Raw genomic sequence first — 138952 nt, 5'->3', positions numbered from 1 at the left:
TAGCTCCCGACGTAGTACCTCCCGTTGAGATTCGCTGCCAAGCAGGCATCAAACCACCAGCCTGAGCTGTAGTAGGTCCCACAGTTCCCCGACGGGTATCGGTCGTGGTCCCTGTCCGGGGTGGTGAAGGCCCTGCCGTGATGCTCGTACTTGTTGCTGAAGCGTAACGCGTCGCCCGCGGTGCCCGAATAATTGCCCACCGTCAGGCGGTAGCGCATCCGCTCGCTGGCCACCCTGAAGTGCGCGTACTCTGCGTATCCCTTCACGCCGTCGAAATCCTCCAGCTCCACCCGGAGAACAGTGTCCCTGGCGCGGGTCAGGAGGTGAATTTTGTCATTTCCCAGCCAGAACTCCCCTCCGTTCAGTTCCCCGAAACCCGCGCGGTACTCGGCCCAGGTTCGGTTGAAGCTTACGCTGCCATCCAGACGCTGCTGTATGAGGGTCCACCCCCCGCTGTGCCGTCCCATGTCACAGAACACTGGGAAGGGAGTCAGGCGCGGGTCAGGGGCCACCTGGTAGATGCCATTTGTCGTCTTGTCCCTGATCCTGTGGTCAGAACAGTCTCTTGGGCCCACGGTAACTGGATAGAGAGAAGAAAAAACGCTTACTAAAAATGACTTAGTTAGCATCATATTATTACCTGATTCCCAAACCCTTTTTTCTGCAGGGCTCTTATAATCTCTCTCTCTCCTTTAAAATACTTTTCCCCATTAATAAGATTCCTTTGGGAATCACTGGTAAGTTTCACATATTTAACACACCAACTATAGACACTGTCCACTATAAGCGTGGGGTGAATGTGTGAGCCGGTATAGAGCGAACGCAAATCTTTTTGACCTTTTGTCAAGTAAAACCTCCATTCGCAAAAGCTAATCGAGAGGCAGTCAGTTGTCGCTGCTCTGCTGGACATCCTGTGTTTGACCTCAGGTAACTTAATGTGTTCAGCTCAAGAGACCGTGGGACTGTTGTGACATGTGTAATTAGTCTGTTATTATTAGCTGTGCTCCATGATGGGTTAGCGCTGTTTAGTCTGGCACCAGCGTAATGGGAGGCAGCCCACAGCTGTGATTTCGGTCTTTACTTGCTACACACCCTCACACTCAAGCATGTGCACTTAGTTTGCGCATGAAGAATAACCACAACATGTTAGAAAGATGATGATCTCAGACCTTCTGATTATTTATTGCACTAGTCTCATTGGGGATCATCTTGGGGTCTGTTGAAATCTCTGTTACAATACTCATAACTCTCACATGTCATACCACTATGATATCAAGCAATAACTATACTGCCCTGCAGAAGCTAACCGCAGTGACTACAATCTTTCAGAGTTCAAAGTTTCAGAGTTCATTTTAGCTTTGTTTTCGAGAAAAGGGTAGTCAAAGAACTTTCTTTCTCAGTTTCACTTTACATAGTTACTGCAGTTAGCTTCCGCAGGGCAGTACAATCGCACAGTGAACGGATGCACCATAAAAACATTTTCTTATTTATATATTTTTTCTTTTATCTATGGATCAAATGCAGTGTGTTCATATAAGAATGTCCATATAAAGAAAAGGGTGGCTTAGAGAAACTTTCTTCAGCAAGTCACAACTAGGAACAACAAGGAAAGATGAAATTACATACCTGGGTTCCATCCTAGAGGCAAATCTTTCCTGTGACAAAATGGCATCCAATGTAATAAAAAAAAGTCAACCAACGAACTAGATTCTTGTACCGGATCTCCTCTCTGGTAAACAAGAATACTCTGAAGACTCTGGCAGGAGCACTCATTCAAGGGTACTATGACTATGCATGCACCTCATGGTACCAAAGCACCTCAAAGGCGCTAAAAACAAGATTACAAACATCACAAAACAAACTGGTCAGACTACTGCTTGACCTTACTCCTAAAACCCACCTCACCCCTGCCCACTTTGACTACCTAGGATGGCTTAGAGTAGACAACAGAGTACAGCAACTTGCAATGGGCCTGGTCTACAAGATACACTACACCACTCAGGTACCCATGTACATGTACAGGCGCCTAAGGAAGTTCCAAGTCAGCCAGAAGATCCTTAAGAACTTCTACTCATGTACAATAGAGAGCATCTTGACCGGCAACATCACCTCCTGGTTTGGGAATAGCACTGCACAAGACCAAAGCAGACTACAAAGAGTGACACGTTCAGCCGAACGCACAATTGGAGGGGGGCTCCCCACCCTCCAGAACATTTACTACAAGCGTTGCAAGGGCAAGGCTAAGAGAATCATTAAAGACTCCAGTCACCCGAACAACTGCCTCTTTGAACTGCTGCGGTCAGGCAAGCGATACAGGAGTCTCAAGGCGAGCACAGAAAGACTCAGAAGAAGCTTCTATCCCCAGGCCATCAGGCTGCTAAACGAACAATGAATGAACACTACACAACAACAACCACCAAACGCACATAGCACACACATCCACACGCACACACTCACTTTAAACAAACACACTGTAGCACCCACTCCACACACTTATAGCACACACCCACTTTAAACAAACACACTGTAGCACCCACTCCCCACACTTTATATTTATGGATGAAGGATTGCACTACAACTCGTACACCTTACTGTAAATTGTACCTAAAATTGTACCTCATCCCATTTCTGCTTTGCACTAGATAGTACTGTACATTAGTACACTGCATAGTATTGTGTATTGTATATTATATGGTAACTCAGAACATTGTACATATGTCTATACCGAACACTGTGACCTCATTTTCTTCTTCTAAATTCATGCTATATTATGTTATTATGTTATTTGATACTATCTTGTCTAGCACAGTCTCTGGAGCGTAACAGTAAGAAGCATTTTGTATGAAAGTATTCTGTACTTCTGTATGACAACTATTAAAGAACTTGAACTTGAACTTGAACATGTCGAAATACTTCCCAAAGGTCAGTGAATACCACGCCCACAACACCAGAGGGAGTTCCACAAATCATGTGCAACCCAGATTCGGCACAAACAAGGGACTAAACACGTTTCGCAATTATGCCACAACAATGTGGAATGCCCTACCCACAGCCGTAAAAAAATTTGAATCCCTACCCACATTCAAAACCGCTCTCAAAGAGCACCTACGGGAGGCTGCAATTCAAAACTGGCCACCGTAAATGTCCAAACCCCCACCCACCCACCCCTCCTAATGGACAGTCTCCTCCCCACCATATGTATATATTTTCTCCCACCCACCCCCTCCTAATGTACAGTCTCCTCCCCATCATATGTATATATTTTCTGTTAGGATCTCTGGGTAACAGTACTGTATATTTGCATATTGTATATGTCACAAATGTAACAGTACTATATACCTGTATGTCCCTATGTCATAAATGTCATGATGTGTCATGTATGTTGTGTATGTCATAAATGTCACTATGAATTGAAAATGGGGGACCCTGATGGAAACAAGACAAACATCTTTCTATGTCTGCATCCCCTTGTGTGTATTGAGCCGTACTGTATTGTACCCATTCTGCAATCTGTTAAATAAAGTTTTCATTCATTCATTCAAGTGTCTGTTCTGTCACTTACCTCAAATTGGTGCCTACTTTATACGTGTATCATATTATTTGCACATTATGTTGGTCTACTCTACTGTATGAATATGTAGGCCTAGTTTGATAAAACATTTTAAAGAAAAAAAGATTTAAACAAAATATCTATTGAACTACATTTCAACAGTAGCCACCAATAATAGAAGGGAATTATTTAGCCAACCTAGGTCAGTAACCTGATGTAAATAAATGTAATTATATTATTTTGTCATGACATCATCTGATTTATGGGGCGACAGTGACTCAGGAGGTAGAGCAGTCGTCTGGCAATCCGGAGGTTCCCGGTTAGATTCCCGCTCCTCCTGGGCAGCGTGTCGATGTGTCCTTGAGCAAGACACTTAACCCCTAATTGCTCCCGATGAGCAGGTTGGCACCTTGCATGGTTGCCTCCGCTGTCGGTGTGTGAATGTGTGAGTGAATGGGTAAAATGTGAGTAACAAATTGTAAAGCGCTTTGGATAAAAGCGCTATATAAAAAAGCAGCCATTTACCATTTGCCATATACACACAGCATAATATAATCACTATAATAACTGCAAGTTTGCAATTTCACTGAGATAAAATCAACATACATAACTGAGCTGAACACCCCCCCTTATTTATTTAATTTAATCAGAATTGTATTTTTCCTAGATTATTGTTTTTCTTTTTTCTTTTTTTTCTTCCCTTATGCATGTGTGTGTGAATGAGACTCCTGGGAAGAGGGGCTGATCTCAGATAGGCCAAGGGATCAAGATCTGATGTGTATGGGAGTGGAGTGGGATTTACGACAACGTGTCGGAGTGGATTGGGTGGGGTTTATGATAGATAACACTACTGTCAATTATGTATGTTATTAATTTCTGCGCAAAACCAACAGAGATTTGGAGGGGGAAAACGTAATCGCAGATATACCAGTTATTTGCCATTTAAGCCCCCAATTATCAAAACCGATATCTGAGCCAAAAAAACTCATATTGGTTCCTGGCTCCTCGCAGCAGTGTGTCGCAGTGTCCTTGAGCAAGACACTTAACCCCCTAACTGCTCCCGATGAGCAGGTTGGCACCTTGCATGGTTGCCTTGCCCATCGATGTGTGAATATGTGAGTGAATGTGAGACTTAAGTTGTAAAGCGCTATATAAATGCAGTCCATTTACCATTTACCATTTGGTAGACGTAGCCTATATAAAGAAAGAATGATTAGGACTTATTCATTCATTCATTTTATTTGGTTTCATACATGGGGTACAGTTCATCTTTGCACAATATCACCAACATCTATTTTTTTAACATGATACACCCATGGCCGAAAAGGAGCAGGATGAAGAAAACGTATGTTTCCTGCCCCCTTCCAAACTTCATATTTATTTTAACATAATGGTCAGCTCAAGTGCACCTTACAGCTTCATACCATATAATAATAATAATAATAATAATAATAATAATAATAATAATAATAATAATAATAATAATAATAATAATAATAATAATAATAATAATAATAATAATAATAATAATAATAATAATAATCATTACCATAATTATGATAACAACAATAATAATAATGATTATGACCATGAATAATAATAATAATAATAATAATAATAATAATAATAATAATAATAATAATAATAATAATAATAATAATAATAATAATAATAATAATAATAATAATAATAATAATAATAATAATAATAATAATAATAATGATAATAATGATAATAATAATAATAATAATAATAATAATAATAATAATAATAATAGTAATAATAATAACAATAATATTGCTAGATATATAATATTATATATATATAATATTGCTCTTCTGTAGGAGATACAGTGGTTTTATATTACTCGTATAGGTGTTACCCCATACTTCCACACAGTAATTAAGATAAGGCAATATGAGTGCACAGTACAATGTTCGCATTGCTTTGTTATCTAATACATATTTAACTTTATTCACAATAAAAATACTATGTCCTCCACTGTCTGTCACAGCTGAAGCAGTGGATCTATTGGACCGAAATCCATACTGACTCTCACTCAGATAAGTTACAAATAATAACTCTTACCCTTCGAGGAGATTCGTGTTGGGAACTGGCTTTCTTTCATGCCCTGGCTGTTGTTCAGAGTAGCGGGCACCTGGTTAGTTTTCACCCGCAACTCCTGTGCACTAGGAGCTGAGGAGCCATGTATGGGGTTGGGAGTCAGGGAGTCAGAGTTGGAAGTGGCAGGGGTGGTCAAGCTGGCGTCAGAGCTCGGTCTGGAGTTGAGAGTACGGGGGGTAGGTTTGACCTCAGAGCTTTGGCTAATTTTCTCTTGGTCAAAGTCACTTTGACTAGGTGTTGTGGCTCGTAGAATGAGGTTGATCTTGGTCTGCAAGCTTAGGTCACTATTAGTGACTGGACTAGATGGTAGGCTTGTTGTTGTGGATCGTGGCCTGGTGAGAGGAATACTATTTGGATGATGGGTATCACCATTGTTTTTGCTTGGGATTATTTTGTCTCTTAATACATAATCGTGAGTCATTATTTTGCCTGGTGTAGTGGTCTTTGAGCTTGCGGATGCTTGTGTAGTTGTTTTTGGACTTCTATGTGATGTGATCTTTCTGCTGGGGCTGGTTGTGGTTTTCAGACCAGGGATTCCACCAGCCTGCTGCAGGAAGGAGCTTGTTGAAGTCTTTGGACTCAGGGTGTGGGTCTCCATGGTACTGTTGCTGGTTGTGGTTTTCATATCAAGGATTCCACCAGCCTGCTGCAGGAAGGAGCTTGTTGAAGTCTTTGGATTCAGGGTGTGGGTCTCCATGGTACTGGTGCTGGTTGTGGTTTGCATATCAAGGATTCCACCAGCCTGCGGCAGGAAGGAGCTTGTTGAAGTCTTTGGATTCAGGGTGTGGGTCTCCATGGTACTGGTGCTGGTTGTGGTTTGCATATCAAGGATTCCACCAGCCTGCTGCAGGAAGGAGCTTGTTGAAGTCTTTGGATTCAGGGTGTGGGTCTCCATGGTACTGGTGCTGGGTTTCAGACCAAGGATTCCACCAGCCTGCTGTGGGAATGAGCTAGTGGGGGTCTTTGGCCCCAGAGTGTGGGGCCTTGTGGTACCGGTGCTGGTTTTCGGACCAGGGAAGGAGCTTGTTGAAGTGTTTGGGCTCAGGGTGTGGGTCTCCATGGTACTGGTGCTGACTGAAGAAAAGGCAGAAGGTGCTGTGGTCTTTGTGCTTGGCTTTAGAGTGTGTGTTGGTCTCTGGTTAGGTCTAGGTGTTGCTGGTCTTGGCTCTATAGTCTGTGTTGGTCTCTGGTTATGTCTAGGTGTTGGTAGCCTTGGCTCTAGAGTCTGTGATGGTCTCTGGTTAGGTCTAGGTGTTGCTGGTCTGGGTGGGGGGTTGGGGTTAGGAGTTTTGTTTGGCTCTGGATTGGTGTTATTAGGTATAGATTTTGGCTCATGCTCAGGCTTTTGTTCAGGTTTAGGGTGTATTGTAGGCCTTTGGTTAGATATAAGCTCTTGGTCAGTGTCAGGATCTTGGTCAAATTTAGACCTTGAGCCAGGTTTAGGCATTTGACTAGGTGTTGAATGGGTTATAGGTATTAGGTCAGAATAAGGCATTTGGCTTATATTTGGTATTGTTTGACTGGGTTCAGGATTTTGGTGAGGAGACAGATGAGTCTGGTCAGGTTTTGGCTTTGGTTCAGGTATAGGGTCTATTTGGTCTAATTCAGGTTTTTCATCAGTTATAGACAAAGGATTTGGTATGGGCTTTTTGTCAGGCTTAGGAATTTGGCCTGGTTTAGGCTTTTTGTCAGGTTTAGGAATTTGGCCTGGTTTAGGCTTTTTGTCAGGTTTAGGAATTTGGCCTGGTTTAGGCTTTTTGTCAGGTTTAGGAATTTGGCCTGATTTAGACTTTTTGTCAGGTTTTGGCTTTTGGTCAGGTATAGGGTCTAGGTCTGGTTTAGATTCTTGGTCAGGTATAGGGTCTAGACCAGGTTTAGATTCTTGGCCAGGTATAGGGTCTAGGTCAGATTTGGGCCTACGGTCAGAATTAGTTTTTTGGATGGTTTCAGGTTTTTGGTCAGTTGTAGGTTTTTGAAGAGGAGGCATGGGCTTTTTATCAAGTGTTGGCTTTTGGGCAGGTATATGTGTTTGATCAGTACTAGATTCATATTTAGTTATTTGGTCTAATTCAGGTTTGTCATCAGTTATAGACAATGGATGTGGTGTAGGCTTTTTGCCAGGCATAGGAATTTGGCCTGGTTTAGGCTTTTTGTCAGGTTTAGGAATTTGGCCTGGTTTAGGCTTTTTGTCAGGTTTAGGCTTTAGGTCAGGTTTGGGTTTTTTGCCAGGAGACAGATGAGTTTGGTCAGGTTTAGATTCTTGGTCAGGTATAGGGTCTAGGTCAGGTTTAGATGCTTGGTCAGGTATAGGGTCTAGGTCAGAATAGGGTAGAATAGGGTCTTGGGCTAATTCAGGTTTTTCATCAGTTATAGACAAAGGATTTGGTGTAGGCTTTTTGCCAGGCGTAGGAATTTGGCCTGGTTTAAGCTTTTTGTCAGGTTTAAGAATATGGCCTGGTTTAGCCTTTGTGCCAGGATTATGAATTTGGCCTGCTTTAGGCTTTGTGCCAGGATTAGGAATTTGGCCTGGATTAGGCTTTTTGTCAGGTTTATTAGGCTTTAGGTCAGGTTTGGGTTTTTGGTGAGGAGACATATAAGCTTGGTCAGGTTTTGGGTTAGGCATTGAGCCTTGGTCAGAGTTAGGCTCTTGGTCAGGTATATGGTCTAGATCAGATTTGGGCCTAAGGTCAGAATTAGGCTTTTGGATGGTTTCAGGTTTTTGATCAGTTGTAGTTTTTTGAAGAGGAGGCATGGGTCCTTTATCAAGTGTGGGCTTTTGGGCAGGTATATGTGTTTGATCAGTCATAGAGTCATATTTAGTTATTTGGTCTAATTCAGGTTTTTCATCAGTTATATACAATGGATTTGGTGTAGGCTTTTTGCCAGGCATAGGAATTTGGCCTGGTTTAGGCTTTTTGTCAGGCTTAAGAATTTGGCCAGGTTTAGGCTTTAGGTCAGGTTTGGGTTTTTGGTGAGGAGACAGATTAGTTTGGTCAGGTTTTAGCTTTGGGTCAGACATTGAGCCATGGTCAGATTTAGGCTCTTGTTCAGGCGTTGAGTCTTGGTCAGGTTTAGGCTCTTGTTCAGGCATTGAGTCTTGGTCAGGTATAGGGTCTAGACCAGGTTTAGATTCTTGGCCAGGTATAGGGTCTAGGTCAGATTTGGGCCTACGGTCAGAATTCGTTTTTTGGATGGTTTCAGGTTTTTGGTCAGTTGTAGGTTTTTGAAGAGGAAGCATGGGCTTTTTATCAAGTGTTGGCTTTTGGGCAGGTATATGTGTTTGATCAGTACTAGATTCATATTTAGTTATTTGGTCTAATTCAGGTTTGTCATCAGTTATAGACAATGGATTTGGTGTAGGCTTTTTGCCAGGCATAGGAATTTGGCCTGGTTTAGACTTTTTGTCAGGTTTAGGCTTTAGGTCAGGTTTGGGTTTTTTGCCAGGAGACAGATGAGTTTGGTCAGAGTTAGGCTCTTGGTCAGAGTTAGGCTCTTGGTCAGGTATATGGTCTAGGTCAGATTTGGGCCTAAGGTCAGAATTAGGCTTTTGGATGGTTTCAGGTTTTTGATCAGTTGTAGTTTTTTGAAGAGGAGGCATGGGTCCTTTATCAAGTGTGGGCTTTTGGGCAGGTATATGTGTTTGATCAGTCGTAGAGTCATATTTAGTTATTTGGTCTAATTCAGGTTTTTCATCAGTTATATACAATGGATTTGGTGTAGGCTTTTTTCCAGGCATAGGAATTTGGCCTGGTTTAGGCTTTTTGTCAGGCTTAAGAATTTGGCCAGATTTAGGCTTTAGGTCAGGTTTGGGTTTTTGGTGAGGAGACAGATTAGTTTGGTCAGGTTTTAGCTTTGGGTCAGACATTGAGCCATGGTCAGATTTAGGCTCTTGTTCAGGCGTTGAGTCTTGGTCAGGTTTAGGCTCTTGTTCAGGTATTGAGTCTTGGTCAGGTTTAGGCTCTTGTTCAGGTATAGGGTCTAGGTCAGGTTTAGATGCTTGGTCAGGTATAGGGTCTAGGTCAGAATTCGTTTTTTGGATGGTTTCAGGTATTTGGTCAACTGTAGGTTTCTGAAGAGAAGGCATAGGCTTTTTATCAAGTGTGGGCTTTTGGGCAGGTATATGCATTTTATCAGTCGTAGAGTCATATTTAGTTATTTGGTCTAATTCAGGCTTTTCATCAGCTATAGACAAATAATCTGGTGTAGGCTTTTTGCCAGGCATAGGAATCTGGCCTGGTTTAGGCTTTTTGTCAGGTGCAGGAATTTGGCCTGGTTTAGGCTTTTTGTCAGGTTTAGGCTTTAGGTCTGGTTTGGATTTTTGGTGAGGAGACAGATGAGTTTGGTCAGGTTTTAGCTTTGGGTCAGGCATTGAGCCTTGGTCAGTTTTAGGCTCTTGTTCAGGTATAGGGTCTAGGTCAGGTTTAGATTCTTGGTCAGGTATAGGGTCTTGGTCAGATTTGGGCCTATGGTCAGAATTCGTTTTTTGGATGGTTTCAGGTCTTTGGTCAGTGGTAGGTTTTTGATGAGGAGGCATAGGTCTTTTATCAAGTGTGGGCTTTTGAGCAGGTACATGTGTTTGATCAGGATTTGGTATAGATTTTTTGCCAGGCTTAGGAATTTGACCTGGTTTAGGCTTTTTGCCAGGATTAGGAAATTGGCCTGTCTTAGGCTTTTTGTCAGGTTTAGGCTTTAGGTCAGGTTTGGGTTTCTGACGAGGAGGTGTATTCTTTTGACCAGGTTTTGTATTTCCAATAAGTAGAGGGTTTGAGTCAGGTGTAGGGTCATAGTCAGATTTGGGGTTTTGATCAGGTGAAGGTGTTAGGCCAGGTTTAAACCTTTGGTCAGTTTTAGGCTTTTTATCAAACTTAGGCTTTTTGCTAGGTTTCGGTTCTCTGTCTGGAATGGGTTTCTGACCTGGTTTAGATTTGGGGTTGATTCTCTTTGTGGTGGTCCAAGGGCTGAGCGTTGTGGCCCATGGGCTTGCAGTGGCATCGACCCTCAAACTAGCATCAGTGGTGGATGTAATAGTTGAGCTAATGCTGCTGCTGGAGCTCAACTCCAGTCTTGGGCTGGTGGTCATGGAGGTGGTCCTAGTGCTTGGACTAGGTTTCTTTTGTCCATGGCTCGCTAATGGGCTTGTGGTGGACGGCGTACTTGTGGTTTTAAAGGCAGTCACTGGGTCAGGGCCTGTTGTTCGTTGGCTGGGCCTCTGCACCCTAACTTCAGGGCCTGATCCATTCAATGTGGGCCCTGGACTGGTACTGGCGGCGCCAGAACCGGCGTTCCTCTGGCTCGGACGAGATGAGCTCGTCCTTTCAGTGGGGTCGGAGCTGAACGCGTGGCCGGCCCTCGTGCTCGATATGAAAGACAAGCTCTTCCGAGAGACGGCGCTCGTTTGTGTGGGAAGGTTGAGACGGTATCCACCGCTGATGATGTCTGTGGGGAAATATGAGCCAGAGCCAGAGGCAGGTGTAACCGGTGATGCAAAGATTACAGCTCCAGCTGATCCCCTGGAGTCGTCCCCGGGGGCCGGGCTGAGGGTGGAGAAAAGGCTCTGGCCAAGTGAAACCGCGTCCGTCGTCTCGCTCAGCGCACTGTCCCTCTGCACACTCTGGACTGTTTTCTCTCCCTCCGTCTCCCGTCCCTCCTCCCCCTCCTCCTCCTCCTCTTCCTCCTCCATCCCCTTCTTTATAGGCTCTTTTTTCATCCTCCCAAAGCTCTCGGTCTGCTTGACTTTTTCACCGTCTCTCTCCGTCTTTATTTCCCGCTCCCTCTGCCCTCCCCTCTCCTCTCCACGTTGCTCTCTGTCTCCGTCTGTATGCCTGTGATCCTTGGCTGTCTCCCCTCTCTCGGTTGTCTTCTCCATGTCCCACTTTGTCTCGGATTTCTCCCTCTGTGGATGATGGTCCAGTCCCTCCATCTCCGTTTCCATCTGATTTTCTTTAGGACTTGTCACCTCATTCTCCTCCTCCTCTCTCAGATTTTTTCCATCTTTATATTCCTCTTTTTTAATATTTCTTTCTTTCTCCGTTTCTTTTTTTGTGATTTGTTCATCTTCTTCCTTTTCTCTTTCCCATTTATTACTCCCTCTCTCCTCCTCCACGTCGGTCCCCTCCTCTCCCTCCTGTGCGGTCCTCCTCCCCTCGCTGACCCTCTCCCCTTCCCTGCACCCTCCCCCGAAGTCCCTGTCGCTCTCCTCGGGTCCCTCGGCATCTCTCCCCTTCGTCGCATCCCTCTCGCACTCGCATTTGCCCTTCCCCTCTCTCCCGCTCTCGCTCTCCCTCTCCCCCCCGGGTCCTCCTCTCTCCCTCAATCCGCAGTCCGAGCAGTCCCTCCTCAGCTGATCCACGTTGTCCTTCAGTCTCTGCACCTCCTTCACAATCTTCTCCAGCTCCCGGAGTTGCCTCGGCAGATGGATGGTGAGCGACGGCAGGTCCACTCGGTAGGGACACGCGTCCTCGTCTAGCCCCTGTCCACACGGTCCCGCCGGTCTCAGCGTGGCGGAGCAGATGCCTGGTGCTTTTGGCCCGGCCGCGGTCCTCGGCAGCTTTGAGAAGGCCAGCAGGGTCCCGCACACGCACAGCGCCGCTAGCCTCATCGCTTGTCTCGAGGTCTAAGAATGCAGGGGGAGAGAGGAGGGAGAAGGCAGAAGAGGACCCACCTCGGTTTGCGAGGAGCCGTGACAGGATTTGGGAGGAGGGGAGGGTGGGGTGGGGGGGGTGGGGGGAGAGTTGTCAGGGGAGAGAAAAACAAGAGAGAAAAAAGAGAGAGAGAGAGAAGCACGAGAGAGACACTGTCTGAGGTCATGGGGGAGAGATGAGGAAAACATAAACAAACTTAAACTTAATTCTAAGACACATTCACTTCAGAAGGTCAACACAGAGTTAACCGTTGCAGGGGCTAAATTGGTAAGAAATCATGAACTGAGAAAGCTTAAAAAAAAGAAAAAGTAACAAGGGCATTTATTCCTTATTATTATTTTCCACATTGTCCTCAAACTACTGAAAACATCTAATGAGGACCATTCGTAACGCATTCTCACTCCGTGTTGTAATGATAAGCATACGTTTTCCCTCCTTCGATAGCACCGGCTTGCATGTGCATGTGTGTGACAGTTGCTTTGGCAGGCGTTTCAAATGCCTCCTACCAATATCTCCACAAACATGTGAGTGACAGATGTGGCACGTCAAAATACGCATTTGAAGCACAATTGTGGGTCCTGGGCTGGTGCCAGGTGTTTGTCACAAGAGACACATTGTGCAGTAGGCCTAATATTTCACATTCATCTGTCATGTGGTTTACTTATGAGAGTAATAAAAGCCAGTAATGTAGGATCACACGTTATATGTATGCCAGAGAGCTGCTGGATGCGAATACAAAGACAGACTTGAGTACTTGTAGGGATTCAGTTTTTTTTTTGCATTTGATTGGCTTCCTTTAAACAGTAGTTATCATGAGGAAGGTAAGGGGAATGGGGGAAAGTCTATGAATGGACAATACAACCGAATATAGAACACAAGGCCTTTGGGGGTTAAGGCTACGCTAACCACTACACCATCTCTTCAGAATCAGAAAGGTCTTTATTGCCAAGTAAGCTTGGAATTTTATTATATATTACAATATAATAATAGGACAGGGCTGTACAATTGCGCAGGATGTAGTAGAGTATACACTAAATTAAAATATAAATACATTGGAATAGAATATGTAGCAGGGCTGTGCAATTGTGCAAAAATCACAATACTAATTGGCACAGAAATGAACATATAATAATTTGGATGAACAGTTTATACATTTCTCACGGATAGTGGACAAAACAATATGAGGCTTCCACACGGGATGACGTACGCACCATGAGCCTTGGTTTCTTCACACCAGAGGTGTAGATTTCAGTCCTTCACAGGAAATGAGACATGAGCGAGGAGACCATATGATGTCTGTGACCCTCGGTTCACATTCTTGGGTTTTCTTTTGGCCATTTATGATGACTATTCCACTACCTAAAGGTGCCTTATGTAGTCGCCAGTGAAACATGACCCTAGTGCATATTTCTCTGTCTCCTTTCGCTGGCACGTTTATTTTAGTGTCTACTGTAGAGTCGAGTGATGTCTTGGGATGGGGGCCTTGGGGGGGGGGGGTTATGGTCTACTACTATAAAGGTGCTATCATTTTTCATAATTTTTTGCAGCATAGGAGAGGGGGGAGGGGAGGTACAGGTTTGGGCAGAGTAATGGAAGAAAGACATAAATATATAGGCAATAGAATTATAATAAACATTTTCTTTAAGATAAAAACATTTGAGCTCATTCACAGCTGTGGTGGAACCGGAATCATCGATTATGTCATAGACGGATCTTCATGATCAATATAGGGTTAATGGTGAAACACATAGTAACAAGGTACATGTAGGTTAAATGAGCTGGTTGAGAGCAGTGTTTGTCACTGGCCAACTGGGAGAACACGGAGGTGGAGAACAGTGTCACGACTGAACTAGTGAACCCAATGTGCAAACACAGAGACAGCAGACAGGACTTGGTATAACCCAAAAGACGGGTACTTTATTGTATAATTGTCCAAGCAGTGTTTGGTAAAGCCACAGGGATACTCGTACTGTCCAGGGGCTAAGAGAAGGGGCAGGGTAGTCAGACAAGCGGGAAGTCGTATACAGAATCGGATACTCAAGTAGTTCGGGGTTCGAGCAAGGAGTGGGGTAGCCAGCCAGGCGGGGGGTCATACACGGGATCTGTTCCTCAGACGGTCCGGAGTTTAGGCAAGGTGCAGGGTTGTCAGACAGGCAAGTCAAGTCAAGTCAAGTCAAGAGTTTTATTTGTCACGGCATACAAGTATACAATGAAAGGCGGTGGGTCATGCACGGTAGCGAGTTCCTCATATGGTCCAGGGTGTAGGCAAGGAGAATCGTCAGGCAGGCAGAGGTCAGGCAAGGGGTCCAGGAGTAGAGACAGCACGGGGAGCCAGATGAGGGACTGGGAAAAGGAGAGACAGAACGGGTAAGGAACACGAGACAATGAACACGGAAAATACGACTAACTAGAATGAGCAAAGAACTATGACTGACTGGGTAATACTAAACTTCTTAACCTGCAATGAGTCTCCTGGTCATTTTAGTTTTTGAGGACTGCATACTTTTTTACTGTTACTCAAGTTTTTCTGTAGTAGACAAGACAAGACAAGAGTTTTTATTTGTCACGGCATACAGGTATACAGTGAAATGCGGGGGGTCTTGCCCGCAACGATGTGCATAATACAATAGTAATAATATATAATAAGAATCCAACCAAGAGCGACATTGTGCAATAAACAAGTAAACAAAGTAGGGCATATCGGTATCTGTACATGAGTTATTTACAGAGCATGGTAGGACATGCTAGGTCCTGTGGTAGTGCAGTACACTGTTAGCTACGGATGAGGCACTGGGTCTTTATGTACACTGCTATACAATGCTATATTATACAATCTCAAGCTCTACTATACTATTCTTAAAGTGACCTTTCCTTCTGTAAAGTGTCCATAAGTGTGAGCGTGTGCAGCATGAGTGTGTGTGTGCTCATGTTAAAGTGGCTGCTAGTGTGTGAGCGTGTACAGTGTGTGTGTTGTGTGTGTGCTCATGTGTGCTTGTGCGTGGAGAGTTCAGAGTTCAAGGCTCTGATGGCCTGGGGGAAGAAGCTGAGCCGAAGTCTCTCTGTCCTCGTTACTGGTGTTCACAGGCGTTTGCCTGACTGCAGCAGCATGAACAGGCTGTTGTTGGGGTGATGAGGGTCTTTCATTATCCTGCAGGCTCTGGATTTGCACCTCTTGTTGTATAGGACCTGCAGGGTTGGTAGTGCAATACCCGTGGTACGCTCGGCTGAGTGCACCACTCTCTGTAGGGCCTTCTTGTCCTGTGCCGTGCTGTTGCCATACCAGGCAGTGATGTTTCCTGTCAAGATGCTCTCTACAGCTCCAGAGTAGAAGGACTGGAGTATCTTCCCAGATACTCTGAACTTCCTTAACTGTCTCAGGTGGTAGAGGCGCTGCTTCGCCTTTTTTACGACTGAGTCTATGTGTGTTGTCCATGTCAGGTCCTCTGAGATGTGGACCCCCAGGTACTTGAAGCTGCTCACCCTGTCCACGGTAGCCCCGTTTATCCTCAGTGGTGTGTGTGTCTCCTGCTGTCTCTTCCTAAAGTAGTCCAGGGGTAGTATTTCCACAGAAGGTGGTATGGCTTAGAAATCCATACGGACCCATAGCCTGAAGCCTTATGTAGTACATGTCCAAATTTTATAAAGATCCATTGAGAAATGAGTGATTAGGAGTGATTTAGGTAAACTGTGTACAAAAGAAAAACTGAGTTTTCTCATAAACTTCAATTCATTCGGCTGTTTTTCTCTTCCTGTTTTCGCTCGTTCGTTTTTTTTTGTTTTTTAGATTCATACATCCCCACGTGGGGTATCATTGGAAAGCCACACTCATTGGCTACAACCCTCCACAATCATTTTCGAGATTGGATCTAGATTGACGGAACTACTGCACCAAGAGTCGGGAGTGGTATATTGCGCAATACCGTGTACTTTGCACAAGCCTCAAATACCGGCATGTAACTCGAGAACCGCTGAACGGATTTTGTCGGATTTTGTCGCTATCGACAGGCAACAAATAAGCCTTCAATTCAATATATATATATATATTGTATTACAAAATATGCACACCCGAGCCACTAGGGGTCGCCAAAGTGCCGGTGGGCAAATAGTCCTAAAAACGTCCCATATGTGGGACGGCACATACAATCAGCACACAGATGTCCATCAGCTGCTCCCAGAGCTTCCCCACACCTGACTCCGCGTCTGTAATCAGAGCGATAATAGAGAGAGAGTAGACAGGCAGGCATAGGGTGTGACAAAGGGGATCCAGCTCTCTTGTGGATTGAGAAGGGTGGTGTGAGATTCAAGCTATTCTTAGGACAGACAGACAAAGGGAGTTTTTCCTCCCTAGAGCCTAAAAGCTACATCATTAAAGGGATATTTCAAGTGTCAATATGTCAAGTTTCAGCAGTCTTACCTCTATCCAAAGTAATCTACAAAGTAAGTTAGCGACCATTGCTCTCCCCTGTCATCCGCTGTCAACACCACCATTCCTCCCAGGTGTCAGGCTCCTTGTTCACTTCCATTAGTTTTGAGGGCAGAGTCTAAATATCATACTTCTGAATTATAAACAAGCAATATATTCTGTGTAATGTACTTTTTGTAGCTAATGTTGCCATTTTCAAATGATGCATATAGGAATTTCTCACTTGAGGTGTACTTTGACCAACTTGTCAACTTCTCACAGAATGTTTAGAATCTTTCTTCCAGCAAGGCAGCATGTAACCTCCCCTAGCATTCCATACAGGACAAAGATACACAGCAAAAGATACACACAAAAAGTGACCGAATCTTCTTTGGTTTTGCAAAGGTCATAAATCAGTAAACACACATCAAATGCCAAAGCAAACACATACTGTACCCTTGACTCAGAATTGTCTGTTTTGTTGAAATCATCACAGCAGTAGTTTCTTTATACCTCAGATGTATAATATTTAGACTAGCTCCCCAAATTGAATGGGAGTGAATGAGGAGCCTGACACCTGGGAGGACAGGTGGTGTTGATAGCAGACAACAGGGTCAGCAGTGGTCACTAGCTTATTTGTACATAGAGGTAAGACTGAAGTGAAATATCCCTTTAATCAGAATCATGATGTCGGGCTCAGCGATGGACTGCCCAATGCTAGTTTCTGGCATATCATCCATCGTCCCCACACACACATCATCCATCAGCTGAGAGATCTCTCGGCTGTCTTTTAATAATGACAAAGGAAACATTTTGTTTAACAAGTGGATTTAGAGTGATTCACTTTTGTGGAGATGAAAATGGGTTGAGGAGACAGAACAGGATCAGATGGAGACAACACACGCCTGCAGGCCAACGGTTAGGTCGTTCCTCTGTGTGATATGACGAGTGTGGAATTTTCTTGTCGAAATTGGCAAATCTTTGACAATTTTAGTGTTTTTAATCTCAAAACATTGCTATTCCTATTTTGATCTGGGAGCGATAGTGGCTCAGGAGGTAGAACGGTTGTCTGGTAATCGGAAGGTACCCGGTTAGATTCCCACTCGTGTGGAAGTGTCTTTGAGCAAGATACTTAACCCCCTAATTGCTCCCAATGAGCAGGTTGCCACCTTGCATGGTTGCCTCCACCATTACATCTATCATCTGTGTGGGAATATGTGAGGGAATGGGTGAATGTGAGGCATAAATTGTAAAGCACTTTGGATGAAAGCGCTATATAAATGCACCATTTACCATTTTCCTTTAGGTAAAGTAGGTCAGAGGTCACTGACCCTTTTTCTTTTGACAGGCAGCAGCATATTGACCCTGTGACCCCAACATTTCAAATGCATGAAGATTGTGTGTTTTCCTAATCCAAATGTTTAGGGACCTATAGAATGAAGGATGTCATGCCTCAGAGGACAGAGATCAAGCTGCTGTTGTAAGCTGGTCAATGGCAACTCATGGAGCGACAGTGGCTCAGGAGGTAGAGAGGTTGTCTGGTAATTGGAAGGTTCAAATCAAATGTATTTGTAAAGCCCGCAATCACACGTTAATGTCCCCATGGGCTGGACAAGTCTTCTTTAAACAAGTCAAGAAGAAACATCACAATAATTCAAGAACAGGGCGGCTGGGTAGCGCAGTCGACTAAGCACTCGCCTACCACTGCAGAGACTCTGGGATCGAATCCAGCTGTCAGCAGTACCTCCGGCTTGGTCAGTCGTCCCTACTAACACAATTGGCTGTGTTAGCAGGTGGGAGGCCGGTGGGGTATGTGTCCTGGTCGTTGTAAACTGTGACTCCTACTGGTCGGTCGGGGCGCCTGTTCAGCAGGGAGGGGATCTGGGGGAAATAGCGTGAACCTCCGCACGCGTTACGTTCCCCCAGTGAAACTCCTCGCTGTCAGGTCAGTACAACCCCCATTGGCAGCAGCTATTGTATTTTGTTTAATGTTCTTACATTTTAAAACAATGATTTTACCAAACCACTCTGTTTTGATATCAGGAGACCCCACAGAGGGCCCCAAACCCTAGGTTGAGAAAGATAGTGCTAGATTCCCAGGGTTCCCATAAGCTTTATGTTTAAGACAAACTATATAGTATGATCCTTGCATACCAGACAGTTGGTAGCTACATACTTAATAATCTATCACAGTTACTATATAACATTAGCCAGGGCTTGTTATCGGTCTCCGACTATTCTATTACAGCTATTGACATTTAACTGGACAAGGACAGAAACCAGGACTGTGGTGTCCTTCCACAAGCCATCTAATGCGGCAGGACTCGGGAATGGTGTGAGAGAGATGTTTACACTCTAGAGAGGCTTGAGTGCTCAGCCACGCTGATTTACTATGTCGGAAGCACATCACTTACAACACAGCTGGGCCACAAATGGTTGCTGTTCGGATGCGACACATTGCCCTTAAACAGGGATCTGTGGCCGGTGCTGTCTGGCGAATTACAACAGTGAATTGGTTACAGTAATGATACGATATGAGAGGGTTTGATTCTAGTTTATTCTCTATCTGTGCCATTCTATGAATAACGGTCCATCGTATTCACACGGTGCACTTTTGCTCTTATATCATGCTCAGGTTGGGTTCCTTTCCACCCTGTTCCCACGCCTCGGGTGAAAAGAGCCCCGACCTGAGCGTGACATAAGAGCAAATCGTGTGAATACGGTCAACAGTGCAGCTGGTTATTTTATTATGCCCGTTAATACCCCCCTGGCTGTTTGGCTGTACCCATTTATGGGCAAGACCTTTTTCCTCCTCAGGGTGCCCTCTTTGAAAACACTGTTATGAATTCCCTCAGCTGGCCTGGCCCACTTTCTGTCCAGCGTTGTGTAAACATGGTTGATTTTCCACACAGACTAGAACAAACATCTGACCCATCAGCCCGACGTCGCTGCCTGCCTGCCTGGGCTGGCCTTTTCACGTCGGGCAGTGGAGCTATTGTTGTCGTCCGCGATGTCTGCTATGTGCATAAGTGTCCCGTTTCCAGCTGGCGTGGATCTGTCTGTCTATGGAAGACGTCATGCCTGCTCTCTCTCTCTGTGTAATACCACACTCTGACTGTGTCATGGTTTTGCTTTATTTCACCTTTCTGTGAGAGGGACAGCTGTCTATTTTTGCTTTATTTCACCTTTCTGTGAGGGATAGCTGTCAATCCCGGTCCCTGTGGTTGATTGCCTCATGGGTCGGCAGGTGTGTGGGCTTGATTGCACCTGATCCAGTGCAGCTGTGCCTATGGCCATGCCTTGAGTCTATTTAAGTTTGGATCTCGCAGTGTCAACTGCTAATTCATTTCCTAGTGTTGGCTGTTCTTTTGGTCACGCTCATTATATTGAAGTTTAGTCTGATCTCTGATTTAGAGTTTAGCTCTTATGGTAGTCATTCTTAGTTTAGACTACTCGCTTTATTCTATACATAAACTCCCTTAGTGCAGGTTTATTGTTTTACTTTTTTCAATATAAACTCCGTTATTAGGAGGTGCCCTTGTGGCTTATTTACTTTTATACTATACCTCTTTATCGAGAGTAGTCCTGTTTTTGGGACTCTTTATTTTCTTAATTTCTCTCTGAGGAATGTTGGATGTTGGATGTTTTGTGTTGTTTAATTTTTTCCCTCTCCTAAAATATCTGCGTAAGCAGTCTAGTGGTTGTTCGTTTCACGGATAACTTTAAGAGTCCCTGTTATCTGCTTGTGACCCACACACACACACACACACACACCCACACCCACAGCCCTCACACCGAGGGCATTAAGCGACTTGTACAGTATTCCTACTATTGACTCGTTCAGTGGCTCCATATCTCTCTCTCTCTCGCTCTGTCTCATTCTCTCTCTGTCACACGCACACACACACACACACACACATGCACTGTCAGTTTCACACTTGCATGCATTGCCTCCAGACAGTTTCCTTAATATACAGTAACCGATACATTCCTTTGCCATATGTGAGAACGTTTATCATCTGCCAGCAAACTGATAGTGATTTTTCTATTATAAAAAAGCTGAAAAGGAGCGCGGCTCCCTCACATCTGGGCTGGATTTCCTACACGCCACCAACAACAGATAACATCAGGTCATGTTGTATCTGTTCCAAGAGCCTGGGTCTTATTAAGATGTTGTTTGAAACTTCTAGTCAGGAATCATTGTGCCGATGAAGGATACGGCAGAAAGAAAACGTGCCTAACGTGGGAACGGCTTGTTTGGGGTCGTGTCACCTAGGACCCGGGGCAGTCTTTGCTGCCATTGAGGTGGGCGTGGATGACCGCGAGACGCAGTCGTGCACACAGTTAATAATACCAAACAAAAGCTGCAGTTACCCCCCTGCAGGTGCACGGAGAAATGTGTTTTTATTTTCTTTCCTCTAAACAAATGTGCATAAAGGCATTTTAGTGTTTTTTTTCACAATATATCCAGAGGGACCTCCACACTGATTTAATTCATGCTCAAGTTGTGTGATGGGATCACCTGCCAATAATAGGACTGAATGTGCATCTTAAACACTACAGCATTATTGTACATGCTATCATACAGAGTTATATGGGTTATATGCAGGTGTATAAGTATGTATATAGAACGATTATATCCAGGTATATTCAGACCGATATGGATATATATAATATATATATGCTGTAAATATAAATGTATATATATATATATATATATATATATATATATATATATATATATATATATATATATATATATATATATATATATATATATATACAGCACTACATGCTATCATACAGAGATATGGGTTATATGCAGGTGTATTCAGACAGATATGCATATATGTACGTGGCAAATATATAAATGTATACATTTACATTTAGCTAACACTTACAAGTTCTGTACACAGCAGGAAGGGTACAACTCTTTCAGCTGAGTAACAATGTTCATCAAACAGTGTTGAAACTTGGGTGCTGCAGTGTTGTGTGCATAGTAGAGACATATTACTATAGTAGTAGGTAGTAATATAGGCAAGGAAGATTATTTAGTGGAAGAGTGCATGTAGTAGAAGACAGTAAGAAGGTTTTTTTTTTTTTTTTTTTATATCTTTCTTTCATTTCAGATTATTGTACATGCTATCATACATATGGGCATAGGCGGCGGGTCAGCCGAACATTAGGGGAGGCTATTTCCAGACAAAATTTCTATTTTTTTCCTTTTTTGTCAATACACACCCACTGGCTATGCGAGCCCCACTCATTTAATATATAGTGCAAATTAAGTGTTCAAATGAAGGCATCCAATAATAGATTAACCATTGTCTTACCTTAAAACCTGCGCCCCCAAAAGTGGCTATTTCAGTTTTAGTTTGTGACTGCATACTTTTTTTGCAAACCAAAACAACATACTTTATACTTATAGCACATGCATGAGCCTGGTCTCTTTTGAAAGATGACATTCACTTTTAGTGCTAATGAAATAGAGTAACATAGGTCTGAACTTGAGTTGTAGAAAAACTTGTTACTCAAGTTTTTCTGTAGTAGTTAGTAGTCCAGAGGTAGTATTTCCCCAGAATGTCTGGAGGCTTAATAATCCAGACGGAGCCATAGCCTTATGTAGTACATGTCCAAATTTCATAAAGATCCATTCAGAAATGAGTGATTATGAGTGATTCTGGTTAACTGTGTACAAAAGAAAAACTCAGTTTTCTCATAGACTTAAATTAATTCGGCTGTTTTTCTCTTCCTGTTTTCGCTCGTTAGTTTTTCACCTAGATCCTACATCCCCAGATGGGGTATCATTGGAAAGCCACACTCATTGCTTACAACCCTCCACAATAATTTTCGAGATCGCCAAATGATTGACGGAACTAGAGCCCCAAGAGTCGGGAGTGGTATTTTGCGCAATACCGTGTACTTTGCACAAGCCTCAAATACCGGCATGTAACTCGAGAACCGCTGAACGGATTTTGTCTGATTTTGTCGCTATCGACAGGCAACAAATAAGCCTTCAATTCGATATATATATTGTATTACAAAATATGCACACCCGAGCCACTAGGGGTCGCCAAAGTGCCGGTGGGCAAATCGTCCTAAAAATGGCCCACATGTTTCCGAGTAAGAGGATTAATGCAGCAAAATGCAACGTTTCGTCTTGGCACCAATAATCTTTTCTGCTTTAACTTTGTCTGTGAGTGTGAGATCACTTTATCAATGTGAAGCAGACTCTCAGAGTTGCCTGTCTCTTCTGGCGCATTGTTGGTCTTAGCCAGTTTCGGATGTGATGTGCGCCTCATTGCTGAGAAAGACCGTTCACAATTTGAATCACAAGAAAACATACAAAACAATCACTATTACAAAAACAAAATTATTAAAAGTCAGTATACACACAATGCATAATGAGCCTACTGTAACAATTAAGATAGCTAAAATTACATTTACAGTGTTAAAAACAATTTAAAAACAATGTAAGATTCTTTTTAAAAGTGAATCTACTGTAAATGCAGCAGAGGTTCCGAGGCAGGCCATTCCAAAGAGTTAATGCTCTAAAAATAAAAGTTGCGGTGCTGACAGCAATGAAGGGAACGTTTTTCGTCATTTGGATCTCATCATGCTTTGAAAACAATGTACATTCAAGTTTCAAGTTTCAAGTTTCTTTAATAGTTGTCATACAGAAGTACAGAATACTTTTGTACAAAATGCTTCTTACTGTTGCGCTCCAGAGACTGTGCAAGACAAGATAAGTATGAAATAAACATAGTAAAATTAGAAGTAAAAAAAAGAGGTCACAGTGTTCAGTTTAGACATATGTACAATGTTCGATGCAGAATAGACGTAGTTACCATACAATATACAATACTGTGCAGTGTACTAATATACAATACTATATAGTGCAAGGCAGAAATGGAGAAATGGGACGAGGTGCAATTTAGGTACAATTCACAGTAGGTGTACGAGTTGTAGTGCAAATCCTTTATCAATAAATATAAAGTGTACAGTAGTTCTAAAAAGTTTCCACGAAACAAAAAATAAAGTATGCCTTTCTGCGGGATCAGGATGATCATGTGATTGGCTACATTATTTAACCTGAGCCTACGCGTGATTGGTTACTGCCTGTACTTGGAATGTTAAAACGTTGCCACCTAGCCTATTGACACCTCACGGAGATAAAACTGGGAACGAGGTTACTTGGCCGTTGACACCTTGGCCAGCCAGCGGGCTGCAGCACAACACACAGCCTATATCAAGTTCAAGTTTCTTTATTAGTTGTCATACAGAAATACAGAATACTTTTGTATGAAATGCTTCTTTCTGTTTTGCTCCTGAGAGTGTGCTAGATAAAATATATGTATGAAATAAGTATAAAATAGAAATTCAAGTATGTCGTAAACAAAACAAAAATGTTCATTATATACAATGCAGAGTAGAGAAGGTAATTGAGTACAATTACAATACAATATACAGTATAGTACAATGCAGAACTGGATGCAGATGAGGTACAATTTAGCTTGTGGTGGTGCAATGAGGTGCAGTGAGGTATGAGTTTTAGTGCAATCTCTTTGCCAATAAATATAAAGTGTGTTAAAGTGTCAAAAGTTTGTAAAGTGGGTGCTACAGTGAGGTGTTTATTTAAAGTGAGTGTGTACGTGTGGATGTGTGTGCTGTGAGTGTATTTGATGGTTTGTTACATAGTGTTATTGTCATTGAGCATCCTGATGGCCTGGGCCCAGGAGTTCAAAACTTTTAATCCCTGATTGGATCAGATTTGGATTTTGGGTAGTTCAAAACCAAAAAACAGGATTAGGATCACTTTGATATGGGTAGTTCAAACCGACAACACAGGATTGGGATCAGTTTGATCCCAAAAAACTGGATTATCTTGATCCCACCAGAGGGGTGGATTTCCAGTGGATTACCAGAGCAAAATGTACTATACAATTTATTTAAAAATAAATGTCAATATAAATAAGATGGCAAAGTTTGTTAACTGAAATAATAAAAAATGTTAGCCTTCATGGCAAATCAATTAAATTTTTTATCTTTTATCACATTTGTGGTGGCCTATTTTGTTTTCAACCAAATGCTGTTGACATACATGTTTATGCTCATAAAAGTATCACAACAAAGATTGTCAATCATAAATGTAATTTAGATTAAAGAATAAATATCTTAATTTTTTATTTATTTTTAGTCCATCATCTGTCATCACTCATCACCTTCAGCAAACTGAAACCATATATAGAATTCAGCCCCTCAAAGCATGCCTGGATTATCAGCTGCCTTTGAATGAATGTTTTTTTGTTGTTACCCTAGTGGGAGTATTTTTTTTTATTACAATTCCATTGTGATTTTATGTCCTTTATGTATTTAACAATATAATTAGATATTATAGATGTCTCTGCAATGTGGTCCTTGTCATCCTTTTTGTTCATACCCACTAGATGGAGATCGGTAGGATTAAAGCACTGATATTCATGATCTAGTCATCTTGAAAAGTCTGAATCTGGATCAGGGTGATCCTATCCTGGATTGCTTTGAAATACCAGGACAAAATCTGGCCGATTTGTCTGATCCTGGATCACAAAAAATGGCATTTAAAAATCTGATCGGATCAGATAGGGATTAAAAGTTTTGAACTCCTGGGCCGGGATAGAAGCTCCTTCTGAGTCTCTCTGTGCTTGCCATGAGACTCCGGTATCGCTTGCCTGACCGCAGCAATTCATAGCATATATAATGCTGCGCTGTAGCCTGTGCTGCTGCAGCTGCGCACATATATTATATATACATTTCAAAATTCCCAGCATAACATTTTGGGTAGGCCTAGCCTACCCTAGCCTTCATTACCCGCCGCCTATGGGTTATATAACTATGTAGGTATATAGAAGGATTATATGCAGGTATATTCAGAGATATGGATATATATAAACAGGAGCTATTTGGTTTTGGCATCTTCTCTTTGTCTCCAGAATACTGTAGTTGTCTTCCGAGTACCGTCTGCTGACGCCTCTTCCTTGGAATACTGTTCCACGCCATGACGCCATGGGAAAACAAAAATAACTGGCCTTCTAATGCAAACTGTATTATGCAAACTGTATTATCGTCTCCATGGCAACGCTCAGTGTAACACACCTCGCATACAATTCAGGTCGTGCAAAACAAACAAGTGTCATTTTTAAGTAAGCCACTGAACACCCTGAGTACTCCATACCTCAGTCTACAACCCCTCTGTCAGATTAAGACTAAAAAAGGAGAACGATCCACAGAGTGAATGGTTTAGAGAGAAGAGAGAGACAAAGATAGAGAGACACAGACAGAGAGAGAAAGAGACAGAGGGAGAGAAAGAGACAGAGAAAAGAGAGGGAGAGACACTTTCCCCGCTTCTTCATGTGGATTTGTTTATTTTATGTCAAAACACAGAGACAAACTGATAAGGTTTAGCTGTTGTATTTGACTCTTGATTACACAATAGTGAAAATGGAACAAGCTCATGGCTTGGGAGGAGTGAAAATATTGAACAATAAATAAAAGCCTCTTGTCATGATCCAGGTGTCTGATGGGTATTCAATTGTGCAATAAAATGAGTAATTTCTCATCAAATAACATTTATGGCTGTTTTTTTCTTCTACAAGAGTCCTATGACAGCTGTGTGGAGATGCACATGAAAGATATCTAGAGAAATGATCACTCGACGAATGTATCGCTCTACTACCACCCAGTGGCACATTTTAGAAGTGCCTCGTTATATAGTGCATTGATTACATCACCAAACGGTGTATCAAATTATGAGAATTGAACTTGTGGCGTCCAGAGGTGGTGCAGTGGTCAAGAACACTACTTCTGGAACAATATGTGCCGCCGCTGCTGTCATGTGATTAAACCCCCTTAGAACATTCTCAATAGAAAAGCTGAATTGAATTTTGAGTTTTCCATATTGAAGTGAAAGGATTACATAACAATAGTAATAATAATAATAATAATAATAATAATAATAATAATAATAATAATAATAATAATAATAATACAAACACATTTTAAATGTAATTGTTGCCTGGGCCGTGTGTGGCTCATCAAAAGGCAACACAATTATGTTCGGTTGCTACTTTAGACAAATAAATCACAAATAAACCTGAAATTCTCTACAACAATTATATTTCCTCCACGTTTCCGTTGCAGTAATAATTAGATCCATTTTCGCGGATTTATCTAGCGGTATTAACGACCATCTCATTTGAGCGATGCACGGTCGCGGTGGCCAATGAGGGAGGCGTGCCTGCCATGTTACTAGTGCACGAGCCACAAAGCCTCATCAAGTGTAAAATCCCAATGACAGTATTTCCCGCTATTCTACACCGTTGTAAACAACCGTGTTTACTGGGCCTGCTCTCCCCCATCCCTCCCCCATCCTGCGTCTGACTGCTCCCCGCTCGACGTACAGCGCGAGGCCCCGCCCCTCCCTGTCTCTCACGCCCAACGTACAGCGCGAGGCCCCGCCCCTCCCTGTCTCTCACGCGCCAGTTACGTATGACCGTAAAAAATAGAAACTTCCAAGATGGCCGAGTCCGTGGACTCCATGCATTTCGCAGCAAATAGCAAAACAAATTCCCCTAAACCCCTGGTGCCCAAACGGCCACCGGAGAGTCGACCGCAGTCTTCCGGCGACATTTACTCGCCGCCCGCCAAGAAGGTCCGCGTCGAGGAGAAGAGCCTGAAACACAGGAAAGTGAACGGGGAGCTCTGCGCAGCGGAGAGACACAACGGGAAGCAGAGTTATGGAAGCCCAGCGAAATGGAGTTTCGGCCCGGCCAAGGCGAGCAACTCCGCCGCCGCGGCGGCTCCCGCTCGGAAAATCTTCAAGATCAGCAACTTTCTCGCCTCCCCGCACAAAGTCAAGAAGACTAAGGAGAAACGACACAGGGAGAAGGAGAAACACGTCCAGACGCAGAGTTCGCCCGTTGCCGTGGAGAAAGTGAGCCCTGGCCATAATACAAAGACGGAGAACGGTGACGTGAAAATGTTCCAGCGAGGTGAGAGGCAGCAACACAACAGATCCCTGCCATAGTGGAACGTGATTGAACATCCACTCAATTTAGCGTATTGGGAAAATGACATGTGCATGTAACGATATTAGAATACTGCAATTCAACTAATTATGACGTTATTTTGTTAATATTTTCTAGGGCCCGTTATTTATTAGGCCCAGATGGTGATGTACACGTGCCAATGTTTGCTTATCCGTTATCGTTGCTGTTGTGGATGTAGCTTGGTTTTCACTCTTCATTCTGCGTTGCTGACGCCTCCCCAGATCACCGCGTTAAGGACAAGGAGAGGGATAAGAAGAGGGAGAGGGATAAAGAGAAGCAGTGGGAGAATCACACAACACCACCTGTGAATGACATGGCTAGAGAAAACGGAGAGGTGACTTGTCCCCAGAAAGGTAAGGGTGGAGTCAGGCTGCTTTACAAACAATTAAACAAACTACTATAAAGAGAGATGTTGTTGTCCAGTGCATGTCTTCTGGCTTGTTCATGTAGCACAACACTTATCCATTAACCATCTTCTATACACTGATTTTAAAAATAAATAATCATATTTTTTATTTGAATTTAAGTTTGCATTTTGTGTCTAGCCAACCTTTACAGGACCTATATGAAATGATGCACAACTGGTAACAAACATGTTTCCAAGACACGTAACGCCTAACTGCTCCTGATGAGCAGGTTTGCACCTTGCATGGTTGCCTCTGCCGTCAGTGTGTGAATGGGCCAATGTGAGGTATAAAATGTAAAGCGCTTTGGATAAAAAAGCGCTATATAAATGCAGTCCACTTACCATTTATGTTTCTCTCTCTCTCTCTCTCTCTCTCTCTCTCTCTCTCTCTCTCTCTCTCTCTCTCTCTCTCTCTCTCTCTCTCTCTCTCCTGCAGAGTCGAATGAGAAGCCCAAAGCCCTCTCGGAGGAAGAGCTCCTCCTGAAGAAGCCCAAAGCCCTCTCGGAGGAAGAGCTCCTCCTGAAGAAGCCCAAAGCCCTCTCGGAGGAAGAGCTCCTCCTGAAGAAGCCCAAAGCCCTCTCGGAGGAAGAGCTCCTCCTGAAGAAGCCCAAAGCCCTCTCGGAGGAAGAGCTCCTCCTAAAGAAGCCCAAAGCCCTCTCGGAGGAAGAGCTCCTCCTGAAGAAGCCCAAAGCCCTCTCGGAGGAAGAGCTCCTCCTGAAGAAGCCCAAAGCCCTCTCGGAGGAAGAGCTCCTCCTGAAGAAGCCCAAAGCCCTCTCGGAGGAAGAGCTCCTCCTGAAGAAGCCCAAAGCCCTCTCGGAGGAAGAGCTCCTCCTGAAGAAGCTGAAGAAGAAGAAGAAAAAGAAGCACAAAGACGGCGAGCGGGAGAAGGAGAGACGCAGCCGGCCCAAGATGTACCACCGCTCCAGCCAGACGGTGTGCTCCGGCGTGTCTCTGGACCTGCCCGACTTCCTCAGCAAGATCAACGGGAACAGCAGCGGCGGCTTACTGCAGACCCCGGCTCCCCACCAGGATGTCCCGTACTCTCCCCTCACCACCGCTTCCGGCCCCTCCTCCATGGGCTTTGCCTCCCCTCTCCGCTGCACGGCCTCACCGGGCCTCCCCGGCTTGGAGTTCGGGCGCCTGATCCATGTGGAGCAGCAGGCCAACGGCGGGGCCTCCGTGGCGCACGCCTATACTGACCAGCTGTCCGGCCTCTCAGAAGCCGAGATGCAGCGCTTCGCCCAGGAGTTCGTCACGCTGGCGTTCAGCGAGGACGAGGCGATGGCGGCGCGCTACGTGATGGGGATCATCCACGGCGCCGCCTCCTACCTGCCCGACTTCCTGGACTACTTCTCCTACAAGTTCCCCAGCGCGCCAGTCAAGATGGAGGTGCTGGGGAAGAAGGACATCGAGACGACGACCATGGTCAACTTCTACTCTCAGGTGAGAAGGTTTGGGTGTTGGATTTCTTTCACATTTCAGAAGAAATCATCACATCGTAGAAAGTTGTAGGGGGAAAAAATTACTATTTAAAAACATTTCTTTTACTATTATGCACTTTGCTACTAAGTAATCTTCCTTGCCTATATTATATTATATTATATACAGGCATTAAAGCGTTCCGTCTTGAGACGGAATTCCGTCCATTTGATTCGGAGTTCCGTCCATTTGATTCGGAGTTCCGTCCATTTGATTCGGAGTCTGACGGATTTCCCGTCAATTGGCTACCTGGTATAATATGATTTGTAGATCCATACAGATTGAAACTAAATTGAGCCAATCGGGCGTCAAATATCATGAAAAAGGGCATTTTTTCCGACGCGGCCACGCCAAGCAGTCATGGCGAGCAATAATGGCAGGACGCACGCAGCGACTCGAGAGACAGGATTACGCTAATAGTAGAAAAAAGTTTCAGTCAAGCGACCTGCACAACCCGCCCCCACACACATGCTACTGCATCAAAGTTACTTATGATTAACAAAGGCATTCGTTTTGTGGCATTAACGTTATAGTTACACGTTCAATAACATCAGCGTATTTACCCGACCATAGCATTGTTGTTGGTCATTCATAGCTCAGTTCCTTCCTTTGCTCAAAGAGCCCATACTGAATTGTACCTATTCTGCAATCTGTTAATAAAGTTTTCAATCAGACAAATGTATAGAAAAGCTTTTATTATAACATTCGTTGCAGTAAAATCACCATGCCTCGTTTGGTACTCCTGTTATTAGCTCCGGTACGTTTGTTATTGATTCTCTTGTGTAAATCAATGGCGGACTTCCCGGAAGTAAAAAACGAATAAGCGCTTGCCGATTGGTGGTAAGAACAGCAGAGGTGGGTGCAAGCGGTGACGTAATTGGCAGAATCGACTTGTCAATCAAAATTGTTCTGTTGCTGTCTACCATGCATTGATTTGGTTGAGAGAGATACAGTGCTCTCTTATTAAAACCCATAAACAAGTCTTGAGCAAGACAAGTTAGTCTGTTAGGTTATGAAAGGCAGTGAGTATTGTACGACTCAGACTTCATCAATAATCATGACTCATGTCATGAGCATTATAAAATAAAAACACACATGGCATGGTGGAATACCATAAAGTACCATAAGTAAGTAAAGAGGCCTATGTTCATATCGGTGAGCACAATTTGTAACACAAAAAGAGAGACGTGTAGCCTATTTATTTATTTAATATTTTATTTATTCATTTTATTATTATTTTATTTGTTGCCATGCCTAAAATAATAGTCAAGCATAGGGCTAAAACATTTTCATAAACAATAATATAATTTTTTGTTATATGGTTATAATAAAAGCTTTTCTATACATTTGTTTGATTGAAAACTTTATTAACAGATTGCAGAATGGGTACAGTACAGTATGGCTCAATACACACAATTGTTAACACTTAGAGCGCCACGCCGTGTTTTCCTTTTTACCCCCTTGAATGCCACGGTCCACTCCCAATGTTAACGAACTTAATATCGCCTAATCTATGTTTTAAATTATGGCTATGTGTCTAATCTGCCCATTGCTTATCAAAGACTCATTTTCCAGTCAACATTGGCAAGGCAGATTAGATTGTATTTTTATCGCTTCATTTCTGTTTGATAGCATTTTGAAAATCACCCGTTTTCCGGGGAAAAACAACCCATGCCTATGATAATCGCCTTTTACTGGAATATTCCAGAACGTTGTCATTTGTCGGCCTATTTATGAATCGTTTTCAAATAAACGCTAGATGATCGATAGATTATGTGTGCGCACGCACGTTCGTGCCGCGCGCTGATAATAGCTGCTCTCATTTCCTGATAGCTTTTACAGTCAAAACTAGGGGTGCACTGATGTATCGGTCGGGTATCGGTATCGGCCGATAAGTGCCTTGTTGACTGCAATCGGCCTATCGGCCGATAAGCTTGAATGTGCCGATGGCAGTAGCCGATAAATATCCATCAATTTGTGTAGCGTCAAAAGACAAAAAAAGTTCACTCGCGACCTCCACAACGGTCCCCAGTCCCCCACACGCACACACACAAGCTACTGCATCAAAGTTACTACCGTAGTACCGTACTTATGATTAACAAGGCATTCGTTTTGTGGCATTAACGTTATATAGTTAGTGTTACACGTTCAATAACATCAGCATATTATTTACCCGAACATAGCAAGCCCGCGTTCATACTAGCTCAGTTCCTTCCATTGCTCATAGAGCCCTGAGTTTTACCCATTCTGCAATCTGTTAATAAAGTTTTCAATCAGACTCGTGTATAGAAAGGCTTTGTTTTATTATAACAATCGTTGCAGTAAAATCATTATGCCTCATTAACACTTTGAGTGCCACTCACGAGATATCTCAGGTTTTTAATAGTGACGTTGAATGCCACTCACGAGATTTCTCGGCTTTTTTTTTTTTTTTTTGCGATCTGAAAAATTATTGCATCACCCGAGCCTACCCGAGTATAGCCGAGCGGCGCCGGCGATCACTGTGGAAAAAAGCGCCCCCCTGTCGTCTCCCAGATGACATAAGTGATTTTGGAATGGACTCAATGAAAATGAATGGGGAAAAAAATCCGGTACTCCACATTTTCCAGTCCACTGATCCAGCCGGGGTTACCACAGTTCATTCTGGAACCTCAGATCCCCGCTGATCATGGAGTTCTACAGTATCGCGTTGGATCCATACACGTATCGATTTTTTCGAATGGTGATCAGGAATTGGAATATACCTTGGATACCATCTGATGTCAGGTAAGGACTCTATGTTATCAGTGTTAGGATAATCAGAGTAAGTTTGATGAAGATATAGGCTGTTTTGTGAAATGTCTTCTTTTGGTTTCACTGTAAAAGTCCGAGAGGAAATCAACGAGGCGATTATCCGCGCGCGGCCGTAATGTGCTTGCGTGCACGTATAATATTGATCATCTAGCGTTTATTTGAAAACGATTCATATAAAGGCAGACGAATATCAACGTTGTGGAATATTCCACTAAAAGACGATTTTCATAGAATGCTCCAGAATGAGCTGTTTTTTTATATCAAAACGGGGGCTTTTCTAACTGCTCTGAAACGGAAACGACGCGATAAAAAAACAATCTGCCTTGACAGCACTGACTGGAAAATAGTCTTTGATAATGCAATGGGCAGATTAGACACATAGCCATAATTTAAAACATAGATTAGGCGATATTAACGTTAACATTGGCGCCGATGGTGGCATTCAGCCGGTAAAAAGGAAAACCAGGTGTGGCGCTCAAAGTGTTAAAAGCTAAACGCCGGCAGCGCCGGGCCGTTGTTGTTGTTGTTCTAGAAAACCTCTTGTCAAAATCAATGGCGGACAAAAGCGGAAGTAAAAAATGTATACGCGCTTGCCGATTGGTGGTAACAGCAGAGGCGGGTGCAAGCGGTGTGTGACGTAATTGGCAGAACTGACTGTCAATCAAAATGTCATTGGTTGAGACTCTGGTTGAGACAATAGTATCCAGCTGCAGCCCAGCCGGTAGACCATACTGGGAGAACTAGTAGCTAGCTGCAGCCCTGCAGAACATACTGGGAGAGAGATAGTGCTATTTCTTGATGTTTCCTTTTTTTAAGTAAGTAAAGAGGCCTATGTTCATATCGGTGAGCACAATTTGTAACACAAATATACAGTAGTTTCATAAAAATATATATATATATTAAAAAAAAAAAAAATTTACCAAAAAAAAAAAAGAATTAAAAAAAGATTTGCCACAAATATCGGTATCGGCCGCTTGTGTTTGTTGAACAATCGGTATCGGCGGCAAATTTTCATATCGGTGCTGCATCCCTAGTCAAAACAGCTATATCACATAAACGCTTATATCTCTGTGAAAACTACCGGTAGTCTGATTATCCTAACACTGATAACATAGATTCCTTACCTGAGGTCAGATGGTATCCAAATGGTTTATTCCAATTTCCGATCGCCATTCGAAAAAATCGATAAATGTATTGATCTATCGTGTGTACAGTATAACCCATATTCGCCGTGGCTCAGAGGCTCCAGAATGAACTCTGGTAGACCCCGGCTGCATCAGTGAGAAGTAAAATGTGGAGTCAGAAATCCGCACGTGATGCAATATGATTTCAGATCGCTAATAAAAATATATAAATAACCCGAGAATAGCCGTGACGTGGCATTCAACGGTCTGGTCGTAAACCCGAATAAAGCCGTGAGTGGCGCTCAAAGTGTTAAGGGGATGCAGACCAGAGAAAGACTTTCATCTTGTTTACATCAGGGTCCCCCATTTTCAATTCATCATAACATATGACACACATGACATACAGATAGACAATACTGCTACATCTATACATTTATGACATACCAGATTTACAAATACAGTATTGTTTGTGATACAATAAGAGTCTAAAAAAAAGAGTATATACATTTGATGAAGAAACTACATTGGAGGAGGTTGGGTAGGTTGGGTGGAGGGGGGGGGGGGCTGTACATTGGAGGTGGGTGGGTGGGGTGGGGGCGGGGGGTGTAACTGTACATTGCATTATCGACGAAACCGAAACAAGTAGGCACCCTTAAAACGCTAACGCTATTAAAAAAAAATAAAACAGTGGAGGTTAAAATAAGAATATGACTTGGCCTGAAAAAAAGTTCAGTCAGGAGATTATTTTTTGCTTTAATCCCTGTATATAGCCTAGCAACAGTGTTAGGCTACAAGACACTGAGTCTCATGTTGAATTATAGAAAAAGCGACCCAAAACCGAAACCCGCCCAATTTTCCGCCGTCGACTTAAAACACACTTCGTCAATCAATATCTGAAGAAAAACGCTGACTAACCTAATCAAATCAAATGTATTTGTAAGGCCCGACAACACACGTTAATGTCCCCATGGGCCGGACACGTCAAGAAGAAACATCCCAATAAGTCAAGAACAAAACAAAAACACCATAAAGTCCAAAGAATTTAAAATAAATCCAAAATAAATGCAACACTTCCAGACATACCCCACGCGAAGGTAAGGAAAAACTCACTAAAACCTAGCAATAGGGAAAAATGCACCACAGGCAATGTGGAGGAGAGAAACCTTAGAAGGGCCATTCAAGGGGGGATCTCCCTTCTTAGATGTCGGTGATAGTAGTGTTGCAGTAAAACAGGCGAACAGTTGGTAAGCATGCACTCATGTGTGGTGAAACACAGATAAGTGCATGCGATAGCAACTGAATGTTTTGAAAGATTAAAGATAGAGCTGATAGCGGATCTATTTAAGGCAAAGGGGCGGCGCAGAGAGGGTCGCATCCTCCCGGTCATCATCACGGGACGTCCAACACTCCGATCATCACTCCGAGACAGCCACTCACAGGGAGACACTGAGGACAGGCGTTAGACAGTTTGTGTGATTGTGATGGGCGGACATAGCAATAGATACAAGTGGTAAGCATATTATGTGAATAGAATAGATATATGTAGTAAGCATATTATGTGAATAGAATAGAAGTACTTAACCCAGCAATGAACTCCATGTCTAAACCACGTTGACAGACCACGGACAGAAGACGGTAAGAAGCTGATCCATGGCCTCGGTGGTGCACGTAGAACAGTCACTGCAATCTTGGCCAAGACCCCGAGACATCCACCACCTTGGTCAGCACTACGAGACAACCACTCAGAGAGATGGCGGGGGGGGGGGGGGGGGAGGGGTTAGAGAGTTCCCATGTTTGTAGTGGGCGGAGATGGAGCAATAAATACATGTAGTGAGCATCAGTGATGCCACAGATTACTTGTAAAAAATTATCTGATTACTGATTACTCCTTTAAAAAGTAATCTAGTTACTTGACTGATTACTTGATTATTACGGTTACTAAGTCGTCGCCGTCCCCCCTGCTGCTGCCACAACATAAGAATGACAACATTTATTTTTTATTTTTTTTATAATGATTTATTGAAAATGCATAATGTCATAAACCATGATTGGCTGCTCAGACAGGTCATCATGAGACGTCATCAGCCATCAGGCCATATAAGGTCACATCTGTCCACTGCTCAGGCACTCTAGGACAGTGGTTCCCAAACTAAATAAAATAGAAAATTTATATAATATAATTTTAATTTTAAAAAAAATTGTAAAACCGTTGTGTAATATAAAACATGGTATTATAGTTTGTTATTCTCACGTGTGTGTGGCTGTGTGCGTGCGCGAGCGCACGTCCCATCTCCGGTCTAGCTGACTGTACCCCTGGCTCTCTTATCAGCATTATGAGATAGTAACTAAATAGTAACGCACAGCCATTTGGAAAAGTAACTGTAATCAGATTACTGGCTTGTAAAAAGTAGCAAATTAGATTACTATTTACTGAAAAAAGTAATCTGATTAGAGTAACTAGTTACTTAGTAACTGGTGAGCATATGCATGCATGGTGACAGTAGAATCATAGTATATAAGAAAATTGTGAAATTGAGTAATAGATAGAACTACTGCAGGCGTATAGATACATGATGAGATATAAGACAATAGCTCAGGGCCGTATGCCCCGGGGGGCAGGAGAAGCCACTCAGAAGGTTCAGCACTGCAGGCCAGACAGAAGGCGATATGAAGCTGTTCCATGGGACCGGTTGAGACGGAGACAGAGGTTAAAAAGGTTCTCCCATGTCTGCAGACATGGGAGCAAATAGACATCCTAACTAAACTAGATAGATTAATCTAAGGGTCAGTCCCCGACCAGGTGAGATCAGGGTAGGTTGAAGGAGAGAGAGAAAAGATGGGTCTTAAGCAGGGATTTAAAAGCTTCTACAGAGCAGGCGCCCCTGCCTGACGACGGCAGGTAATTTGTTCCACAGGTAGGGAGCGAGGTAGACAAAGGCTCTGTGGCCGGCGGATTTCTTTTGAACCCTAGGGAATTGTCTATACTACTATGCACCCAAGTTCGAGACTGTTTGACAAACACTCTTACTTACCCTTAGCTGCCAGAGTTGTACCCTTCCTGCTGACTTGTTGTACACAACTTTGGATAAAAACGTCAGCAAAATGACTAAATGTAGCCTTTTGACATGCACCCGTAAAATCACAGCTTAAAAAGATTACAATAACAACCGACCAATACAGTCAGACACGTGTGCAAAGATGCAAATTGTGGTGTCTTTTCTTTTTCTTATTTAGAATCATCATTGTTGTGGGCATGGCAGAATTTGTACAGCACAGCCGTTTAGTTTGTCTGCCTGTTTGTCAGTCTGTACCGTCTTTGTAAGGGATGGAACATTTCCTGTAAAACATCCAAACAGTTCGGGGCACGTGATGCAAACTGTCTGGGTCACTTTGTAATACATCACTCATGAAGTGTGCTTTTGTTTGTAGAACTGGCAGCATTGTTGTGTAGGGACAACACTGGCAATTTGCACTCAATGTCGTACGACACTGAAATTAGGGAATACTCATTTACTTACGGTAAGTTTGTCTGGTAATTGCCATTTCCCACACAAACTGACTGACCACTGCACTGGCCACCTTGCTTGGGACAAGCTGAAGTCATCACAGATTATTCTCCAGCAGCGTTTATGTCTGCTGATTGGGGTGCAATACAGATTTAGTTTTGTCTATGATGGTGATGAATAAAGCAGCGACTGTGTTCGATCCCTGTGCAGTGCTGAGGCTCTAGTGTCGCTACATATTTAACAGAATGAGTTGGTCGGTGTCACCCCAGTCCAGAATAATTTCGGGGGAGGCGAGAGTGACTTCTTCGCCCCAAGTATTTACACTAAACAACCTCTCCATGCAGATTTAAGACGGTTCCAAAAATCAATATCCAAAGCCTTGGGGTTGTTTATAGCAAACTATGTGCAGCGTAGTACAGTCACGGATGGTTTGTTATTTCAGTGCATGAACGCTCAAGTCACAATGTTAATATTCCCTCTCGTAGTCACTTCATCACCAAGGGAATTGAGGAAGAGTTGTCAAAGAATTATCCAACGGCCACTATTACTATATACTCTGTAATTCTGCAGAGGGATGGAACTCCAGAGCGACGTTACCCGACTGTGAACGCCCACTACATTAAAAGGGAGTGAGGTTTATACAAAAAAAAATAAAAGAAAGTGTTGCTAATGAAGGTCACTCCGAATTGACAAATATTGACTATGTGTTCCTTATCCTCTTGGCTAGCATATTGAACGCAAAACTTTCTTTCTGCCAAATACTTATGGACGTGGCAATGGTATTTTCTTCTCCCCCCGCCGAACCACTGAACTGGAAACCGTGACCCCAAAACTGTGATAGGAGCTGAACCGTGCATTTTATAAACCATTCCACAGTCTGTGTGTCTGGCCCCTCAAAGTACATCAGTCAGAGCTGATGATTTTACCAAAGTCATGTGCCTGCATATTGGGTGTACGCAATCTATGTGTTCATCACAGTGCATTCTGTTGAAACCTGGGGGTCTACTTTAACTTTACCTCCAGTCTACAGTTATGCAGAGGTCTACTTTACCCACCCCAGTCTACAGATATGCAGAGGTCTACTTTACCCCCAGTCTACAGATATGCAGAGGTCTACTTTACCTCCAGTCTACAGTTATGCAGAGGTCTACTTTACCTCCAGTCTACAGATATGCAGACTAGAGGTCTACTTTACCTCCAGTCTACAGTTATGCAGAGGTCTACTTTACCTCCAGTCTACAGTTATGCAGAGGTCTACTTTACCTCCAGTCTACAGTTATGCAGAGGTCTACTTTACCCCCAGTCTACAGATATGCAGAGGTCTACTTTACCCCCAGTTTACAGATATGCAGACTAGAGGTCTACTTTACCTTCAGTCTACAGTTATGCACAGGTCTACTTTATCTACAGATATGCAGAGGTCTACTTTACCTCCAGTCTACAGTTATGCAGGTCTACTTTACCTCCAGTCTACAGTTATGCAGAGGTCTACTTTACCTCCAGTCTTCAGTGATTGATGCAGTACTTTGTTAACTTCAGTGTATTGATGAAACAATGTTGCTTTCTGAATATTATCATTAGCTTGACCAAACATTAACACATAACACGTCGTTTTTGTTTTTGTTAGCCTAGTTGTGTCTTGTGTCACTTTTCATGCATTTTATGACTTACTTGAGTTGATACTATTTACAATCGCTCTGGATTCTAATTTGAACACATCCTGAAGGTGGACCGGTAGACCATGTCTACACTTACACAACCTGTCTGACATAATTAATGCAGCCAGTCATCACTACTCTGACCGAGATGGTCTCGTACTAACCCTGGCTGCAGACCCTCCCCTGTCTGTGGTGCTCGGATCCATCCTGGTACAGCAGGGAGACGTATACCGCTCTGAAAAAAATATGAAATGACCACCACATCAAAGTTCTGGTAAAGAATCCGGGTTGCTCCACAAGATATTGATTGGTCAACCCTTCCTAAGCAAAGACATTGTTATATTTATTATTTATTTATTTATGTGTATATAACCCTGTTTGCATTATTCCATGTATAATAGGCTTGTCACGGTAGTCGTGATACCGGTGTTACTGGGTGTTCAGGCATTCACATTACTTGCCCACCTATGCTTAAAAAAAAAAAAAAAAAAAAAAAAAAAAAAAATTATTTACGTAGTCATTTTTAGCATATCGGTGCCCACATAAAGAAAAACACGAATTTGTGAAATACTGTGACGGAGTGGCTTTGCCACTGACTGCGGGCAGCGCACACACACACACACATGCATACACACACATACACATATTCTTCTGAGCGGCTCCAACACTGAGTGTGGGCAGTGCACACACAAACATGCACACTCAAACACGCACACACAAACATGCCCACACATACACACATTCCCTGCTCCCTTCTGTTCTTTCTAAGTACTTCATAAACCTAGCTATTATCCCTCTTTCCTTTACTGTTTCAGTAGCGCGACCAAGGGTGCTAAGCGTGTTATCAAGCGTGTAAATCATTATAAAACATTATAAACTGAACATGCGGACAGCAGCTATTTTTAGGTTTCACTTTCACTTAGTTTGAACTTCACGTGAAGGAGAGGAAGAAGCTCTAGAGGCGACACGCCATGTTACACAACAATAGAGGAGGATTCGGAAATATTGGACTGGAAAAGCTGGACTGGAGAGGAGCTCGGAGGACCGGGCCTGACCTGTAAAAGGATGTTTGCGAGATGCGCTAAATAAGGCTACAGCTACATTGGTACGTCAATGAACGGATAGATAAGGGACCGAAGGTATTAGGAGTGGGAATCACAATCACCAGAGGCCTCACGATACGATATTATGATACATAAGTCACGATACGATAGTATTGCGACTCAAAATATATTGCGATATGCTGAGTATTGCGATATTAATATTGCAATGTATTACCTTTTTCAAACTGCAAAGTAAAACTGTCAACATGTTTTATCTAATAAAAATTTTTTTTTTGTCTGTGCATCTCACTGCAATCATTTTTATTGCAGCAAATGGGATTTTCTCAAGCAGACAGACGTCAACACAATCAAATCAATCAATCAAAACAAGGGAGCTGTTAAATCAGAAATGTTTGCATATATTGTATTTTTCACTTTGTTGTGAAAACAAACATGTCATATTGTGTTGAGGTCTGTGGGAATGTTTATAAAACAAATATACATCCTATTAAACTACAGAAAAGAGCTATTAGAATAATAAACAAAGCTAGTTACCTTGAATCGACAAATCCATTATTCATAAAGTCCTGCACATACAAATTTGTAGATATGGTGTACATAAAAACCTTGGAAAGAATTTTTCGTGCTAAGAGTAAAAGCCTACCAGTTTCAATGTCTCTTTCAACCAAGAGAAGGAAAGTATAATTTAAGGGTTATGTATTCTTAAATATGTATTCTTAAAACATGTAAAAAGGTAAGAACTAATGTAAAAGCTAGATAGATGTTTCAATTTTGGGAGTTAAATTATGGAACAGCCTTAGTGACTTGTTGAAGTTGTGTACTTCTCAGGGGAGATTTAAATTTGTTTTAATAAAAAGCCTTAAAGGTTAAAATAATTCAGGAGTACAGTTTTGAGTAAAACATCAAACATTTGAAATGATATCTTGACTTGCAGCATAAGTTTTTCTTTCTTATATTAAAATATATTTCGTTTTTAAGAATTTGTAAAGGATAGACAAAAATAAGCATGTGCTTCAGCCAATTCCTTTTTTTCGGTTGTGGATTTTGTGTGAGCTTGCCTTGAATATGTACATTTTAGGGCTGACCTTCGAAGCTTTTTTTGGCAATCGAAGCTTCGGGCCCGAGCTTCGATTTTAATTCGAAGCTTTGAGGGGGAAAAAAAAACAAAATAATAATAATATTAATTATAATAAATTATTTCTTTTATCTTATGTTGTACTTGTACAGCACTTTGGTAAACGTTGTTGTTTTTAAATGTGCTCTATAAATAAAGTGGATTGGATTAATTAATTAAGTAGCCCCTTTCGTTTCACTCGGCTGCGCTGCCTGGGTGCAGTGGGGCTGCTCTCACAGCCAACGACATGACATTACATAATTATGTTGCAACCTTCGTCTATCAAGCAAACTATTATATTATATTTAATTTATAATTATATCAGACAATGCACCTACAAAAGCAGATGATTACAATTAAATTAGCCAACTTGGTAACACATTAGTCATAGCAGCATAGGTCATAGCCTTATTAATGTTTTGTGTGGCGTCGCCGTCGTGTACAACGATACATGCGTTTTTTAGGTGATTTGACAAAGTTGTTGTAGAGCTGTGATATGCCATTTTCTTCTGGCATATCTGGCACTCGGCTTTTTGGGCATTGTCTTTGCATATTTTAAAGTGTAACCACACGTCTGATGACTTCTTCGTCGACATGTCTGCTGCACATGTCCTTGTTGTTTTCAACACAGATAATCTCCACATGCTTGTTGTAGAGAGGTGGAGTCGAGGCGCAGCTTACTTTCGTTTCATTGTAATGGAGGCGCAAGATTTTGGAGGCAAAAATAAATAAAAAATGTATGTTCGAAGCTTGTGCCATCGAACAAAGCTTCGAAGTATTTAAGACAGCCCTAAAAATTATATCAAAAGATATATTTGACAGAATCATACCTGAAACTGACAATTCTGATGTGGTCTCTTTATATTTTCCATAGTTGTACAGTATTTTACTAAGACTTGCCAGCTGTGCCGGTGGTAGACTTGTCTGTCATTCGTAGATGTTCTTTGTAGCTGCGTCCTTATGGGAATGGTTGAAAGGAGTTGTGGAGGGAGCGTGAGGTCCTGTGTGATGGAGTCAAGATTCTTAACACATTGAGTGCCACGGGCTGGGCAATATAACGATAAATATCGCGATATATTTTAATAATCCATATCGAATATCAAAAAAAATATATATCGATATATATATATATTTTACCATGGACAGTGGACAGACTTGTCTTTCTTGCCTGCAACTTAAAGTAATGGCTTTGACCAAATTGAGATTTATTTTTCTCTTGTCCATTTATTTTGTTTGCTTTCTAATTTAAAATACAGTTTGAAACCGTCTGTACACAGTATGCTATGTGTGCTAGCAGAGCTAGACTCCAGTCACGAGTCACGGTGCACATGTGCGGTGGTTTGTCCACCAAAAAAGCGCCAAAAAAGATCGAAAATAAACTAGCAGAGCCAGAACTGTTCAACTCCCCTGGAGCCACAGCCAGCAGAGAAGCCGGTTTACTTTTGCTTTTAAACCAGCTGCAGCCAGAGAACTGGAGTGTGAGGGGATGTAACACTAAAGATGGTGGCAACGACAAAGAATTGCTGCAAAATAAACATACATCTGTTTAAATTTTATTTTTATTTTTATATATACTTATAACAATTTCGATAATTATCGATATCGAGTGATATGATAACATTATCATATCGTTATCGCGATATGGTTTTTTGCCATATCCCCCAGCCCTATAATACCGTAGCTATGGATGTATGCTTTGATCGCAGCCAACGGCACACACACACACACAGGCTGCGATCACGGGGAACAAAATTATCGGATCAACGCAAGATTGATAATATAATATAGTCCTGACCTTGTCTATGATGTACTGCAAAAAGAATAATCCAATTATCTGATAGCCATTCCAAATACTGGTCGTGGTAGTGTGTCCCACGTTTACCACCAAAGAAAATGAACGGGCGGGCGGTAGGGTTGGGCAGCGAAAACCGGTTCTAATTAGGAACCGGTTCCTAACTTCCGGTTCCGTTTTTTTTTTTACTTTGTTAATTAACCCATTCTCTGCCGGAGCTTATATCCATCCTTGTATCCTCTCTGCCAGCGCTATTTGTCTATGGAGATGTTCACCTATTTTTGCAGGGCTATAACTTTTTAAATTGTATTGCTAAATTGACATTACTATGGCCCATTCAACATCAATTATCTATCGTTCAGGATGTAGGAACGTTTTACTTTTTCATTCACACATTCATACTAAAATACTGTCTAGAGTATAAATATGTTTTTATCGTTTTCTGCTGTATTTCATAGAACGTGAGATATAGCCATAAATGCATATATTAGATGATCAAATGCAGTTTGATACCGATCAACGTTATATTAAAAATTTCAACTGTACATGGTCCTAAACGTCATGACTGGTCATCTGCGGGTGACCGGAGGGGGGGGGGGGGGTGGTCGTTTATAATTCAATGTTAAATGATTCATGTAGTATGGGTGATATATTGATCAGAGCAGTTTGTATCGAAAATGGTAAAGAAAAACGTTGAAACTCACGTCAGTCTCCTCTTACCGTTGGGCGATCACACTGGAGCAAAAAGATCACTATTATGGGATGTTGATCGATGCGATCCATTTCCGGTTTGTATATTACTATACACGTCCAAAACATGTTGATTATTGAGTTATGGCAAAGATTCATATCGACGGTGTCTGTATTGAGTCCTGGGACGCTAAGCGAGTGGCCAGACGAAAATAGGGGACGGACCAAGCACTTCCGGCCACTTCCGGTTTGGCAACTCGTCGATCGGCCACGAGGTGGCGGTATTGAAGCGTTGCAGAGTTGTGATGGCCCAGACAGCATCACCCAAGACTCCGTGAGTGACATATGAATACCATGACGAAAATATGAAATATTGATCTCAAAGACACCTTACGGCGTCATTGGCAGATTACGCATGGCGGAGAATGACGTGTTAACACGTCATCGGCGGAGAAAGGGTTAATACCCTAGTTACAGTACAGCAACCAAATTAAACTATCAAGTCAACTGAAAATGTGAATAGTATGAAAAAAAGTTAAAGTTTTCAAAAAAAAGAAAAATTCTCCTGCGAAATAAGCTGTGACATGCACCTCAAAGAATCTGAATCGAGAATCGTTCAGAACAGGAATCGATATGGAGAATCTGAATCAAAACCGGAATCGTTCAAATCCAAACGATGCCCAACCGTAGCGGGCGGTGGAGCTTTGTCGATGCATTGTTATGAGCGCTTGCCTTGCTGGAGTGTTTAGACTCCGTCTGCACGCTGCAGCTCGGCCAGGAAAACAAACCACATCGTTTCAAATGGAGTGCAATAGCGTCCGCAAGGCGTTAGGCAGCGGTATCGCACCGTTGCGGTCTCAGACAGAGTGCAACACAGTCCTACACCATAGCAGGATGAATTATGAATGGAAATAGCGAATAAAAGAAATAACGATCATAATAACGAGTATACTCGTTGTTTGGTGGCAAACAATTGGTGGGCTATAACGAGTTAACTCGTTCTTGGCGGCCATTGTGTTAAAGGAATACTTCACCCAAAAATGTAAATAGTTCCATTCCTCATCTCGCATTGCCCGGAATTCCTGACTGAAAGGCTTTTACTTGCATGTCTTCACGGTGAACGTAGATTCCAAAAAATGTATCTGTAGTGGGTAGGGATGGGCATCGATTGTCGTTAAATTATAAAGTAGTTTATGCAAATATTGTTTCGTAACGATATTTCTTTATATATTTTACCTTGTTTTTACCGGGACCTACACTGTGTAGTGTATTTAGTTGGGACCCTATTAACTGTTACACCACTGAATGGCATGCTGGGTACAGGTTGTTAGTTTTTCTCAATTGCTTAAACACATTATTTGTAACATCAGACACAACGTGCACAACCTGTAACTCATTTACCAACTGCTAAATCAATTCTGCTAAACTCCAAAACACATTTTATGCTTTAGAGTCTGATTCCAATTCCAAACCACACATTTTTCACCACACTGGACACTCTTCTTGAATTCCCTCTCTTGGTGTTCACACAGAACACACTGCCAATCACATTTCTAAACTCCAAAGGCTATTGTGCAATTTGCAATCAGAAATTTGCAGGGTCACAGATAGGGCTGCAACTAATGACTATTTTGGTAGTCGACTAATCTGTCGATTATTTTTTCGATTTTTTCTTTTCTATAATATTTTTTTTTTGCACTACCTATCTTTGTGAAAGTGGCTTCTCAGCTCTGGTCCAGCTGAAGACAGAGCAGAGGAACAGATTGGACATTGAGCATGACCTCAGAGTTGCTTTGTCTACCATCACCCCAGACTTTGAGACTCTTGTCAGGACCAAACAACATCCCCAGTTATCCCATTAGTTCCCCCAAACTTACTGTCGGTCTGTTATGTTAAGCTAAGAAGTCTTCAGCTGGACCAGAGCTGAGAAGCCACTTTCACAAAGATAGGTAGTGCCAAAAAGAATTAAAAATTTAAAGACTAATCGACGCAACAATTCCTCATCTACGATTTTTTTATAATCGACGTTGTCGATTATGTCGACTAATTGTTGCAGCCCTAGTCACAGATGAGCTCCTGGTTTGTTTGGAAAAAAATGGATGGTGGCAACATTGAAGAGAGAGGTGAGCAGCAAGTGGAGTGGGAGTAAGAGGAGGGAGAGGAGGAGTAGGAAGAGGACAATGAGGTGGAGGCCGGGGAGGAGGAGAAAGAGGCCAAGGAGGAGCAGGGCCAGGAGGATGTAGAGGACAAGGAGGAAGAGGACAAGGAGAAGAAGGGGGTGGAGGTGGAAGAGGACAGGGAGGAGGAGGAGGAGGAAGAAGAGGCCAAGGTGGAGCAGGACAAGGAGGTGGAGGAAGAGGCCAAGGAGGTGGAAGAGGACAGGGAGCGAAGGCAGGATGCAGACTTGTTGTTTTGTTGTTGCCTATTTTCTGTTATCTCTTTAATTTCATCCCATTTTGGGTAAATCAATTCACTGTTATTATACAGTAAATATATTGTGTTTTCTATTTGAGTATTTCACTGTAATGTACACAATACAGCAGCCAGCTAGCTCACTTGTTTGATTATCTCACAAGTAAAAACATAACTTTCATTGGAATAAGCACAGGAGTTTGTGGTTGAATCTACATGGTCCTCATTGTTGGACTGTGTGTTGGATGAGAACCATGACACAACCACTAAAGGTGCTTATTCCAACAAAATTCCCATTTGAACATCTCTGATTAGAAGGGGGCGCCTTACTGTGAAACCTAAGCGTAATAGACCACAGAAATTATATTTCACTGGTCCTGCCCCCTGGTTAAAAATATCTTAAATTTCAAGTATTCTTTGTCATTTTAGATCACTTCTCCAGTCATATTGTGCACCTACTTACTTAGTAATATGTCAAAAATAAATAATACAAAAAATCTATATTCTTATATCAAAATCCTTACTGTAAAACCAAATATGATGTGTGCCTATGACGTGTACGTTTGCACAAACCAATTTCAACCAATAATATCATGACCTTTTCACTCTGGAGAGTGTTGTTGACCCCAATGTTTTCAATGACCAAATTCCTCCCAACATTATGTCAAGTTCAAGTTTGTTTTATTTGTCACGTATAAAGTACATGTACATTACAGTCAAATGCTTTGTTCTGCATGAGCCCCCTGAGAATGTGCTTCATACAGTAAAAAATAATAAAGTCCAAACAATGAGGTAAAATGCAAACCGTTTGAAATGCAAAATGCAAAAATAGTAGACGGAATGTCACTTCTGCTGTCTATCTCTGCACTGCTGCTACACTACTCAGTGTAAATTGCTCACAGTAGACTGGGTGTGTGTGTGGTTATGTCTACATGGTCCTCATTCCAAGTCATCGACAATCTTACATACTGTAGCTTTAAGTCGTCTGCAGCGTAGAGAGGTTAGGAGTTTGAAGGGAAAGCAGAGTGGAAGAGAGCCAGGGTCAACAAAAGCAATGCTCCGATGTTACCATGTCTGGTTTGGAGAGAGGATTAGCCCGTCAGCCACCACCACGTTGTCCACTAGCAATGAAGCCCATTACCAGTTATCTTTTATGTGTCTGTTTCTGTGTGTGATTTAGGCTACATTCACACTGCAAGCCTAAGTGCTCATTCTGCGTTATTGCTCAGATCAGATTTCTTTTTAAATGTGGCCAATATCAGATTCCAGTGTGAACCGGTCACTGCTCCTGAACTGATGCAAACAAACAATAAAGAAGATGGACGTAAAAGAAATTGTGACAAATGTCAATCTAGAGTGACGTAACGGTCACATGTAAGTCACATGACTGTTCAGACTGAGGTCACATTGCAAAAAAATCTGACCTGTATCTGATTTAGGACTACATGAATGGCCCAAATGGCCAAATCTGATTTTGAATTTTCACTGTTGTGAAAAAAAAACATATTTTATGAGCAAGACTTGGGCCACTTTTGCCATTGTTTTTTGCTACCGATACCGATCGTCTATGAGCCATATCGGCCGATACACTGCCGATACAGATCGTTTTTGGTTTTGTTATAGAAGCTGGCAGTATTCTACTGTAGGTCTAACACAGGCATTCTCAAAGTCCGGACTCCGGTCCAGATCCGGACCGAACCACAACTGTCTCTGGACTCTGAGCAAATTATACTTTTCATATAATATTATCTGCGAGTCGTCGTCGCAACGAGTCAAAATTCTCCGCTATCTCTAATGCAAGCAGCGTCTTTGCATGTCGACTGCTCCACTGTCTGTGTGTGTGTCTGTCTACTCTGCTTTGGTCCAATCACATTCCCCCACCCACAGTCTGCGAATCAGAGGCAGAGTAGGGCGGGTCTTCACGGAATGCTTGTTGTCTCTTCAGCGAGCTGGGAGAGTCACGAGTGTACCGGGGTTCGCTCAATGTGAGAGAGTAGTCCATCTCGTCCAACCCTAACAATTTCATGACTTTTCTTGTTATCGCCTTAGCCTTCTGACTATCATGGTTATACGCACGGGTGCTCTCTAAAGTGGTTTGTGTCAGCGGCCGTTTTTGTTTTTAATCTGCCTTTTTCTTTTTACTCCGCGGTAAGCTTAACGAACTCTCCATTCTCCTGGGTGATGGGACTTCAAGTGTCTTATTAAATTTGTTGTGTTGAAACTTTTTACATTGCTTCCCCCATGAGGTATTTTATCCTGGCATACATTGCAGATGGCATTTGTTGCATCTGTCTGACACTTTGTAATAGTTCCACACCGCCGACATGTTTTAGGATGCAACAATGACACCAACTCCGCTGAGAATTGGCTCATGTTTTTCGCGTCATCAATCGGTTTTCGCAATCGGCGACTAGAAAGCATTATCGGAATTCCCCAATCTCATATTTATACTGAATATCGGCCGATACTAGGGGTGGGAATCACCAGTTTCATCATGATACGATACGATATCGATTCTTTGGACAACGATACGATATTTGCCGATATCACAAAGTCTCTCACGATACAATACGATACGATTAGATTCAGGTGCCTGCGATCGATATGAGATGATATCATATGCCCATTTAACACAATCAGTAACATTTAGATCAACAAAAAAAAGGTAATGAAAATATCATTTGACATTTGTATTTTTGAGCTCTTCCAGACATTTAAAGGAAAATCAATCTATTGTTTTTAATACAAATAGACCTCCTGTTCACTGTAAAGTGCCACGTTTTTATATATTGAGCTTTAAACTTTAAGCTACATTTTTTGGAACTCAAAACTCACAACCTCCCTCTCCCAAACCGTTCCTACAACAATTTGTTGATGTTGCATGATCATGTATAGGCCTACATTTATTATGTATTATATTGTTTATGTTTAAATAACATTTAAACATCAAACTCCTCTGACCTCATCTGGTCTTTCCAAAGACGCGCGCACACACACACACACACACACAGAAAGGGAGAATGCTATGCTGTAACATCTACACACACGGAGCTACTGCTGTTGTTCTTGGGCGGATATGAGACTCGCCACAGGATTTTCAAAATAAGAGTATCGATATGAATCGATCTTATTACATCGCATCGATCCGATTCGATTGTTGATAATTACATCGATGTATCGATCTGGATCGATGTATCGTCCCACCCCTAGCCGATACCAAGAGTCACTTTATTGTCCCATCATCAGCTGGTAAATTTGTCTTGGGCTTACACCCACACTACAGCCACAGACGCATACATACAAACATGACGCAACACAACCGACTCCTGCACAGAGGAGATAAACAATGTAAAAGATACAGTAAAGTAACTACCTGCACAGCAGGATGTCTGGCAACACCGCATTAGAATAGTATACCTATCGGTTATCGAATATCTATAATATAACAACCAAATATCAGTTATTCGATAATTGCCATTTATCTGGCACTATTTAAAAGTTTACCTGAGATCGGAATAAAGGAGTTTTTAAACCTATTTAGTCTAGAGCGTGGAACTCTCCTCCTCCCAGAGGGCAGTAGCTCATACTCGGCATGTAAAACATGGGAGGGGTCCGAGACAATTCTATTGGCTTGCCTTAGAGTAGCCTGTTCAAAAATAGACTGCAGGTATGGGTGACCTTTCACCCCTATGATCTTCCATGCTGTCTGCATCAGACGGACCAGTTTGGACTTTAGTTGTACATAGAGCTGCCGAGATTACCGCATTACCGCGGTATCGCTGTTACATCACGCCCACCGCAAGAGTAGGCTGAATACCGCGTCACGGCTGTTTTTTTTTTTATAATAATAAAGTACCCTTCTCTCGTTGGGCTTGCGGCTCTGCAGATATACCCTACTCCTCTATCGAGGTTCCAAGCGACCCTATTGGGTACCAGAAAAGTCATGTGAAACATTGCAGACCACTGATTGGATTGCAGTGCTTTTACTTCCTGAATCTCAGCCATTGATCAGAGCTCACAGTCACAACACGGCTAATATACGTTAGCTCCCACCGGAGACCGGAGTGGATTACCGACGTACCGTCGCTCCTCAGGGAACGAGGCATAATGATTTTACTGCAACGAAATGTTATAATAAAAGCCCTTCGTTCTATACACTTGTCTGATTGAAAACTTTATTAACAGACCGCAGAATGGGTACAACTCTGCACGCTCTGAGCAAAGAAAGGAACTGAGATATGAATTGAGTAACGCTTGCCTTGCTATGGTCCGGTAAATACGAACGTGTAACTATATAACGTAATGCCACAAAACGAATGCCTTTGTAATCATAAGTAGTAACGTTATAATAATAAGAAGAAGAAGAAAGGGTGGGGGGTAACCGGCGGGCGCGCCGCTACCACCCCTGCCTGCGACACAGAGGGGATACTTCGAATCCGTGTTTCACTTTTAACGAATGCGTGCTTGCCGAATCCCAAACAATATTCATGCTGCAAAGTAATCCTCTAAAGATAGACATTTAGACTAGAGGCAGGCTATATGCTATAAAGAGTAGACTACCGGTACAAAAAAAATGCATTCAAACCGCAGCGGTAGGAAATATTTCGCAAATTTGTGCGGTAAGGAAAACATCAATACCGCGGCAGCTCTAGTTGTACAGACAGGTTACCAAACCAACCTGTAATACCGTATCTGATGAGACTCTCTAATACAGATTGGTAGAAAAGTAACATACCGGTAATTTTTTTTATCTACACCATGAATTGTAAGGCGACGTAGAAAGTGCAGTCGTCGTTGTAGTCTGCTACACAGGCTATCTACATGAGCGATCGATCGGGGCATCCCTACTAGGCGGTCTAAAGGCAGTTTTGGACCAAGCAGTTCTGGGGACTCCCTGAGAGGAACTACCCACTGGGGAGCTCCCTGAGGACAACATACCTTCAGGTAGGGCTGGGCGATATATCGAGTATACTCGATGTATCGCGGCTTGTTCTACATGAGATGTAGTAAATTACTATATCGTGAACATCGAGTATATGTTGTCACGTTGCGGCTGAGATGAGACTTGCTTTAGCGCAGAGCTGTCCTCATTTCATTATAGACACATGACCAGCGCGGACCTTAAATTACATGCAATTGTAATTTCATTAGACAGACCAGCGTGGATTTTTTTTTTTAACTTAATTTTTTAGCGTTTATCGCTTTTCTGGTCAAGCATGACCGACAGATACAGGGTGAAACGGGATATAGTTCAGGGGAAGACATTCTGGTAAATGACGGCGGGTCCGGGAATTGAACTCGAGTCCACCAGATCCGTGACTCAACACGGTTTTCCCCGACGCAGAAATAGCGCCGAGATATGCGGTGAGCTACTGGAGCCCCCCAGCGTGGACCTTTTAATGACATGCAATTTAATTGACACGAGCAATGGGCTAACGTTAGCTGCTAACCAAGTTATGCATGATGACTACGCTAAGCTAACTAGCGTTAGCTGCTAACCCTGGAAAACGCTCAAAGCGGACTCCACAACGATAGTTCCATTCGTGAGGAAAGGGGGTGGGTTATATTGACAACGCTTGACAACAGAAGTTTAAACATAACTTCATATTTATTGGTTATTAGTTTCTTTATCATCCAGTTTCCATCTCCGTGTGTTAAACTTTTACTGTTTACATTTGAGTGTGACATCATCACCTACGGCAGCTTAGACGATCAAAACGCAAACCTAGAACAAAACCCGAGGGGGGGGCTGGCTCTCACGCGTTCTCTCTCTCGCTCTCTCTCGCTTGCTCTCTACATTCAGTAGCCAAACGTTACAGTATAAATACTAACTGGATAGTTGATGATATAAACATTTAATTTCATTATCTGAAATATTCTAAAATCATTAAGTCTGCTATAAGCCATTATCCCTTTGTGTGTGATTATTATTGTCTCACAGTAGTGTGTGTATATATATATATATATATATATATATATATATATATACCGGTATGTGTGTGTGTGTTTGGCTAAAGTGGATAGAAAACACAGTACTGTGCAAAAGTCTTAGGCACACAATTTATTTTTATATAAATTGTCTTAGATGTAAATACATTTTTTTATGTGTGTCAGTAGACTACTCTTAGTACATTTTCATTTTATTATTTTTTTTAAAGCATCTTCATGGTTTAATAATGCAAACATATGTTGCAGGGACTTATTATAATCATATTGGTGTGACTGTATGCATCAAATGGTTAAATCAAGCATTTTTAAGTGCTTTAGAGGAAATGTCAAAATATCGCGATATATATCGTGTATCGTGATATGGCCAAAAATATCGCAATATCATTTAGAGGCCATATCGCCCAGCCCTACCTTCAGGGCTTTTTTCCCTGTTTGCATTCGTACCGCTGCATTCTCTGCCTTGCCCTGGAGAAGGACAGAGGCTGCAGTGAGAAAGCCTGGCTGCCTTCCAGTTTAGCCAAATAGCCAACTTAGGAAATAACGTCACTTCACATATAAACACAACAACACTGCTTAACTTATACAACCTTGTTGTAACTAAGAGTGAGATCAGCTGAAAAATCGTCTTCATGCATAGATCACACTAGATTGATTAAGCATTTCCTGGTTGATGGCAAGATGAGTGCTAAAATGGACAATAGCGAACTTTAGATACTTAACCTACAAACACGAGACTGTTCTGACAGCACAATATTGATGTAACTTGGGGGGGGGAACACTGGGGAACATGTTTTTAGTGCAGGTATTTCAACTAGAATACGAGGTTGACTCCACTGGTATGTCTGTCTCTCCAGCACTGTACCCAGCAGAGCACAGCTGAGCACACTTAGGTCTGAGACCATGAACTTCACTGCACACTCGCACGGTTCCTCTGTGCCGGGAGAGGCCCTGCCCCGAGACGAGAGCTAAAACACTACCCTTCAAAACGGGGTCCAGGAACTATGATCTTTCTCAGTTCACAACAAAAAGCAGGGTTCTTACACCAACAGTTCCTGAACTATATATGGAATTACTATCAACCCATGGTGTGAAATGTACTGCACTGTACCTTTTTAGATTTAGATAAGATATTGATTCCGTTGGGGAAGTTCCGGCGTCATGGGGGAGGTATAGCTATGGGCAGGGTAATAGTAGAAGGCTGTTCTTTTGAAGCTGTTCTTTTCAGGCTGTTCTTCTGAAGCTGTTCTTTTGAGGCTGTTCTTTTGAGGCTGCCTCAAATGAAGAGTGAAGAATGAAGCTGGAGTTGTGCGTTTGCATTGTCCTACCACTAGGGATGGGTACCTTTCACATTTGAACCGATACGGTACCGGTACCTGTGAATCGATACCGGTACCCAACGGTACCTTTTTTCGGTACTTTAGTCTCAAGAAATTTAATTTACCTACCTCAGTCGTGAAAAAAAAATCCAAACTTCAAATACCGTAATTCCTCTAATAGTAACCGGGTCTCAAATACAAGCCGGGTCTCTATTAATGGCCGGGTGCGCTCTTGAGCTAAGCAATTATAAGCCGGCCTCCTAATACAAGCCGGGTTACTAATATACTGAGCTGCATACTGAGCTAGTTACTTGATTTCACTTTGAAAACGTTGAAATGACCAGTGACCACCTGTAATTGCACTGTTTACTATTTCATACAGTACTTGGTTTCAATAAATGAACCCAGTACATTTTACTGGGTTCAAACTGACACAAAATGTTGATTTATTCATTATGAATATGATCCGTTTGAAAATTTGAAATATAGGCCTCCCTCTTATACAGGCCTCCTCCTAATACAAGCCTGGTACCCGCTACAGTTGAAACAAATACAAGCCGGGGTTACTATTAGAGGAATTACGGTAACTACAATTTCGACAGTTTTCGGCTTGCCATTGCTCCGACTGCTTTGTTGTTGAATCAAGTCAAATCCTAGGTAAGCATATATTGTGCGTGTGAACGTTGACATGAAAAGAAAAAAGGTAAAAAAAGGGGGGGGGGGAATGTTTTTTTTTTTTTTTTTTTATGTATCTCACTTAAATTGATACTCGGTAGTACAGACTTGTTTCGGTTCGGTACCTCAAAAGTACCGAATTTGGTACCCATCCCTACCTACCACACACTGTAATATAATCCCTAAAAAGTTCACTTGTCTTGGAGCTACACTGCTATACTTAAAAGCCTGTGGTTTTTGTTGATAGTGTTATATACATTTATTTCTTCAGTCGGCTGCTAACTGAACTAACCCGATGCTACTGTTGTCGGATACTTAACTTTTCAAGTATTTCAACATCTCACATTACCACACGTCTGTGGGTTGCATTCGTTTTGTCTCTTCGCTTCAAGCGGTTCTAGAAACTTGTCATCTAAACCCTGAAGCTAAAGAATGAGGCCTAAAGTTGATCTTTGATATGTTTGTGATAGTTTTAACTTATCTTGCTTCCAAAGCAGAGGGCCTTAACTAGACCTGTTAAGAGGCATCGTTTATGTGCTCTGGCTTGAGTTGATCCTAAATTCTGTCATACACAATTTATACACAAAATGTTTTTTAAATCTAGATAACCTTTTTAGTGATATCCATACATTTATCGGTCAATTTAAAAATACAGTTTGCCATTATGTGTTGCAAAAGAATCAATTGCTCATTTAAACAAACAAAACACCTGTGAACAAAAATGTTACTTCAACATGGGACTCAGTGACTTGTAGCCTAGCAACAGTGTTACTCGCCATGGACTTAAAACACACTTCTTCAATCAATATCTGAAGAAAAGAAAACAACTAACCTTCATACGGTCTTTTACTAGTATTCACTTTGCCACTAATAATTAATCCTCCTTGCCTCTATTAATACCTACTATGCTAATAATAATTTGTTTTATTATTCTCTAGTAAATTCTAGTAATATTAATTAGGGATGCCCCGATCGATCGGCCACCGATCGTTATCGGCCGATACTCAGTATAAATATGCAATCTGTGAATTCCGATAATGAGTCATATTCGCCGATCGCGGAAACCGATCAAGCGAAGCTCTCACTCGCTGTCTGTCTCAGACACACACAACCTGCAAACTGCCGCTGCTCCTCCTCCCTAGCTCCGCCCGCCCCCGTGTAGAGTTTGTAAACAAAGAGGACTGAGAGGCGGCTCCTCTGCTCGAGTCTGTAGTGCATTCGACCTGCGCTAACGTTAGCTACCTAGCTATCGTTACTGTTTAAACAAAATTACCCAGTCAACTATTCACGTTTAGTAGGCATTGTCTAACGGTATTTAGCCTGCTAGCTACCGATAGCTCCTGATATCAACAAATGATCCAGAAAGTCTAGTAGTCCATGTTCATACCTCCGTTAGCTTGCGTTAGCTGACGTTAGTTTACTGTTCAAAACGAAATGTCCCATTGAACTAAAGTTCTGTCTTAACGTCATCTAGCCGGCTAGCAGTAGCTACAGATAGCTCTTGATATCAATGTCTTATAACATTGATTTAATGCGTATTCGAGCTGAGGGCTTGCTGAATGTGAAATGACCAAAGCACAGTAACGTTACCAATAGGGTCCCGCTGCAGCGCCGGAGAATCCTTTTTGGAGCTGGAGGCTACTAGAGTACACACAGACAGTGGAGCTGTTTGCAGATAGCGAGCATTTTGACTTGTTGCGTGGTGGCGATGTCTCGCAGATAATACAAGTACAAGTCTAATTATATAATATATATATTTTATAAAAAAAAAATTATATAAAATAATTTTTAATTTCTTTTTAATCAAACAATCGTATCGGATCGGTATCGGCCGATATGGCTCACGACGATCGGTGATCGGTATCGGTGGCAAAAAACGTGATCGGGGCATCCCTAATATTAATGGAAGAACAAATACAAATGTAAGGGGGTAGGGATCAATAGCTAAGCTTCCCTCTACTCCTTTTTTTGGACATGTCTGCTAACCAAACACAATGCTCTTTTGTTTATAATTCCTGTTTTTTCTTCTTTTTTTAAATGTTTTTTTCCTTTAAGGATTTTTTTAATTTGTTGTTATGATTGTTTGGTCTTACGGATCAAGACACTGAGTTGTTTGAAGAAATAAGAAGAATAACATGTCCAAGAAATAAACTTTTCATTCATTCATTCATTCATTCTAATATGTCTTTACTACTATGCACTCAAGACTGTAACACTCAAGTTTAACACGGAGACTATCACTTACCCTTAGCTGCCAGAATTGTACCCTTCCCCTGTTGCACAAGGGCAGACACTTTTGAAGACTAAATGCAACAGATGATTTTAATTGCTTTTGGGCAATGGGTATATATTAAACCCTCATACAGTTTGGGTATTAAATCAGGCTTAGAAATACTGCTCCTATGTTTTTTTTGGCAACCTTGAGAATAACTGAAAAGTTGGATTATTTTTAGGCTATATATCTTATGCTGATGTATGGTATTTTTGGAGCGTAAATAAAAAAACATATCGAACCGAACACCAAAACCGTGATATGAACCGAACCGTAGATTTTGTGAACCGTTCCACCCCTATCACCCACCCTTTGAAACCTTATTTCACACTGTGTGTTACATTTTATATGGTCCGGGCGGAGAATTTGGACCCAGGCAAGTGAAACGCTTCATCCGAGCACCTTGGAACGCGTTCAGCACACTTGATGCATATTTTGTGCCATTTCATGTCGGGGACCCGATGGACATCAATACTGGAAATCGCGATCAGACAATTGGAATATTCTTTTTGCAATACCTCCTATCAAAGGTAAGGACTATATGACAATGACATCAATCCTACTTTGATCCAGCAATGATTTCACATCGATCGCAATGATCAGCGTATGTAGTATTCAAAACGTATGCCGTTGCTGACGATCAGAGCATCAAAAAACGCCTTCATGATAAAACATAACTTTTTGATTTGGAAATAATATCCTGTCCAGGCGAGAAACGCAAACGACTTTCGCAAAATGCACATAGCGCTCCATAACTCAGCTTCCAGGAATTAGCCCGGATCACTCTGAAACTATACAATAATACAAATAAAAAATTAACTCTTTTTTACATATTTCACTACAAATAGTGTCTTGTCAAATGAGCCGGACTATTTTCTCCATAGCTATAATATAATATAGAATATAGATATAGCTCTGCAAACATTGTGACGCATCGTGAAAATAGGCAATAGAAAGCTGGTGCTAGATAGTAGAGATGGGGCGTGGCTATGGCATTGAATGAGTTAAACTACATGCCTGGTTTAAAGGCATACCAGTGTAGGAGACATTGTGTATTCCTTTTTATGTATATCCATATTTTCATATTTACTATAGATGTGTAGCTCAAAGATGAGAAGGTGGTAGAACTAGTGCAGTGATAATACTCTTTATTTCTATAGCACCTTTCATACAAGAATCCCAGCCCAAAGTGCTTCACAGCAGTAATGTTGACGTAAATGGTGCATTTATATAGCGCTTTTATCAAAAAGCACTTTACAATTTTGTTCCTCACATTCACCCATTCACTCACACATTCACACACCGACGGCGGAGGCAACCATGCAAGGTGCCAACCTGCTCATCAGGAGCAATTTTAAAGGAAAACTCCAACATTTTGGGAAATTAGCTTATTTAACATCTTCCCTGGAGTTAGACAAGAAGATGCATACCTTTTTTGTCTATCTGCATGCATTAGGCTTAGGGAACACCTGCACCGTTAGCGTAGCTTAGCTTCATCACTGGAAGTGGGTCAGACTGTTACCCTGAAGTTCCCTACAGTCACGAAATACACTCCAAAACGTTCCTGTAAACATGTTGTGACCTGTGTATTTACCACGTGGAGAAATAAAAAAGTCAGCTAAATGACTAAATGTAAATAATTAGGCCACCTTTGTAACTTAATAATACATAACAAAACAGCATAATACTCGTCCATTTCACTTTGAACGTCACGTTTTCAGCCATATTTGCCAGCTAGATCTCCAGTGTGACTTCAAGTTCATTGACAGTGTGACTTCAGTGATACTCGGCCGTAGTAATATATTGTCACTTTTACACATTTCTGTATATTTCATTCAGCTTCTTTTGATGAGAAATTGATCTCTCAATGTCTTTTAGTTGAGAAACCTGAGAGTGTGTGTGTTGCTGTTGGTTTCTCTTTTGCTTTTGAGTAGGAAGCTTGAAAGAGCACTGAGGAAGAAGACTAAAACACACAATGCACTAAACACTGCAGCACCCAAGCTTCAGCACATTGTTACTCAGCTGAAAGAGTTGTACCCTTCCTGCTGACCTGTCGTACAGAACTTGTAAGTCGCTTTGGATAAAAGCGTCGGCTAAATAATTCAATGTAAACAAGAAAGATCTTAACAAGATTCCGTTTTGTCTAGTAATGAGATCATGTAGATCCACAGAGTGAGGGATTGTAAGCACTAAACCATCTTGGTGTATTTGCGTGAAGGATTTCTATGCGTTCATAAACGTCTACCGTTGTATCTACTCAGTTCAGCCACTCCCATAAATTTGAATCTGTAATCACTAGATACTGACACCTTTTCCCCCTCCTCTCAAGCCCCGCCCTCTTTTCTTGATCCTCCAATCGCAACCGCTGCTTCCCTCAGATTGTCAGAATCTTGGATGCCTCCAAGGTGTTTCTGCTTATCTGGTGTGCAGCTTGAGTGCTTATTCTTTTGAGCCCTTTTGAACTTTCAAGTCACTCAAACCTTGTGTTTACATTTACAAATGGATGGGTGCAGCACCATGCCGGCCGGCCGTGATAAAACTAACAATCAAACAAAGGTGTCTTACTCTTAGCCCTACGTAGACTTAAGTATGTTCTGCACAGTTCACCCTCTTACTGTTGATGGTTAAATGAACACTTACAGGTGGCGGATAGTTACACTTTATATCCGTGTTATCCTCGTTCTCTTTCATTATCTTAATCATTGTAATCGTTATCTTACATTCTTGACCAAGCACGCGACACACAAGGCGTTTGTCTCTGCACGGTTTGAGTCAGTTTGCGAGTAAGCTTCTCCAACAGGGACGCCTGTACGTTAATGCCAAGCAAGCAGTGCAAAAATGCTTCCGCATTCGTCACCGCACGCTAGTGCGGTAAAGCGCCCTTCTTTTCAGACAAATGCTACCGTGCGTGCACCGGCGGCGGCGTGCTCGCTCAGGTGCGTGCGTGCGCCGGCGTGCTCGCGCGAGGTGCCCGCGCATGCGCATGAGATCCCGCCTTGGTTGGAGCTCAATATATATAAGTCACCGCCTCTTATTCACTATCTGGCACTAGCTCAATTGGCAAGGACACATGGCTGTGGATCCTATGGCTTGTTTGCTGGCGAGTTCGAATCCCATCGAAAATATTTTTTAACGTGATTTTTTTTTAACGTGTATTCTTTCGCCGGTTAAGGTTAGGCATTGTTTCGGAGTTGGTTAAGGTTAGAACGGTTAAGTTTAGGCGCTGTTAAGGAGCTGGTTAAGGTTAGAGTTTGTCAAAGAGAATGGCAATATAATTTCTATGGTTAAGGTTAGGCATTGTTTCGGAGTTGGTTAAGGTTAGAACGGTTAAGTTTAGGCGTTGTTAAGGAGCTGGTTAAGGTTAGAGTTTGTCAAAGAGAATGGCAATAGACAGCCTATTTCCGCGCGACCTGGGCGCTGGGCGGCGGAAAATGAAAGGCGCATTACTGCATGCCACTACGGTAAGTTTTTGCACTGCTTGCTTGGCATAAAGCTACACGCAACAGGGACTGAGGGGAGGCGTGCCTTGGCGTGTATGTGATGTGGGGAGATTGACACGACTGCAAAGTTGTACATTAATATATAATCTGTGCTTCTTCTCAGTGCTTTAGCCTGTATATGAAACAATAATTAAGTGGTCATAGTTTGTTAAATAGGTCAGCTTTTTATTTAATAATGCTTTGAAATGGGAGTTTGTGGAGGCTGTTGGCTCTGTCTGACAGTGAGAGATCTCTAGACATCGTCTACGGTTACATGTTTTTCTTCCCCTGCATTATTGTGCTATAGTTAGGGATGGGTACCTTTCACATTTGAACCGGTACCTGTGAATCGATACCGGTACCCAACAGTACCTTTTTTCGGTACTTTAGTCTCAAGACATTTAATTTACCTACATCAGTCGTAAAAAAAAAATCCAAACTTCAACTACAATTTCGACAGTTTTCGGCTTGTCATTGCTCCGACTGCTTTGTTGTTGAATCAAGTCAAATCCTAGGTAAGCATATATTGTGCGTGTGAACGTTGACATGAAGAAAAAAAAAGTAAAAATTTATTTTTTATTTTTTATAATTTTCTTTTTTGGTTTCTCACTTGATTCGATACTCGGTAGTACCGACGTGTTTCGGTTCGGTACCTCAAAAGTACCGAATTCGGTACCCATCCCTAGCTATAGTTGGTGTTTTTAATTTGAAATCTTGTTCATATTGTTAACACTTTGGTTGCCTAAGGTTAAATTAATGATATACCATAGATTGCCAGCGCTATTTGTCTATGGAGAAAGTCCCCTTCTTTGCAGGGCTATAACTTTTTAAATTCTATTGCTACATTGCCATTATTAGGGCCCATTCAAAGTCCTATATGTATTGTTCATTGTGTAGCAACGTTAAACTTTTTCATTCACATATTCATAGTAAAGTATGGTCTAATGTATAAGTATGTTTTCATCTCTTTCTGCAGCTTTCTCCAGAACGTGATATATAGCCCCAAATGCATTATATTGATCAGGGGTGGGCAATTATTTTTCCCGGGGGGCCGAATGAGCAACTGAAAATATGTTGGGGGGCCGGGCCAAAATTCCAAACTCAATTATGCATAATATACATTTTATTTCTATATAAAAAGCAGTAAATGGCATTGTTTTGACCCCTGGTAAGAGTGTATGTTATTATTTGGCAATTAAAAGGTGAGGTTAGCTTTCAAAAATATAATTTATTCAAATAGAATTTATTTCCAAAATGATAAACAAAATGTGAAACATTAATAACAAAGGGCATTTTGAGTTTCATATACTATTGAAACAAGGATTTTCTTAGCTTTCTAAAGACATCACATCATCTTATAGCAAAAATAAACAAGACATTTCACTGAACTGTGTAAAGAAAAGTGTCCCAGTTTTGTAGCCTTTTTTACTTTACATTACTTTAAACATTTAATGTTTTCAGAACTGTGCAAAAAAAAGAAAAAAAAAGATCAAGTGTCACATTTCACTTGTTATATTTCCACATTTTAGTGTTCATCAGTTCTTTTTTTTCATTCAGTGTGAGAAATCCAGTCTCTGTTGAGCTTTAACAAGTCCATCAAAGTCAGGTTGCATGTCTGAGGTGGAGATGCGAAGCACAGCTGCCAGATGTTCATCAGTGAGAGAGGATCTGTACCTGGACTTGGTAAACGTCATGACTGAGAATGTCTGTTCACATATGTAGGTGGATCCAAAGAGAACCAACATCTTCTGAGCATGTCTCCTAAGCGTATACTGTGCGTGTGAACGTTGACATGAAGAAAAAAAAGGTAAAAAAAAAAAAAAAAAAAAATATTCAAAAAAAAATTTTTTTTTTTATTTTTTTTTTATTTTTTTTTATTATCATGTAATCAGTCGCGGGCCGGTCAGAATCATCCCGCGGGCCGGATCCGGCCCGCGGGCCGTACAATGCCCAGGTCTGATATTGATGATGAAATACAGTTTGATGGCAATCAGCGCGATATAAAAAATTCCAACTAGACGTACTTCTAGAAGTTACTACACGTCATCTGATGTTGACCGGATGGGCGAGGGGGCGTTTATAATTCCGTGGGCAGCGTTATACCAATCATCTAATGTGGGTCAAATGTTGATAATATCAGTTATTATCGAAGACGGTAACGTTACACGCTGAAACTCACCCCAGTCTCCGCGCGCCGTTGGGCGATCATCGTCGAGTAGAAATTTTATCATTATGGGATATATTATTACCCGGTCCATCTCCAGCTTGTATAATGGTATATACGTCCAAATCATGTTGTTTATCGAGTTATTGGCAATCGATCGCTATGTAGTGTGACGAGCTAGAGTGCCGGAACCTATACCGAGTGCCCGGAAGTAATATGGCCGACCAGCAAAACCTCTACTGCGCTTCCTGTTAAGCGGTTGCGCCGATCGGCCACCAGATGGCGCTCCTGAACCGCCAGAGAGCTCAGTGGGTCCTGCTGGTGGATCTCAGGCCAGCGGAGGGACATTATGAATCCGATCGCAGATTTTTGAAATATTGATATAAGGACGCTGTACAGCGTCCCCCGGCAACTTTAGCATGGCCAGCAAAGACGTGAGAAGACGTGTCCCGGCACTCAAAGTGTTAAGCATTTTGTTTGAGACAGAGAGGGATAGGTAACTCGAAACTGCGATCGTTACCAAAAGCATGTTTTAGGTCCGGTAAAATACGACACTGTGATCGGTACAGAAGCATGTTTTAGGTTAAAAAAACACCAGCAGGTTACCTAAGATGGACCTTACCTCAGTCAGAAGGTACTCTAAAATGAATAAATCCTAGTCGTCCCATTGCGATCGCAATTACTCGTGTATATTGGGCATGGCTACCATACGGTAAAGAATAGGTCTGAGGCACAAAATCTTCCACCGATTGCTATGTCCTGATCCAATCTGAGGCGGAAGCAGCCAGAGGTAACTCAGAACTGGAAGACAACTGATATCCCCAGTTCAAAAGGTAGGCGATACTGCCACCTGGTGGGATTTGATCGTCATTGCAATTCGAACGTAGGCAGCTGTGCCAGGGAGACCCAGGCAGCTCCGAGCGAGTGTTTAGAACAGGGATCAAAGGAAAAAGATCAAAGGATCCAGCGAGTATACTCGTTTTTGGCGCCCAAAGACTTAAAAAGCCAAGCACTGTAGTGTCGCTATTAATAATAGCTGGCTATATATAATCACACATGTCAACAAAGCTGGAGAGAGAGCGAGAGAAAGGGAGCGAGGCTGTCTCATGATTTGCAATGGTGCATTGTAATGTTATACAAACAACTGTACAGGCCAACATGGCGGATTCACCTCGGATAATTCCCAGAAGACGTTACCTGACTTCAGGTTCCCAAGCTCTATTGTTGGCAGGCTTGCTTTGAAAGCAACATTAGTCATCGTGAACCAATCAGTGACACTGTAGCTCGTCTCTCCTGAGCTTTCAGAGGCATTGATGGAAATCTAGAACTAGATAACATAATCATGCCTACCGTTGAACACTGCAACTCAGAATAAATAACTATTTAATTTCAAACCTTTATTTCAACCCGTGAGACAAGTTTTGTTTTATTTGTCACTACAGTGAAGTGCTTGGTTCTGTATGACCCCCCCTGAAATTGTGCTTCATACAGTAAAAAGTTAAAGAATACAGACCAAACACTATACAGAATATACAATACACAAAACTAAAATACAAACATGAGGTAGAAGAGGTAGTGCAAATCTTTTAAGAATAAATTGATCAAATATGGTGTAATGTTTAAAAAGTGACTATGAGTTTACAGGAAAAAAAGACAGTTTATCAGCAATTTCATACATATGTAACGGATGGTACCGCAAAGCGCAGTCACGATGGACTTCCGATGTTGTGAAGTGACTGAAGTGAGTAGTGGTGCTATGGGTTAAACTCACTCTCACCCTCAAAAGACACATAGACACATTACAAAGCAGTGAATTCACCTCTTGGTATAGCGGTCTGTGCTGTTGCCTGCGGCGTGGGAGACTGGTTCGAAACTCCCTCGGGCATCGAAGTTTGAGGTGACTATATGACAACCGTTACATTGGTGCCGACTGACCCGGATACCTTGGGTGGAGTGGAGTGAGTTTAAGGAGGGTGAGTGTAACGGATGGTACCACGAAGCGTAGTCACGATGGACTTCCGATGTTGTGAAGTGACTGGGGCGAGTAGCGGTGCTATGGGTTAAACTCACTCTCATCCTAAAAAGACACAGACACGTTACAAAGCAGTGAATACACCTTGGTATAGCGGTCTGTGCTGTAGCTGTCTGTGCTAAACCCTCTCGGGGCATCGGAGTTTAAGGTGACAATTAGGGCTGCAACTAATGACTAATTTGGTAGTCGACTAATCTGCCGATAATTTTTTCGATTAGTCGACTAATCGAAAAACCAATGTAAACAACAACAATTTTTTTTTTTTTTTTTTTTATTATAAATTACCTATCTTTGTGAAAGTGGCTCCTCAGCTCTGGTCCAGCTGAAGACAGAGCAGAGGAACAGATTGGACATTGAGCATGACCTCAGAGTTGCTTGTCTACCATCACCCCAGACTTTGAGACTCTTGTCAGGACCAAACAACAACATCATAACATGATGATCCCATAGCAAATTAAAATAATGACTCATGAAACATTTGAATTTGGATCTTTAAGCCACTTTAAATGAAAATGTATTTGAAGAACAATACAGCAATCACTCATAACAAGATAAATAAATTAAAAGTGTACTTTAAATAACTTTTGTTTGCTGTGTGTGAGAGGAGTCTGTGTGTGTGTGTGTATGTGTGTGTGTCTTACTCTGATCGCTGTGTGAGTGAGAGGAGTGTGTGTACCAGCGTTTCCGTTAGCCGGTAATTACCGGTATTTGACCGCCAAAATCTGTTTAAGTCCGACATATTTAATATCTCCGGTCTTAATGTCCGGTGAAAATAATTCCCTGAGTCTAAGCACAATTTGATTATTTGAATTGTATTAAAATAGGCTAAAATTAAATAGCCTATGCGATGAACGAAACGATCATTACATTTGTTTCCTCGTTGCTTCTAATAATGACAACGACGTCGTCAGCGAGAGCTTAGTGCTGGGTGTGCGAGTGCATGTGAAGCTGCAGAGCCAGAGAGGCAACAGCACAATGCAGTATTCCAGCAGTACTCCAATTCAGCCATTTTCAGCCAATGTTGGGTGGGGGGCGCTGCTGTGCGGTTCCCAGAAAAGAGCCAATAACAGCTAAATCAGCTTCTCTGCAGCGCCATACTCTTTGCAAATAAGTTGTTGCGAGGTGGAGAGAGTCACGCAAACCACGATAATGTTGCCGTCTCTCTGCTTTCTCAGTTCTTCGCTTGATATAATTAATACAAATGTCCAATATAACGGAATTCGTTAGCTCATAAAAATGTGATTATAACAGACTGCTGTTTAGTGTCGGACCGACTGCCCACAGATACGCGGTCTATTTTATTTCAAGTCAGCAGCAGCACGGAGTATTGAGGGACTTATTTTATTTGGAATATATTAATTAATGACTGTATACGCAAAAGTAGCCTAGTTTTAAGTAATAATATTATAAATCTACATGCCTTGAGGATGACATTCTTTATATAGCCTGCCTATCAATTGTTTTAAAACTCAATAAACTATGACCGGAATTAATCTCATTTGTCCGGTAGATTGAAATCTTGCAGGTCACGGAGACCGGCAACAATTTTTTCTAACGGAAACCCTGGTGTGTACTGTGTAATTTGTGTGTGTGTCTTACTCTGATCGCTGTGTGAGTGAGAGGTGTGTACTGTGTAATTTGTGTATGTGTGTGTGTCTTACTCTGATCGCTGTGTGTGAGTGAGAGGAGTGTGAATGTGTGTGTGTCTTACTCTGATCGCTGTGTGTGAGAGAGAGGAGTGTGAATGTGTGTGTGTCTTACTCTGATCGCTGTGTGTGAGTGAGAGGAGTGTGTATGCGTGTGTGTCTTACTCTAATCGCTGTGTGTGAGTGAGAGGAGTGCGTGTGTAATGTATTGTGTGTCTAGTCTGATCATCATCTCCTGCAGGGGAACAATGTTTTCACTGTCCAAAATTTGCTATGGGATCATCATGTTATGATGTTGTCTGGAACCCTGAGAAGCCACTCTCACAAAGATAGGTAGTGCACAAAAAAAAAGAAAAAAAAAAATTCTCGTTGACGATTTTTTATAATCGACATTGTCGATTATGTCGACTAATCGTTGCAGCCCTAGTGACAATGTCACAACCGTTACACATATCTAGACACAATAAATAAGAATAAACAATAAAAATCAGCTAAGACGGTTACAAGTCGACACACAGTGGTCGGAGATCATACTTTTTAAATGCAGCAAAAGAAGCTTCAGAGTCAGTCCATTCCAGGTGTTGGAAGCATCAAAGAAAAAGCAGCTTTTTTATTTTATATTTTTTATTAGTGAGAGTGGGGGGGGGGGGGGGGGGGGTGGCGACTAACTAGTTTTCTGTTACATGTGCAGCTTTTATTAAACAACTTTTGTTGTTTATAAAGCAACAATGCAGCGACCCAGGAAAATGCAGCGATCACTGGAGCTCAGTCAGTTGACTCTGAGGAGGGGGAAGCGGCAGTCGGCGTCAACATTAAAGGAAAACTCCAACATTTTGGGAAATTAGCTTATTTGCCATCTACCCTGGAGTTAGACAAGAAGATGCATACCTTTTTTCTTCTCTGTGCATGCAGTAGGAGTAGGAAGACGCGCACCGTTAGCCTAGCTTAGCGTCAGTCACTGGAAGTAGGTTCCTCCATTAGCCTAGTTCCCAACGTCTTCCTACTCCTACTGCATGCACAGAGAAGAAAAAGGTATGTATCTTCTTGTCTAACTCCAGGGTAGATGGCAAATAAGCTAATTTCCCAAAATGTTGGAGTTTTCCTTTAAGTTGTACCTCATCCCATTTCTGCATTGTACTGTATACTGTATTGTACTACTGTTACTTTTTTTTTTACTCTGTATTGTATATGTACAGTATATTGACTGAACACTTTTTGTTTACAAACAAATTAAATTAACTCGTTATCACAGGAAAACGGAGCAAATAAAATATATGAATGTACGGCCTGTTAGGGCTTCCGTAGCTATTATCCATGGTCTGTCTAATGATGTGTTGAAGGGATGTGCTCTCAGCTTGATTGCAAGAAAGATTGAACAAAAGCAAAAGACATACAGTTTAATGATGCCATTGAAATGGTGACATTTCATTATTGCCCAAAATGCAACAAGTTGGATTTCTCTGTAGTTTGAAATTAATTTGTATTTCTGTCCATTTCTCTTCAGTAGAATAGAGGCTCCTGCTGACTGTTTGTTTGTACACAATTTGTAAGTCTCTTTGGATAAAAGTGGTAGCTAAATGTAAAATGTTTAGTTTTTGTTTTACCCCATTAGCTTTTGCATAGCAGCAGCTATTCTTCCTGGGGTCCAATAACTTATAAATAACACCCCTAAACAAAACACACTGCAAGCCAATTAGACAAAGCAAATAGACAGGCTTCGACTGAATCCATCATGATCTAATTAATAGATAATATAATTTAACATGGATAGCCCTGGTAAATCCTAAAATGAGCTGGGAACTTTACTACTGGCCAAATTGTGTTTTCAACAACTCTGGATAAGTGTGCTAAATGCTTAAAATGTAAATGTAATGTCTACCTTGTTGAGCGACTATCAAGGTACACAAACATTACTTTTGCAATTCTAGGTAACGTTCAATCCATATTTTAATTAGTTTAATGCAGTGGCACCACAGAAATCGTGCTAAATTTGGTCATGGAAATGTTGGGGCGTGTCTGAGCCGTCTCCTCTGGTCCCACGCTGCAGGTGAAGCGGTCATATTCCCAGGGAACCTACCGGGCCGGTGCCATGCGGCAGGTCAGCCTGGTGGGGGCCGTGGACGAGGAGGTCGGAGACTACTTCCCTGAGTTCATCAGCATGCTCCAGGACTCTCCCTTTCTGGAGGTGAGTGTGGTTCTATCTGCGTGCAGTAGTGCACATGTCAGTATGTCGCTGGTGCATGTGTGGATTACTTTCTGCTGTTCTGCATGTTAATTTCTGACTACATATTAGGGTTGGGTACCGTTCACTTTATTTTTTTCAGTACCGAACTGTGGCACCGGTCAGACCATGTGAGCGGATCGGCGCGGGTGAGAAATCCGCTCTTCGCTCTTTAAAGCTTGGTCCTCTCCGCTAATTGCTCATGTTGATCCCGCCGCCACATCGCTCAGCGCGCCGCCAGCGCTCAACTTCATTTTGGCATCAAGCGCTCCTCGCTCCACCCCGCTCAGCAGAGAAAAAAATTACAGCGGGGGAAATAAAAGAAAGTGCTGTTTTCCTGAAATTGGCTAATTAAACACATCCGATTTCCTGAAGGCCTTCGTTTCGAAGGCCTTCAGGAAATCCGATTTTTTTGGAGCATGCGTAAATTCTTGATTTCGTTATTTAAAATATCATAGAATAATGAAAACAGACCCAGTTTAAATGTATCAACCGAATATGGTATTTTTTTTATGGGCAGGGCACCACCAAGACATTCAACGCAGTGACGGAAGAACCACAAAAAAAACGAATTATGCACAGCCCTCGGCATATACCTTGTATTATCCGACGTAGCTAATTGAATTACACTGTAGGCCTATACCTTTTTGCATACTATTAATAAAGTATTAAATCAACCAATCAATCTGAGGTAGAACATAATCACTGACAGCCAGGGCAGCATAAGACGGATACAAAATTACGCGTATGACATGAGCCTCAGAGGAGGCCGTAATAGGCCTAAGGCCTTGGCTTAGCCACTGAAGACAATTAATGCAACAGGCTTGTTATCAAACGAACTCAGGAAATCACATAGCTAATATGCCTATGAAAATAAAAATATAACTCGACATAACTGTCTACAAAGTGTCTCACAGTAAAACACAAACGAAATACTCAATGTGCAAGTTCCCTATAGCCTTTGAAAAACTCGAATACAATCAACCAATATAAAAGTGCTGTTGGATATGCTACATTTATATAAATGTATAAAATCTAAAACAGAGTGCTACATTCTTATGTATGAAATAAAAAATAATGGCCATTAACTTTAGGCAGGCCTATTGCATTTTGCAATAAAGTAGGATATTATAGGCTATTCGTTTTTGTCACTTTGTGCATTTTAAACTAAATAAAACAATGCTCATGTGCCTATATCTGCCATGCAGTGCCACGGCAGCTACATTATCTTTGAGTTCACTTTCAAGAACACGAGTTTAGCCAATGTCTGAGGCTTCAAGCTCATGCAGTGATTTCTTGACATCAAACCAGCAGCGGAAAACACCCTCTCTGCGCTCGCAGAGCCACTGGGAATACTGAACACTTTGCGGGCAACTTTACTCAGGCGTGGAAGGGACTTGGAATTTTGTTTCCAAAATGCAATGACATCTTTGACATCATCAGGGTTTGATCTTGGGGACGAGAGGTAGATTTCAACTTCAGTTTTCGCATTGCCTCCTCCCGTGGGCTGATTCTCTGAGAAGTATGATCCAAATATACGAGGCCTCTTGATTTCTTCGGGCACGTCAGATTCTCCGCCGTCTGACTCGGGTTGACCTGCTGCCTCTCCAGCACCAGCGACTGCTGCGGTCATCTCCTCTGTTTCTTTGACGAGGAGCTCGCGTATTTCTCCAAGTTTATTACAAACCAACTCATCACAGATTATCCACTCTGTTTTGAAACGAGGATCTAACAGCGACACGAAGAGGAGGTGTTTATCATCATAGTACATTCTGAAGCGAGTGGACACGTTATTGGACAGTGTTTCCGCGAAAGAAGCTATTCCTAATGGAAGGGCAGCGTTGTTGTTGACGAGCAGGGATTTGAGCTCGCCTACAGCCGGGAGAATCATGCCCAAATTCCCAAGCTCCCGTTGCATGTTGTCTGTGAGGTCAGCCAGCGGTGACAATACTTCAACAAGGTGATTGAGCCGACGCACGTCATTAAGTGTGAGAATAGCGGCAGTAGTTTTAAGTTTGCTCTGCCACAATGCATCTTTTTTTAATAGCTTTAGGACAGACTCCACCATGCGCAGCTGGCTACTCCATCGCGTCGGGCAAGCAGTGGTGGGTCGTACACCCAGAGAGTCAGTTTCCTCTGTGTTCAGACAACTCTTACGCACACTTTTCACTAGCTTTCCCACTTTAACTAGCAGGCGATTGATATCATCATGCTTGTTAACTGCGTCTTTGATAGCTAACTGAAGCAGATGAATTGGGCATCGCAGGTGTAAACTTGATACGGTGAAGTACTGGTTTACCATAGCCTCTACAGTATTAGTGACCACGTCCACTTGGTTTTGCGAGAGCGCAGGTTCCTCCTCCGCTATTTCCTCTCCTTCCTCCACCACCAGTGCCACTTCATCATCATCATCATCTTTCTCCTCTTCTCCTTCAGCGTCAGGCAGGATGTTAAATGCCTTGACCATGTTGCTGGCACTGTCTGTCACCACACGAATCACGCGTTGATGAATGTTCCAATTTTTCAGCACACTTTCATACTTTTGATATATGCGATCTGCAGTGTGAGACCCTGTTATTTGCTCACAGCCTAACAGAACCGTGTGGCCCTTGAACGTCCCGTCGATAAAACTTGCCACAATAGCAAGGAAACTGTGGCCTCTTCTACTTGTCCAAATATCAGATGCAAGAACGAACCCTTCACCCATTCCTATGAGCTCTCGTAGTTTGACTTCCATCTCTTGTATGGCATGTGGCATAAGTGTGTCCCGGACAGTATTGTAGCAGGGCGGGGTGTAACCTGGTTGGGCCATGCCGGCAAAATGTCTCATACCTTCACGTTCTCCTTTACTTAGGGGGTCGTAATCCATAGATATCATTTAAAAAAACGCTTCATCCAGCTCCCTTTTTCTTTCACGTGTCACGTTAGGTGCCTTTTTTCCAGTGAGGAAATTGTGCAGATGCTCACACTGTTTCTCTTTTTGTTGCTGCTGCGTCTGGGCATCTAAAACAAATAATAAATGCATGCTTTATATTAGGTCTACAATACATTAAGCTGTAATAAGGCTACCAATTTCAAAATGGCTAATAATGACAACAAACCTTTGGATTTCTTCTCATTATGTTCGCGAAATATGTGGTCATGCTTCCTCCCAATGTGTCTCTTTAGATTCCAAGAAGAATCTCTTCCGACGGTAATATGGTCTGCACATTCTGTCTCCTCACCATCATCGTTAGTTGTTTTCACGATACATTGGAACTTATTCTCTATTAGTTTTTTAAAATACTTAGCAAACACGGCCATGCTTTCACGTTGTGGGATTTCTTGTAAGCACAATTCTGTTTACAGGACGGGTCGGACACTGAGGACAGGTGCATTGTGGACCGGTGCCTAGTGGTCTGGTCTGGTAGACGCCTCCCAGACCAGTGCTGTGCGCACTGAGGAGCGGACCTGAGCGGCTTGGAGCGGAGGAGAACTCTCGCTCCGGTCGTCGCGCCGACCCATTTTAAAACCCACTCCTCGCTCACGTCAAAACGGCCCGCTCCGCGCCCCGCGCCGCGCCGCTCACATGGCCTGGCACCGGTGGATCTCACGTGAATCGGTACTCGGTAGTACCGACGTGATTCGGTTGATACCCTTAAAAGTACCGGATTCGTTACCCATCCCTACTACATATTTAGCTCTTATGTGCAGCAGACTCTTCCATGTGTGTTTGACTACATGTTCATTTCTGACTACATATTTGATTCCGTGTAGAAAACTCTCCCATGTGTTGACTACATGTTCATTTCTGACTGTGCAGAAAACTCCCATGTGTGTTTGACTACATGTTAATTTCTGACTACATATTTGTCTCTATGTGCAGAGAACTCTCCCATGGGGCACGTTTTCCAGCCTGCGGCTGCAGAGCCCGACTGAAAGTGACGACGGGCCGATCATGTGGGTCCGACCTGGAGAGCAGATGATCCCCCTGGCAGACATGCCCAAGTCACCCTTCAAGAGAAAACGGTGAGTCCGGCTGTTAAAGTGGTCCAATGATCCAAAGCGGATGCTATGAGTTGTGTATCGTTATATTGGTTTCATTTTAGTTTCTTACATGTTTCAATGTTTTGTTTCTGTTTTGCCGAATGTCGTGCAGGTCTACCAATGAGATAAAGAACCTGCAGTACCTACCGAGAGCCAGCGAGCCCAGGGAGATGCTGTTCGAGGACCGGACTCGAGCCCACGCCGACCACATCGGGCAGGGATTCGAGCGGCAGACTACTGCTGCCGTGGGCGTGCTGAAGGCCGTACGCTGTGGGGAGGGGTACGTTCACTGTGACATCTTTCTCTTATCATTTTCAGGGTATCTGCGGGGTATTAGAAATTATTAAAGTATTTGCACAGGTATTCTACTTTTTGCGGGGCTACCAGGAGCTTGGTGCTTCTGGCGAGAGCTTGTATGGAACGCAGGGAAATTTTACTTAGCGTGCAAGTGCAGCCGCCAGTTCAGTGTTTCTATGTGTTTTTTTTTTTTTTTTTTTTTTTTTTTTATAACTATCATGCACTTTTCCACTAAATAATCTTCCATGCCTATATTACTACAGAGTACCTACTATACTAATATGTCTCTACTACTATGCATTCAACACTGCAGCACCCATGTTTCAACACTGTTTGATGAACATTGTTACTCAGCTGAAAGAGTTGTACCCTCCCTGCTGACTTGTTGTACAGAACCTGAAAGTCGCATTGGATAAAAGCGTCAGCTAAATTACTAAATGTAAATGTATTTAACCACATAACGTGCACCGGGATTATGTATACGTGGTCGCACTTGTGCTCAAGTCACGGCACTTTGCGAGCGTCTAGCGGCTTCGGGCTGTATTTTTCGCAGAACAAATTATATAATATACTGTTCGAAAGATCTATTTGTTGCCATTTGAACGCCACCTCACTCGACCAAATCCGTGCCTTGGTTCTCGAGTTACATGCCGATATGTCAGGCGAGCGTCTTTTTATGCGCCACGTGTCGGATGACCACCCCGGACGCGTCTATATTTTCTACAACGGAGTTCGGCGATTTGCGAATCTGATTGGCCACTCACGTTTCTGGTCATGTGACATGTGCGCCCAATAGCGTGACGAGCTGTGTCTTTGCCCATTTCCGCGTCGAACAGCCTGCAAAGCACCTGGCATTCTATCGCCATGCTCTAAGACAAACTCTAACCTTAACCAACTTCGAAAGAGTGCCTAAGCTTAACCGTCGGAATCAGGGCAGGCGTTCTATCACCATGCTCTAAGACAAACTCTAACCTTAACCGACTTCGAACGAGCGCCTAAGCCTAACCAGTGTAGAAACTTGCGGTCCCACGATTGGGCGTACATGTCACATGACCAGAAATGACACTGGCCAATCAGATTCGCAAATCGGCGAACTCCATTGTAGAAAAATAACAGGCACCCCGGACTCCAGATGCTCCAGAACTGCCACCATCCACTGATGGCGAAAATGATTGGTCAGCGTTGTAGCCAACAAGTTTACCTTTCCAACGAGAAGTGGGGGGGGGTGTGCGAATAAGGCAACTAGGTGAAAGTTGACCAACGAGAAGTGAATCAGACTTCAGAACACACAGCGGTGGAAGAGGAAATGGATTTTAGAACGCTTTTTTTTTGTCGTCTGTTTTACTCTGATGTCTTTCAAAGACTCATTTCTGAACAGATTTTTATAAAATGTGGACCTGTACTACATAAGACTTCAGGCTATGGAACCGCAGTATTTCCCAGATTATACCTCTATGCTGGAATATTGGAATATGGAATCTTGCAACCACTATAGAAAAATGTTACTCTATTACATTAGCGCTAAAAGTGATTTTCCTTTTTTGCATTAGTAACTTCAGAATGTTTTTTTTTTGGATCCACTTTTTCTCCCATCCCAATTTCGCCTCGCCAATTCTCCATTCAATTCTCCCCTCCCCTGTCTCGAACGTTGCTAGACTATGCCTCCCACTGGTCGGCTGCAGTGAGGACCAAGCCTTGCATCACGTGTCCCCTCCGGTACATGAGGAGGCAGCCGTCTCATCTTTTCACCTGAACAGCGCAATCTCTCAGTGGCGAGGAGTAACGCGTGGGAGGCTCACGCTGCCCCCGATACTTCCTGATTCTGCTGTACAGGCGCACCAACCGACCTGTAGGAGTCGCTGTCCACAACGTCCAATCCCCACCCACCGGCTTTCCCACCCCTAACACTGCCAATTGTGTTAGTATGAACGACCGGCCAAGCCGGTAGCAACGCAGAGAGCTGGGCTCAATACCAGCATCTCCTGCGTTAGTGGCGAGCGCCTTGCCCACTGCGCCACTCAGCCGCCCTTTAACTTCAGAACGTTATCTTTCAAAAGAGACCAGGCTCATGCATGTGCTATAAGTATAAAGCTAAGCTTTGCGAAGAAAAGTATGCAGTCCTCAAGTTCAAGTAAAAAAAGAATTGCCACTTTTCTGGGTGCCTGGGAGCTTAAAAGGTCTTCAATTTAACTTATTTAAACCGGCAGATACCCTGATTTTACACAAACACACACACAAATACCATGGTTTCTATGTGGTCATGGACACCTTATAATGGTATTTGACAATTCTTTCAGGACCTTGAAAAGTTGTGGATGCTATATGTGCAAAATGTTGTAGAAAACGTTTTTAGAAAGAGGTTCATGACTTGACTGCTAAAGTGAAATTCCGTTGGACATTACACCGATACGGAATCTCTTTGGTACTGAATTAGACAAGACATTAGATCCCATATATGTGAAGAGAATTGGGATAATATATATACCGGTAGCTAAAAGAATAAATGTATCCTGCTCAACTGGAACAAACTAAGACCTCCCAACACTTGACCTCCTTGACCAAACATTCTCTCCATGACACTTTGTAACTGGAACAGCGTACATATACTTCGACAACAAGGAGGACGTCTTTCTTAGAACTTTGAAACCCCTCATGGACCTCTGACCATCCACCAACCTCAGTGTTTTGTGGCTTGACTGCTTGTGCTGAGATGTGGTGTGACCATGGATGTTTTATTTTTATCATATTTTATTGTATTTGTTTTTTATTTGATTGAATTTGTTACTTGTATCATTGTCGATGTGCATATTAAGGTGCAGGGTGTGTGTGTGTGTTCAAGAGTATTTTAAGAGGTGTGTGTGTTCCAAGAGTTTCACCAAAAAATATATACTAATAAAAAGATAATTGGGGGGGGGGGGGGAGAAATGTTGTAGAAAAGTGTTGATAACCCGTCTGGGCTTCCGGTTTAGCGTTAGAATGGAGTAAGTCGCATGTGACACAGCTGCTCACCCGTTTTTTTTTGTTTTTTTTTTGTTTTAAAAACATATTTATAAACCATTAATGCGTTTAAAACTTGACGCATATATCAACTGAGATTATTAACTAACTATATTGACCAAAAGAATCGAGATGCCAAACACAAGGAAAGACACAACGAGACCAAAACCGTCGCAGAGGTCCCGCCTAAGGAAGCAGGATTCGTGCGGCAAGCAGCAGAAAATATAGACTTGACAGTGGCCGCTTCAAGTTCAACCCCTTCAAATACCTCCGCGGACACCGAATATATCATCCGGAGAATGGAGGAAATGGAGAAGACAATAACCCAAAAAGTAGATGCTATTAAAGAATCTATTGAAGGCTAAATAGAAGCGCTGAGAGCGGACGCCGACGCACATATCAAACGCACCGAGGCTCTGGAAACAGGTATGGAAGTCCACCAAAAAAAATTCGTTCGAATCTACAAAGAAGTAGATGATATCAACGTTAACCTAACTGCTGAGATGAAGGGAAACTACAAAGAACTCAATACGGAGCTCAGCGATATAACGATGGAGCTTAAGCGAATCAATGAAGAACAGAAAGCCAAAATATTCTAGATGTAATATCAAAAACGCAAGCTGAATATTCGTATAGTCGGTCTGGACGAGTCGGTGAGATGTGCACACCCTGAAGAGTTTGCCACAGAATTACAGAAAATCTTGGGAACAGAGATCCTTCCTAAAGTACCAGAGGTGGAACAGTGCTACAGATTGGGGACCCGATCCAATGACAATAACGCTAAGCCCAGAGTGATATTGGTTATCCTGCGCCAAGTCAGAATAAAATAAATGATATTCGTGAAACTCACAGGATGAAAGGCAATCTGAAATACAAGGATATACCAATACACTGCTTTGAAGATTATTGTCGTGGACCTGCGTGCCAAGTTCAAGACGGTGATGTCTCAACTCTATCTGGAGAAATACAGACCCCTATTAACATACCCTGCAATACTTCGCATTGTCGATAAACAAGGAGCAAGGGTTTTCCTCAACTCGCCTGAAGATGCAGCCAAATACATGTCTGCACAACACGCAGGATAGTGTATAAATGGCCTTTTAATCTCTGTTATGCATGGACACCATATAGTATAAACTTTAATGAACCGAGGATTTGGGACAGAGAGACCTACGAGCTCAGAGTTATTGAATGCTTTCCCCGTCGGGATTCTATTATTGCGGACATATTGGATTCAAAATTGGAACACTCCAGAACATACTGGAACATTCGAACACTGTAAAAACGACATATTGGAATAATCTAGAACATCTAAAGCTTTCTTTGATATAGGGAACATTCTGGAATAACAGCAATACGTGGCCAGACATTCTACCAGAAGCCCTTCGGGGGAATAATCAACAGCATCTAGCTGCAGAACCACAGAACCATCATAGCAGCGACCGGCTGAAATAACATTCTACACAACGGATCATCGCCCACCCCTGGTCAGGGGAAATGCTGCATATACGTATTTAAAAACTGCTTTTTATTAATTGGAAATATTTCCACTACTTCTCCAATTTATACTTTAGATGTTTAAGCATAGCAAAGCTCTTTTAAGATCTAAGTTAATGTTCTCTTCCTTTTACTTGTTTTCTTTCATCCGTTTTCTCTGATTTATTGAGGCGATTAGGGCATGATAATTGAAGCTTATTTTTGGTCTTTATTTTTAGTTTTATCATATTTAAATTTTTATTTAACGGGAAAGTGGCCAAGCCACAGTCGACATTCTACTTATGGTAGAATTTAGAGTGTTAGATCCTATGGTATACATAGGAATGTTAAGGATAATTGGATCATTCTGGGATATCCGGTGGTGCAAGGGAGGGAGTCATACGCAAAGGTTGTGTTCATGGAACACAATCCTGTACGACTCTCGGTGGGAGGGAAGGGAAGGGGATTTTTATTTGTATATATGTATGTTTTTAAGCTCGGCTCTCAACGGGACCTCACTAGTGGGATGTATATCTATTATTGCCTCGCACTCCAGAAGCATTACCAAAAATTACACTACAACATGTATAGATTATGGCTAGTTTGAATATAATGATATGGAACACCGGGGGAATAAATAACCAACTCAAACGCAAAAGCGTGCTCACACTGATGAAAAAAGAACATGTGGACATTGCTCTGCTAAGCGAAACGCACATTCTAGAGAAAGACATAGATAAATTAGCGGACAACACATATCATAATATTAGTCACTCTTCTATTGGTACGAGAACTCGGGGTGTAGCCATAGTCGTTAAACGTAAGTTGAATATTGTACTAAAGGGAGTATGGTCTGATGTAGAAGGTCGGATAACTATAGCTAAGATTGTACATAAGAACAGGAAAATAGCGTTGGTAGCGGTATACGCCCCAAATTTGTACGAAGAGGATTTCTTCACTACACTAACCAATGCAATGTTAGACATTCCCGATTACTCATTTATAATAGGTGCGGATTTTAATGCCATCTGGAACCCAAGGATGGACAAATCTTACCTCGCCTTTTCCAGCGAACAAAAGAATTCATCTAAGGCATTAAAGGATTGGTCGAAGATTACAGGTGTAAATGACTTATGGCGATTACTTAATCCCACGACCCGAAAGTACTCTTGTCGATCTGCGAGACATAATACATTATCCAGAATAGATTATGTCTTTGCATCACAGAGACTATTTGATAATTATGAAGTGGAAATGATACCCAATCAGATCACTGTTATTTACTCCTTAAAGGTACATTTGGTATACTATCCTCCCGAGCCCCAAGATGGCGATTTAACTCGATGCTGCTTAATAACAAGGAATTCATTACACAACTCAAAGAAGCTCTTATAGTATTCCAACGGGAGAATGCAAACTCTGTGCAAGACCCCAGAATATTATGGATGTCGGTAAAGGGAATGATCAAAGATTTCACGGATAGCTTTTCCTCCAAAATGCGCAAGAATCGATGCACAAAACTGGCTGAGCTGGAAACGCTTTACTCAACGTTATTTAATTCTCTAAAATACAACAACTCAACTCGACTAGAGAATCAAGTTAACGTACTAAAAATAGAGATCAATGCCATATACAAACAACAATCGGAAATACAAATACGCAGCACAAGACAACAGCAGTACTCCCAAGGTTCTAAACCTAGTCACCTATTAGCCATGCGATTAAGAATTAATGCAAAATTTGCAGATATAACTACCATTAGAGCACAACAAGTACTTGAAACAGACCCTGTAAAAATAAACGATACATTCAAAGAATTCTACTCCGACTTATATAAATCAGAAACGACCTTCGATCAAAACAAAATGGACACATATCTTAATCAAATTATTCTCCCTAAACTTTCAGAGGATGACGCTAAACAGTTAGAAACACCGATCACACTAGAGGAACTCAAGAAGGCCATAACCGCAATGCAAAGTGGTAAGGCTCCTGGAAGAGACGGTATCCCATCAGAAATGTACCTTTCTTGTTGGGACATAATTGGACCCTTATTACTAAATATGATCTTATACTCAGTCAAGGAGGGGAACTTCCATAAGAATGACAATATTGCACTCATAACAGTCCTCCTTAAAAAAGACAAAGACCCCAACGAGTGCGGTAGTTATAGACCTTTAAGCCTCCTCGGAACCGATATCAAACTGTACTCTAAGGTATTAGCCATCAGATTACAAAAGCATATGACGTCTTTAGTTCACCCGGACCAAACTGGCTTCATAAGAGGCCGCCTGATCACTGATAACATAAGACGAATACTGCACGTACTAGATGCCGACAAGGACGACACCATACCTAAGGCGATGCTGTCCCTGGATGCTATGAAGGCCTTTGACAGGCTGGAATGGTCGTATCTATGGGCAGTATTAGAAAGGATGGGGTTAGGAAAAGGATTCATTGATATGATTAAAGTATTATACAAAGACCCATCGGCCATGATTACAACAGGCACAATCATCTCCAAAATCTTTCCGGTATCACGCTCTGCCAGACAGGGTTGCCCTCTTAGTCCCGGACTATTCAATCTATCATTAGAGCCTTTAGCACAATATATAAGACAATCCCAATCCATAGAACCAATCGTAATCAAGGGCACACAACAAAAAATTTGTTTATATGCGGACGACGTAATATTGTTCATGCAAAACCCCAACACCACATTGCCTCATCTGCTCAAGTTGATTGAGAACTTTGGTGATTTATCGGGATTTAAGATAAATTGGCCGAAGTCGACTTTCCTTCCACTTAACACCCCTGCAAAAAAAGATATAACCCTCCCAGGAGAGATACCGATGGTAAAACATTTTAGATGCTTGGGAGTGGAAATATTCCCCACCATAGGACAAACGGTGAAGCACAATTACACAAAAATCCCAAACAAAATCAAAGACGACCTTGATAGATGGGCAAAACTTAAAAACACAGTACAAGCACGGATATCAATAGTTAAGATGGATGTACTACCTAGAATCAACTTCTTCAGTTCAATGCTACCGTTACCCCCTCCAGAGGGTTACTGGAAAAGATTACACTCCTCCACATACAAATTTATTTGGAATAACAAACCACCACGTATAAAAAGATCCACCGCACAGAGAAATAAAGCAGATGGTGGCATGGCATTTCCAGATTTTTTCCAATATTTTAAGGCGTACACATTAAGACCATTGACAACATGGTTTGACCTCCAAGCATTAGTATCCTGGAGAAAATTAGAAGAAAACATAGTAGCCCCACATAGACTGAAGGACATAGCATACACTAAACTACCAATCAAGCACTGTGAACGGAAATTTGGCCCCATAATTACTCATGCGATCCGGATATGGCGTGTGTAACTGAGGGGTACAATTCCCTGACTGTATTGAATAAGTATGGTATCATTAAACCACTACTGAGTTATGTACATTACTACTGGCCATACAGTACACAGGTATATGAGATGAACACACTCACAATAACACGGCTTCACAAGAAATACGGTTTAGAAGAATATTGTAAATATTGTAATGTAAGATTATCTTACATTACTTATCAAGATTGAGAGTTGCGCTTGTAAGGCGAAGAATGTGCATGAATAGGTCAAGAGCGTAAGTCCATGAGCATATTACGCAGGAGATAATTAATACCACCTGTATCATAAGAATTATATATGGTACACTAGTAGATTAGCTGGAGATACTAAAGGGGTCCCTCCGGTTGTAAGCCAGCAGGGGAGAGGATTTGTCGGTAGCAGAAAGTCTGGGTCAACGAGTAATAAGGAGACTCCAGGTACAGGAGACAGTGCAATAATCCCTTAATCCGTAGACGAACAACAGCTATTCTCCGGTATGCAGTGCCGCATGGAGGAAAGCTAGCCAGCCTCAGAGTACTAGAGGCGGGCTCGACGGTGCTCCTCACAGGGTAAATCCCACACAACAGTGGGTGTAGACGATTCTCCGCTCCAACAGCTACAGGACCAAAGCAAATATAATCCAGCCGAAAAGGGCTCTGTAGTCGTCGGGTAGGTTATCCAGTGTACATATCCACACGGTTCTCGTCTAGGGCTCCTCGGATGACGGCACCAGGTTAAGCCGCCCAGCCTGGATAAGCACACTAGCTCGGTACGATGAAACGTTGGTAATGCTGGTCACTGTAGAACGGTAGCCGCACGATACACTATACATAATAGACTATTATTTAATAATAGAATAGGTCGAACTCGACGATCCAGTGTTAAAACTCTGACACTTCAGCTATCAATTCGCACGCGGTCTCAAGGCTCTATTTCGGCGCAAGGTTGCTCACTTCACTTGGTCGTTGACTCGTGATGAAGGCTTTACTAGTAAGGAACGAACGATACGTTGAACGAACGTTTTAGGATAAGACAAGACTACTACTGTATCCACCTGCGACGTATTTATACGTACAGTGAATAATCTAGTGCCAACCTCATTTCTGTCTCGTATTCCTGCGCAAAGCTGGGCATGTTGAGACAAGCCTTGGCGGTGGCTTTGAACTCGGCATTGGGGGGTATGGCCGTGGCGCCTAGGGGATCGCTTCCAATAGGAGAACGAATATTATGGTCTGTCCTGTACCAGGTAAAGGTATATTCCGTGTATATGTACAAAGAATATACAAGGGATATCAAACGATATACAAATAGTATACATGGGATCTCAGGCAATAAATATATATATTCGGTTTAATCTGACCCTTTGTAACAGCCGCCTCCTAATTAGTCCGCACCTAATTAGATAAGCAGAGACAGATTAACCGTCTTGTCCACTACTCAATGTCCGTTGTGAGGAGTAGGGCAATTCACAAAGTCAGTGGGTCATGGTCGTCATTAAGCGAGTCGGGGAGCCTTGGCAACTCTATCAGCCTCGCCACGGGTCGGGTGTATGTCCGCCCCTGGACGAGCACTTCTGCCGCTCTGACCTTTCCGTCGGCACCAGTGATCACTTTGCTTACGCGGCCGGCCCGGCCACGCAGCTCGGGGTAGTGACTGGTCTATGATCACGACGACTGTGTCCACTTTTAAGTTGTCCCCGTCCTTGACCCGCTTCTGACGGGCTGGAAGTAGGGTGACCAGGTGTCCCCCTTTTGGTTGTACTGTCCCACCATTTGAGACCGCGTCCCACATATTGAGAGGATGTCCCTCTTTTCGAAGCAAAATAAAAAGATCGAACACAAGACATTCCTGTCAAGTGATAAAGTTTGAATATTTAAAACAGATGTTAGGTGGTAACAATCCGGTTGCCAGTGCCAAGATGAATGTGGAGAGATATAATTCTGTATTTAATTTGTATTTATTTTGATTGAACCTTTATCTATTCGGTGAAGACGAGTTATTCTAATAAAAAAAATTACATTATCTATCTGTCCCACTTTGTCCCACCAAAATCTTACTGTTGTCCTGCTTTTGGACTTTTTGCATCTGGTCACCCTAGCTGGAAGGGATGGTAGGGGGGTTAGGAGGAAGCGGGCCTGAGACTGCTTTGATCTGTGCTTGGCTGTGCCTCCACCTCCATCTGTTTCTCTTGTTTGCTCTGTACCCCGTCTGAGGAGGGGCCGGTTCCGGCCGCACCATCAAGGAGTCGCTTGGGGTGCTGGGTTCGAGGTCAGCTACGTCTGGAGCGCAGCTGAGGGGGGTGGAGTTCCGAACTTCCTCTTGTGCCCACGGTTCTCTCACAGGCCTCTCGCTTAATGTCAATAGCCTCTCAACGGGCTGTACGAGGGAGTGGCCGGTGTCTCTCGCCTTTGTGTGTAGGCAGCGTGTAGACGTGGGTTGACTGTCAAGTCCGTAGAGGGGGCCCTGGAGCATCCACCCCAGTCGGGTCTGAACCGCGACTGGGCATCCTTTGGGTCCGATGTGGGCCGCCTCAATTGGGAGAATGAGGTCCGCGTGGTCGGAGCCGATGAGCAGGGTCGGTGTGGCGCCGTCGATAAGCGGTATAGGTAGTTGACGTAGGTGCACATACTTCGCCATCAGCTGTGGGATGGGGTAGGTGTACTGAGACAGGCCTATGTCGTGGCTGGTGAAGACGTTGGTAATACTATACTGCTTCTCGGGCTGGTCCACCGCTGCTATCTTGAAGGAGACCTTTTCACCCTTTATGGTCTTCTGGTCTCTTCTGATGGTGCGTATTGTCATGGTACCTTTGGCACCCCGCAGGCCCAACTGGGCTGCGGCGGAAGCGAGGAGGAGAGTCTTTTCAGACCCATCGTCCAGGACGGCGTAAGTGTCCAGGACCTTGTCCTCGTAGCTCAGGAGCACTCTGACCACTTTGATGAGCACTCGGGGGTCCCGCTATGTTGGTCTATATGGAGCACTCCTGTTGGTCGGTTGCCTTGGGTCTTCTGGTGGGCCCCGCACAGTGCTGCGCGGTAAGCGGCGCCCGCCTGGGCCGCCTCACGCCACTGGTCAACTTTGGCGGGGTTCAGTGTCTTATATTCGGCGCACTGTGCCAGCCAGTGTCCGCCGTCGCAGTAGATACAGTAGAGGGCGGTCTGGTGGCTCTTCGGTACTGGTGCCACCGCCTCGGCCTGGTACATTACCGCGACGGGCCCACTTTGTTGTCCTGGCGGACGCCTGTTGATGTCATGCAGGACCTCCAAGTGGGCGCCGCCGCACCTGCCGCACTTCTTCTTCAAACGGCACTCAGCTGCCATATGGCTGCGGTGGTCTTTTATCCACTGACTCACCTCGTCCGTGGTCAGCTTCTTGAACTTGTCGCATTGATACAGCCGATGTTCCCCTTCACAGTACTGGCATTCAATCTTCCACTCCTCTTTCGTCGAGGGGGTGTTGTGGTTCTTGTGCTGCGGTACTGATTCGGCTTGGTGCATAACGGTCACCGACCGGCGGTTATCATTTGATCCCCGAGGTCCATCTCTTGGGCTTGGTCCACTCCACACGAACGTGTCCAGTCGTAGGCTGCTGACCTCCCTGGCGAGGAACTCAGATAGGTCTAGGAGGGATGCCTCTGGGCCGTTGGGGTCGCGGTGGTCTCTCTGCCGCCGAAAACGCTCTTGTCGGGCGGGAGGGAGCTTCTCTAATATCCTTTCTACATTAGAGTTAGCGTACAGTTCGTATATCCCTTTTTCCTTTTGGTACCCCAGCATCCCTACCAGGCACTGTACCTTGATAGAGAGGTCATCTAATGCTCTGTTGTCTCTGGCTGGGGGGAGACGGTCGATGTCTCTTATCTCTTGTATCACGTAGTCCCATATGCGTCCATAACGTTGGTCGAGGGCTACTAGAGCCGCGGTGTATGGGGTACTTGAGTTGGAATATGCCAGCGCTATATTATGCGCTCTGGGCACCTTCAGGTGCTTGAGGAGGATAGCATATTTGTACGTCTCGTCTGGGACGTCGGACAGCATAGTCTCTAAGCACATCCGTAGCTCCGTGTACTGTGCTCTGTCCTCGCGTGTAAAATCCGGGAATGTCGGTGTGCCAAGGTACGATGCCATGGATGGCTGGCACATCGGTGAGCGTTGGGGGAGAGGCCTCCTGGGCGAGTCTCCCCGTACGTGTCGTCGTGGGCTGGTACTTGGTGGGTACCGAAGCCCGGGTACCCAGGTGCTGTTCCTCGGGGCTGGCGGTGCGTCAAACTCACCCGTGAGTTGAGTCGGGGGTTTGTAGCGCAGTGACTCGGGGCTGACGTCTGGGCTGTACTGGGCCTCCTGGTCCAGAGTACGTTGCTGCTGGTCGGGGCTGTACTGGGCCTCCTGGTCCAGAGTACGTTGCTGCTGGTCGGCTTGACATTCCTCCTCTTCCTCTTCCTCTGCTAGGTCCTGGAGTCTTCTGTTCAGTCTCTCGGCGACGTAGGCCGGTTCTTCCCGGTTGCTGGGTCTCGTATGGACCGGCCGGGGAGGGGGTTCGGAGACGTGGACAGGATCCTCCTGTTGGCGGGGTCCCGGGTCGCTTGGTCGGGTAGGGGAATGTGTCCTAGACCCTTGTCGTGATGATCTCCGGGAGCTCCGTGCGGAGAGAGGGGGTGTCGCCATGGCAATCAATTTATCCATCATCTGCGCCTGCAGCCGGTCGCGCTCTGCCTCGCGCTGGGCATGGGCGGCGTCGCGCACTGCTTCGCGCTGGGCATTGGCGGCGTCGCGCTGTGCATTGGCGCTGGCATGGGCGGCGTCGCGCTGTGCATTGGCGGCGGCGCACTGTGCATCGGCGCGGCTTCTTTCAATGTTCTCTTCCGTCTGAAGGCGTCTGGTCTCCAGTCTTTTTTTTTTTAAACTTTGACCAGTCAGCTGGTTCTTTTAGCGTTTATCGCTTTTTCATCGCATTCATACTTGGTCAAGTTCGACCGACAGAAGCAGGCTGAAAGGGTTCAGATGGGGGGGAAGACACTCTGGGAAAGGCACGGCTGCCGTCCGGGATTCGAACGCGCTCAGCCCCAGATCCGTGACGAGCACGGTTGTCCACGGTGCTGAAATAGCACTCGCGGTACGTGGTGAGCTACTGGAGCTCCCCTGGTCTCCAGTCTTATGCGGTCGTCTTCACTCCTTTGTTGCGCCTGGAAGCGCTCTCGCTCGGTTGCAGAATGTTCGCATTCACTGAGGGCTTGCGCTTGGAGTTGCGCGTGAAGGCGCTCTCGTTGGTCTGCAGCTTGTTCGCGCTCGCTCGTCTGTTGCGCTTGAAGTCGATCGCGTTCGGTGGAGGCTGCCAGGGTGGCGATGAATGCCTGCGCCAGCATCTTGTCCGCTTCGCTGGGGGAAGACACCGGCGGAGGTGATCGGCTTCTGGCAGTGCTCGTTGGAGATCCGTTCTCCTGTCGCGCTCCGAGGAGGTCCATCTCCTGGGTGTGCGTCTCTTCTGGTAGTGGGTCGGGTTCCGTCCCTGGAGGGCTTTCTTTATCCTGGAGCTCTCCGGGGACTACCTCGTTGACGTTGGCGGGGGGTAAAGTCATGTCAGGTCCCTCCTGGTCCCCCCCGTGAGCTTGGTCAGTTACGTTAGATCCCACTAGGGTCTCTACTGGCGGGGTCGCCTGGTCGGTAGGGTTTGACATACTTTTACTATCCGCTTTTTCCGCGTTTAACATCTGTATAAAGCTAGGTAGTAGACTGGCAGCGTAGTCCTCTAGGTAACGAGGTGGCTGCCGTCTGCGCTCCGGGCGATCTAGCTTAGGAGAACCGTTTGTGGAGTGTTCATCATTGGCCATGTTAATATTAATATTATATTAATATTACGCTAATTACCATCCGGCTCGAAGGACCAATTGTAACTGAGGGGTACAATTCCCTGACTGTATTGAATAAGTATGGTATCATTAAACCACTACTGAGTTATGTACATTACTACTGGCCATACAGTACAGGTATATGAGATGAACACACCCACAATAACACGGCTTCACAAGAAATACGGTTTAGAAGAATATTTATTAGCAGCATGAAGATTATCTTACATTACTTATCAAGATTGAGAGTTGCGCTTGTAAGGCGAAGAATGTGCATGAATAGGTCAAGAGCGTAAGTCCATGAGCATATTACGCAGGAGATAATTAATACCACCTGTATCATAAGAATTATATATGGTACACTAGTAGATTAGCTGGAGATACTAAAGGGGTCCCTCCGGTTGTAAGCCAGCAGGGGAGAGGATTTGTCGGTAGCAGAAAGTCTGGGTCAACGAGGAATAAGGAGACTCCAGGTACAGGAGACAGTGCAATAATCCCTTAATCCGTAGACGAACAACAGCTATTCTCCGGTATGCAGTGCCGCATGGAGGAAAGCTAGCCAGCCTCAGAGTACTAGAGGCGGGCTCGACGGTGCTCCTCACAGGGTAAATCCCACACAACAGTGGGTGTAGACGATTCTCCGCTCCAACAGCTACAGGACCAAAGCAAATATAATCCAGCCGAAAAGGGCTCTGTAGTCGTCGGGTAGGTTATCCAGTGTACATATCCACACGGTTCTCGTCTAGGGCTCCTCGGATGACGGCACCAGGTTAAGCCGCCCAGCCTGGATAAGCACACTAGCTCGGTACGATGAAACGTTGGTAATGCTGGTCACTGTAGAACGGTAGCCGCACGATACACTATACATAATAGACTATTATTTAATAATAGAATAGGTCGAACTCGACGATCCAGTGTTAAACTCTGACACTTCAGCTATCAATTCGCACGCGGTCTCAAGGCTCTATTTCGGCGCAAGGTTGCTCACTTCACTTGGTCGTTGACTCGTGATGAAGGCTTTACTAGTAAGGAACGAACGATACGTTGAACGAATGTTTTAGGATAAGACAAGACTACTACTGTATCCACCTGCGACGTATTTATACGTACGGTGAATAATCTAGTGCCAACCTCATTTCTGTCTCGTATTCCTGCGCAAAGCTGGGCATGTTGAGACAAGCCTTGGCGGTGGCTTTGAACTCGGCATTGGGGGGTATGGTCGTGGCGCCTAGGGGATCGCTTCCAATAGGAGAACGAATATTATGGTCTGTCCTGTACCAGGTAAAGGGATATTCCGTGTATATGTACAAAGAATATACAAGGGATATCAAACGATATACAAATAGTATACATGGGATCTCAGGCAATAAATATATATATTCGGTTTAATCTGACCCTTTGTAACAGCGTGAATCACAAAAAAAAAATCCTAACTCACATAAATGGCACAATCATACTCCCTTATTCAATAACAATGCACTCTTAATTGAAAAACGACCTATAAGATTGCCTATATGGGAAGAGCAAGGCATACACTCATTAGGGGATGTTTTTAACAAACGGGGTTTATGTAGTGATAAAGAAATACGCAAAAAATTTAATCTCACCAAGTCCACATGGCTTTTTTACATACAGTTACAGCTATGTTTGAAGTCTCACTGTGTTCCGTTAGACATACCAATTGAACACCACAGATACCACAAATTCTTCTATGAAAGAGAGACATCGAGAGGTTTTGTTTCAGATTTTTATCACCAATTACTAACGTCCTCGTATGAAACCCTCCAACTAGACTCTGTCTGGAGGAGGGATATACCAGACCTGGAAAATGACTTTGATTGGCAAGGAGCCTGGGCAAATGTCCGACTTACATCAAGGAACCCGGATCATCAACAAATCAATCTTAACTATATTCACAGGACATACTTGACTCCTATAAGACTGTGCAGAATGGGGCTTAAACAAGACTCCAAATGCTCCCAATGTACAAATGGGGACGATGGGACATTTATGCACATGTATTGGGACTGCCCACCAGTTAAGGCATTCTGGAAAGATGTGACCCAACAACTATCAAAACTTGTATCTTGGAATATACCTGTACACCCCTCGGTATTACTATTGAATGATGTTTTTGAGTTTGCAGTAAATCCACAGCTAAAGAGATTGGTTTTATCGGGTATCACAGTAGCTAAAAAGCTGATCGCATCACGCTGGTTTCAACCGGAAAAAATGTGCCGGAAAGTTTGGTTTCTTACATATCTCGATGTGATTTATCAAGAAATATCTACAGCAAGAATTCTGGGTCTCAATGAATCCAAAATGTCAATGTGGTTAGAAGTGGTGGAGAGAATAAAAGCTAGCTTATAATGGTAGTGTCTGGTTAGGTGCGAGGGATAGTGGAGGTACTTCCCAAGGTGGGGTCCGGGAGGGGGGGGTTCGAGCTGGAGCATATGTGTGTAGGTTTTTAGATAACAGGTATTAGGGGTATATCTTATATAAGACAATTAACTAAAATGTGATCTCATTGGATGTGCTCTGACAATTAATGCTTGTATATCTTATCATGTGTTGTCATGTTTGTTTATGTGTTTGTTTAAAAAATAATAAAAAAATAAAATACAAAAAAAATAACCCGTCTGTGTCTCTCCACTACAGCGATGCTCCTGCGCGGGTCACCAAAGACGTGGTGTGTTTCCACGCCGGAGACTTCCCCGAGGTGGTGATGCGGCTACAGCTCGACCTCCACGAGCCTCCGCTGTCTCAGGTGAGAAACGGAGCTTTCTGTGAAGCCTGCTGTTAGGCAGCACTCATGGCCTTTACGGGCGGTAAGCGTTTGCCGCGTCAGAGCGATTCCTTCTCAGCGATCAGGCATGCGAGCAGGCATGCGGAGGGATGTGGGAATTTTGGCAGGCACGGCAACACGCGGGCACAAGTCCCATGACACACTGTGGTGGTCATGCTCGTCTCATACACATGCCTGCCCACTGCCGGGGTTGAATGAGCTTTTTACTATGCAATGTGCAGTGTGTCACTTATTTTATTATTAGTAGTAGTATCATTAGTATTATAATAATTTTAAACTGTATTTGTATCACCTTTCATTAGAGATGTTCCGATACCATTTTTTCCTTTCCGATCCGATTCCGATACCTAAGCTTTGGGTATCGGCCGATACCGATACTTATCCGATACCAGTGCATACATTAAAAAAATTAAAAAATATTATATAAATTATAAAACGTTTTTTTTTTTAATACAGCTACTGTTTTATATATACTGTTTTTTTAGTAATAACTATAAAGTAATGGTATTTATTCAACAACAGGTGATTGTATAGATTAGTATTAGTATCAGTAATTGAAAACGATCTCAATGAGTTCACCCACGGAAAGGTTGTTGGCACATTAGTTCCACACGGACATTATTCGTTCCTGCACTTGCTTCCACAAGAAGGCTCCGTTTAGTACCAGAGGCTCTGTTGTTGTGATTTTTGCACAATAAATATTCAACATTCTCTTTTGAGACTCCGCCTCAGACTCTTATCATTTGGCACTAAAAGCTAAACATTGTCGCCGATATGGCTGTCCGCAACATGTCATTAATTATGTACGCGACGTGCAATTGTGCAATGACAACGTTACCGTGAGCTATGTTAGCTAGCATGAGCTACCGCTATATGGAAAGCAGGGTTTCCGTTAGAAAAAATTGTTGCCGGTCTCCGTGACCTGCAAGATTTCAATCTACCGGACAAATGAGATTAATTCCGGTCATAGTTTATTGAGCTTTAAAACAATTGAATAAAGAATGTCATCCTCAAGGCATGTAGATTTATAATATTATTACTTAAAACTATAGGCTACTTTTGCGTATACAGTCATAATATATTCCAAATAAAATAAGTCCCTCGATACTCCGTGCTGCTGCTGACTTGAAATAAAATAGACCGCGTATGTGGGCAGTCGGTCCGACACTAAACAGCAGTCTGTTATTATCACATTTTTATGAGCTAACGAATTCCGTTATATTGGACATTTGTATTAATTATATCAAGCGAAGAACTGAGACATTTTGCAGAGAGAGACGGCAACATTATCGTGGGTTTGCGTGATGTATATCTCCACCTCCCAACGACTTGGTGCTGGTCATAATGTCCGGTGAAAACAACTCCCTCCAAGCACAACTTGACCACCCGAACCGTACCAAAACAGGCCAAAATTAAATAGCCCATGCGACGAACGATTCATTACATTCGTTTCATCGTTGCTCCACCAAGCAGCCGGTCCAACAATGAAAGCTGTTATCAGCGCGAGCCGGTCGCAGTTAGTTTGCAAGAAGCATCCAGCTGCAGACCCGCAGAGCAGCTTTCCAGGTCTGGGGACCGCACTGTGCCAGCAAAGCTGGTGGGTTCTGTGGGTCTGCAACTGCATGCCTTCCGCAAATCCAGCAGCAAGCTCTCGCTGAGCGAAGCAACGACAACAAACGCAATGATTGTTTCGTTCATCGCATAGGCCACCCAACTCCAGCCCATCCAAATACAATTCAAATAATCAAACTGTGCCCAGAGGGAACTATTTTCACCGGACACTATGACCGGAGAGATTAAATATGTCGGACTTCAACAGATTTTGCCGGTCAAATACCGGTAATTACCGGCTAACGGAAACGCTGATGGAAAGACTGTAACGTTACTGCCGGTGACATTGTGATTTAACTTGGAATACTCCTTTGCCAATTTGCTGTACTTTGCTTGCAGATCTGCAGCCATTATTGCTGGATTATGTGAATAGCCCCAACTTTAGCCAAGGTAACGTCAAAGCTAGCTTTCGGTTAGCTGTTCAATGCTAATAACACCAGCCACCAAGCGAACTCATCAGAGCTCCCCGTCAACAGCGCTGTCGGGACAATGGCATTTTAAGAAAGTATATCTGCTCTGCTGTTAATGGCAATTGACACTTTAATTCACGGTCGATTAAGCACACGTTTGTTTTATAATGCTCACCCAGCGAAGTATGAGTATATAAAGTATCTACAGAGCCCAACGTCCGCAGTGTTGTTGATAAATTACGTCATGGTATCGGAGCGCAACATTAGAGGGTACTCGCCGATACCGGTACCAGCATTTTAGGCAGTATCGGCGGCATTTCCGATACTGGTATCGGTATCGGAACAACTCTACCTTTCATACTATAATTGCAGCCCAAAGTGCTTTACAGCAGTACAATAGACATACAAGTTCCATAAAATAGACATAATGAAAGTAATGTTGAAAATAAATGGCAGCATAAATCTAATCTAAAAAATCTAATCTAATGCTCTCTCCTCTTGGTTCTAGTTAATAGCCTAGCTGCAGAGTGGCTAACACTGGACTGATGTGCTCTCTCCTGTTGGTTCTAGTTAATAGCCTAGCTGCAGAGTGGCTAACACTGGACTGATGTGCTCTCTCCTGTTGGTTCTAGTTAATAGCCTAGCTGCAGAGTAGCTAACACTGGACTGATGTGCTCTCTCCTGTTGGTTCTAGTTAATAGCCTAGCTGCAGAGTAGCTAACACTGGACTGATGTGCTCTCTCCTGTTGGTTCTAGTTAATAGCCTAGCTGCAGAGTGGCTAACACTGGACTGATGTGCTCTCTCCTGTTGGTTCTAGTTAATAGAGTGGCTAACACTGGACTGATGTGCTCTCTCCTCTTGGTTCTAGTTAATAGCCTAGCTGCAGAGTGGCTAACACTGGACTGATGTGCTCTCTCCTGTTGGTTCTAGTTAATAGCCTAGCTGCAGAGTGGCTAACACTGGACTGATGTGCTCTCTCCTGTTGGTTCTAGTTAATAGCCTAGCTGCAGAGTGGCTAACACTGGACTGATGTGCTCTCTCCTGTTGGTTCTAGTTAATAGCCTAGCAGCAGAGTGGCTAACACTGGACTGATGTGCTCTCTCCTGTTGGTTCTAGTTAATAGCCTAGCTGCAGAGTAGCTAACACTGGACTGATGTGCTCTCTCCTGTTGGTTCTAGTTAATGGCCTAGCTGCAGAGTTTTAAACTAGCTGAAGTCTCTGTGGTCTTTTTCAGGAGGCCAGTAAAGAGTGCATTACAGTAATCAAGTTAACTTGAAATAAAGGCATGGATAAATCTTTCAGTGCCCTTTTGATTTATAAACGGTCGTACTTTAGCTATGTTTCTAAGGTGGAAGAATGATATTTTTGCCATCTTGTTTATGTGGGACATAAAACTAGACATTGGATTTTTTTTTTATTCGAAGCTTCGGGGCCGACATTAGATTTTAATTCGAAGCTTCGAGATACATTTAAAAAGAAAAAATTAAAAATTAAATAAAAATTTTTTTTTTGTTGTTGTGGGACTTGTACATCACTTTGTTCAACTTTGTCAGTGCTGTAAAGTTTAAATCTTAGACAAACTAAACACTTTGCTTTCATGAAATATTGTAAGCCGTCATTTGAGGCTTTATAAAAGCAGCAAAATCACAAATCTGTCAGTGCCGAGTCCGACCTCATCTTTAATAACAAACAGCATTGCTTGTTGTAATTAACAAAGAGAGGCAGAGTTGATTTTGCGACATAATCGACATTTATTTTCATATTCGAATCCCATGCCCATCGAACGAAGCTTCAAAGTATTTAAGACAGCCCTAACACCAATACATAAGTATTTAATCCAGGTTTAATCCAAGGACTAAATTTTCCCATTTTATTCAGCAGCATTTCTCTTTTTGTTATAGGGCAGACTAGTAGGATTTCAGTTTTGTCCTCGTTTAATTTTAAGAAATTATTGCTCTTCCATTTATTTATTGCTAAAAGACGGGCACTAATGGAGTTATGGCTGCAGCATCGTTGGATTCACCAGAGATGTACAGTTGTGTGTCATCTGCATAGCTATGGAAACATACATTGTGATCATAGACTAGTATTATACAGACATGCTGTTCCATGGGCAGAGAGACCTGCTGCAGACAAAGTAGAGGTAATTATTACAAATGGTAACTGACTGTTTTGACCGACAATAAGCTTTAAGCATCAGATATATTGCTGTGCATTGTTATGTCTGCGGAGTGAGACGTAATAAAATCTGTAGTGTGTAACTCTGCGCAATATCGTGCTGCTGCCATGCTCTTTAAGATGAGTTCTAAAAATAGATTTCCCTAAACAATTACTCAAGCACTATTCGAGTAATTCATGCGAGTACTCAATCTGGGAAAACATTACCGGTACTCGGAAATCGGAATCCGAAAGGTCTTTATTTGCAAAGTAGTTTACACATACAAATACTTTGATTTGGTGCAACATTAACCGACAGACAATTACGGTAGAATAAAATAATGAGATAAAATGGAATATAAACTAAATTAAAATAGAAGTACAATAGAATATTATATAATTATAAAATAAAACAGGCCAGGGCTGTACAATTGTGCACGATGTGGTAGAGTATATACACTAATTAGAATAAAAAGGGTTGTGCAATTGAGCAGTAATGTGAAAAAAGAATGAACTCGTGCCCATCCCTAGCACAGAACCTTCCTGCAACATCTCCGCTGATGACGTGGAGACCACGCCGACCGCAAACAGCATGAAACGTATCCTCGCTAGTAACTTTAGCTGCGTCAAGAACATTAATCCAATGTTAGAATTAGTGATGCACTGATGTGAAAATTGTGACCGATAACCGATATTAATATTGCTGTTCTGGCCGATACCGATATTTACCAATGTCGATATCTCTGTATAGAAAACACTTTTTTATGATGATCAAATAAAGAGCTATTTTCCAAATTTATTATTTTTTTTTATATACTTTTGTAACTTAGTTTCAGAAATGACTGATATTTTGAAACTATTTAAGGCCAAAACATGTAAAAAGAAAAAAAAATATTTAAAACATCTTTTTTTTTAGATATTTTTTTAATATCGGCCCATATCGGCCCTATCTTGATATCGGACCGATACCGATGTGTAAAAAAAACGATATTATATCGGCGGCCGATATATTGTGCATCACTAGTTATAATACAGGGTGGCCACAGGTTCATAAAAAGTCTTCAAATGTATTAAAAAGCCTTCAATTCACTTTGAGAAGGTATAAAATATGTATTTATTCAATGCTATAAGCAGGGTCCAAAATTTACTCCAAACGCCATATGCCTGTAAAAGTTTTCTTTGGCAATGAGGAAACACTTTATTTGCCAATATCCTTTATTTGCCTATATTTGGAGGACATTATAAGAGTTAGCGGCCTCATAGCTAAAAGCTAGATCAGAACATACTTGAGGGACCCTAAGAACCATCCAGTCATTAGATTGGGTCGAATAGTTTCCAATATTCCACTCTTAACAGTGAAAAGATATAAACAGGTTGCTTACCAATAAGGGCTTTAAAAATAAGATATAAACAGGTTGCTTACCAATAAGGGCTTTAAAAATAAACAGAGTCCAGAGGTTTAACACTATAGGGACCGTCCACGAGTTACTCGTGATTCGATTCCATGAGTTGTGGACCAGAGCCACGAGTTAACTCGTGGCGAGTTGTTATTGTTTTATTCCATATTTATAACACTATTAACATCCGCGATCGACATGCATGACCTACCCACATATTTGATTTTCGAAACATGCAATACCGGCCAGATCCTCTTAGGGGCGCCATCGCTCCACTGCAGTATCATTGAGGGCATTTGAGGAAAAAAATCTTTTCACTGTCTGTGGGCGGATCATACGAGCCTCGGTTCCAAACGAACACCCTCCATCTTTGATCACGTTACCGATCGCATATTTCAGCCTGGAATAATGGGATTTATGATTAGCCAATGGACATATCGATCTACCAGATTCCGATGACTAATGACGAAATGCTGCCGGCGATCACATCGCCTGACGGTAGGATACTATTCCCCCAAATTACAGCTGGATTGGACATTGTTTTAAAACCTAACGTGATCGATCACTGACATTGGCTACCTGAATGCACACTGTATTGCTAATCAATAATACTAATCGGCGTTCCCCGCCGCCCCCATTTCATCCATACATGCTCTGTAATAGTGCGGATGCTACGCAGTTTGTTTTATTTCATTCGTATATATACAGCAGAAATGGCGTTTGATATAACGGCGCCAACGTTTAGCCTATTATCTAGCTTCCTGGAAAAAAGACGAGACAAAGTGCGATATACCTTATATTCACGACGCTATAAAATGACAACCAACCGATGGATTTTTATTTTCTTTAAGCCATTATGAAGGCACGGTTTATGCACTCAAGTGACAATGAGAATGGACAGATAGCAATACTATAAATTATATATATACCGGTAGCTCTTAGAAAGTACATCGGTTTGTAAACAAACCTCTGTCCTCTGAGGTATAAATCAGCGCAAGACTGTGGTCACCAAAGTGTTAAGAGTTGATGTTGCAGCATGCCTATATCACCATAGTCCAAAACTGTTAAAGACTGATGCAACAATTATTTTCCTACTAATCAGAGGAAAGCTGGATCTGTTTCTGTACAGGAAACCAATTTCCTGCCGCAGCTTGGAGGCAAGATTATCCACATGGAACTTAAATATAAATGTAAATGTATGTAGATTTATTTTCAATGACACAATTAAATAGCAAAACATGGTGATGAGAACTTTTATTAGTCTATTGAACGTTGTCCTTTCCACCAGACATTATACACAAAGAAGCACAATAACTGAAAATAATTTAGAAGTCAAATAACTTTTATTTGCCAATCTTTGAGCAAATTCTTTCCCTGAATATATTAGGCATTTAACCTGTTCCACCCGTGGAATATTTTCGCCTAAAATATATACCTAGGTAAATGGAATATTGCTCCACTTCTACAAGGGCCATTTGCATATTCTTGGTATCTAGGGACATCTATGGACCTCAGGGAATGTATTCACAGTGTCAGAAATATTGTGTCTATTACTAGGCTTGCTTAAATTGTGATGAAACAAAGGAGAATATGAATTGTGATTTTTCTTTGCATATTTGACAGTGAATAACACCATGATAATAATGACCAAACTTAAAAAACTGCCACTGATCTCGTGCAGTACCCTCTTGAGATCATGTGTAAAAAAGATAATAATAATAATAAAAAAAAAATCTAAGGAAATTAATAAAGGGAAGATGATTAAACCGAAGGTTCTGTAGATACAGTACTGAATTCTCCCATCCGGACCAATGCAATTTGAAATATTATTATATAGAATATGATGCTTATAAATTACCTTATTATAGCCAATTCTCACATTATATATATATATATATATATATATATATATATATATATATATATATATATACATATATTATCTTTCAAATGCCTGAGTTCAATTTGGATTTAGTATCACCAGGCGTGCATAAGAACAGATAATGATATCTACTGTACCTTTTTATTTTCACCACAGTGCAACCATTTCTAAACTAATTTCAGATCTAATTGTTGCTACATGCTAACAATAGGGAGGAGTAACTAACTGCGTTTCAATATTTGTCAAAAACTTTACCTTTTGTGGCTTATTATCCCGAATAATAACAGTTATTGAAATAATTCATTCAGAACGCTGAACTTTGAACCCCCACAGAAACTACCAGGAAGTGTAGTTCGGAATAATTCCAACGCTGATCCAAAGCTATGCATACCCTCGACAAAATGGCAGCAAAGAAACTACAATTCCCATGATTCAAAATGTTCAAAATGGTCGCAGTCTTGCAATAGACTTCAGCAAATCGAGAAGTTAAAACTATCTAATGGCACTTTTAACCTATTGCTAAACTAACGTATTGATGATAATATACATTCTACATGCTTTTGTGACATGTTAGTGATGTTAATACTTGAAAACGTTTGATAAAAAAAATCGCAAAAAATATGCAACACTCTGAAAAATATAGATTTATGACCAGATGCCGTTTTGGGACCAGATCCGGTCCCGTCGGGTGGAACAGGTTAAAAAGCTATTGTGATAACATCTGTCTGTATTATAAAAAAAAATTGCATCTGGATAAACTAACAACAAAGGAATAATGGCCCTTTTTACAATAGGCCTACTTTCTACTTCAGGAAATTGACGAGTTCTTCTTTAGAAACGGAAGCTTCTCTGCTTTCTCACAAGAAAGTCGGTTCCTTTTCTCATCAGTGACATGAGATGCAGCGCTAAACCGTCTCTCAATGTCTGTGATTGTGGACGGGCAGACAAGTACCTGCGCCATCTGTGCCAGCTCAGGAAAGAGGCCTTGATTGGTCCTCCAATATCTAAGAGGGCTATCGCGACTGATCCACGGTATAAAGACCATCACTTTGATGTGGGGAAAAAGCAGCATTCACGTGAAATTATCCAGGATTTAATTGGATTTGATGGAAATGCCAGTTGATGATGGAGATTGGGTGTGCAGGCTAAAGAGGGCTCATACAATATAATTTCAAGTTTTGTTTTATGTCGCATACAGTATAAGGTACATGTACATTACAGTGAAATGCTTGGTTCTGTATGAGCCTCCTGAGATTGTGCTTCATACAGTAAAAAGTATAAAGATCAAACATAATACAAAATATACAAAACACAAAACTAAAGTACAAAATGCTAAAATGAGGTAGAGATGTAGTGCAAATCTTTTAGTAATAAATAGATTAGGGATGCACCGATCCGACTTTTTCAGTCCCGATACCGATCCGATACCCATTGGCCAAATCTGTGATTTGGTCCCCCCCCAAAATCCAATTATTATATGTATTTCAGCGCATTTCTCATTCTCGAGTGTCGTTGCACTGTCACTTGAACTGGTGATTCACCTCACGCTTCCCTCTCACGTTCCTATTCAGAATATGAATGTGAGGAACGATATGGACTAAATAATGTTTAATAAATAAACATAAATTTTGGAAATTTGTGTTTGGTAGATTATTTCTCTGTTGTAATGATGCTTCTTGGCAATACATTTTATACCGTTGGAAAGCCTGTTTATTTATGTTTTTTAAATGGTGCCCCATTTGTAAGGAACATGCATTTGTGGGATGTGCAGCACAGCTGAGTATGTGGGTTGCGCCCATGAAAAATGTGACGAATCTTATTCAAACCGCTTATTCTGCTGTTGCTATTGACTATTGTTTGGTGTTTGGTGGATTGGATGATTGAAGCCTATCAGTAACGAGGAAGAAACTAGACATATTGGCAATTTTACAATTTATTAATTTAATGAACAGTAGCGTGTGGAAGAACCACACACAGCCACAACAGCCTGGCACCTCCTCAGATATGGACCTCGATCGGACCTTCCTACGCTGAGCTATGGTCACTTATTTTTTTATTCTACAGAAACATTAATCGCTCAGTTACAGAGTTCCCACGGTTCCTGAATTGTCTGAAATATGACATTTTGAAAAGCCTCTTTTTCCATACAGGGAGATTTTGTCAACTAAATCAATGAATATCGAGGAATCGCACACATCTGGCTAATTTCTATGAGTTTATCGAGGCGTTTATGTATGTGTTCTATTTACTCTATTTGTGATAAGCTTGTTCCTTGGTGGTCTGTAAACAGTGCTAACTTTATCGTGTGAAATCATGTGGTTTATTAAGACTATGCAGTGTCTTGGAGCATTATGTTTAAAATAAGATATTCCTTTATTGATCCCCTTGGGGAAATTCAGGCATCATAGCAGGAGGGGGGAGGGGGTTACAGGAGGGGGCAGGGGGTTATAGGTATGGGCAGGGTAATAGCAAAATCCATAAATAAATACATGAAATACAAATTATAGTACAGTAGAACAGTAAAAATAGGCAGTATAAACGGTTTAGGTGGGAGTCGGACGCACTCACTCAGTGATGGAAGGTTTTGGTTGTGGAGCCACTGTGAAAAGTCATGCAAAAGTAATAGAATTTTAACGATAGGTTATGACTATAACCAAGTTCTGTTAATAGTGGTGACGCTCGGCGTCACTCATGCACTATCTCGCATACGTGCACGCGCACTGAATAAAATTCCACAATGTACCTTTATAGTCATAACCTATCATAACCTATCGTTCTGTATCATAGTGGATCCGCTCGGCGTCACTCATGCACATAGGGAGGCCGAGCGGAGCCACCGGCCGACAAATACACCCCGCTGAAGGCCCCCCACAACCATCAGAACAGGGAGGGCCGAGCCCCCCCGACCCCCCCTAATGGAGAGCACCCCCCCTATTGGAGGTTTCCCGGGAGGGCGACGGACCCGACCGTGCGAAGAGGCACTCAAGCAACTCAACGCACAGCCTGACCCCACGACTACACACACGCACAACCCGCATGCCACCCGGGAACGAACGGAGGGAACAACCTCGTTACTGCCCCCAGAATCACGGGGTCAAGGGCAAACCCAACCCCGTGGCAAGGCCATAGCAGCGGAGCGCGAAGGAAGGCCCAGACCCACCAAAGGGACTGGACCCCCTGGAACGGGGGCCCGGAGAGGTCCATGATGCCAGCATCAAGACCCCACCAGGTGGGCACTTAGTGTCCCCGCCCCCCACATCGCCAGCGTATCCGGACAAAGGCCCCTCAGCCGAGCGGGCCCTGTCCCCCCAACAGTACACCGCCTGGCACACTGACCCTGCAGAACAGGCAGTCAGCATGGCCGTAAGCACACAAAAAAGGTTAACCAACGGAAGCAGGCAGCGCACCGGGGAAAAAACCAGGCAACAGGCTGTTAACCCGAGCCTGGAGACTGCGGACGAGACAGGCGCCAAAGGAGTCAGCTGAAAACAGCCGCCCCGGCGGAAGGGGCGTATGCTGGCGTTGTTGCATGACCAAGCCTCCATTAAAAAAAAAACCCACCCAGAGGGGTTGAGGCAGAGAAGGCTGACACGATTGGCAGACGTCATGAACGTGCAGGGGCACCCTCAACCGGGTAACCCGGGAGTCGACACTGCTCCAACACACCAGGGAATCAACCACCTTGTCGTTACCCAATGCGGTGGTTGTTCCATAACCCCTCAAGAAAAAAACTCCAAAACACACCTGCGGGTATACACAGGCTATACCGCAGTACAAGTGTTTCAGTTTTCAAAAAAGGGTTATCCCAGGCATACGGGTCGACGAAACATTACTTCGGACCGGGCCCGGCGATACGGGAAGCACAGGGTCACCAGAGGAGGTCAAAGACCACCCCAACAGGCCCCTCTTCGCCATGCGTGAGAGAGGAGTGAAAAAAATTGAGAACCAGCCCCAAGCACACCGTACTTGGTATTCCCACGCAGTCTCCCAACCAAGTACTAACCAGGACCAACCTGTGTAGTGGCCGAGATCTGACGAGATCGAGCGTGTACAGGTTGGCATGGCCGTAAGCCATTACGACAGTGCTGAGTACAAATGTACCCAACCAGGGTCTCCATAGCGCTTAACCCCGTGACACCCGGACCGACCTGGCATTTTCCCCCCTGAAAAAAGCCCAAGTCCCAGGGTACCAGAACAGCAGATCTGCATCCCCGGCGGACAACGGGTTTAACTGATCCGGACCAGCGTGACCAGAACCAGTCCTGTGCCCTAACCACGCCGACATGCCTACTCCAGGAGAAGGGGCAGATATGCGTGTTGATCTTAAACATGAAAAGAAGGCGCCACCCAGACGTTCGGGGCGAACCGCGCCCAGTGGCCCACCCCCAGGGTGTGAGACCCCTCTACATATGTTCAGATCCATTCCGTCATCATCCCCCAGATATGAACGAGAATCCGTCGACAACCAAAACAGGTCGTCGGAAGAGGAAAAACCTCCATCCCAGTTGCTTTATAAAAACGCCGTTTTAACCCCAAGCAACCAAGGCGTGCCAGTCAGTCGCCTGATTACAGAACACCCCGAGCTAGCACTATGCGTGCGTCGGGACACAACCACATCAATGAACAGGCTATTTAGACCTGTCATTGAATCCCCAAGGCGCCCAGGGGAATGACGAGAGGGGTGTGAAACTTCCTAACTCCAACTCTTTTTAATAGAAAAGAAGGAAGCACCAACAGTATGTATCCCAGTCTACACAGCCGGGGGTAAAATTGTTTACATCTTTACATTCCACCACCCTCCCATAGAGAGGAGACGGAAATCCCCAGAGAGACTTCCCACGCGAGCTGTACAGATTGAAAAGAATATATTGCACCTTGAGCCATGTAAAAGTTTGGTTGTAGGGCTCTCCGGGGAGGAGGCACTGAACCCATACACACTCAATAATCGAATTGAATCGAATACACACACAATAGAGTAGGACTCCTTCTCGAGGTTCCACTCACCTTATCAATCTGAGGAGGAGGCTCTGTACTCTGAGGAGTAGGGATGCACCGAATGGGAAATTCTTGGCCGAAACCGATACAGAAAATAGGAAACAGTTGGCCGAAAACCGAATGCAGAAAGGCCGAAAATGATTAATATAAATATATACATGATTTTTTTTTTTTTTTTTTTTAGCTACCTGATTATGGCAAAAGACATGATTATGGCTAAACTTAACTTAAATAATATTAATAATCACTATTATGGGCCCATAAAACATTTATTCAGCACTTTTGAATGCATACATTAATTCCAGACTGTTAAGACTAAAAGACTACAACGATTGATGACGACTTCCTGTCCTCGCATTTCCATTTCCGGTTTAAACAACAGATTGCTGCTAATTAAACACTTCATTTAAACGGAGTAACGTTAACGTTATACGTGTAGTGTAGTATGAACTTGTCATAACGTTAACATTACTCAGTGTCCACTGTTGCTGCCACCGTTGCGTAGCAGATGGATGGTACACTGTTAGCTCCGTAGCTAATCCGCTCCTAGACTACTGATAGCAGTACCGTTAACGTCGGAGCTGATCAATACTCCGGTTTTTTCTAATTTAGTTTAGAACCGGGTTTCGGGGGGCATCCCTACTCCCAAGAGGAGTTAGTTATCACAGGCTGTAGAATGCAGGAAGAGCTGCCAAGCTGCTCACGTTACATGTTGCGCATGCTACCGGTATGTCTGTAGTCGCGTTTTGATGACGTCATCACAACAACACGTTATTTGACTTTCGGTCATATATTTTCGGTGCTAAAACCCTTTCGGCCGAAAGAGCCTTTTTAACCATTTTCGGTAGCCGAATTTTCGGTGCATCCCTACTGAGGAGGCTCCCTCACATGGAAGGAGAGTCCCAACTCACAGAAGGCCCGAATAGGAGCTTCGTGAGGAGGAGCCCTGACCACCCCCCGAAACAGATCCATCATATGGACCTGAACAGCACACGGAAGTCCTACCAAGAGAGACGCGCACAGTGACGTACTCTATGGCGGGGGGATTTCTGCGGTGCACACGCCCAATATTCCAGGGCGTGGGACCAGGAAACTCCCTCCCCCCCCCCCCCCCCCCCTCACCCTGTAACGTGCCGAACCGCAACGTGACAGGAACCTTAAAGGACAGGTGGGTTTACCCCTGACCAACAGAAAAAATGGGGAGGAAAGGTTACCAGTTCACCCCTTTACGACCCCACACCCATGATACGATGTAATGACAAAAAAAAAGTGACGCAGTCATAGTCAGCTCCATGAAGCGTCTAACAGCTTCACACAGCGCATGTGCTAACCTGCTATCTGATTTTTACTAAGGAAAAAACACAGAATAGAGAGGGCCCTCCAAGAGCCCCGGTACCAAACTTACACATGTGCTTCTGTGGCCAGCCCAACCCAGTTGTAGGTCACACGACACACACAACCCATTATCACCTACAAAAAATGGCAAAAACACTCTACAGAGGAACGCCGTTTTTCATAATGAGAGAATACATAATTCTCGATTAGTATCGGCCACAGGCCTTGCTAAGCACACACGAAAAGCGACCAAACAATCTTTTCTTTTAGGAAAATAAAGTTCCTCAAGCAGTTTTAGCACAACCTCAGCAATCAAGCTAAGGGTTACATCGTATCCCTACCACACAGTGACACAATATAGTGTAACAACATGTCTGAGAGGAGGATGAAGAAGTCCCCAGAGAAACCGGGCGGAAACACAACCCTCCTACTTTACCCTTAATACGGCCAGTTAAACAGGTAAACCTGTTAATATGTGAACACACTGTTCATTGTCATTACAGGCTGAGAAAAGAATCATTCTTTACTCATGTCACTAAGCATAGCTTTATAGGTTAGTTTAACCCCCTTAGTTGTGAGTACACAGTACATAAACACACATGATGTTTCTCAACACAACAAACCAGATCATTTTCACATCTGTAACAAACAACCCGATTTGCATGGAGAAGCTAAATACCAGTGACAAGACAATTCACACATAACTCGCATCGTATCCTAAATGTAGTGCAGCAACACTCGTTTTGTGATACATCGTTATTTACAAAACATTTAGAAGGGAAAGCAAGAAGAAGTGTTCAAGGTCTGGTCAGGACCTTGCCTACCAGGAGCGCAGATCAAGCAATTTGCAGTCTCTAACATGGCACCGAAGTAAACACAGCCTCCTGTGTTTGACGACACGGGCAGCTCGCTGCTCCAACCCGCCGCTACGGTGCTCCTTGTTGACGCAGTCCTCGCCGGCCTGGCTCAGGGCAGGTTCGGCGAACATCCTCTGTCAAAGATGACGTCGTAGTCAAGAGTGTTAAAAACATGTTATCGTCACAGCACGTTCAACAGTGTAGCATTAAGCCAACGGCCGCTCTCGGCCGATAGCAGCAAGCTAACGTTACCTAGCCTAGCACAACAGGCTTGGTAAACACAGCGAGCTAGCGCCGCAGCTAACAGCTGACTGGCTAACACAGTAGGCCACAACTAGCACGCAAGCTAATTAGCTACCACCGGAACTCGTACACAACGATACAACAAGACACTCAGACAGGCCGCCGTTCTGAAACCCTCCTCACTTTTTAAGAGAAAAGAGAAACAAGATGTTAACACAGTTTACAACGGTGATTTTACCAACACCCGACGGAGCCAGCACAATTCCCATCTGGGCTGTAGCTGACTTGAACACAGATCTTCCGCTAACGAACATCCATGCCCATATTTCCTCGTGAGGGAATACTCATTTGTATATGAAAGACGGGGCCTCACGGTGACAGAGAAACATCCACTCGTCCAGAAAACACAGCGATCACCAGTGTTATTGGTCGTGGCCCACTAGTTAACTATACAAGGTCTTCCGCCGTTGCCTAAGAGGCTGAACAAAAGACCCTAATCTGGGGCCGGCGTTCGTAAACATTGTCAGCTAGCCCCCATAGCACTAACAGACAAGTGGAGCTCGCAAGCAAAACATTACTCACCAACCTGGAACCCACCGCTTCTCACAACAGCGGCGCGTCCTACAGTCCAGCTGTGCTTTTACCGCAACCAGCCACAGCAAGGACTGCAGTTGGAAGGCATGTAGCGGCGCGAACTCCCAATACGAAAACCGGTGGAGGTTTTTTAGAATGATCATCTTCCAGACACTCCAGTACGAAGACAATATCGCCGTATTTTCTCGAATATAGTGAGAGAGAAAATAAAGATATGATGTCAACGTATCTCTTGTTTTCCAACTCTTCTCCTACTATCACATCACGTCAAGTGGGGATCTACCGAGGCACGCCTTGTGGTGAAAGCGAAAAAGGAGGAGAGCAGGTGACCACACACCTGCTTATGTAGGTAAGCTAACGAGGGGTGTGGTCAGACGAATACTGGGATAAAGGCACATTGTGGAATTTTATTCAGTGCGCGTGCACGTATGCGAGATAGTGCATGAGTGACGCCGAGCGGATCCACTATGATACAGAACCCTTTATAGTGGGAACCCTGTTGTTAATATTAACACATCCTGCGCCAAAAACGTCGTACAACATGATTCAAGTTCATGCTAATTCTGCCATTCCACGGCGTACGACGTTATTGAGATCATATTTCATTTCTTCGCCATGTTATTCATAATTCCCTCACGGAGCCTGGTCTGATGCAGTGGGACTCGGCACAACTCTGCAACGCTTCAATACTGCCCCCTGGTGGATGATCGGCGAGTTGCCAAACCGGAAATGGTCGACTGGACGAGTCGACCTCGGTGCGTCTCTGAAATGTGTCCGGCACTCGCATATTGTTGCGGGACTCTAGCCACACACCGTGTATATGGATCGCTGCCATAACTCAATAATCGACATGATTTGGGCGTGTATTATTATTATACAAACCGGAAATGGATGGACTCGATCGGCGTCAAATAAGTGGGATCTTTTTGCTCCAGTCTCACCGGCCAACGGTAAGAGGACGCTGACGTAATTTTCAGCGCGTTTGTTTATTATTATCCATGCAAACTGCTCTGATCAATATCACCCATACTACATAAAGCATTTACCGATGATCACGGAATTATAAACTACCCCACCCCCTCCCCCCGTTCACCCGCACATGATCAGTCATAACGTTTAGGATCATGTACAGTTGAAATTTTTAATATAGCGTGTAACGCCAACAAACGGCATTTGATAATCTACATATCGCTGCTGTCGGGACAAAAACCCAACTTTTCAGCAGATGAAAAAAACTAACACAGATTTGAGGGTGAATAGAGTTAGGAGGTTTAGACAGATGATCGGTTTAATGCTTTCCCATTGTTTAAACTTTGTAAAACCCACACACACATATGGAGGATGATCTACTGAGTTGATTTATATAATAAAAAAAATATTCAAAAAATGGAGTTATGAGGTTTTGTCCCGACAGCAGCGATATGCATTTATGCCTATATCTCACGTTCTAGGAATTACTGCAGAAAACGATAAAAACATATTTATATTCTAGACCAGGGGTTCTCAACCTTTCTGCTGCCAAGGCACCCCTGTGTTCAATAAAATATTCCAGGGCACCCCTACATACGATAAAGACTTTTCCGGTCCTGTCTTTTTTGCTACAATGATGACAAAAGTGCTTGCTTTCAAAATAATGTTTATTTAAGAAACCGGGAAACACATTTGTGTGTATATGCAGGCTATATAATGCATTATTAACGGGTGTTTCAGGTCTAAATGGCTTAGTACGGTTGACATTACACTGCTTGTAGTAGTAAATCAAATAGCATATTTTTTTACAGAAAATTATCACTAAAGTGCTATCTGTTGCAGCGGCACACTTTTCCATAAAAATAGCATATTTGGATAAGTGTGACCATTTCTCAAAAACTGAAAATCATGTATTTTTTTTTAAATACAGAAAAGGATCACTAAAGTGCTATCTGTTGCAGCGGCACACTTTTCCATAAAAATAGCATATTTGGATAAGTTTGACCATTTCTCAAAAACAGAAAATCATGTATTTTTTTAAATACAGAAAAGGATCACCAAATTACCATTTCTCAAAAAATATAAATAAATACAGAAAATAAGCACTTGTTCACTCAGTGGACATTTCTAGCTCAATGCGAGGTCTGCTGCTGCTGGCTAATAATACCGTCAATACGTGGAGAGATCTTTGGCAACACGCATGTCATCCTCAAGGCTCAACTTGGCCCTATATTTTGTTTTCAGAGCTGTCATGGATGAAAAGCCAGCTTCACACAGATATGTGGTGCTGAATGGTATCAACACCTTAACTGCTGCATCATGAGATACTTGGTACTCAGCACCACACTCTGAAACTAGCTCTCCAGGTGGTATCAGATGAGATTTCAATGAGTTCTTCCAAGAGTTTGGATGGAAATGTGTCAGGAAGCTTTGTCTCAATGTTGTCTGTAAAGTTTTTTTTTATCCAAGGTGATCCTTTTCTGTGTTTTATTAAATAATGATTTTCAGATTTTGAGAAATTGTCAAACTTATCCAAATATGGTATTTTCATGGAAAACAGTGCAGCTGCAACAGATAGCACTTTAGTGATACATTTCTTTTTTTTAAATAAATCTCAAGGCACCCCTGGCAGCTCTCTGCGGCACCCTAGGGTGCCGCGGAACCCCTGTTGAGAACCGCTGTTCTAGACTGTATTTTCGTATGAACCTGTGAATGAAAAAGTAAAACGTTCCTACATCCTGAACGATAGATAATCGATGTTGAATGGGCCATAGTAATGTCAATTTAGCAATACAATTTAAAAAGTTATAGCCCTGCAAAGAAGGTAAACATCTCCATAGGCTTAGACTGGTGGCAGTGATCAAACATTGATGGATATAAGCGTGGCAGGGAATGTGTTAAGTGACTGTGATCCCCTCTGTTCCCCCGCAGTGTGTACAGTGGATTGACGACGCCAAGCTGAACCAGCTCCGCAGGGAAGGGATCCGCTACGCCCGCATCCAACTCTACCACGACGACATCTACTTCATCCCCCGGGGCGTGGTCCACCAGTTCAAGACCGTTTCCGCCGTCTGCAGCCTGGCCTGGCACATCCGTCTCCGACAGTACCACCAGGGAGAGCAGGAGGACGAGGAGGAGGTGGTGAAGGAAGAGGAGGAAGCCTGTACACCTCCGCAGACGCTACTTCAAATTATAGAGGAGGAGGAGGATGATAGCATGGAGGAGGAAGAGGGAACTAAAAGGTGTGATACTCTCACATGGACGCCGATTAAGGTGGAGGCCGAGAGCGAAGAGGAAGGGGAGGGGTTGTCCTCGCAAGGACCGACTCGGGTTTGCAAAGAGGAGGAAGAGGAGATGGAATCGGAGAAGGAAGAGGAGATGGAGTCAGAGAAGGAAGAAGAGATGGAGGGGAGAATGGAGACTGAGACAGAGTCAGAGTCGGACTCCTCGCCTACAGAGTCGGTGCCTTGGATTAAACGTGAGAGAGACGGAGGTACACCGGTCCCAACAGACACCCTGACGGGGCCCGTGGAGGGGAAGGACAGAGGAGACTGCACTGCAGACATCTATCGGACTCCACAGAGGGGCGAGCGCGAAGGGGCTAGAGAAAGCGGCACACCCTCCAGGGCACTGCAGCAGATTAGGAGAGAGAGCGATGTGGAAGAAGAGAAGCGTCAGAAGCCCACTCTGCCAGGTGACGGTCTGAGGGAGAAAGAGAGGCAGCAGAAGACCACTCCACTGGGCGACCGTCTGAAAGAGAAGCAGCAGCAGCAGAAGACCACTCCACTGGGCGACCGTCTGAAAGAGAAGCAGCAGAAGACCACTCCACTGGGCGACCGTCTGAAAGAGAAGCAGCAGCAGAAGACCACTCCACTGGGTGACCGTCTGAAAGAGAAGCAGCAGCAGACCACTCCACTGGGCGACCGTCTGAAAGAGAAGCAGCAGCAGAAGACGACTCCACTGGGCGACCGTCTGAAAGAGAGGCAGCAGAAGACGACTCCACTGGGCGACCGTCTGAAAGAGAAGCAGCAGCAGAAGACGACTCCACTGGGCGACCGTCTGAAAGAGAAGCAGCAGCAGAAGACGACTCCACTGGGCGACCGTCTGAAAGAGAAGCAGCAGAAGACGACTCCACTGGGCGACTGTCTGAAAGAGAAGCAGCAGCAGAAGACTACTCTGCCAGTTGAGGGTCTGAAAGAGAAGAAGCAGAAGCCCACTCCGCCGGGCGACGGTCTGAAAGAGAAGCAGCAGAAGACCACTCCACCGGGCGACGGTCTGAAGGAGAAAGAGAAGCAGCAGAAGACCACTCCGCCAGGTGACAGTCTGAAGGAGGAGAAAGAGAATCAGCAGAAGACCACTCCGCCAGGTGACAGTCTGAAGGAGAAGGAGAATCAGCACAAGACCACTCCGCCAGGTGACAGTCTGAAGGAGAAAGAGAATCAGCAGAAGACCACTCCGCCAGGTGACAGTCTGAAGGAGAAAGAGAATCAGCACAAGACCACTCCGCCAGGTGACAGTCTGAAGGAGAAAGAGAATCAGCAGAAGACCACTCCGCCAGGTGACAGTCTGAAGGAGAAAGAGAATCAGCAGAAGACCACTCTGCCAGATGACAGTCTGAAGGAGAAAGAGAAAGAGATTCAGCAGAAGACCACTCTGCCAGGTGACAGTCTGAATGAGAAAGAGAAAGAGATTCAGCAGAAGACCACTCTGCCAGGTGACAGTCTGAAGGAGAAGGAGAAAGAGAAGCAGCAGAAGACCACTCCACCGGGCGACGGTCTGAAGGAGAAAGAGAAGCAGCAGAAGACCACTCCACCGGGCGACGGTCTGAAGGAGAAAGAGAAGCAGCAGCAGAAAACTAGTCCACCGGGCGACTGTCTGAAAGAGAGAGAGAGGGTTAAAGATGGCAATACGGCAGTTTCTACGCCGCTGCCAATCAAGAAGGAGAGGGAGAAGGGACGGGGGAAGGACCGAGAGAAGGACGACAAGGAAAAGGGGAAAGAGAGGGAGAAGGACAAGGACAGGGGGAAGGAGAGGGACAGGGACAAGAAGGACAGGGGGAGAGACCGGGATAAGGACAGGGACAGGATGAAGGAGAGGGAGAAAGCAAAGGCGGAGAGCGGGAGAGAGGGCAGTTCGTCGACGCAGCCGTCGCCACTGGTGAGGAAGAAGGAGGACGAGGAGAGGCCGAGGGAGGGCAGTAAAACTCCAGCCGCTCACAGGGAGGAGAGGGGGGTGAGGGAGTCTGACGGAGCCTCCAAGACGCAACAACCTCCGCTCAAGAGAGAGAAGGAGCACGAGAAGGATAGAAGCAGCGGCGCGCAGACGCCTTCCCACGTGAGGCCGGACAGAGAGGAGACTAGAGAGGCGAGCGCTCACAGACATAAGCCATCGCATGGGAAGAAAGAGAAGAGTGGACACAGGGAGGGAAAGGAGAGCAACCCTTCGTCCATGCAGGCGTCGCAGCAACAAGCCAAGTCAGGACGGGAGGAGGGGAAGGTCGTCCCCCCGAAGCACGTCTCCTCCTCTGCCCATGCGAAGAAGGACGGGAAGCGCGAGAGAGACGTCAGCCACAAGGAGGAGCGGAAGAAATCAACGCCGGCCCAGGAACATAAGCCCCCACGGACGCTCATCACCTTTGACCTTTTTAAGCCAATGGACGCTCACCAACCCCTGCCCCCCTCCTTCACGGACAGTAGGCCTAAGACCCAGCACCACAGTGACTCTCGAGGCACCGCCTCTTCTAAGCCCGGGTCTGACGGCAGGACAATAGCGTCCCCCAAAGGACCAAAAGTAAAGGACACGGCGCAGACTAAACCCACGCTGCCTGTACAGGACACTCGGCAGCTTTCTGTGAAACACCCTCTGAAGCCACACACACCACAAACACAGAAGGACTTCTTGATATGAATGTCTAGATATATAGTCTTTCTACTGTACAACTTACGCAGAGGCTCCGTTCAAATATTCTGAAAATGCATCCTTCAAAATGTTACCGTTTTTATTTTTTCTTAAACAACCCATCGAAATACAGATGCATTCCGTTACTTTGCTTAAGAACAAAAACACAGCTGTTTAACTAATAGGCGATGCTCTGAAAAGAGACAAGGACGCGCTCCCCAGGTATTTGAACAGGGCCCCGGGTAAGAATGTAAGCTACGGTAAGTAGCTCACTTCACGTTTGTTAGCGAATGTACGTAGGCTCTATATAAAATCTGTTATGTGACCCTTGTGTCAGTGCCTGTGTACTACTTAGCAACGCTCTTAAAGCTCCTATTTTAGGTACTCGACTAGCCAATCTGAAAACAACCATCCCCCTCCCTGCGCCGAGGACAATTAACCCCTGATTCATCATTTGGAAAAGTCATGAAATATCTAAACGGGATCTTCTCTTCACTCATATTTGCTTTCGTTTATCTGGTTCATAATTTGACTTTAACGCTTAAAGACAATTGGATTAAGTGGTTGTTTTCAGACTGGTTTTTTTATTTGTTTGACTCACAGGGCTGTAAATGATAACGGTATGTACTTAAACCTGTACAGTATAGATGTATTAGCACCTATGTGAGAAAATGTATACAGAAATTGCATATATTTTTTGTAAGACGAGTTTTATTTTCCATAGAACTTATTTATATCATTTACTGTCTGTTTTTATTTGAAACCAACGTATGTGAGAATTCTGTTGTAAATACATTTTATTTCCTAAGATAAGACTTGGTAGTGTGATTTATACTCTGATCGGAACCTGTCAATAAATGGTTCGTATTATTGAATTTGGTGCCTGGTTGTTGTGGCTAACGTTAATGTCTCTTTCGCACTCGCTGTTAATGGTATTCTCTTGAATGCATTTCCTACCAATATGCAAGGCTTATAATAATAATAAACTTTATTTTCATACAAGAATTGCAGCTCAAAGTGCTTCACAGTAGCAAAAAAAAGACTGGCATAAAATGAGCACAAATTGGCATATCAAGAGCAATGCATGAAGTGCAGATGTAAAATAAGTATAAAACGAGCATCAAAATAGAACATTAAATCATGTAGTTCTTCACATTAGGATCTAACATCCCAATACGCCTCTGTTTATAGTTTGATCAATTTCAAAATAGGTCCGTAATAAAAGCAAAATAAAGCAATAGTGCAGTTCTGAATGACCGTTTACAGTCGTTCTTCCTGTTTGATACCCACAGTTTAAAAACCTGTAATGAATAGACAGTAAAATAATGTCAGTTCTGAAGTTTAGTCTTTCCTCAAGTTCAAGTTTCTTTATTTGTCATACAGAATACTTTGCATGAAATGTTTCCTCCTGTTTGATACCCACAGCTTAAAACCTGACTAGGCTAAGTCACCAGTCAGCCATCCAATAGGAGATGAGGGTATATAGAGCATGCTCAGATTGCACTGGTGGAGTGTTCGATGGAAATACGCCCCAAATTGTAACTGCAAATGTGTCTTACTGCAATGTTCAATATGACGAGTGACAACTTTGGTGACTTTCCTCGATGTACCCTCTGCAATGCGATGAGCACAGCTCATTGGCCATGGTTGACATGTAATGACATTCACCTGTTTGATTACAATCACCCATTTGGTTACCAAGATGTTTGCAATGATATTTCATTCATTCAACCTTTATTTAGATCTCAGAGATTATTGAGGGTGGACCCTCATTTTCAATAATGCCGACATTACAATGGGCAGACATTTTTATAAAACGGACAAATATTAACATTGGTTATAACGATTACGTTCCAACAAAATGTTCGAATGTCACCAGGGAGTCGATATTCAAAGTGCCTTGTAGGTTATTCCATGAGTCCGGAGCACAAAATCTAAAAGCAGTCTTTCGGAATTTGAAATTGACCTAAGGAAAATAATAGTATAATCCAATCCTGAGAGCAGGTTTGATGAACTCCTGATAAACTCCTGAAATCTCGTAGTCAAGTAATATAAATTGGTCATTTAGGAGCACTTTGTAGATAAACATATACCAATAATAATAGCTTGGATTTATACAGCACCTTTCAAGAAACCCAAGGACGCTTTACAAAGCAACAGAAAAGACGAGGCATGAGCTAAATAAATAGTAATAACAAAGGATAGGGAAATTACTTGAGGTCATAGGCCTTTGTGAACAGGTGGGTTTTCAGGGCCGTCTTAAATGAGTAAGGATGTGGCAGAGCGGATCTCAGCTGGGAGAGATCCAGAGGGTGGGGAGCGCCATGCTGAAGGCTCTGCCCCCAAAAGTTTGTAAACTGGTGTGTGGGGGGGTGGAGAGCAGATCTATGAGGATCGCAGCCCCTGGGGGGGTGTAGGGATGGAGGAGGCCAGATAGGTACTGGGGGGCGTGGAGGTGGTCGGATACGAACTGGGGGCATGGAGGGATTTGTAGGTAAGGATGAGTATCTTATGAGATACAGGACTTAACCAGGAGCCAGTGGAGGTAGATGAGGGTGGGGGTGATGTGCTGCCAGAGCTCATGCAGGAGAACTCTGCAGCCGAGTTCAGCACATACTGGAATCTGTCCAGGCTGTTGCTGGATACTCCAGACAGGACTCCATTACAGTAGTCAAGGAGCCTGTCCAGGGTGTTGCTGGGTAACCAGACAGGACTCCATTACAGTAGTCAAGGAGTCTGTCCAGGGTGTTGCTGGGTAACCAGACAGGGCTACATTACAGTAGTCAAGGTGGGAGGTGATGAAGGCATGGATGAGGGTCTCTGCCACCGAGTCAGTGAGTGAAGACCGGAGTCTGGAGATGTTTTTGAGGTGAAAGAATGTGGTTTTTGTGACCGACTTGATGTGAGACTAAAAGGAGAGTGTAGAATACATCCAGGTTTCAGACTTCGAGATGGAGCAGCCATCCACGTCCAGTAGATCTCTAACCTTCTGGAGCAGCACATTGGGAACCACAACCATGAGCTCTGTCTTGTTGATGTTGAGCTTGAGGTTTGATGACATCCAGAGTTTTATTCCATGTAGGCAGTTGACAAGGGACTGAGGGGGGTACGAGCAGATGGTGGTGATGAGATACAGCTGTTTGTCTGTCAACAGCATAGGAGTGAAAGCTCAGACCATGGTAACGGATCATTTGGCCAAGGGGGAGTATGTAGATGTAGAAACTTCAATGTAAATGAAGAGGATGGGGCCATGCACAGAGCCTTGAGGCACACCCTGGTGACTGGGTGGAACTGGAGACTGATGGCAATGTAGATATCGTCTCAGACGATTATGTAATAGAATAATGTGGATTAGCTGCCAGTGCAACAAGTTTGTGTTTGTTCTGTAATTTGGTCCTCTACTGCTAATCAGATGTTAAGATCACTCCAACTTCATTCCAAGGACGTAAACTCTTTATTTACATAATGCACATAAGGACACGAATTGCAGGCACACAAATACATATTTACATACAGTAGTGCAAAGGAGGTTTCATGGATCACTAAGTGGGTTATTATGGTAGTTGTATATTTGCTGTCAAATCGTGTCAGTGACGGGAGGGTATTCCACAATAAACGCTCAACTGGTCTGAGAGAAGACATTCTGATCCATCTCTGGCCCAGTCACGCTGAAATTACCCATGGGTATAATTAACACCACATATGAATATAGCAACAGTACAGTATTCCAGTAACAAATTAATTCAGCTTCCGTAAACCTTCACAAAAATAATAAGTAGAATACAGTTATGTTGAGCAATTCCCTTAACCGTAATTTCATGACCATACACCATATGCTTCAATTGACCATATTCACCTGGTGGCCATTTTACTCTTGTGTCAGGCTCAGGTTTGGTTCCCACCCTGTTACCATGGTCAATGGCACACAAGACCTGCTGATCCGTGGATACAATTCTTTAATGCAGTTAATATAAGGTTTAGGGTCAGCCGGGGTCAGGTTTCAGAGTCAGCTGTAATGGGGGATTCTACATTTCACAATGGCGTATGTGAGTTCTAAAACTTAATTAGTTGCGTTATGGGTGATTATTTCATGCATCGAGATACTGATTATCATCCTGTTTCTTACAAGCTCAGAATGCAATCCTGGACACGTACATGGTCATGGATGAGCATATGAATAGGCCAGAGCAGTCATCTGTAATGCTTTTATAAAGTTAAAATCACACATGGTAGGATAGGGCCTAGTCCGAAAACCATGTTCCTTTCAGTGCCTCATTAAACAGGTAGGCTATGATAAGCTTGTCCATGACAAATCGTAAAGGAATTAGGAAATCTTTCATTCAACCCAAGTCCCAACATTATTGCACAATGCTATAGACCTTTTCAGAAGTATCCTGTTGCTGTTCCGTTGCTAGGGGAACAGCTTTGGCCCCCTTTTATTTCCTGTCGGCAACCGTAGTAAACACTTGCAACAGGAAATACAGAGGGGCCTAGAATGCATATAATGTCGAGTTAGAAAAGGTCTATCCCTCCTGCAGCAAGAAGCGTGTGCATTAAAAAGTTCTTTCTCTTGCAGAGTCAAGATTCTTCGTCTCACACCTTCAATTCACCTTGTGGGAATGAGACAGATAGTAGCCTTTAGACTCTAATAGACCAATAGCAGTCGGATCCAGTTCAATCCCTCCTGTAGTGAAACACGTTGTATCCCAGTTCTACCAACGCCCCGACCAGCAGAGCCCAGAGTGGAACAAAGACCACACTGAGCCAAATGTCCAGGAGCTTCTCCAGACGGGCGCACAGTGTCAGACAGAAGCCCAGCTTCAGCAGCAAGGCCATCAGGTACCATATCCTCCTCCTCAGGTGCTGCTGACCTTCCCGCGGGTCGTACCCAGGCTTACATCGGCCCGCCATCTTCACCACCAGGATGAGAATGAGGATGGTGTCAAAAGTCCACACGGGAAGGAAGATGAGGAACCAGTTCCACTGGATCTTGGAATCCAGCTTGAGGACCAGCATGATGAGGAAGATGAGGGTGAAGATCCAGGAGAGGAGGACTCGCTGTGCCAGGGACATTTTCATCTACAGGACTTGCAGACACCAAATGTCTACACGCACACCCTGAGAACCTGAGGGGGAGCAGCCTGAAAACAAAAGCCAACTTGTTCTCAGAAACATGTTCAGTAGAAGACAGCATACCAATAGAGAACACATATAATCACATCAATTATGTAAGGAATGTGAATCACTACCCACTTTCAAAACCACTCTCAAAGAACACCTACGGGAGACTGCAATTCGAAACTGGCCCCTGTAAATGTCCTACCCCAACCCCCTCCAATGTACAGTAAATCACCTAACGAGACCCTCCTCTTGGAACCAAGTATGTTTCGTCAATATTCCAATGTACAGTTTTGCTTGTACAGTTTCTCCCACCCACCCCACCTACCCAACCACCTCCAATGTACAGCTTCTATGTCAAATGTATATACTCTCTTTTTTAGACTTTTTATATCACAAACGGTACTGTATTTGCAAATCTGGTATGTCATAAATGTATAGATGTAGCAGTACTGTCTCTGTATGTCGTGTATGTCTGTTATGATGAATTGAAAATGGGGGACCCTGATGTAAACAAGACGACAGTCTTTTTTCTCTGGTCTGCATCCCCTTAACAATTGTGTATTGAGCTGTATTGTACCCATTCAATCAATCAAGTCTACCACATATCATATGACATACATACGACTCGAGCCATACCACAATAAGCCTTATTGCGTTAGTTGTACATCATCGATAATAAGTACTGAGACGAACTCGAGAGGCCTCGTGGCGTTAGATCTTGTAATATGTGCGGCGAGGCAGCGTCACCGACATGTTGTGAACCTTACTTTAGCTAACATTAACGTATGGAAGCAGCACCATGGATGCTTCATCATTCTAGGCTAACGTCAGTTAGCTGCCCAGCCAAACCATAATGTAACGTTATAACACTTCTTACCACGCTGACGGGATGTGCCGAATCTTCCAAGACAAGTCTGTAAACGAAATGATTGGCTATCGACGATTAAATTAAACGTCAAGACATGTCACTGTATGGTTTAACAAGGTAACGAGGAGCACCAGCCTTTGCTATTTGACTGCGTGAAGCTACCGATAATAGCGTGTAGTCACTTCCGGTCCAATATTTGTTTTGGCCCGTTAGACAAAATTGACACCCGCGAGTGACTTTTATTTTGAAAGGCATAGGAAAGTATTAGACATAACACTGTGGCTGGTTTAACGGAGCTTTCACTGAGTATTGTTTATCTTCCGGCTGCAGCAGTTTTAGATCCTCCCCTCCTTCACAACGATTGGTTGTAACAGAAGGATCCTTGTACATTTGGCTTATATGTCAGCCTTTTCGCTGCAGATTTCTAAACTAGAGAGAAGGGGAGGAGATGGATAGAGAGAAATAAAGAGAGCATCCATTACATGCTATTCAAATTTATTTATTTAAATGTTATTGATCTAGTATAACAAATTAATGAAAGTTAAATAAAAACATCATAGATATCAGATTGTCCAAAAAAGTACAAAACATTCGAGATAAAAACATCATTGGAAAAAGCTTCAGTTAAAAAGCCCTTATCAAAATCACAATTCAGTTTAAGTTAAAGGCTCACTTCACTATTTCTAGCTGTCCTAGAAAAATGACAACACACGTTTATGTACATGGTAATGGCATTTCAAAATACAGTGCATGTGACAACATTAAATTAAAAAAAATGTCTTTGTCAAATCAAATGTAAATGTAAACAATCAAATAGTACAAATCATCAGTATTAAATTTAGTATGTTGAAGAGTAAGTAAACTCCTGTTATAGTAAGCCTAATACGGACAAGCAGATGAAGCAAATGTAATCACATTCATGTTTGCTCTAAAAAAGATACTTTTGTATTAAACTTTGATGAGCACTGTAGATGAAAACAATTCAAAGGTCCACTTTTTCTTTTTTATAAGACATGGTACCATATTTAGAATGGAACGCCGTGTGGATGTGTTCGATATTCAACATCAATAGACACAACAGGGTAAAAAATAATACAAAATAATAAATACAAATCTGTCGTGGGACTTGGAATAAATACACACAAAGGAAATACGTGAAACCCCCAAGAGGCAGACCTCAGATCAGACAAGTGAGCAACGTTGACATTCTTTCCCCCATAGACCACTGCAACCAGTTTTTTTAGCTCATGGGAGAGAGCGGAGGGAGTGCAATACAATGAATTAATGTTGATTGATTAGAGCCTTGACGTAAGTGGTTGTAGCTACAGCTAGCTAAGGCTCTAATCACCATTCATTAATTGTATCCCCTCTCTTTCCCCCCTCCCCTCACAAGCTCCATCTAACGCGGAAGTGCAGTGGTCTATATGAACGCCGACCAAAGAGAGGCATCTCGCAAGAGTGAGGTATGGAGTGCACTTAGCTAGTTATGGAATCTGAACTTTACTAAGGACACTGTTACCCCTCACCAAACACAGTTTTAAGATCACCTTAACGTACATCCCCAAAAGTTAAATGACTTGACTAAACAGTGCTCTGCCTGCTCTCCCGGCCGTATCCCATGGACTCGGAGGAGCGGGGTGGAAAATCAATAAATATGCCGTCCGAATCCGAGTCTGCAGCGTCTAATACTTGTCCGATTATGGTTTCAGGGCTGGAGGATCTGCTCGGAGGTGTGGAGGACACCCCCTTGCTCAGGTCCGTCAGTGTGGTGGTGGCGTCGGTCCCGTGGAGGGGTCCTGATGAGCGGAGGGGGTGGAGGGAGGGAGAGGGAGGACGCAGGTCCATGGCACTGGCTCCTCCTTGTACCATACCTGTCAAAGAGAGGCCAAGTTTTGTTTTATTTGTAACATCATATAAGGTACATGTACATTACAGTGCAATGCTTGGTTCTGCATGAGCCCCCTGAGATTGTGCTTCATACAGTAAAAAAAGTAAAACGAATAAAGACCAAACACTATACAAAATAATATGCAATATACAAACTAAAGTACAAAATGAAAACAAAATGCAATACAGGTATGGGCAGGGTAATAGTAGAAATACATAAATATAGGCAATACAATTAGATCTGAATATGAAAATATAAGAAGAAAAAAAACAGTGTAAACAATATAATTTTTTATATATTTGATTATATAATTTTTATCAATCAAAATATAAAATTTGATCTGAATATAAGAATATGAGAAAAATAAACGGTGTAAACAAAGGTGCAGGTGACTTAATCTGAGCATTACTATTAAAAATGGTCGCTTTTACCATTGAACTGAGGGCCCACACAAAGCCTGTTGGAGGACGAGGTGGACAGGTCGGATCCGGAGGCCAGGTCGGCGTAGGCTAGTCCCTGCTCCTCCAGACAGGATATGATCTCGCAGGCGGAGTGCCGCCGGATCCCTCCGCTGCCCACGGAGCTGGCGTCCGGGTCGTACTCTGCCACCGGGGTGAGCAGCAGAGGGATGTTGTAGCTCTTGGAGCGAACCACCGGGTTCTTAGACGACTGGTCCACGGGCTTGGGCCAGCACCACTGTAAACGCTTCTCTGCAAGACACCAGCGAGGCGGGGGAAGGAGAAAAGACAAAAGTATTAAGTTTGTACTCTATTTGATTTGATCTTTATTTATCTTGAACACAACAAACATACAAATTTACACGGTGAATATGAAATGTAAATGTAAACAAATGAGTCTGTCTGTACAATAATGCTGTATATACCATATATATATATTTATTCTCACTGCATATATACCTATCCTCACCTGTCTCTACTTACCTGCACATAGTCCTTTACTATATTTCTATCTGTACATATTCTACTGTTACTAGTACGCTGCTGGCCAGTAGTAGTCATACTGTCTTTATTTATTATACTACAACTCTGTATATACATCTGATTTATTTCCATTGACCTGCCTGGTTAAATAAAGGTTGTGGCACTGTTTAAACGTCATGGGACAACAGGACATCGTACGGTTCATGTCTTACCCAGAACACAGCAGTGGGCCTCGCTGCTGCCTCCAGAGCAGAGGCCATGGGTGCCCAGGTAGGGAGACACCACCTTCTGAACCAGTGACTCCAGTCTCAAATATTCCTCATTCACACCCCGAGACTCATGGACCCCCTACACACACAGAGGAAACCGTGAGTGAATGAGTGACCAAACAAGCTAGATGAGTGAGTGAGTGAGTGAGTGAGTGAGTGAGTGGGGGCGACAGTGGCTCAGGAGGTAGAGTTGTCGTCTGGTCAATCAAAAAGGTTCCTGGTTTGATTCCGGCTCCTCCCGGCAGTGTGTCGAAGTGTCCTTGAGCAACCCCCTAACTGCTCCCGCTGAGCAGGTTGGCACCTTGCATGGTTGCCTCCGCCGTCGGTGTGTGAGTGAATGGGTGAATGTGAGGTATAAGTTGTAAAGCGCTATATAAATGCAGTCCATTTAACATTTACCATGAGTGAGTGAGTGAGTGAGTGAGCGAGCGAATGAACATGCGCGCATCCTACATGTGTGTGTCCGCGGCTCCGCGCACACATACTTGTCAAGCAAGCATCCTATACAGTATATGTGTGTGTGTGTGTGTGTGTACGTACACACATTTGTATATATCAAGCAAGCGTCCTACATGTGTGTGTGTGTGCATGTACACACATACTTGTATATATATACATATGTACCTGTAGGATGAGCAGCATCTGAGTGATGGAAGGCGGGACACGAGCCCGCGGCCGAGACAAGGCGTCCTCCAGCTTCACACTCAGGACGATGGTGTTGCGGAAGTGAAGCAGAGCCAGCTGTCTGACAGAGGGCTCCTTCCCCTGGACAGAGATGGGAGGAGGAGGGAGGGATGAGGAGGGACGAAGAGGGAGAGACGAGGAGAGACGAGGAGGGAGGGATGAGGAGGGACGAAGAGGGAGAGACGAGGAGGGAGGGATGAGGAGGGAGGAAGAGGGAGGGATGAGGAGGGAGAGATGAGGAGGGAGAGATACAGCTATTAAAAATGAAAGAAAATGAAAGATACCTTGCGGCGAGGAAGGAGCATGGACTCTGCTTGGGCCACGCAGGACACATAATATACCTCACGGCTGCAGCAGCACTGATGCCACGCTACTGAAATATTGATGTACATGGCAGTGAAGGAATATGTCGAGTGATATGTCTCTATCGTGTGTCTGGTGCTGTACCTAATGCGCTGAATGTGAGGTTATATTGTTTGTGCACCATGTGTGTCAGCATGTACGGTGAAACTCTGCACCGATGTTGCCCAGACAGATTCCTGTATGGTTTCTTTCTTTATTTTAATTCTGAGGTTGAATAATGCAGGTTGGCCAGACAAAAACACAGAGAGTGGTTAGTCGAGCAGAGCGCTACCTGAATTGGGTGAAAGATAGCCTGCAGCATTGAGAGAACATCGCAAAGGAAGAAGTCCCAGGTTTCCGCCAGCGAGTCCAGTAACTTCTGGCCTGTAAGGACCGCAGAGGAGGAGGAGCATACAGAAACATACAGGTTCAGGTGGAGTTTTTATCTCACTTCTGACACTTTCTGATTCTGTGTCTCAACAAGCGTACCTTCGTAGAACCTTATTTTGTCCCGTAGGATGACCATGCCCTTTGTCAGCAGCTGATTCTGTAAGACACCAGGATTCAAATGAATATTATTACAAATGACATTGAAGGTATTGTTAAATCATCACAAGCACTGCAAATAGTGGCCGTACTATATTACATATCGCCTAATATATACTGTAGGTACCTGATGTGTTCTGCTGCTTGTATAGTTGCAGCAGCTTGTAAGTCGCTTTGGATAAAAGCGTCAGCTAAATGACAAAATGTAAATGTAAATGCAGCAGCTAACGGGTAAGTAATATACTACAACACTACACTATATTTTATCTATTTGATCTATTTATTACTAAAAGATTTGCACTACATCTGTAATTTTTGCATTTTGTTTGCATTTTGTACTTTAGTTTTGTATATTGTATATTTTGTATAGTGTTTGGTCTTTATTCTTTTCATTTTTACTGTATGAAGCACAATCTCAGGAGGGTCATACAGAACCAAGCATTTCACTGTCATGTACATGTACCTTATATGTGACAAATAATACAAAACTTGAAATTGAAACTTGAACTTTATTACACCATTATTTATCAATATTGTCTCATTTACCTGAAGATATTCTGTAAAGAAGGACCCCACCTCGGTTTTCAATAGATGCCTGAAGAGAAAACACAGTTTGTTCACTTTTCAGATGTAAATGTAGCCTGTATCAGCCTGAAATGGTTACCTCATTACCCCACACGAGAAAAAGACGCCATTCAACACTAAGTGACCAATAATTAAATAAGCATCACTGACAAATAACCCAAATAACCCGTCCTGGAAGGAAATGTCTACTTTCTGCGTCGCTGCAATTAAATGAAAGCTGTTTACATTCTGCCACGAATTACTTGCATGTTACTATGTAATTATGTGCAGTTTAAACATCAGAATAAACACAAATCTACCCACAGCGGTGCATATAATTCAAGCAGATGATCTCTCTTCTCATGCAGTGAAAAAAATAACATGCAAATAAAACTGGAACCTGTAATTTACACAGGTCCTCTGACCTCCACATGGATTTTTACCCTACGTGGGCCGGTTATGTGGTAATGTGTTTACAGAGCTATAATAGAAGCTGATGTGATAGAAGTGATGGGTCTAATGTCTGGTCTAGAGAGATAATGAGGTATCTGGTCTGACCACATGACTCCCAGCACCACAAGTATGCATACACAAACAAGCTCATTGAGGAAGAAAACAGACATTAGTCGCGACTATGTACACAGGATATGCTCTCATTTTAACAAGGAGATGACATCAACAGGCGAAAGTAAAGACGGATGATTTTTCCCACGACGCGCTGCCGCTGGTGGTCAACTCATCCACTCACTCACTCATTTATATACTTTTCATGTTTCATTTGTATGATGATGGCCATAAGTGCTGCATGTGTGTGTGTGTGTCAGGAGAACCGAAACCCGCCCAATTTCCGCTGTTGACTAAAAACACACTTCTTCTATCAATATCTGAAAAAGAAAATAATAAAGAAATGACTAACCTGTTTTAAAATAGCATTCTGATATTATGACAATAATAATAATACATTAAATGTATATAGGGCTTTTCTAAGTACCCAATGTCTCTTTACACACACACAATAAAAAATTTAATAAATACAGAAAAGAGTAAAACATAACAAAGAAATATCAACAATTAAACCTAAATGATTTGAAATGTAAAGCTTGAGTCTTGATACGGAGGGAAGATAAAACATGCCTATTCTCTGTCTGTGTTTAAAATACATGTTGAGAAATGTTGGAACCATAGTCCTATTTCCTACTTACCAATAATGTTATTGATCAGTAGAGTTCTTTCTCAGTACAATCCATGTTGTTCTTTAGACTGGACACCCACAGCTCTGGCTAGTTAGCCACAAAAGCAGAGTAATGGGGCCACGGTCCGGTCTACACAAGCCCTGAAATAAACGCTGAAATGCAGCCTACTCCACAGTGCAGCCAAAGTAGGCTCCAGTGTTTATGCACTTTACTTACTTACTACTAAGTAATCTAATGTGCCTATATTACTACATACAATGCTAATTATGTATACTACCTACTAGGGGTGGGAATCGCCAGAGACCTCACAATACGATAGTATCGCGATACTTGTGTCACGATACGATAGTATTGCGAATTTTTTTAATTTATTTTTTGATCAAATTTAATTTATTACCTTTTTTCAACTGCAAAGTAAAACTTTGTCAACATGTTTTATCTAATAAAATAAAGTTCAGTCTGTTCATCTCACTTCAATAATTTTTATTGCAGAACATGGTATTTTCTCAAGCAGACAGATGTAAACACTAATCTGTGTTGCATGTACCTGACAAACTGAACTGTTTGTATTACAGTCATATTCCAACTTAACTGAATGCACATGTGTGTGTGTGGACTACTGTACTATTACAGGTATTGAAATGAACAATGCAACTTCCTTATACAAAAAAAAAATCTTTATTTTTTTATGAATTAAATATCGATACTTGGCGTCCCTGTATCGATACAGTATCGCCACGCAAAGTATCGCGATACTACTACGTATCGATTTTTCCCCCACCTCTACTACCTACTATGCTAATATGTCTATATTACTACCTACTATGCTAATATGTCTATATTACTACCTACTATGCTAATATGTCTATATTACTACCTACTATGCTAATATGTCTATATTACTACCTACTATACTAATATGTCTATACTACTATGCACTCAAGACTGTAGCACTCAAGTTCGACACTGTTTGATGAACAATATCACTTTTCTTTAGCTGCCAGAGTTGTACCCTTCCTGCTGACTTGTTGTAACTTGTAAGTGGCTTTGGATAAAAGCCTCAGCTAGATAATTAAATGTAAAAAAAAAAAAAAAGTAAGAGTTCATCGAGATAACTGTATGTATATATATATATATTTTTTCTATCCAAAGATAAGCAGGCGACGTCGCCTTAAAACCAGGCTTGTGTGTGTGTGTGTGTGTGTGTGTGTGTGTGTGTGTGTGTGTGTGTGTGTGTGTGCGTGCGTGCGTGCGTGCGTGCGTGCGCTCAGAGAGTGAGTGTGTGTGTGTGTTTGTATTTAGTGTAAATGTTACCCACCGGACACCCTCATTGAGGACATAGAGTTCATTGTCTGCCAGGCCTTTCTTCTGGAAGACGGAAATGACAGCGTTGTGGATGCTGCAATGCCAGACACATACGTGAACACTCATATACATTACAAAGGCTAACAATTTCTGGAGATCCAGTGAAGTGAAAATGACTTTGAAAATGACTTAATGTCCCTGGAAGTATCGTTGAAAAGCTATGTACCGACACATATTTGACAGCGATGGAATTTTCTTTGTGTAAAGAATATACATTTTGCCAACCCATCTTGCACTTGGGGGCATAAATACAAATTTCATCCAATAGAATGTGATCGTCAGCAAACAACAGACTACAATGTCCGCATCACGTAACTACATCTTCATTGGTCAAAACTGAGGCGCCAATGAAGCACCTATAGAATTCCCCTCAACAATAGCAAAATAAATGCATAACCCTGTGACTGGGTTAAAATAGCATTCTGATATTATGACAATAATAATAATACATTAAATGTATATAGGGCTTTTCTAAGTACCCAATGTCTCTTTACACACACACAATAAAAAATTTAATAAATACAGAAAAGAGTAAAACATAACAAAGAAATATCAACAATTAAACCTAAATGATTTGAAATGTAAAGCTTGAGTCTTGATACGGAGGGAAGATAAAACATGCCTATTCTCTGTCTGTGTTTAAAATACATGTTGAGAAATGTTGGAACCATAGTCCTATTTCCTACTTACCAATAATGTTATTGATCAGTAGAGTTCTTTCTCAGTACAATCCATGTTGTTCTTTAGACTGGACACCCACAGCTCTGGCTAGTTAGCCACAAAAGCAGAGTAATGGGGCCACGGTCCGGTCTACACAAGCCCTGAAATAAACGCTGAAATGCAGCCTACTCCACAGTGCAGCCAAAGTAGGCTCCAGTGTTTATTTCCAGGGTAGACGGGAGGACGGCCCAATTGACTTTGCGTTCGTTTCTTGGCTAACCAGCCGGATCTGCGGGTAAATCCAGTGTGAAGAACAGCGTGGACTGTGCTGAGGAAAATAGTCTACCGGCCCACAACAGCATCAGTAGAAAATAAACACAAGGCTGTTTATTTGTTTGAGATGAAAAAAAAGTATTATTTGTTTGTTTGAGGTCTTTACAGATCTATTCCAAATGAGAAAATAGGAGATATTTGCAAGGAAATGTCTATTCTTAAAAAGAAAAAAATATATATATATATACCGGTAAGCAGATATATTGGATATTGTAAAATGTAAGCTCCGAAAATATCAAAATGTCTTTCGGAACAAACAAAAAAAAGAAAATCTCACATCAATCTAGCTCTGCTCTGAAACGTGTCAAACCGCAGGAGTGAGACTGGGGTCTTAAATAATACATACCTGTTCCAGGTGGCATTCGCCCCGGCTCTCTTCTGTCTCTCCCCCCTCTCCTCTGGAGAACCTTTCTCGCCCTTCCCCAGCTCACTGAGGCTGGGGGAGCTCATCAATTTCAGCCTGTGCAGAGTCCTCATAACCGAAATGGAGAGAGAGAGAGGGGGGGGGGGAGGGGGGAGAGAGAGAGAGTGTACTAAGTACTGGGCAGAAGAAAAGAGGTCAGGCCAGACGCAGACATACACAGGAGGCTGGAGCAGGAAAAAGATAGCTGGAGGGGAGGATGTGAGAGCAGGAGCAGCATGTATGTATGCATGTGTGCGTGTATGAGAGATAGAGGGAAAGAGAGAGAGAGAGAGAGAGAGAGAGAGAGAGAAAGAAAGAAAGAAAGAAAGAAAGAAAGAAAGAGAGAACAGAGAGAGAGAGAGAGCCCAGTGGCAGGGGAAGTGTAGAGGGAAGTAGGACAGAGTGAAGCATGGCGAGAGAGATATAGTGTTAAAAGAGAGGAATGGGAGGAGCTAAGCTGTGAAAGGTGGGCCGTAGTGTCACCACTGGGTTCTCAGAAGACAAGAACACAATACTACATCTACTGGTGCTGCATGCCTTCCTCCTCCTCTCTCTCCCTCCCTCCTCTCTTTCTCTCTCTTTCCCTCCCTCTTTCTCCCTCTCTCCCTCTCTCAACACAATACAGGGCATTGACACAAACTAAATCACTATGCACAACAGATGCAAGAGGAATTGTGGAGAAAAATGGACTGATGCAAGTTGAGTGTTTTGTTGTTCTTGTCACTATATATAAACACAGTCATGTTTTACCAGGAAGTAGTCTTGTCCTCTGACAACATAAACAGGGACAGGAAAAGAGTGACACAATACAGAACAATAAGGGACCCTTTTCCTGCGCTACCCTGATCAACACAGCTGAGGACGTGTGGTATAATAACATTTAATTCAACCTCCGATTCAAAACAGTGGGACTGCGCCCTCAGGGGGTCAACTAAAACTTTTTCAGATGTTTTTTTCTTCTTCTACAGTACGGAAAGAGGTTTGGCATCCAACCAGAGTGCAAATGTAACAGTAAAGTGCAATAGTAATGTACAATGTACAGGTGATTAAACTGGTAATTAAACATATATAAAATATATAAAGTACTACTGAGTAATAGTGCTAATCAGATGTATGTACAGAGTTGTAGTATTAATATATACAGTGATACAGGTATAAAGACACTGTGGTAATAAGTCATACTGGCCAGCAGCGTAACTAGTAAAAGTAGGTAAGGGATATTTTTTATATATATATATATTATATTATATATATTAAATATATATATATTATCGGTTATCGGTATCGGTATCGACCTTGAGGAGCAGAAAGTTATCGATATCGATATCGGGGTAAAAAAATCAATATCGTGCACCCGACTGGATCTATATGAAATCATTGTAGGATCAAGGTGGAATTGACGTCAGATAGTCCTTACTTTTGATCAGGGTTATTCCAAAAAGAATATTCCAATTGTCTGATCGCGATTTCCAGTATTGATGTCCATCAGGTCCCTGACATAATCTGGCACAACACATGCATTGAGGGGCCATTTTTTTTTTTTTTTTTTTTTTTTTTTTAAGTCTTTATTTCGAACATGCAATGAATACAACAAACAATAACAAAAAAGAAAAACAACTCAATCTGCATGTTCGAAAAGGAGTAGGAAGAAGTATACACTTATTTAATCCTACCCCTTTTCCACTACTCAAATGAGTGTACTATTTTAAACATAAAAAAGAAAGAAAAGAAAAGAAAAGAAAAAAAAATATATATATATATATATATGCAAAACAAAAACAAAAACTATATATGTATAAAATAAAATAAAATAGAAACAAAATAAAAATGTAAACACCTGTGAATATCAAGTCCCTTCTTCATCCCTGTACCTTGTGAACATAATTTCCTTATACATCAGTTTGAATTGTCTCATGTTTGGACATTGCTTTAACACCACATTAAGACTGTTCCACAGTTTCACTCCACATATTGAGATGCAGTGTTTTCTCATGTTAGTGCGTACGTTTAGCACCTTTAAATTGTGTTCTCCCCTCAGATTATAACCCCCCTCCCTATCAAAGAACAATTCTTGAATGTTTCTTGGAAGTGCATGACTTTTTGCTTTATACATTAATTGTGCCGTTTTAAATTCCACAAGATCATTTAACTTCAATGTCTTTGACTCCAGAAACAATATGTTAGTGTGATCACGATAACCTGCAATGTGAACTATCCTTATGGCCCTTTTTTGGAGTATAAAAAGTGGTTGTAGTGTAGACTTATAATTGTTTCCCCAGACTTCAGCACAGTAATTTAAATATGGTAAAACTAGTGAACAGTAGAGAATGTAGAGTGATTTTCTATCCAGGAAGTGCTTTACTTTACTCATGACTGAAATGCTTCGTGAGAGTTTAGATTGGACATGTTTTATGTGAGGTTTCCAACAGATTTTATAGTCTATTATTACACCTAGGAATTTATTTTCATAAACTCTTTCAATAATCACATCATTTATTTTAACTTGTACCTGAGTATCCAATCTACAGTTTCCAAACAACATAATTTTAGTTTTGCTCAAGTTCAATGATAATTTGTTTCTATCAAACCATTCCTTCAATTTCTTCATTTCAGATGTGATGACCTCTAAAAGCTGCTGGACATTCTCACCAGAAAAAAAAAGATTAGTGTCATCCGCAAATAAAATACATTTAAATATATTGGATACTTTACATATCTCGTTAATGTACAAGATGAACAGTTTTGGACCCAACACTGACCCCTGGGGGACACCACAAGCAATGTCCAAACATTCAGATTTATAATCTCTCATTGTCACAAATTGTTGTCTTTTATTTAGATAGCTTCTTACCCAGTCCAATACTACCCCCCTGATCCCATATCTCTCCAATTTCCTGATTAATATATCATGATTAATAGTATCAAATGCTTTTTTTAGGTCAATGAATACTCCAGCTACATGTTTTTTTTGATCTATGGAATTTGTGATTTTTTCAATGAGTTCTATTAACGCTAGTGATGTTGACCGGTGTGTTCTGAATCCATACTGGCTATCGGTGAGTAAATTATGTTTATCAATGAATTTATCTAATCTGTTGTTGAAGAGTTTTTCTAATATTTTTGAAAACTGAGGAAGTAGAGAAACAGGCCTATAATTTGTGAAGTGGTGTTTATCTCCAGTCTTGAACAGAGGTATGACTTTTGCTATTTTCATTTTATTCGGAAATCGACCAGTTTTGAATGATAAATTGCAGATGTGCGTGAGTGGTTTTGAAATCCCAATAATGAAATTTTTTACTATTTTCATATCTATTTCATTACTGTCTGTAGATGTCTTGTTTTTACATTTATTAGTAGTGGACCATGGACGCGTTCCAATGTGATCAGGTGAACCGCTAGACTTGCCTGGACCAAAATTCTCCGCCTGGACGAGATTAGATGTGACACACAGTCTGGAACAGGGTTTCAAAGGGTGGGCGATACTGCCACCTAGCAGGATCTGGCCGGTACTGTACTCTCGGGTTCTCAGTATGCCTTTTTTTTATGATCTTTTTCCTCCTTCTTTTTTCCGTTTTTCTCCCATCCCAATGTTAGTCGTTATGCCAATTCCCAATCCCCTTCCTGGTCGTTGCACACTCTACCCCCTACCGTCGGTCCGGGAGGGCGGAGACCAATGTTCCCTTTAAATTTTTTTCGGTCTGAGCAAACACTCAAACCTCCTGAGCAGACATCAGCAACTACTGAGCAACATACGTCACCTGCCGATTAACCGGTTAGTTGGTTAGCGGAAAAAATCTGAGAATCTTAATTTACCTCAATGTCTAACATAAAAATCTATACATTTTGCTGATACACAGAAATAATACAAAAGGCATATTATATTCCTTAATCAAATATTTATTTGACCATTGATTAATGATACAGAGCAAAGTCCTTACTTTGGCTGGGTTGGCGGCGGCAGTGTGAGTCATGTCACTAACTTTTGTCTTTTTAGGAGGCTGACTCGTCATTATTTTATTAACTGAATTATCATGCGACTTCAAGGGTGACCATATTGTGATTTCTTTTTAAAGAGGACACTCTGCCTTCAGCCTCAAGTTACTTAATGATACTCGAAGTTTACTCAAAGATGCCTTATCATTTTAATATATTTAAAGTATGCCTCCTCTGTATGGATATACAATTATTGTTTATATTATTTTATAACAAAATAATATCTCTCTATAACCAAAGTTACTCAACATGCTGTATTATGTCTAAAGTAATCTATCTGACAAATCTCAAGAAAATAAGTAAATCAACCTATGACAAAATAATATATATTTTCAAGTCTTACTGGACAAAATAAATAACAAGAAAAATATGAAGTAATGTTCTAAATAATACCTCTTCTCTTCTGTATTAGAAAATCCAGCGTTAAAAAATATATCTTTGTATCTTTTCAATGTAATGTAAATTATAAAACAGTAACCTCACAAAGATACTAATTTAAAAGTGCACTGTGCAGTTTCGCATTTGTAACATTTGCATAGCTTGCAATTAGTGTACAAAACTAATTTATTACACACATAATCCTTAGAATGATTGTATCATAACAAGCATCTTATCAAACCAAAACATCATTTTGAGGCATCAAAATAGTTTTAAATTATTTTCTTTCTCTCTCTGTATAGCTGCATACTTCAATCAATCAATTCGGTCAATGCCATCAAACTCTTGCCTCGCACAGCTTTGTTTGTGATGTTTTTCTGTGTCCATGTGAGCTTTGAGATCGCCAGCACCTTTATTAGACACAGAAACATATGGTCAAGCTTTGCACACGTTGCAACTTGCACTCTGCTTCCAAGTAGTCTCGACTGGGACGGTAAATTCAGAATTTTCTCTGCAGTTCATCTGTAATGTACATTTTCGCATTGTGAGCAGAATCAATGCTGGTCGGATGAGGATCTGTCCGCTTCCTCATCTGTTGTCTGTGAGCGCAGTAGCGACGCCCACAAAGCACTGAAAGCGAGGCTTCTCTTGGTAACGTCACACACAACAGGGTACCGTAGTATTCGGTGCAACGCGCCAGTCAATTTAACTACATGCATATTTTACACAAACGTAAATTGACGTATAAGGCTATAACTCAGCATTTCGGGAATTACCCTAGACCGCTCTAAAACCATACTTATATTCACCACGGTATAACACAGGAAAACGTATGGATGGAAAAATGTGTTCTTTTTCACATATTGAACGATAGATAGGTGATGTCAAATGGGCCATAGTATTGTATCCATAGCTATAATATAGAAGAATATAGTTATAGCTCTACAAACAAGGTGATGCATTCCTTTTAAAGCGTGGCAGTGCTAGAGCAGGGCTCCGTCTAATTGCCGGCGGTCAATGAGTTAATGCTTGTTTCAGTGGGGCCAGGTAAAAAAATTAAAAAGCTTCTAAGCAAGAACAAGCAACGATGTGTTCAAACCCACACAGTTCAGAAACTGTCTGCTGACAGCAAGGAAATGAACAATATACCCCTTCAACACCTACAGACACACAAACAAACACACAATCATGGAGCCACTTCTGAATAGGCAAATAAAAAGGCATGGGCGCTCGCTCACACACGCGTGTGCCAATCAAATATTCCACAAGAGCGCGTTATCATTAGGTCAAGTGTTAAAGAAATACCCAGTAGTTAATGAAACCTTTAGGGACGAGGGATATGGCTGTTTTATCATGAATACACTGATAAATATTTAATACGGTTTTCTGGGCTGCTCTGTTTTGAATGTTAATCCTAGGAACCGATCCTCACCTCCTGATTGGATGGCCGCTGCTCTCCATGTCCGGGCTGGGGGGAGGGGCAGAGAAGGTGGTGAAGTTGAGTGACAGGGGCCGGGGGGAGGGGCGAGAGGCATGCCTCCGCCTGAGTCCATCGAGCATCTGTCAAACAGAAGAGGAAGGAAATGGCGCAAAATGGCCAGGAGGGTGAGAACGTCAACATGAAGACCACGCTGTACAAGAAAAACACATCATTCCAGCAGGCATACACAGAACCCATATCTAACAAGGAACTTTAATTTAATTTCAAACCTTTATTTAAACTCGAAAAGGCAACAGGGGGTTCCCTCATTTACAGTCACATCTAGTGTATACAGAAATAATAAAAAAAATAAAAATAAAAAAAGTATATAAAATCACACATAATACAAAATCATAACAATAAGATGGGGAAAAAGCAAGGATAACAAATAAATTAAAACACTTACAACTTGATTGACAACGGTTGGAGATCAAGGTTTTACACTCTGCAACAGAGGAGTTCATTCCATGAGCTAGAGGGGCATCATAGCAAAATGCAGAATTACTCTGTTCTGAGCAAACTCAGGGGACCCAGTCACTAGAACAGGTTCCATAACCATAGTTTCCAAAATGCCATTCCAATAATGATTTAGTATAAGGAGTTACCTTACCAATAAGGGCCTTAAAATTAACAAATACCAGTGTTTGTTTTGCACTGAAGAGTAACCTTTAAAATCAGACATCCAGACTCAGTCTGGAGGAGGGATATACCAGACTTGGAAATAGATTTTGATTGGCAAGAAGTCTGGGCAAACGTTCGAATTGCGTCACGTAACCCGGACCATCAACAAATTAATCTTAATTATATTCATAGGACATACCTGACTCCTATAAGATTGAACAGAATGGGACTTAAACAAGACTCCCTATGTTCCTTATGTACAAATGGGGATGAGGGTACATTCATGCACATGTATTGGGATTGCCCACCGGTTAAGATATTTTGGAAAGAAGTGACCCAGCAATTATCAGTATTCTTATCTTTGAACATACCTGTACATCCCTCTGTATTGCTGTTGAATGATGTTTTTCAGTATGGAGCCCCTATACAGCTAAAGAGACTAGTTTTATCCGGTCTCACAGCTGCTAAAAAGCTGATAGCATCACGATGGATTCAACCGGAAAAAATTTGTCGGAAGGTATGGGTTCTTACCTATCTCGATGTGATTTATCTAGAAATATATACAGCAAGAATTTTAGGTGTCAGTGAAACCAACATTGCAATCTGGTTAGAAGTGGTGGAGAGAATAAAAGCTAGCATATGAAGTGTAGTGCCTGGTTAGAAATGAAAGAAAATGGATGGATTATCCAAGTGGGGGTCCGGGGGGGTGAGCGAGCAAGAGCATATGTATGTAGGGTATTAGATAGCAAGTATTAGGTATCTCGTAAACTACATTTATAATGACTCAAATGGTGATTTCATTGGATGTTTACTGTTAATGCTTGTGTGTCTAATTTGTTGTTATGTTTATGTTTATGTTTAAAAAATAAAAAAATCAGACATCCACCAGTTAAAAAAATGGCACATATCTCGCTACAGAACGTTATTGAGGTTATCAGCTCTATCTGAAGACCTTTTCTTACAAAATAGTAACATGTGTAGGCTGTGATCCCTGCCTTTTAAAATCAGTAGCCTAATTATTAGATTCAATTAAAATGTATTGTCATTATGCGGCACAACAAAAATAAGTCTGGCATCCAACCAGAGTGCAAATGTAACAGTAAAGTGCAATAGTAATACACAATGTACAGGTAATACAACTGGGTATATAATATATTAAATTAGTATTACTGAGTATTAGTGCTAATCAGATGTATGTACAGAGTTGTAGTATTGATATGTAGTGATACAGGTATGAAGACACTATGGTAGTAAGTCACACTGGCCAGCAGTGTAACTAGTATGAGTAGGTAAGGGATATGTACACATATAGATATAGTATAGATATGTAAAAAATATTGTGCGGGTATGTACAGGCAGATGTGGATCTATCTATCTATCAATATATATACACAGTACGAATAAATATATATATACGGTATATACAGCGTTACTGTATGCTGTAATCATACAGTTATGGGTTATATGCAGGTGTATAAGTAAAGTAGGTATATAGAAGGATTATATGTGTATATTTAGACACATATGGATATACATAATTATATAATGGTTACATCAGGTAACAACTTAAATGTTCTCAGGTCAACAATGTTCTGTTGCCCTCATGATAGGGTCTGATGACACCATCAGTCATCCAGCAGCGTTGTGATAACGATCATTCAAACGAAGCCATGAAGGAGGTGAAGGGAGATTGAACACAAAGTGAATAAACGTACTATGACAGAGAGCGCACATAAAAACCTTCTCAACACATACTCCCATGTGCCCCGCCTGGTGAACTGTTACCAAATCTTATTTCATCACTGATTTTCCTACCTCCAGCAGAGAGAGAGAGAGAGAGAGAGAGAGAGAGAGAGAGAGAGAGAGAGAGAGAGAGAGAGAGAGAGAGAGAGAGAGAGAGAGAGAGCTATAGGATGGAAGAGAGAGAGAGCTATAGGATGGAAGAGAGAGAGAGAGAGAGAGAGAGAGAGAGGGGGGGGGCAAGCTATAGGATGGAACAGAGAGAGGAGAGATAAATTAAGCTATAATTTAGATGGAACAGAGAGAGGGGGGAGAGGTAATGAAAAGAGAGAGAGGGAAGAAAAAGCCTGACCGAATCGCTGGATTTCTCAAGGCCACATGGCCACGGCTCTTCTGGAGATCCAATATGGGTGTCTCCCCTGAGACTAGACAAAAGCACCATCAGCTGGTCATATGGGAGAACAACAGTCTGGGTTGTCCCTGGCAGCCTCAGACAAAGACACAACAAGGAAACATGCTGCCTTGCCTCGCCAGTCAACAAATACTAGGGGTGACTCAACCAGTTTCATTCTTATCATCGAAAATACACAACGATAATAAGAGGGCCATCCCATCTCAAGCTATGTCTGTCTCTTTGGCACACACAGACTATGTGTGCGTGTGTGTGTGGCCCTACATGCCACACAGTGTCTGGGCATGACACTGCTGGGATGGATGAGTAACATTTAAATACCATCCAGTCGGATCGCTATACACATATATACTGTACATACTAAGAGGCTACTGTACGTTTTCACCAGTAACTATCTCTCCATATAGCCCTATCCCTGCCCTCGCTTTCCCAAAAGACATACAACAGAAGAACAGGGTGTCCACGTTTACCAGACAGACAGCAAGAGAAGCATCGTGGATTACGTGGATGCTTTGCCTCTAAGCTACATGTGTTGCTACTTGCTATAGAGTATAATGTAAACTAGGCAAATGTAAACAATGCGACTATTAATGGACTATCATCATGTGCATGCATCGACTGCTTCGGGGACATGGTGAAAGTCCAGGAATACCATATATGTCATATTGATTGGTTATAATAAAGTACTCACCGTTCTTGTTATATGGTGCTATTTTTGATGGGGCAAATGGTCATCTGAGGAGGGTAAATGTGGATCATCGGGGCACATCAGCAATAATAGACTCCTGTGTCGTTCCCCTCTGTAGGCTCCCCAGGCTCTGCCAGTGCCAACCCAACACGCATCAGGGTGCAGTTGAAGGATGCGCCAGCAGCGACCTATGGATCGGGTCCAGTGTGTGAAGCCAGTTTAAATAAGTGTTCTACCTCCGGTCTGACATGGACAGGAAGTGTCAAAATAAAAGTGACTGTCGCGATTCCGACGTTACAGTTTTATATGTGAAATGTGAACGCCCTACCCACAGCCGTAAAATAATGTGAATCCCTACCCTCCTTCAAAACAGCTCTCAAAGAGCACGTACGGGCTGAATGAATGAATGAAAACTTTATTTAACAGATTGCAGAATGGGTACAATACAGTACGGCTCAATACACACAATTGTTAAGGGGATGCAGACCAGATAAAGACGTTTGTCTTGTTACATCAGGGTCCCCCATTTTCAATTCATAGTGAATACGGGTGTCTGCCCCATTATATGTCCACCCCCCCATCCACCCACCCAACCCCCTCCAATGTACAGTTTCTTCCCCTCCGAATGTATATATTTTTTATGATCTCTTTCTCAGTACTGTATATTTGTATGTCTTGTATGTCATAAATATCTTGTAGAAACAGTACTGTATCTGATATCATAAATATCATGAATTGAAAATGGGGGACCCTGATGTTATCTGATATGCTTTATCAAAAGGCCCTAGAAATTAGTATCCCAGAGCGGTTTTTGGAAAGATTCTCTTCCTAGAGGAGCACACCCCTGGACCCTCTGGTTCTGTTAGTGTTCTGTTAGTGGGTGTACAGTGCCCCCCCACCCACCCAACCACCTCCAATGTACAGTCCCCCCCCCCCACCCCATCACAAACAGTGCTGTATTTGCACATCTGGTATGTCATAAATGTATAGATGTAGCAGTACTGTCTATCTGTATGTCGTGTGTGTCATATATGTTATGATGAATTGAAAATGGGGGACCCTGATGTAAACAAGACGAAAGTCTTTCTCTGGTCTGCATCCCCTTAACAATTGTGTGTATTGAGCCGTACTGTATTGTACCCATTCTGCAATCTGTTAATAAAGTTTTCAATCAATCAATGATATATACTGTATATTTATTTTAATCTATCTTTTATTATATATCTCATAATTTATCCAATTATAGTCCTGGTGAAAGCTGATAAAAAAATGTACAGTCAAATGCAATAGTAATATACATTGTACAGGTGATTAAACTGGGTATAAAATATACTGAGTAATAGTGTTAATCAGATGCATGTATGTACAGAGTTGTAGTATTAATATGTACAGACACTATGGTCTAGTAGTCATACTGGCCAGCAGCATAACTAAGAGTAGGTAAGGGATATGTACAGATACAGATATATATATAGTATCTACAGATATGTAAAAAGGATTATATGCAGGTATGTACAGACAGTGGATAGATATATATGGTAAGAATATATATATATATATTATACAGATTCATTTTATGCTGCTATAGGTTTAAATGTTTGTGTTTATGACAAAAGAAGCTTCCTGTATCATTTGATGTACAGTGCATTTTGTATCCCAGTCTTCTTCAATCACTTTTTCACAAGGTCCCAGAGATTAAATGTACGCTGCTATGCCAGAGGACTAACAGTACAGGTTTAAACCATGGCCAGGTTATACTACCAGAGGACTAATTGATTTATTGATTGATTGAAAACTTTATTAACAGATTGCAGAATGGGTACAGTACAGTACAGCTCAATACATACAATTGTTAAGGGGATGCAGACCAGAGAAAGACTTTCGTCTTGTTTACATCAGGGTCCCCCATTTTCAATTCATCATAACATATATGACACACACGACATACAGATAGACAGTACTGCTACATCTATACATTTATGACATACCAGATGTGCAAATACAGCACTGTTTGTGATGGGGTGGGGGGGGGGACTGTACATTGGAGGTGGTTGGGTGGGTGGGGGGGCACTGTACACCCACTAACAGAACACTAACAGAACCAGAGGGTCCAGGGGTGTGCTCCTCTAGGAAGAGAATCTTTCCAAAAACCGCTCTGGGATACTAATTTCTAGGGCCTTTTGATAAAGCATATCAGATAACATTGGTACATTTGTACTGTAAACAGTATATTGGGAAATCCTGCTTGCATGAGCACATGTTGCAAGTGAAATGGGTGAGATGGTGCAACAATCTGGAGCCCTGGGGCATTAGCCCAGAATGCCCGGTCGGTCGGTAACCAGGACACGGTTTAAACTAATGGGCAAGAAAAGAGAGCTTCCTGTATCATTTGGTTCGTATCCAATTGTTCTTTGAATCCCTTGTTACATGTGGTCAATAGGCTACGACAGGTTGTTGAAGGTAGAGGCTCTGTGTAGGATTGTTAGTAACTGTCTAACTGCATATATATCTGTGTCCACTGGAGGGCGTTCTAGGCGGAGACACTCTGGAATACTACCAGGTGGCGAGTATCTCCCCCTTCTTTCTCTCCCCCCAGTCTCTCAGTAAGAGAGGACTCATGTGTTAATGCTTCCACCATGTGAATAAACAAACCAAGCCAGTTAAAGGCTAAAGACTGGAAAACATGCCTCTTGACCACATTATTGTCGCCCTATAGCCGGATTCTGTTAACAGGTTATGGGCCCAGATAACGCCGGGGCGAAATAGTGGAGGTACTGTAGTAAGCTTAGCTGAAGTTATAGGCTAGGATAGCACCGGGAGCACCGTGTAGCTAGTCGCTAGGCCAACAAGAGTAAAAGCTAAGCATACCATTAACGAAGAGGATGAAAGCCAAGAAGACCCACAGGAGAGCCAAGAAGGCAGCAGCCGGGAGTCGCTGGAAGGCAGCGACCAAGAGCCCAGAGGAGGCGGCGCCGAGGGAGACGGAGCATGCTGAGCACGGCGGAGGCGAGGGGGAGAACCCCGCCTCGGAGCGTGTGGTGCCCGCTGGGCACGGCGGAGGCGAGGGGGAGAACCCCACCTTGGAACGCATGGCGGCGAGAGGGAGGAACAAAGGGCCACCATTCAATGGAAAAGCAGAGAACTATGAACTCTGGGACGAGCGCATGCTATGCTACATGCACGGTACAGGGCTGAAGGAGACGATCCTGACGGCCCCCACGGGAGAACTGACCGCGGAAAAGCAAGCCCTGGACGACCAACGGAATGCCAGCGCGTACTGTGAGTTAGCGCCGATGCTCGACGACACCAGCCTGGGGCTGATATTCCGCGACACTAAAGACAGAGGCAGAGAAAGCCTGGCGGTACTGAGAGAGCATTTCATCGGGCGAGGAAGACCCCGAGGCATGGCCCTCTACATAGCACTGACGACCCTGAGGAAGGGACCAACCGAGACTGTGACCGAATACGTCAACAGAGCGGAGCGAATCACGACGTCATTGAGGGGTGCCGGAGAAGCACCAAGCGATGGGCTAATGATAGCGATGATAATGAGAGGACTACCGGAGCTGTACAAACCGTTATGGTAACACACGGTTCAACGGACATGACGTTGGGACAGTTCAAGGCTAAGCTAAGGAACTTCGAGGCCTCAGAAGATACCCAACCAGCCACCGCGGAGGCGAGAGAGAGGGCGCTAAAGGTCCGAGCGACGCCAAGGGAGAGGACCAGGACCACGACGGAGCAGGCGTGTTGGCGATGTGGAGAGAAAGGCCATTGGAGAAGTAACTGCACAAGGACTGTCTGGTGTGGCCCCTGCAGATCGCCGCGGCACGCAAGCAGAGCGTGCATGATGAAACGCGACCAGGGCGCGCGACACGCACATGGACAAGATGGCGGCGATGGTCGGCGTGAGACGGATCGAGGCGACGACTGGAGAGTAGCGGAACGAGAGGACTTCATCCCCAGGGCACAGACGGCGTACGTTACTAGGCCAACGCAGCTGCAACAGGCCCAAAGGAAGGGACTGATCGTGGACACAGGTGCGTCGTCCCACGTCATCAACGACAGGAGTCTGTTCAAGAACTTTGACAGAACCTTCCGCCCAGAGGGACACAGCATGGAGCTGGCAGACGGAAGGCGCATCCACGGGTTGGCGAGAGGGAGAGGGGACGCACAGGTATACCTCACGGACAGCGGGGGGCGTCGGCGTACAGTGACGTTAAGGAACGCTCTCTATGTGCCATCGTTCCCACAAGGACTATTCTCTGTAATAGCTGCTACTGCGAACGGGGCCAGAGTGTCCTTCATGGAAGGTAAACATTTTCTTGTAGAGCCAAATGGTATACAATTTGACATAGACGTGTATCAGAGAATGTATTACCTGAAAACAGAGTGTAATGAGGGGTGCTCCAGTAGCACACCATGTACCGCGCTGCGTCGCGGAATACCGTGCTGCGTCACGGATCTGGTTGACTCCGAGTTTGATTCCCGGACTCGCCGTCATTTGCCGAATGTCTTCCCCTGCTCTCTCTCCCGTTTCACCCTACAACTGTCGGTCATGCTTGACCAGAAAAGCGATAAACGCTAAAAAAATGAAGTTAAAAAAAAAAAAAAAAAAAAAGTGTAATGACAATAATATGTGTAAAGTAACCGTCAGCCACGATATTCAGACATGGCAT

The 138952-nt window shown here is 42.8% G+C and overlaps 3 protein-coding genes across 4 annotated transcripts; 1 reads left to right on the top strand and 2 right to left on the bottom strand.

The window, feature by feature from the left end:
- Window positions 1-27272: 27272 nt before the first annotated feature.
- Window positions 27273-110651, top strand: LOC311244983 (uncharacterized protein; the record flags this gene model as incomplete). Its single annotated transcript, XM_084334708.1, has 8 exons — window positions 27273-27747; window positions 28026-28157; window positions 28647-29653; window positions 67423-67560; window positions 71462-71604; window positions 71735-71902; window positions 88287-88395; window positions 106818-110651. The coding sequence occupies 8 exons, from the start codon at window positions 27273-27275 to the stop codon at window positions 109791-109793; spliced, it is 5148 nt and encodes a 1715-aa protein (XP_084190834.1). The 3' UTR covers window positions 109794-110651.
- Window positions 110652-113241: 2590 nt separating this feature from the next.
- Window positions 113242-115916, bottom strand: tmem60 (transmembrane protein 60). The gene is made up of 2 exons (XM_084335363.1): window positions 115783-115916; window positions 113242-114925 (listed from the first exon to the last, which is right to left on the bottom strand). Exon 2 carries the CDS (start codon window positions 114861-114863, stop codon window positions 114459-114461), a length of 405 nt encoding a protein of 134 aa, XP_084191489.1. The 5' UTR covers window positions 114864-114925; window positions 115783-115916; the 3' UTR covers window positions 113242-114458.
- A 340-nt stretch (window positions 115917-116256) lies between these two features.
- Window positions 116257-134412, bottom strand: prr5a (proline rich 5a (renal)). 2 transcript variants are annotated; one of them, XM_084335470.1, is made up of 12 exons: window positions 134277-134410; window positions 131219-131257; window positions 130765-130892; window positions 124905-125030; window positions 123519-123599; window positions 120990-121038; window positions 120387-120444; window positions 120190-120281; window positions 119496-119636; window positions 118815-118950; window positions 118093-118371; window positions 116257-117644 (listed from the first exon to the last, which is right to left on the bottom strand). In XM_084335470.1, exons 3-12 carry the CDS (start codon window positions 130890-130892, stop codon window positions 117355-117357), a joined length of 1380 nt encoding a protein of 459 aa, XP_084191596.1. In that variant the 5' UTR covers window positions 131219-131257; window positions 134277-134410; the 3' UTR covers window positions 116257-117354. The 2 variants fall into 2 exon arrangements, with proteins under 2 accessions (XP_084191596.1, XP_084191597.1); XM_084335471.1 differs by lacking the exon at window positions 131219-131257 and having other exon boundaries at window positions 134277-134412.
- Window positions 134413-138952: the final 4540 nt, after the last annotated feature.

The sequence above is a fragment of the Notolepis coatsorum genome, assembly GCF_963971535.1.
Source record: "Notolepis coatsorum genome assembly, chromosome: 18".
Taxonomy (NCBI): domain Eukaryota; kingdom Metazoa; phylum Chordata; class Actinopteri; order Aulopiformes; family Paralepididae; genus Notolepis; species Notolepis coatsorum.
Note: the sequence above shows the minus strand (reverse complement) of the source record. Positions and strands in the feature narration are given on the sequence as shown.

Bases quoted from the DNA above. Each gene is read 5' to 3' on its own strand.
- tmem60 (XM_084335363.1), bottom strand. From the start codon at position 114,863: ATGAAAATGTCCCTGGCACAGCGAGTCCTCCTCTCCTGGATCTTCACC.
- prr5a (XM_084335471.1), bottom strand. From the start codon at position 130,892: ATGCTCGATGGACTCAGGCGGAGGCATGCCTCTCGCCCCTCCCCCCGG. The intron at 125,031-130,764 runs GTGAGGATCGGT...TTCGGTTATGAG, and splicing joins AGCGGCCATCCAATCAGGAG to GACTCTGCACAGGCTGAAAT. The intron at 121,039-123,518 runs GTGGGTAACATT...TTTTCTCTTCAG, and splicing joins GTCCTCAATGAGGGTGTCCG to GCATCTATTGAAAACCGAGG.